We start from the raw sequence: 144,179 nt of genomic DNA on the forward strand, positions 1-144,179 counted from the left end.
ATCAAATTATGCAACCCACCCGGCCCCTCACACACCCTCACGTACCTAACCTGCCAAACTTGGTAACAGCCACTCCCTCTTCCTACCGAATGGACCAAGTATCGTCGTTCAAATCAGTTATAGTTTTGTGGCCACAAGTATACCTCGTGTGTTGTTAACAAATGTGAAAAGCTATATAGTACCGAACGGAGATATCGAAGAAAACAGAAGATGTGAAAAGATTAAAAATGAAACAAATAGATATCAAGAGTAAATTGAAGAAATCATAACTACGTAAAATTTTGATGATTTACTTCCCTCCTCTCTGTTCCGTCTGCTTTCAAATCAGCCACCCCCCGCCCCATGACCCACTTCCGGGTCATGACCCGCTTCCTCTTCTCACTTCCGAATGTAACATTCTGAATTATAAGCAACATGCATGCTTTTCGCGACACCCAATCGAATATCGTATAATGTACACAATTTCGCCATTAAAGATATAAAGGCCTACATCAAATCCATCTTAGCAGCTACATACCTTTCATTTGATAATTTGGCCTATATATTGCAAATGGGCAAACCCAAAACACTTTTCTTTCTTTTTTATGTTTGCCTTGGGAAAACGGTAACTCATTGTTAATGTTTAGAGGTTTTGCTACATTCTTTATTATGGTTGATTTTTTTATTGTCATTTATGAGAACTTCAATTAATAAGAATGTCACGAACATACATTATGGATATTGAAATGCCAAATTAATTTGACATGAATCGTTTCAAAATTGATGTGCTTGTATGTGTCATATAATTATAGTCTTTAAAGGTGTAGTCTACTTATCTATGCAAAGGACGCTGAGATGAACAATAAAATATTCACGTTATTAAAATTCATCAAAATTAGTGGTGCTTTTGGATATTGTCACCAATATCAGGTCTCCTCTTACTTTATACCGAAATCTGAAGAAATGGATGAAAAGTAACTAAGATACAAAATATGAATTTATGATATTTCCTTCTCTCCAAACTACAACAATAACGAGTCAGACCTTTTAACTTGACCTTTAAGTTTTCTATGCAAATATCAAGTAACCATATCGACAATGTGTTTTCGTGAAACAGGTTATAACGACAGGAGCGAAATTTTACTTGAAAAGTATGAAGACGAGAATTTTGAGGAGGTTTTGATGGAGCTATGGGAAGAAGTAAAACCAATGTACTTGGAACTTCATGCATACGTACGACGAAAGTTGAGGGAACACTATGGAAGTAAAATTGTCGGAAAACACACCATCCCTGCTCATTTACTAGGTAAATTATAAATATAAGAGTCGAATGTCAAATGTGTTTCTAGGTGACAGGATATTAAGCACTTGTATGAAAGGAACGAAATATTTCACACTCATCGCTAGTTGAACACCTCATCCTTAAAATCGTGTTCGTTACTCTAGAAAGGTTTTCTCCTAACAATGTAAACTTTTCTCTTTAGGCAGATTGACTCATTACTTACTGCACAAAGTAGATCATATAGAAGATGGTCTGTGACGTCATAATGACGTCCGTTCTAGAAACCCTTTTCTTATTGTTATCATTTGTTATTGAATTAGTCTTAATATATGATACATTTGGAATGTATGCTGATTTATCAATCGTTCTCTTCATGCATCATTCCCTTATGCTAATATCGCACTAAAATGTCCTATACCATGCTTCAAAGCACTCGTATTGACAATATGAACAGTTCCTAGCCTTTGATCTGATACAAACAGGGTAGCCATACTGCTCGTACTGTCAGTGCAAGTGATTTGAAGCGAGAGAAGAAAGAAAATAAGGGGAAATAAAAACAAAACAATGTCCCATCTGGGTGTTCTTTCATTTAAGAATTCATCAGGATGCTTCTTGTTCGCTAGCATTTTATTATCTTCATTGGATCACTAATTTATACATTATTGAGAAAATCAAAGGCAGTTCAGCTTGACGCCATAATGACGTCACTAACTCTGCTGTTGTGAGTTGCATTGATAAAATTGTCAAAAAATTACTTCCTTGCAATTTTCTCTCATAAATAAATCTACAATATAAGCCTTCTATGTGCTATTTCTATGCTATTGTGTTTGTTATGTCGCTGAACTGTATTTTATGCGTTGTTATATATGAAAATACATGTCTCAGATATCGCTCCTGCAAAAAGAGGTTCTTCACATCGTTTCCGTAAGATAAAAGCGATGAACAGCTTGAAATATTTGAAAGTTAACATCCTGTTAACATAAGTTGACATTCTCAGTTGCTATATTCTGTTGTACTGCGGCCATTTCGGTCGTTTTGCGAGATTATTCTACACTACCGTCTGTCCATTATTGCTACGAGCTGTAACACGATACAACAAGTACTTTCACTAATTGGAGGCCGATGTAGGAAAACACCTTTGTATATAAATTGCTTGAGGATGATAAAATTGCACTTGTTTTTTTCTGTTCTTCAACCAAACAAACCAGGAAACATGTGGGCGCAACAATGGCAGAATATTTATGACATCGTTGCACCATACCCGGAAGTAGAGGTCGGCGACGTAACAGGAGAGATGTTGAAGCAAAATTATACCGTCCGGCGAATGTTTGAGACAGCAGAACGATTCTTCACTTCCATCGGTCTTGACCCAATGCCTGACTCGTTTTGGAAATTATCCATGTTGGAAAAACCAGCTGATAGAAAGGTCACGTGCCACGGATCCGCCAGTGATCTCTCTGCTCATAAAGACGTCAGGTTAGATTCTTTGAGAACGGTTAACGTCACCTACCTGTAAGGGAGGTGTGTGTGAAGGGGGAGGGGTGTGGGGAAGGGGGTGGTAAAATGGGTTACAACTCCGGGACCCGGGATCAGGTAGGGGGCCCGGGAAAATATGAAAAATGTCCCGGGAATAATGGATAAACATTGGAGTATTTTCTCAGTTTCATAATGTAATTTAGGGGGAAAAGAGAGCCCAACTACCTAACCTGCCACAATTGATAGAGTGCGCCATCGGTCGTGTTAAACAGCTACCAAATCGTACATGGGTTGACAGGAAACTGGACAAGCAAGTATTGTCGTTCGTAAATATTCAGTCCAGTACGTAATAAATAGATGTCTCTCTCCTACCACACAAAAAGTCGCCTTCAGTACTTATGTAACAGATAAACTCGCCTGTCTACGTCCTTGACATCTAACAACCATATGGTCAGATTTTTACCTATACCATGCTCGGTTAATATTTTGTTTGTTTATGAGATTATTTTCATTTGACTCCATCCAGGATCAAAATGTGTACTGATATTACCATGGACGATCTCCATACTGTGCACCATGAGATGGGCCACGTGGAGTATTATCTGATGTATAACCCGCAACCCATTGTGTTTCGAGAGGGAGCCAATCCAGGCTTCCACGAGGCTGTAGGTGATACCATTGGTCTTTCCGCAGTCACTCCCGATTATCTCCATAAGATAGGACTACTAGAAAGTCCAGAAACTGACGAGAGTAAGTGATCCTGTCTTCTTGCTTCCTTCCCTTCTCTTCCATTCTAGAGTGTGTGACGCCCAGCTTGTAGACACGATATCTCAGACCAGTTTCATATTTGGTGTGTAGAAGTACCACAGGAGTACAAGAAGCGTGTTATTTTTGGTCGAAGTCAAAGGTCATTTGGGGTCAAATTGTGAAAACATTGTAAACACGATATCTCAAGAAGGGAAGGTCAGAACAATTCATATTTGATCTGTAAAATCACCACATTGATTGATGATGATACCTATTGTTTTTGGTCGAAGTCAAAGGTCATTTGGGGTCAAATTGTGAAAACCCTGTAATCACGATATCTCAATACTGGAAGCATGGACCGACCTCTAATTTGTGTGTAGAAGTACCACATTAAGTTAAATAAGCCTATTGTTTTTGGTGGAGATCGAAGGTCATTTGGGGTCATCAGAGGTTAAATCGTAAAACCCTTGTAAACATGTACACCCTCACTATACATTACGACAGATTCATGGAGAAAACTGCTCATGTTACATCATCGAAAGCACATTGCAATTTTGCATTCTGGTAAATGTGTTTTAATATTTCTTTTTCGATAGAAGCAGATCTAAACCATCTCATGTTGAATGCATTAGAGAAGGTGGCGTTCCTTCCATTCGGTCTACTGATAGATCAGTGGCGTTGGCGTGTCTTCAGGGGTGAAATAACACCGGATAAATACAATGAAGAATGGTGGAAGTTACGGTATACAATTTGTATTGATAATACATTAAATTTATATTTTGTTTGAACCTTTCGCGCAATACGACCCCGTGTTGTATATACCTAACTAAATCTAGATGATGTAGGAATGTGAAGGGTGGGGTGGTGGGAGGGGGGGAGGGGACTAATCCTATTTTCCCGCGGTGTATTCAGATTATCCCGGTTTTCCCGTAGTGTATTCAGATAATTCCAGTAGTCCCAAATCGGATGACATTTGCTTGTTGGATATTGTCACAATTTGTTTTAATCTGGAAAGGAAAGGATCGTGATTATCTTGAATTCTTGTTTCTACATTTTTTGCTTTTGCTTGTTTCAGACAACATTATCAGGGACTGATTCCTCCAGTCAAACGAACCGCCGAAGACTTTGATCCTGGTGCTAAGTATCACATTCCAGCCCTTACGCCTTACATTAGGTAATTTATTTTCTCTTTGGGGAGGGGAGGGGATGGGGGGTGGTTGGTTCTCACTAGCAAAAAAAGTAATCAAATGACTTCACTCCTATCTTACCTTTCTCCTCGAAAGTCTTGCGCATTCCCATTCTAACTACCTAACTTGCCCAAATTTGTGAGCGTTTGAGCAATGTACCCCAATCGACTCCCCCCACCCCCCACTCCATTGTCCCATTTCTGGAACCATCACTCACTCCTCTTTTCGAATATTTTATAGTGCAACATCTGCATTAGCGACAGAAAGTTTCCTCTGTACGAAGAAGCTTCAACTGTTAGTTTTACAATTATTGTATTATAACTTATTTTTTTTACATAGATATTATAAACATTATATCATCACAAGCCTAATATTGTACACAAATGTCAAAAATATAGGACCTTGAATATTATCCCGAGAAGTCAGGTTAGTTTGTGAAGTCAAGATGGATCATAATAATAATATTAATTATGAAAAACCTTAAAATTGATCGATGAAATCGAAACTCTTGAACAAATTTGAGTCAAATTCGTTTCTTTAATTTTGTTTAACATGATTATTTTGTTTATTTAATTATGTGATCATTTTCTCCCCACGAGAAACATATTTATTTATATTAAATGAAGACTCCTCATTTCTGACCTACATTCTCTTTCATTAATCGGTATTTGATATTTTGATATTTGGTATTTGATATTATTTCTCATTTTACTATGCCTCTTTTTCTTCTTATTAATTGTGGTTTCATTATTTCATTGTGTCTGACGTCACTTCTCTACAGATACTTCGTGAGTTTTCTCATACAGTTTCAATTTCATCGTTCCCTTTGCGACGAAGCTGGATTCAAAGGCCCGTTACATAAATGTCACATATACCAATCTACAAAGGCAGGAGACAAACTTCGGTTAGTATCTTCTCTTTTATTCGCCCTGTTTTTATCTGCTTTTCTCCGCGTCTGTTTATCACACCCGGCAAAGCCATATAGAATATTGAATCTGTCAGTGGTAGCAATATCCTGCAAAGTTATACTAACCATTCGCTAGCGACGAATCCATTAGAAAATAACGAGTGCGTGATATAAATTTGTTTTTTTCCAAATGGTAATGGTGTTTGTCAGTTCTCTGGTGCCTGGAAACACAGTAGTGCTCGATCATTGACAACGATTGGTACAATTGATTGATATTTTTTACGCTGGGACAAATGTATCTATAAATTGGCTCTGCAACAATAATATCGAAGCTGAACTTTAAGCAACTACCCTCACCCCTAAAGAAAAAAACGAGGAAGACGAGAAGATATCCATAACTGCGAATTGTAATATTTGACCCCGTTGCCTTAATGTCATCCTGCAGCAATCCCCTCTTCCCTCTCTTCCCTCTCTTGCCCCTCTTACCCCTCCTCCCCTCCTCGCGCCCCCTCCCCCAATCCTACTCCCGTCCCCCTTCTCCCGTCCCTCCCCTCACTTCTCCCTTCACATTCCCCTCCTCCCGTCGCCCTTTACACTGCCATCATCCCGTCGTCCTTCACACTGTCCTCCTCCCGTACGCGTCGCCCTTTATACACTCACCTCCACCCGTCACCCATCCCCTTCCCATCCTTGCCCTCCATCGTCTTCCACAAAACAGGTCGTCCCAGGTTTGCCTCCGTTGGTCACTTAAGCCCAGTGAAAAACATTTGATTGAACTCTGTTTGAATTGTATATCATATTGACGGTTATTGCATATTAATTAAACTGTGTACAAAACGGTTCTCTTGAGAAATACTGTCACGTGAGGATTGGCTGTATTGTGTACTCTAACTGAATATTCATGATGTCTTTTCTTCTTTGTTCTGTATAGTGAAATGCTGTCGATGGGTTTAAGCCAACCTTGGCAGGAAGCAATGGAAGTCTTGACCGGGCAGCAGAAGATTGATCCGAGCGCTATTCAGGAATATTTTAGTCCACTTCTAAAATTCTTGGAGGAGGATAATAGGAAACATAAAGAAAAAGTGGGCTGGTAAATGACAAAGGAATAATAACAATAATTAAAGCCCAACACAAATCGACGTGGAAATGGAACAGACGCACTAACAAAACATATAGACGGACACGAGCACAGATGTCTACAACACTGCTTAGTGACTGCTTAATTACAAGCAAGGTCCAAAGCTGCACATTAAATTGCACTTGATAAAAGGTTTCTGTGAGTAGGATACGACGGAAGGGAGAATGGAGGGTAGGGGGGGTGGTGAGCGTGGGGGTGGGGGGGGGGAGTTGAGGGAGTGTTTGGATCATCAATCAGAGGTCCAACATAGAAAGCAAAAACTACTATAAGATGTTAACAGCTTATCATAAATCATTACCTAATTTTGACTAATTTACTAATGTATTAGTTTAGGATCGTGATTATACACATGACGAGATGCTCCCATAATACTCAATTCAATGAATGGCAGATTACAATGACAATACTACGAAGTAAAAAGTCACGTGGAAATAATCGTCCTCGTATAGCAGCTGTTATATAACATCGATATTGTTACAAGACAAAATCTGGTGTTCGATACTCGAAGGTACTGCGTTATCTGTTCTTTAGATCAGCAATAGCTCCCTCAGTTCTTAAAACGCTTTTGCCTAAAAAAATTGATCTTGGTTGATAGCAAAGATAGGCACGAGTTCGATCATGACGTCCATCCTGGGGGATAGTCTAAGGGAAGGGGTGTCCCTATTAGGACACCTGTTTTTCCACAAGATTTCTAACGGGCTTAATATCATTTACTCTTTGAAATTCAGTTTGGGGACATTTTGTGACTTGAAGTTTATGGAACTGTTTCAATCATTTGTGGTAGAAGAACCTCTTTTTTTCGGTGGCGCTATAGCTTTTCTTTTGAAGATGTATGTCTATACTGTAGAGCAGGTAGAAAACTAGAACTCTCGGTTTACAAAGGTTAATTAAACCGTGAAATAAAGTTAGAACTATAACAATCATCTGAACAATGAATGATTATGTTTAATAAGAGTTAAAAATTTGATATAAAAAATAGGTTTTAAGAAAATTTAACTTTAAGAAAAATGTCAAGATTAACCACGTGTGTGTTTATTACATTGTTTAACCTCATGGGGCCTATTTATTAATGTCATGTTTTTTTTTCTCCAAAATATTGATATGCGTAGTAGAATCTACAGGCAAAATTGGAAAAGTAAACATTTGTTTCTATGATCATGGTGTTAATGACACCATAATTAATCATTTGAGTGTGAGTGAAGGATGTACCATTCTAATACGAATTCCGCTGGAGATGAGCTGATTGTTTTCATGTTGTTAGGTTTATGTTGATCATATGAGGAGTTTTGTAAAGTACAAGTAAAGTTCTCCAACCTGGCCCTTTTTTCAATTTGGTCATACTAAATTGAACATTACTATTGTATATGAAACATGAAAATATGTGCAAACTTCATGGTCACTTTCTCAATGACCGCCTGTCACATTTCTGATACAACTAAATTAATTAAATTTAATGACAATATTTAGGAAACAAACACATTTTGTCTACAATTATGATAGTTTATATGGTTTTCGCCATCTAAGTGCAATTACTTATCATTCTATGACATGTCTGCACACAAATATATATATATATATATATATATATATATATATATATATATATATATATACTATTTCATGTTGCCACACCTGCTCCCTCGCTTCAACAGCATAAGTTTGCATAGGATTTCAAAGGTGGGGTGGTGGGGCCAACTTCTGAACTTGCCCGACTGATTAAGGTAGCTGCATGAAACCTTTATGCAGTAGAAAAGGCAGATCCTGGATTTGATAAAGGGGTCGATGTGGCCCTGTTATGTCGTCGAAGCCGACGTCCATATAGGGACGTCTGTAACCCCCCCCCCACCCCCAGGAAATACATGAACAGTTTACGTCAAATGGCGCATTCTGAGGCATATGAGGTTTTCTGAGGCACGTGTAGATTATAAATTAGTTATATATTTAGATATAAACGCATGAGTGGTCTCATACTTCCCCGACTGAAAGTAGACAACATCCCGGCGACTTATGAATGAGATTTGGGCATGGGGGGGGGGGGAGGTGGAGGGAGAAAGCCCACCCCACCCCTATCCTTGTGCACGCCGTGGCTTCCAGCGCCCCTAAGAAGAAGTGCTATATCGCTAGGCATCATTACTATATCAAATCACTTTTCTCCATCTTCGTGACTTGTTTGTTAGATTTAATTAAAAGTTTAATTCTTCGTTTTTAAAGCGTTAGGTCTACTTTTAAGAAAGTTTAGGTTATGCAAATCTTTAACGCATGCATAAAACATTATTGTAAATTTATAGGAGAAAACAAATCAGATATATAAAATATATAATTTTCAACAAAATAGACACGTAATTTCTGATAGGCTTGGTGTGTAAGTATAGCTTACCTCAGGTATGAAGTAAAGCCGTTGACAATTTAATTGTAGCCATACGGCGCATGCGCTGAAATTTTGTAACGTATATACGTGGTAGAGGTTTACTTTTGTTTCAGAATTTCTTGGTTTCTTTTCATGTGTCAAAGGTCAACGTTTTCTTTCTTTCAGCTTTTTCTGTAGTTTCAAAATGCTTAAATTCCGAATTAATATCTATTAATACGTACAATTATATATATATATATATATATATATATATATATATATATATATATATATATATATACATTAACTATGTATACATATCAATAAATGTCCACCAACTGATATTAATTTATTAAACACCTTCTGCTCTAACAACTGTATTCTTTCGTGTCTTATTTCAAAAATCGTGTCTTTTAATATTGTAGTAAACTTTGTATTTTTTTGGGTAATATTAAACCCAACCCACTTGAAAGAATATGTGTGTGGTGGCATACATGACCTAAACCATTCTCAACTTGTTTTTAAAACGATTTTCTGTCACAAATAACGTGAAATGTATATTGAAAAGAAATATATATTTAAAAACTCCATCTCAATGTTTTGCCACTCACTCAAGAATTGTGTTTTTGAATGTTACTAATGGATAAACATTCAACTATACTCAAGGAAGATGAAACACAGTAGGATATACTCAGGGGCGTATCCAGGGGGGCGCAACAGGCGCGCGCCCCCCCTTTTGGCCGTCACCAAAAAAAAATTGATGAAGACCTTTATGTGAGATGTCGGTAATCGCTCAACCCCCCCCCCTCCCGTATGCTTTATTTTTTGTTTGCCAAAAAAAAGGTTCTGGCGTAGTTCGGCGGCATAATAGTTTTAGAAACATAGATGGTAATTGTGTTTGTATTATCACTATAAACACTAAATGACATGCCAGCCATACTAAATTGTGCATTTTGTGTCCATATTTACTGGAAATGTTGCTTATTATTAAGGTCGAAAAATGGATCACATATGGCCATGGGCGGCGATCCTGGGTGGAGGGGGGATATATCCCCCCATGAAAATGGGTGGAGGGGATGTAATGCACCATATCCCCCCCCCCACCAAATGTCAGGGATAAGAATATTTTCATGCCTACATTTATGCATCTTCGTTAATGTACGGCTCTTTTTTAGCTTCATTTCTCGCCTACCATAAACGCAGTGCGATCTTTTCAAATAAAGCGTCTTTATAAAGCAAAAATAGTTGACTGTAGGCTTCATTGGCCCTATAACAACAAAATGTATTATTGCGCCCACGGTATTGATATAGTACATATGCACCCTCATAGTATTCATATAGGCCCTATAGTAGGCCTACACACGTACATGTTCCCTCGAACAGCTGAGAATCTCATGTAACCAGGGTAATGCTTAATACACGTTTCACCTGGATGCCCTAGCAATCGGTACCTAGGAATGTAACTATGTGTAATTGTGTATTGCATGTGTATAGGCCTATAATAGCCTGCATGAGGCCATTTTCTTCATCGAATAATATAACAGAGCTCTCGAACATTCTAACGTTGCGCCTGAAACAAGATTGACTGGGGCAATTTTCCCAAAATAACACCCGAAATTAAAAAAAAAAGTTTTTTGGATCCTGATTATGAGATATTTCGGACATGACATCCCTATTTTAAAGTTGGGTATATGCCGCTTGGAAACCTCGGGAAGTGCCGTTTCCGGCCATCTAGAGGGTTTGTTAATCCCAAAATTTTCTTGTACGCTTCGCGCCAACTCATGGTGGCGCTACGCTTAGATAGTCAACAAGGTCATATCCCCCCCCCCCCCCCACTCGGAAGTACGGATCGCCGCCCATGTATATGACACCATTTTGCATTTCGGCCCTTCTTTGAAAGCAAAAAACTGTACACCCCCTCCCCTTAGACCCATCCCCCAGGACGGCGATCATTCATGCCTGGCGCCCCCCTATTGGAAAATCCTGGATACGCCCCTGGATATACTTAATCCGCGCAAATGGTCTTCAAACGTGTTGATTGGGGTATTAAAATATCTAGTTAATTTTATAAACATCGAGACTGATATGTGAGAACATTGATTTTTTGTCCAAATTTGTCAATTTTGATTTTTTGAAACTTTTGATTTTTTGAAACTTCAGCCAAATCACGACTTTTAAGAATCTTCCCAAATTGAAGCAGGAGAAAGATTGGGCACTAATTGTGCAGAAAGAAGTCGAAAATTTTGATATCATAATCTAATACTATATACTGAATTTTTCTACAAAATTGAATATAAATTGTGCTTTTGATAGAGTCACATGTGTTTCTGATGTATGTGAATACATTATAAACATCGAGACTGACATGTGAGAACCTTGAATTTTTGTCCCAATTTGACAATTTTGTAAGGGTATTGCCTTATGTTTTTTGAAATTTCGGCCAAAATCACGACTTTATAGAATCTTCCCAAATTGATGCAGAAGAAAAATGGCGCACTTTAAAAATACATCACGGAATAATTGTGCAGAAAGAGGTAGAAAATTCGTTATAATACACTTTTAATGGGATCATAAATTTTGATATCATAATCTTATACATATATTGAATTTTCCTACAAAATTGATCATAATGTGTGCTTTTAATAGAGTCAAATGTGTTTCCGATGTATGTGAATACATTATACACATCGAGACTGAAAAGTGAGAACATTGATTTTTTGTCCAAATTTGACAAATTTGTAAGGGTATTGCCTTATGTTTTTTTGAAATTTCGGCCAAAATCACGACTTTATAGAATCTTCCCAAATTGATGCAGAAGAGAGATGGCGCACTTTAAAGGGTACATCACGAAATAATTGTGCAGAAAGAGGTAGATAATTTCTTAAAATACACTTTTAATGGAGTCATGAATTTTGATAACATAATCTAATACATATATTGAATTTTTCTATAAAAATTGAATATAATATGTGCTTTCTATAGAGTCAAATGTGTTTCTGATGTATGTGAATACATTATAAACATCGAGAATGAAAAGTGAGAACATTGATTTTTTGTCCAAATTTGACAATTTTGTAAGGGTATTGCCTTATGTTTTTTTGAAATTTCGGCCAAAAATCATGACTTTTTAGAATCTTCCCAAATTGAAGCAGAAGAGAGAGGGCGCACTTTAAAGGGTACATCCCGAAATAATTGTGCAGAAAGAGGTCGATAATTTCTTAAAATACACTTTTAATGGAGTCATGAATTTTGATAACATAATCTAATACATATATTGAATTTTCTATAAAATTCAATATAATGTGTGCTTTCGATAGAGTTAAATGTGTTTCTGATGTATGTGAATACATTATAAACATCGAGACTGAAAAGTGAGAACCTTGATTTTTTGTCCAAATTTGACAATTTTGTAAGGGTATTGCCTTATGATTTTTTTGAAATTTCGGCCAAAATCACGACTTTATAGAATCTTCCCAAATTGAAGCAGAAGAGAGAGGGCGCACTTTAAAGGGTACATCCCGAAATAATTGTGCAGAAAGAGGTCGATAATTTCTTAAAATACACTTTTAATGGAGTCATAAATTTTCATATCATAATCTAATACATATACTGAATTTTTCTACAAAATTGAATATAATGTGTGCTTTCGATAGAGTCAAATGTGTTTTGTTTTTGTGTGGTTTTTGAAGTTCTTGCCAAACTCATTTAAGAATCTCCCCAAAACTTATATTGGCCTTTAAAAGAACAGAACTGCAATAATTGTGCAGAAGTATTTTGATAGTATAATTACCGTTTAAAAGCCAGTAGAATTCGATTATCAAGTCTTTACGTCATAATGTTTACATTGTATTTGTAAAAAATGCAATGTCCTAAATTCCAAAATTGTTTCATATTTAAAACAGTAACCTTTTCAGAAATAAATTAATATGACAGCGAATGGAACCCAAACGGCGTTCATGTTTTTAAACAGGAATGCTATTATGCTCCACACAGAATATACAAGAGAGAGACATTGTTATAAATGTTTGTTTTCTAAAGTTTTATTTTATCCAAAGGATATCATCGTAACTTGATCCTGATAACATTAATTTTGGAGGTAAAATCTTCATGATTTTCCTAGCAACCCTGACAGAGTCGGTTTTATATGATACCCGTTGTCAAGGGGATAGGAAGCTTCCAAAACGTGTAGGGGGGGGGGGCACAACATCAGAGGGGCACTTTCTCATTCCACAACCACCACTCGTTATGCTATAAACCGATACACACCGGCCATATCACTTAAATATATATATGATGTGTTAGTATGCTATCAATACTATTTATATGGTGCACATGAATAATTAAAATATTAAAATATTAAAATTAACAAAGGCTTAAGATATCCAAAAGACAGTTCTTCATCAAAGAGGCATATTTTATTTGCCAGTAGGGCACATTTACTATTTCGAAAAAAAATGTGGGGGGGGGGCACGTGCCCCCACAGCCCCCCGGCTCCCACCCTCACCCGCAAAAGCCAAACAACTTGATCCACCCTCAACCCCATTATCCTTACATCGAGCCTGTAAACACGGTGATCATGACGGTGTTATCTCACGGTGAGTTATATCGTTCGAAAAGGACCATTTCAGTCCGTTTGATCCACTGATCCTTTTAATTAATATAATTATCACCAAAAGAGGTGAAATTATGACATGCAAAAACTGCGAACATGTAAGAAGTTGATGAACAGATTGAATTTTGTTTTTACTGTTAAGAGGAAAACAAAGGACTCTATTAATAGTCTTCCATACTGCAGCATTAATATTTACCATGAAAACTGTCTTTCAAAGCTGAGTAATTCTTTCAATTATCTATATAAGAGTTTGTTTAGAAAACCCTCATGGGGGTAATATAATGAATCATTTTTTTCTTCTTCAAAATAACCCATACAACAACTTCGATATCCTGATTGCTGTTAAAATCGGTTTTCGACATGAAAAAGTTCTATGAATAATTCATGAGGGAAAAATTTGAATATCGACATTTAGGATGATGACATGAAGCCTACAACACGTACGGCACGCTAGTAAATAACAACAAAAACTTTCTCTCCCATATATGGTTCTTTCCCAAAATGTTAAATAGTAAAATCTAAAACGTTACCATGCCATTAAAAATGTGAACGAAAATACAAAGCATTGCATTTTTTGAAAATCTTGACCATTTGCTTTGGCTGAGGGTGGGTGGGGGGGGGGTAGTGTTATCTATGCTTTTGATGCAACTTGTGGCCCCTATTTTAATGAGTCGAAAAAAGCAGAGAAAAAAGAACCGAAAACACCAACATTAAGACGGAAGACATCAAGGTAGGGTAAGAACTGGGTGCTGTAATTGAGAAAAAGAAAGAAGACATTTATTCTTAAGGTGATCAACGAAAACTAATTTACCTGACGGTAGACAGTACCTGAACACTGTGATTAAACACGTCATGCATGGTGTCGGAGAAGGGGGGGGGGTGGGGAAGGTGCGCAGGATGACGAAGGACGGTGGGACGTGTAACGTTTATTTATAATATTTATAATATAAATAATATATTAAATTGACTTCAAAAGTAAATTTAAATTTAAAAAAAAGTAGAAAATCATATAGGCCTATAACTTTAACATTTTAGAGCATGATGGCATATTAGGTGACATATCGTATTAGTTAGTGGGCAGATATTGTATTGTAAACTACTGGTACAAATGAATTCTATCACTATATGTTGAATTAGAGAAATGGCACTTTTAAATGTTACTCTCCCATTTCCAGTGCCCGTCCGACGCCCATTCTCCCGTCCGACGCCCATTCTTCCGTCCGAATGCCCATTCTCCCGTCCGACGCCCATTCTCCCGTCCGACGCCTATTCTCTCGTTCGACGTCTTTTCTCCCGTCCGACACCCATTCACCCGTCTTACGCCCATTCTCCCGTCCGACGCCTATTCTCCCGTCCGACACCCATTCTCCCGTCATACGCCCATTCTCCCATCCTACGCCCGTGAATCACGGTCCGTAAAAAGAAGGCTCAACCAAAGTTTTGAGCAGACACTTCTTTAATATAAAGTTTGTACTAATGCCTTTCGTCGCTGGGAAACTTTACCAATATACTAAAAGACAAACATTAAACAAAAAGAAGAGTCAAGTAATAACTAAATGTACATCACCTTCGGGCATCCAGTCAATATCCCACCCAGGACTATCCCCATTGGCTTGGTTGGTCGCTTCCAACCAATCTTGGAGAGGTTCAAAGTAATCCACGATTGGTTGAACGTCGACGAATTGACGACCAGTTATAGCCTGCATTGCTTCCTGCCAAGACCTACTGCTTCCTAGCTTCATCATTTCACTGTCAAAGTAAAAAAAAAAAGATATAATAATCGAGATGTTGATAATGTTTATTAATTATCTAGCTGACGTCATAATTTGTTTGAAGTGGCCTTGCTTCCTGCGAAGACCTACTGCTTAATATCTTCATCATATCAATGTAAATATCAAACCAGTATAATAACCGAGAGGCTATTAATGTTTATTCATGAGTAGGTGACGACATCATTTGTTTGAAGTGGCCTTGCTTCCTGCGAAGACCTACTGGTTCATATCTTCAATCTTATCAATGTAAATATCAAAACGGTATAATAATCGAGAGGCTATTAATGTTTATTCATGAGTAGGTGACGTCATCATTTGTTTGAAGTGGCCTTGCTTCCTGCGAAGACCTACTGCTTCATATCTTCAATCATATCAATGTAAATATCAAACCAGTATAATAACCAAGAGGCTATTAACGTTTATTCATGAGTAGGTGACGTCATCATTTGTTTGAAGTGGCCTTGCTTTCTGCGAAGACCTACTGCTTCATATCTTCTATCATATCAATGTAAATATCAAAACGGTATAATAATCGAGAGGCTATTAATGTTTATTATTTATCAAGGTGACGTCATCCTTTGTTTGAAGTGGCCTTGCTTCCTGCGAAGACCTACTGCTTCATATCTTCTATCATATCAATGTAAATATCAAACCAGTATAATAACCGAGAGGCTATTAATGTTTATTCATGAGTAGGTGACTTCATAATGTTATTGAAGTGACATTGCTTCCTGCCAAGACCTACAGCTCAAATAGTTTCATCATTTCACTGTAAAAGTCTACAAATAACCGAGATGTAGTTAATGTTTATTCATGATCTAAGCGACTTCATCATTTATTAGAAGTCAGTTTCAGTTTAAATTAATGACAATTTTATGTCCGTTTAAAAGTGACATTCTAACATTAGCAAAATAGTCATTAATAAAGAAATAATTTATATGGGCAACGTGGTATCATTCAAAATATATACGCCTTAATGCACATCTCCTATACATCGGTGCATGCAGTAAATATTTGAATGCAAAATCAATTGAATCTAGTTGAATAATTTCAGTAATGAAGTACGTCAATCAGTTTCTAGTCAAGCTTATTATATTTATTATGAGCCTGCATTCCACGCCTCTCCTTCTAATTTGAAAAACCTTTTTCACAAATAAATGCAAAATTTGCAGCTCTAAATGGCCATTATCTAATAATCTTTTTTCGTTTTTCTTTTCTTTATAGGTCAGCTGTGTGATTCAGTGCGACTGGGTGGTATATAGGCCCTTACTTTATGCTAATTAAAAGCAGTTTACCGCGACGACCGACTTCTCGAGACGGAGTTTGAGTTTTAGTAATAACAGAAACATGACGTCAATTGTCCAATATCTGTAATAGTAAATTAGATCTAATGTCGACTCCGGTAATTTATGCTTACATGAGTGCATCCCCAGCATCTCGTGAGCCAAAGATATCACATTCATATAGAGGAGGAGGCTGTAGTGAAAGTTCACATAGAGCTTGGTGGAATTGAAACTGTAAGACGTTACCAAAGAGATACCTGTAAGATGAAAGAAGAAGAAGAAGAAGTCTGAATTGACGAATGGAACGCTACCATACATACAACTTCATCAGCGTATAGCCTGCCTATAAAACTCTCACGACGAAAACGCTGAGAAATGTTGCTTCAGGTGGATGAAAACCAGATCGGAATATAAAACGTTGTTTTTTTCTCATCGGAATGGTTAGATTTTGGGAGGATGAGGGCAGTTACCCGTAGAGGGTCCCTGGAGGCGCGGTGTAAAGAATATTAATACCATTGGGGGGTGGGGGTGGGGGTGGGGGGTAGGTAGATTGGAATGCATGTGTATAGGAGGAAGGTAACAGAGGAGTGAAGTCAATGCTATTATAAAATATATCAGAGTTTTAGTTATTGAAATTCAGACATTTTGGGATCTTTCTCAGACAAATATACATTGACAACATATACATTTCAAAACTGCGGGTTTCTCTTTATTTACCTCAGGAAAGGAATGTCAGCAATCACGTGATATTTGGCAGCAGGGTCGAAATCTGCTTCGGTTCTCTCGACTGGTGGCACAACACCCTGGTAGCGTTTCCTTAAGAATCAGAAATTTTTCAGAGCATAAACAATACACATGAAGAAATAACGAAAAAGCTTGGAGGGGTGGGGAAGGGGGTGTTGGTAAGTAGCACCAATAACACAATCATCAACCGTATGGAGAACAACGCTAATAATGAACAACAAAGATATTAACAACGACAAAATAAATCACATAGTGACATCTTTATTATATATGACATAGAAGAAAATCCATCTCCATAACCTGTTTTATTGCATAGATACCAAATTAAATGTATCGAGGAATGTTAGTGTGTGAGATATTCATCAACTAGTTGCAAAATATCTTCTTAGTGCTTCTATACTCTGCGCAACAACTATCCAAAGAGGACTCCGGTGTCGTATACAGGAGCCGTATCTCACCCCCTCCCTTCCCCTCCGAATGTCCCGGTTCACACTTTCTTGAGTAGAGGAATTATTATATCCGGCTAATATATATTATTTTCAAATAAACACACTTCCAGGTATACATGTGTATCAAAAAAAGAAAAAAGTTAAAGATCGGTTATTCAAAAATAATCGATTTTTCTTCCTAAGAATAAGTCAATACAATCCTGGTCAATTTTATTTAGGAATTCTTGTAATAACTGATATTTACCTAAGCTCCCACCATACTTGGTTGTATTCATTGTTGGTCGTACTTGAGTTAAATACACTCCATCGCCAATTCTCGAGAGTTAATGCATAAGGTAGCAAAACTATTTTCTCCAAAGCCAACTTCATCAAATAGTTCAAATTCGTTTCTGAAATATTTCGATAAATGGAGAAAGAATGAAAGATGCAATGTCTTTTTTGTCAACTCAGACGTTGCATATTCATCATATCGATGATAAACTTGAGCAAAAGTCGTCATACAGCGGACAGAGGACTATATATATATATATATATATATATATATATATATATATATATACATACATATTTTAAATTATTTCAACAACTACTTCGTACCCCCCACCCCCCCCACTCTAACCACTGTTTCAAGGTCCCCTTATATAGTTAATGATATTTCAGACAGTTTCAAACAGATCATATATCTTGAAAACAGCATTTATATATCTAAGTGACATATTTTGAATGAGATGCTTGAACCCTATAGGGAAGACCGATAGCCAGGCATTCCCCCGTGTAGATTACTGTACCTCCCACCCCACCCACACCCCACCCACACCCCACCCCACCCACCCCACCCCCATCCATACCCCCGTTATTTATGCAAACATCATGTGTACAAAAGCTTAGTAACTGGACACGAGTATTTTGCCCTCCATAAGTTGTTGGTTTCCAGCTTAAACAGTTGCTGACTCCCATACACAGAATTACTGGCTACGAGCCGCCATCAGGCCTTTTTATTTGATTCCATATATTATGATATTTGCTTCATGTACAACATAATCCTCAATGGCATGTTTAATGAGGGGTAATATAACTATATGACAAGGAACAACCGGGATCAACCGCCCTTTCCACTTTTGATCAGTAAAAGCCTCACACACTAATCTGTAGAGTTCAGCCCAAGCCCCGCCCCCCACCTGGTACCTCCCACTGTCTTCTTAAGTTTGGCTATTCTTAGATCATTCAAATTATTTGTTCTAGAACAATGAAACAGATGACTTGTGTTTCATTGACCAACTGATTAATGTTTAACGTACCGTCGTCCATGCTGACCTCTTCCAATAGACCCATATAGTACAGATGGCGAGGTGTTCTCACTGATAACGAGATTGCATCACCTACGGCTGCTTGGAAGGCCGGATTAGCGCCATCTCTGAACACAATATATGACGTCATACAAATTGTAAATGAATTACATTCAAAGACAAGAAGAGGGGAACTATCCCTGAAATGTTTGTGTAAAGCTATAACAATTTTTAGGAAAATATCTGCAGAAAGTATTCATAAAATGTGGGGAATTGCTTTCTGTTTTATTGCTCCTTTTTTCAAAATGGAGATTAAACCACATGTGTACCACCTGCAGTTACATAAATAATATTGATAAGAGCCAATAATCAGGATGGTCAGACGAGTATAAGAGTAAAAATTTACCTCAACAACGTCATCAGTAACTTGGCGTAAAAAACGTCACCAAAATTACAATAATACCACAGAACATGAATTACTGATAGGTTATACTTTGTTTAGTGTCGTTTTGATAACAAGGAGGGTTAACTAGAATCTACAAGATTTCACATACCTGTAGACCACGGGTTGTTCCTTATAGTTAAATGCGTAGTTCATTCTGCCCATCAAATAGTGAGCCAGCATGAAGTCATCATGGTTTACATCGATGCATGATTTGATCCTAAAGATAGGATGAAGATAATGATGATTATCAGATAATGTCCATACAAGGAGTCCCATTACTTTATGTTTATTTCCAACATTACATCAGCAAGATAAATTTGGTAATCCGTGAAGTTCCCAGCAACATCGTTACAACTGTAGACACAACATAATGTAAAAAATATATATATATATAAAAAATAAAAAAACAAGAAAAAAAGAAAAAAAGAAGAAAGAAATTGAGCCCTCTCGATACTCTGAAAATAATTAATAGAGAAATAAAATTTTCGAGTATTAATATGCTGTCTTACCGGAAGTCTTCTGCATTCATGAAATCCCACACACCAGCAGTACATGACATTTCGGTTCCGTCGCTTGGTTCCTCAAAAATTGAGTCTGACCAGAATTCATCATTCAATGGTTCTAACCCCAAAGATGTAAAGAAGGCCTGTGCAGCGAGGTACATCCTTCGTGGAGTGTAGTCCTGAAAGGAATAGAAAGGAATTTATTAAAAAGGAAAAGTAGTAGGCCACGGCGGGGCGGGGGGGATGGGGCGGGGGTGGGGGGGTTGCCACAACCTTTACCTATCAAGTTTAACCGTGAAGTGTATGGTTCATGAGGAGGCAGGTACGAGACACTGTGAAATAAAATATGTCCATATCTAGGTAAGAAATTGCAATTAAAGCCATTTTTATGGCAACACATAAAACCGAGTAATTAATTCGATACGTCGGTAGCGAAAACCGACCCTCCCATACGGTTAACGTTACTCAAGCGGGATACCCCTCTATAATCGACTTACCAGTTTCTGGAGGCCATCGGTAGCTTCAATTTCTGGTTTGTCAGGGAAAGGAACGAACAAATCGTACAGATTGTGCCAGGAATGTCCTGCCATGCTGCCTGTAAATAATAATAATAATTATAATAACGATAATGGACCATGAATATATCTCCACAAACACTACTACTAATAACTTGCAGAATATATCCCCCTATGTTCCCGACCTTCAATGAGTTAACCCTAGGTGCAAGTGGGATGCCTACACCGTCTTCCCCAACGTTTCGACTATTCAGTGAAAGCATGAATGGTTTAAAGGACGCTCACCATGAAATATCATCATGTCTCTTATACATCTACACACTCCGAACGATCTACTAACTATAGCCTATCACAATTGGGAAACATTCTTGAATTGATGTGAACCCAGTAACTCTCTCTAGGGTCACTACCAGCTCTTCCTTCCGAATCTACCGTCCATTCCCCATGCGCAACTAAGAAATCCAGTGATACTGGTTTCTTTATCGTAAAACAGAATTAAGTTAAACACACTCATAAAATGAAGACATATTATCACATCACGCACTTCTGGCATTATTTGGAGGATCAATACTGCTTGCTTTGTATACCGGTAAAACAAGACAAAATACAAAACAAACAAACGTGAAAATAAATCTAAAAGGGGAACTATGATAAATCACGCCCTATTAGTGACATCACACAATGAATAGTCTCTATGTAACGATGTATTACACCATGATATCCCCCAAACGGAACAAGAATATTTTTGTTAGCTGGTTTACCCCAAACAACGACAGTCTATCAAAAGCCATCTCTATCACATATAGGATTAAGAGGATGTCATGATGTCAATGATGTGAGTTTGCTTCTTATATAAGTTGACAACCGGTGACGTTAATGTATAAGTAGGTATCAACCAATGTTAGCACATCTACACATCACATAGTCAAAGCTTCCTGGTACATTCACTTATTCTATTAATATATATATGAATATGCATTACCGAGGACGTGTGCAGGGATTGGGCCGTTCAAGTTGATATACTTGCTTCCGTACACGTTATACAACTTTCTCCTTACGTATGCGTGTAAATTTGAGTAAAATGGATACAGCCCTTCATAAAAGGCCTCCAGTTGGTTCACTAGATCCTCGCTCTCATACCACGATCGCCAGTATGCACCTTTGTCCGGTTGATCTAAGAATACAATAGCAATCATGGTGAAATTTAACGTGAAATTATGACAATTATTTTAATATCAGAATCTACCGAAAGATGTGTTTCTGTCTAGTAGCTACAACTGGTTCGATTGCCTCGACTTATTGTACTTCTCCATTCTCTCCTTCTTCTTCTATTTGTGTTCATTACGTAGCGAAATATAATTAAGTAATGGTACACGAGTCGTAAACACGTTTAGCAATGTATACATTACGTAATAACCACGTCACAGGTCACAGAGAAGATGAAATATCTGCCACATTTATGTTTCGGCTGAAAATGTCTCAAAGGCCTCGGCTTACAACAAACCTCTCTCTCTCCCTCTGTACCTCTCTCCCTAGCTCTTATTTTCATGGGTGTGTTGACAGACATAATATTATTGTATATCGTATAAGTAGCATTATCAGTGTACACAATAACCGAAAATACAGCTTTCGCTATCTCGTTATACTTAGCTGCCACAATACTCGTTGAGTACCATACCTCATCTATTTCTGATTCTTGTAGTTATGCTATAGAAGATATTTGATTAGAACTATTATGCATACAGCTTTATATAAATAACTGGAAACATGCAATTTGTAGATTGCCATCGCCATTACATTAACAGCCGATACTCATATCTAGTACAGTAACTACACTAGTGTCACCTGTAACACATGTTACCGTGTTACGAGCACAAAGTATAAATTACTGATGTACGGTTGTGGGGCATGAACAGTAGTAACATGTGTAACAGGTGGCACCAGTAGTTACTGTACTAGCTATGTGTTTGAAGTAAAGGAGGTACAGTACCGCTTGATTCCAGTCACACTTCTCTTTAAATTACGCCAATTCGTCATGCCGAGAACGAAGAAAGGCCATGTTCAGGTATATCCATAAAGGCCTACTTATAGCATAAAACGACTAGATACGACTTCATTTAAGAATCGTGTATTAAAGAACTATCACTAAATGGTTGGTACTGCAACTATACTGTTCATGTCCCACAACCGTGCATCAATAATTTCTACTTTATGTTCGTAACATGTGTAACATGCGTAACAGGACATGAACAGTAATCACTGTACGGGCCATGAGTATCGGGTGACATTTAATATTTAATTGCTATATATACAGGATATTGTTATCTGTATAGTATTGGTTGCACCGGCCGATAATTTTAAACTAAATACAGCAGCACGCTCCCACTTTAAAAGAGCTTTAATAATGACGGAGATGGTTAAAGGGAGTGAAGACTCGCGCACAAAGAAACGTCTGATGCCAGTAATCTGAACCACAACACAGTGTACATAGCAGCAATGGACATCTCAGGTCCAGATAAAAGATAACAAGGTATCACGTTTCATTACTGTCTGCATTTTGTAGCGACAAGAAGAAAACTTCGCTTGCAAGCAACGGAAAGTTTTTTTTTTTTTTTTCAGAGGTCGGCAAGCGGTTTGGGGTGAGTCTTCAATGCCTTTAAATCTTTGGGACGTGAAAGGAAGAATAATTTACCGTTAGCCTCTGCCACAAGGTTGCTTAATTGAACATACTCTCTGTAGTCGTTCCTCGCTGGAGCTGCAGCAACATCCCTCCAATCACTCCACACTTTATAGAGCTCAAAGTAATCTCGGTTCGTCTTCATGAAATTTTCTAGACCTGTGTTTTCGATTGTGAGATGTTATCAACAATGTGTGAATTTATTTACTCATGTTTTCAATAATTCACTTTTATAAGTTGGTCTTCAAAACGGAGCAACATCTTATTTTGTTTTTATTCAATATATTGTTGTTGTAAGTTCTACAATAGAAAGCAAATTAGTTATGTAATGTAAAACTCTGTTAGTACGGCACGAGGAGTAGGGGTGGGTGTGGATGGTGTGATGGGGTAGGGGCATTGGCTTCAATATTCACAATGTTTATGTCAGCTTGAACATATACAAAGTAAATAAGTAACACAAAGAGAAAGCAGAATGTTTGTCCTGCTTGTGGCACTATGACATCACACATTGATATAACAGCAGCCCTCTGGCAAGACTTTCAAACTCAGCCCAAAGGAGTGATACTTTTCATTGATAGTTCGTGGAATTGTACATCACAAAGGTCTCTGTCATATAAAATTAAAATGATGATTGAGTTTTCTTCTCCTTGTCATATAAATTAGATACTACGACTGATATCAGTGTTATTTACATTTTCCGTACCTCTCTGGCCTCCTTTGACCAAAAACGTACACATGCGCACATTGTAATCGTGATATTGCTTGTTAGACGAAGAATTGAGCATGGCTTTTTGGTGTCGTCTTTCAGCATTTACCCTATAGTTACAGAACCGAGTAGTATTTTTATTGAAATGATAGATGTATAATTGCCAAAGCCACACGACCATGCCACTGCCACGTGTAATGGTAGACCTTCAAATATTTCAGTTCATCAACATTACACCTTGGACCAGGGAAGGCCAAGGTAGTTCGTTCAGGGTTTTTAAGCAATATAATAAAAATACATTTCCTAGGTAGTAAAATCATCAAAGTTTCTCACTTTATTGTTGACTTCAGTGCATGCGTTATATTTATATGCATTTACTTATCTGGTAAAACACAGTCCTTGGGATTACCTGGGTCAATGTTAAGACATTCTCCTGTTGTTTCCAAGCAAACTTTGCTGGTAGAATATCTAGACTTGAGCGAGGCTTTGACATCTTTTAGCTGTCCATGAGATGTTTCGCCATAAAACAAAACGCCAACAACGACAAAAGAAAAGAAACAAATATATAATATGAAATTTGGAAAATTAAGAAAGGTAGATGTTGAGGTAATATACACAGCAGTCATTTCTTTTTGATGAGCTTAACATTTAAATGACATAATCAGCTGCAAGAAATATATTTATACAATCACTTTCTAAATTTCGTCAGAATTCCACAGAAAGTTGTGTTCTTTTAAAGTAAAAAATAAAAGATATCGAATTTCTCTGGTAACTTTAGCAGCTAAACATCTTACATTGAAGTTAATTGTTACTGATGTAATTACACATTGGGTCTCGTTAGTTCATAAATTCCGAGTAACTCAGTTAGTATATCTTTTGCAAAGGATTGATTTAATATGAATCACCATCACTTAAAAGCATATTTTCAACAATTCATTGAAAGACAAATCCCCTCTCCCCAATGTGACAAAGTATGACATTAACACTTTAGTTGGACGTTTGCTAAATCACAATATATATAGCCTAATAGAATTGTATCTCGAAAGTTAATCCCGGCCTCATTTAAACTTTGAAATGATGTCAGATTGCTTTTCGTGGAAAACATTTTAAATTGATACGTACATCTGTCAGTTTAGATTCATCATCCAGCGCAGATTCTCCGATGTATACCAACTTTTCTAGTTGTCGCTTGGTGTCATAGGAGAAATCTTCACGATCGAAATAAGATGCGTTCTCGTGAGCTTCAAGTTCAAATGCTGCCCTATCTAACTGGGCTTGGATCTGTACAAAATAAACAAGAACAAAATATGATAAAAATGACTCCATTTACAAAGGAAAGTCTTCTGTTAACTGTTTACCTGTTGATATGTGCAACATCATTTATTGAATGAAGTTCTCCAAGCTAATATTCATAGATGCAAATTAAAAACGTCTATTAATCGTGTTGAAAGTTGTCTTATTGCTTTTCTCATGACTGTTTTTTTTTTTTTTATTGAATTGATAAAGTGGATTGGTAAGCTGTCGTGACCAACTTTGGCAATCTCACAAGAAAAATGGTAATCTAATTGTCCACCGAGTCCATATCTTGAATGGCATCAAAAGAAGATCTTTAGGTATAAATCTTGTGCAGTGTTTGTGAAATTAAGATGAAAGAAATGTGATCGAAACAGACAACATTTTCAATTTGTAAAAAGAAACTATAGATTTTCACTACAAGAATAAAGCATGCCAAATATTTAGCCGTTTATTTCGAAAGATAGTAAGCAGGCATGATATTTAATAAAAAACATCAATGGTTTTGGCATGTACAATAAATTCATCTCAATTCCAATATTTCTCTTAAAAACCTATATGCTTGGATGTTTTGTTCTTTAGTTGTCATTGTTGAGGTGCTGTTCAGTTGGCATATGTCACATGTTTACTCTTTGCCTCTAAGGGTCGCTTCCCTTCTTCATTTTGTAATTTATTTCTATTAAAGAAGTAACTACCAAAAGTACCCCACATAGAACCCCCTTTTAACGATTGACCATATCTTTACCTTTCCACTGAGGTCAAAACCCCAAACAACAACAGCGTGACAGACAGCTATACGGATGGTATACAAACTTATAAATTACTGTTTCAACATTGGTCTGAGGTTTTGCGGTTAACAATTTCCTTCTAAGAAAGGATTCCCTTTTTCTTCCCCTGTCACAATTGCTGAAAACAATCATAGTGCGTATGATAACAATCCTTAATCTTTGTCAGAAAGCAAATAAATAAGTAACTGGAAATGGTGCTTAGGAGTCCAATTGTGTACAACACGATACAGATACAGAGGACGAACCTTGTACCTTATGGTAACTCTCGGTACTGAAGTGATATACAAAGTTTACACACATGTTTAGAGCGGTTCGGCTGCACGAAACCTTCATTTGTGGCATTAAAACCATTACGTTCATTTAGAAAATGTTCTGTTTTGACAACTTTTGCTTCATTTATTTCTGATTGTATGCACGAGAATTGCAGGCACATACTGGTATCGGGTGTGGTAAATAAGAATTCACAGGGCATTCCAGGTCTTAAAGGCGGCATTACGAAGGTGAGCAATTCATATTTAAATATATGTATATATATATATATATATATATATATATATATATATATATATATATATATATATATATATATATATATATATATTTACATTAGATATATTTATATATATATATATTTATACATTTATATATAAATATAATTCTATATATTTATATAATATAATATATAATATAAATTTGACATTTTGTATAGAGTCTGACAATTTAATTTATTTAACATGGTCCGTTTTACTTGTTAGTACACTCTGTGATTGAACGTGCCTGCCCAGCTAATTTTCAAGACGGCGATGAACGCTATTTAAAGTGTTTATTGCTTTCCCCCTTGTTACAGGTTCGAAATTAACGAGCCAAGTCAGCCAGCTTACTTTTATTGCATATGAAGAATGATGTCGGCAGCTTTCTGGGTAGCTCTACTATTGATCATAGCTTTCGTCGTATTTTCAACGATACTACTTATCCTCTACTGTATTGTATTTGCATACAACAGACTGAAAAAATTACGCAAAGCAGTACTGTCGGTGACAGGGCATGATAATAACACTACTACCGATGATCATAATGAGAGGATCGGTTCATCACGTGACCCCAATGCCCCACCGGGTTACGTAGACAGTCTGTCGCATCCAGTCTACAACATTAGCTCAATGTATCCTCTACCAGATCTGGAAGAAGCACGTACAACAGAAGACCTTTCACGGCCACCACCATATTCTTCAGAACCTGACTCATATTCTCCTCCAACATATTATGAAGTCTCGACTTCATATACAGAAAGCAACGAAATGTTAAGGTAGCGAAGCCTGTATACTCCACGGATACCCAACTCCACGGATCATGTGAAAACATACTTATATCAATAAATAATTATAAAAAGGGAAAGAAAACAGAAGACTACATCTAACAGGAAAGTCTATATTGCGTGTATGTATGTGTGTGTGTGTAAGGGTGTATGTGTGTATGTATTTTAGATCCTCCTGCAAGCAGGAACTCGCGAAGAATCCATCATTGGCTTATCAAAGCCGCAAGCTGACCGAAGTCAGTCTCTTAGATTCATATTTAAACGTCCATTATTATGAATTGTCAATTGTCAACAACTCTGTAACTGGACGACATACATTAATCTTGGAGTGACTCGAACTCGGGACCTTATGATTGAAAGGCACCGGCTTAAACCACTGAGCTAACACTCCTAAATGTATATGTTTTAAAAGCGGCATTGAGTTGTTTGACTTGGACTCTGTTCTCGTGGCTTTATCAGTTAACACTGGTAAAGGTGAGTAACTCATAATTGGCTACAACCATGTGTGTTATAATGTCTTAACATGTACAGTATTCCACTTACAACCAGTTGCTACTATATGCACATAATTTGATAGAAACCGTCAGTTTTTATTGGGGAAAATAAATGCGTATGCAATTTCCTGTTACCTTAAAGTATTATTATTAACGATACATGGTCTGGTAAAATATCTTCATCATTACACATTCATCTGCTCCTTATACTTGCAAATATAAACTGGGCGGATTTTGATATGTATTGTTGGGAAGAGGTGTGTAAGGGCAAGGTTAAATTTTGGCATGTTATGAAAACTTGTTCTATCTTCAACTGTTCAGGTTGTGGTGTATATATTTATATATATATAAGTTATATAATTATCATTCATGTTTTTTATTGCTATCATTCTATTCCAAAGAAATCGTTTTGAAAAATAAAAAGAAACGATAGTACTTGATGTATTAACGTTCCATGCACTACTTCAGAACCATTGCATTTATATCTGTCATATCAAGGATCCATAGCAAGTATACCTATACTAAGGTTACACTGGAGGTTTGGTTTCCTAGTCTTAGTGGGCTTTAAGTGGGTTCGTGCCCATAGTGGGATTAGATTTGTTGGCGATTGGTATGCATTACTCCCCCAGATAACCAAGAGCCCACTCGGAGCCCAGTTGGTTCAGTTGACCCCACAATGTTTAGTGACAATTTATAAGGTCATTATTGGTGGACCATTCTGTCTTACCACACTTGGGTTCCCCTAAGTAGGCCAGCTGTAATCCGTAGAGACCCAGCGATGTATAATGGCAGGGGTTGTACTGCAAATGCAAGAGCACACCATTCTTTATAAAAATTCACCACAGTAGTAACCTTAATTCTTGGCATAATTACAGATCGGGCTGCTGGGAGGGGTGTTTTTCCTCCTATTCCTCCCAGACCTATAAAAATCATTGATTAAACAACATCCAACAAAAAGATCTTTTTTGAGAACATCGGACAAAATGTTGGAATTACGACGGCTCGTTTGTGATTGTGTAGACTACGAGTCAGTTTTCACCCTAACTTTCCCAGTAATGTAGACTGAAAATGATTAGCCAAAAGACAGTGATGTTCAAAGAAACTGTGTTTATCAATGGACCACATTTTCCGAATGTACAGCTTACTGTCAAATTGTCCTGTATAAGAGAAACACGATAAATCATGGCTCCTTCAACTTGACCACTCAGCCGCACGCAGAAGTATACATAAACCCGTAACTACATATGCGCTCAGCAATAGCCTTGTCAACTTTCCCTTGGACCTCTCCCCAACCCCCCCCCCCCCAATCAATCTTCATTCCCCCAAGCTAGAATGTGTGCAAGCTTTACTCCCTGCTCGGATCCAGAGAACATTATTCAATAGATGACACCTAACATCACGTGCTTCTCACTTATACAAGATATTTCACTGGGAGTTTGAAAGGACTGTACAATTAATGGAGAACTTTAAACAAAGATTGCTTTATCACTATGTCAACGAAACCCAAGAGCAAAGTTTACAACCAGCTCACAGTTGTTGTTTTGTCATTCCCGCCTGTCGCTGAATTATGTATGTCTTTGTCTCTACGGAATCATCACCATCTATAAAGTCCTGGATGTTTCCACAGGTGGTTGTCACACTTCGACAGTTCAGCAGAATCTTAGGAATGCGACATCTGTAGATGTGAAGAGACTACATGTGCACTAGATGTTTCCTTTACATAAGATTGGTATATAGAACAAAACTGCATGCAGAGTAATGTTTTCTTGACAGCCACTTGCAACTAAACATGGCTGCAGGACTGCAGAGGTGAGTTAGTATCATGATGTACAATTGCTTTTGGAAATCTCGTATTTATGCACATAGCATTGAGAGTAGGCTATAGTGTAACCAAATAAGGTTACATTGTCTTAATAACCATCAACATCTCTAATTGTCTATACGGAAAAGGTGTTCCTGTCAGTCTGAAACGGTAACTATATCAAATACATCGACTAGGTTTGTGATTATGTGTTCATTGGTATGTATAGAGTATGGAGTACAATATGACCCAGTCTGTAGCTTAAACTAAGATGAAGAAAACAATAGTTTCTTCTATTTTCCGGTTCTCAGATTTTTAAAGAACATCTGTTCTTTCTCAAAAGTGAATGACAAAAATCCTTATTATCACAAAACATTTCCAGAATATTAATGTTTCGTTCTACAACTTTTCATATGCTCACAACTATATATAGTCATATGAGCGCAAAATATGATCGCTGCCGCCAGAAGATCAATTACATACAGTACATCAAGTTTTCATTGTAAAAATTAACACAAAATGCACAGAAGGTATACTGAGATATCTCCTTTTCATTTAATAATTGAATGTTACCGATCTGTAGGCATACATATCATATCATTTCATTTATTAATTTGTTTTATCACAACATGCAGGTGAAAATAATAAACACATATAAAGTAACACAAATTCAAAGAGTTGTGAAAAGATGTGCTCTAAAACACATGTATGGCTTAACGATTAGAGCACTCCCTACTTTACTTTGAATATATACATACCTATATGTCTCTAAACAAGAAACACACATTACAGAAGAGAGAGAAAAAAAAAACCTCACCCTGACCCTGTCCCTGACCCCACTCAAAACCTCCCGACCCCTGCCAAGACTTCTCCACCTTTTCCCACCCATAACTGCCAGCTATAACCCCACCCACCCAGCCACTCAAGCCCTACCATCCCTACCCCCACCCAACACCTGTTGAAACTTTAGTGAAGAAAATAACTTACTGGTGTTCGCACTCTGAGGTGCGTTCCCAATTAGTCGAATAGCTCGCTTTTGTAAGACTGCTAGTGTAGTCAGATCAGAAGTATAACCCCCCCCCCCCACCAAACGGTAGAACAATATGGAAGATGCGGAAAAATTAATGTGTTGTATTCATGTACCACGGAGTCACAATCTTGTATAGGTCGACCTGGGCAATTTCACTGTCATTATTGATTCTTATTTCGATACATTTCTTTCGTTACTATTACTTTCAATTTTCATTTCAGATGAGGTCTTTTCTCGACGTAGGTCATGGCTGTATCTTTGACTGAGATTCTTATAATAATATTTTTCGTAGTAATAATTCTTTTCGGTACCTTCGTCGGAATTCGTTATATGATAGAAGGGAAAATATGTCCTATGAAGAGACGAAGACGATCTAATCAACGACGTCCAAGAAGTAATGCCAACCAAAGCTCCAACCCACAAAATTCAAGAAGCGCACAAGGTAATGGCAGTCCTAACGAAGGACCTCCTACATATGAATGGGTAAATGAACACAGTAACTCTAAGACTATAGCTTACATCGATTCTGATGGCAAAGTGAGATACGTTAAATACGACGGAGAAGGACCTGTTCCAACTCACACCGCATTGGGATATTTTCACGATGGTATGACTAAACAATTTCAACGGGAACTAATGGAAATTGAAATCTTAGAGGAAAACCATGAAAGTCCGAACAGATCGGTTCATACAGAGTGACATCTTGTCGACTGAAAATGCATCATATAATAGCCTATACATAAGACGGAGTAGGCCTGTTACGAGGAATCATTTTCTAATGTTGCGTTTGGATTCCATAGACAACGACCTGCAAGGAGAACCAGGTGTCACTACAACGTTCGATAAGACAATTTCGATGGATGTTCCAGATATTAATCAATAAAACATCCTAAAACTAACATTGATTTCTGTACGGGACTTTTTAGTCTTAAAATGAAATATTTTCGGTACTATACTTTATCTCAAACTCCCTTAAGTAAAGAGAAAGGGACAAAAGCTTAAAGAAACATCCGAAGTGGAAATTCATCATGCCCAAAACAAAGGCAGATTGTGAATTCATTTTAATAAACTTATTGATGATAAACCTACAAGCAACGTACAGAAGTGCGTTAGCTTGCCAAGCTGTTTAAGTTAAAAGATCGAAGACAAAACACAGTTGTCTGACGATTTCCAGGTTACTTTTTTGCTTATGGATAACTTTGAAATGAAGAAGTGTATCGGTGACAAAATGAGTTGAATCGAATTGAGTAATCACTCGCCCATTAAAATTTCATTTTGTTGAAAGTCTAGGAGGCTCGTCATAATTTTTTTTCATTCCTATTTTAGTAGTATTCTGTAAGAACATATCTTGAGAAAAATTATCATCCAAGTGAAGAATGTGCTTTATATCTGAAATGTGGTTAGTACACATTTTGAAAGAGAAGATGGAATGCTTTCCACTGGAGCTTTGGATCTGGTTTCTGTGGCGAGTAAATCGAAAATTTGTCATTTGTCTTAACAAAATCAAGTACTTCGTGGGGTCTTTCACCTTATCAGAATTTCAAAATTTAAACATTCGTTTCGGTTCAATAACAAATTGATATATAAAATGTGGATATATATATATTTTTTTTAGATTACTATATATTAGATAATGGCATATGATTGCATATGATTGATAAGCACTTTTCTTTGTGATATCAATTGATGCTACACTTAACCACAGCAGTCGTTTCTATGAATTTGATAAAGCATATACAAGGGTTCAAGTATCGTTTGACTCATAACGACAAAGTTATCGTTAAGTCCTGCTCCGGCTTAGATAAATATCTCGGTAATTATCAATATCTGATAAGCAATTAGGTGAAAGGTGAAGCCATAATCCCCTGTTCCTTAATTTAAGAATAGTTCATTGCTAATTAATTGTTCGAAGGTTCCAGGAAGAACCACACGAAGGTTATAACTGTTTAATTGTATTCCATTTATGGTCTGTTCTTATTCTAATTTGTTGACTTTGTCCTCAATTCTTTGAATTGTTCTGCTGTCAGGGAGTTAGACGTAGTAAAAGTACTTCGAGGGACTGCAAAGGATGTTCATGTTTATCAGATTGTAAAACATCATGCTCGTTATATTAAAACAAATGTGACGTTGTTTGTAATGGTTATTTGCTGTTGCATGATATGACACATGTCAAGTGGGTATACGTTTACAACATTGCTTTGTATTGTTTCTGAGAAGCTCAATGGGCAATGTCACGTTAGTAAGGTATAGTTGAACAATTAGTATCGGTGTTTGCATGGTTATGGGCTTCCGTTATATTGTACATGTCAAAATGTTTCTTATGCCCAATTTCATCTGTCAAGCAAAAGATGGATAAGTTTCCTTAAGTTAAGTATCACTGGCCTTCTTTTACGAACTTCTGAAAGAAGCATTCTGAGATTTTCTGAGATGGTTAACCATATATCAACGCTAAAACCTGTTTCTTAACCGATACGTTAAATGTCATTACTCGATTCCTGGCGTAAAGCAAAATTATAATCCGATATTTTATGTACACTGTGTTAAGCAACGCAGAAAATACTATAAATATACAGTTCTAAAAACATACATCAGTGTGTTCCTATACAGCTTGAAACGTAATCACGTTCCTAGTGTTTTGTATCGGCGGCTTTACAAATCTCTAAAAAACAAAAGGGTAACGTTTCAATTATTGATTAGGCTTATCTTGGTCGCGATCATTGGTACGTCATAGAATAGGTAAAATATAAAGTTCCTTTTATACAACAGGTTAAGTCTCTTTCCTTGAATAACGCGGCTTGTACAATAGTCGATAGTCACCCATTCAATGCACCCGGGAATTGCTAGATATACCTTCATATCATAATTCTAGGTTCTGTGAAAGCTAAAAGAGAGTCTCGTAAAAATACGATGTTTACCTGCAGTCCTAAATGTTCAATATGTTGTGTACAAGTAGTCTGCCTCGCTGTTTCCCTCTCCTCTTTTGCGGAAGTTTATAGGAGGAGCAATTTGCTCACCCACTCTTTTCGCTCTCTCTTCACCTCTTTACCTCCTCCAACTCGCTTTCTCTCTCAAACAATAAAACGAGTAACAATAAAACTAACTCAATGATAACGTTCCCACGGTGGTACAAGCTTCACTACGTTCCGTATATATTATGGTCTCAACATTCAAGAAAAGACTGCCCAAAGCACTTGCTTCTCGCACCCACCTGTTGTCCCTCTCCAATCACCTCTCTCTTCTTAACCTTCTGTTCACCGCACACTTTGTCCTTAAACACCGTTTTTGAAAGATCCATTCTTTCCTTGTCCTCTTTCACCGAGCAGCCTACCTTGCTAACTCTCTGTTTTTATTATATTCTCCTGCACAACCTATCCTTAGTTGTTATCTCATGCAGTCCTCTCATCTTCTGCTTCCTTCCTTCCACCTGACTCTTACTGGCTCTACTCAATTCATTCGTTGTTTCAATAAACCCATTTGTCCCGTTTATCTATTTAACATGATTGCTTCATCTTGCTTCGTCCTTTTCTGCCTCAGAAGAAGACGATGGTTATGAAGAAGGATGGGGTGATTCTGCCGGTGTTACCGCGGATCAGTGAGTGCAATTAATAAAAAATCAAACAATAAAATATTCTTCGAAAGACGATCGAGGCATATTTGATGTAGATGACAAATATGTCATAAAGATTTAAAGCAAACATTGCGGTCTGTAATTTTTAGTATTGTGTTTGGCAAGATGGTTCATTAATCAATCAGAGGGCAGTATTCTGAAATGGGGTTCTATAATTTACCTCTTCAGTTTGGTTACTTCATGTCAATTCCTGTGGCAATGCTACTGTTTATTAAGGCGGTTACAGTGCTTACCCCCGTAACTAAAGTTATTTATTTGATAGGAAAGTGTAACATGGCAGCGACTAAGTTTCAAGTTCTATAGACGCAAAACATTGACTGCAATATTGCACAAAAAAGCTCTTTCTGCACACTTAGGTGGAAATAAGTTCCAACTAATGGGCTATGAGTTAAAGGGAAAGTTTATTGTATGAAACGAAAAGAGGCAAACGAAAGTCAACAAGTCAACTTTTCCTCACTGAAATCAGTTATCGATGAAAAACAAAAGGGAAACAAAACCTTCGGATGGTTCTCTAAGAGGAGAGGACCGTGGTCTTTTTATGGGGAACACATGGATGTATCAATGGGAGGTATTGGTTTGTTTCCATATGATGGGGTAATAATAAGCTTGTGTAAGTTTTCTAAAACCACATCAACATTGAGCGTAGGCTTCAAAGTACTGTCATATCATATAAATGTGCCTAGATCCGTCTATTTCACACAGAATAATTGAGGGAGTGGAAGTGGTCATTACAGCGGCAGCTTGCTGTGTTGAATGAGATAAACTGCTTTAATCTTATTCAAGAGCAAAAGTCTGAAAGTAGGTAATGGTGAAAACCAATGGCTTCATTGTAGGCCTATATGCGGTGAACTTAATTGAACAAGATCGGTCATTTTTGGTGAAAATCTGGGCAGGTGCCTTAGTTGCAGTATTCAGTTCCCAAAGTAGACAACAAACATTGTTAATAAGATACAAGCATGCATGATGGCACAGACGTATATATAGCAATTACTGCGTATGCCTTGTAATATTTCAGTGAAATAGACTTGATCATCAAAGTTTGATGAAAATAGATTGTATGCAACTTTGATAGAGTATAGTTCCGGTACAAAACCTGTATGTTCCTACTTCAGACAATGATAAGGTCTTTTTGTTCTATTTTTTTTTTTTTAAGACTGTTAACAAGTTTCAACCTTTGCAGCAAAAATAAAGGGCAGGCTTTTGTCGCTGGTTATTTTCAATTTTGCTTCATTCAGTGTTCGGCGAATTCTAGTTTCTTTCAGTCTTTTGAAAGGTATATAACACGGAATAGAATGCAACTGCACGTTTTTTTTCCCAGTTTTTTCTTTTGGCTTATACAACCGTGCCAAACTTATAGCTAATTCATCCCTTTTTGAAGTCACACTTGAGGAACCCCATTCACGTCTCTTTCTTTTACGTCGTTCTAACGTTCCCCTTTTGTTCGTGCATGGTACCGTGTGGCTTGTTGTTTGTTTTAGATAAAAAGTTGTCAGACTTTGTACTTATTATAGCAAAATAGTGTTGTAAGCTTTACATATTGTTCACTAAGCGATAGAGGTAACGGTATACTACACTGTATTAGGTATTTAGCGTAACCGTTAGTTATAGGGACCTTCGGTGACAAATTTCTTGGTGGATTCGGATCTTTTGTTTTGCTTTTCTTACCGTTTCTAAAAAATGGCAAACGGTCGATTTTTCTTATGAGGATACCTAAACTATATGAAACACAGTTAATCAGTGTTAAGGTATGTTAATTTGTTTCTAAGTTTCCATAAACATCCTACTTGTACCGTGTCACCTACCAACTTAATTGCTCATTGTACCGTACGTATAGCCTATGGTACTTTTTTTCGTAGGTATATTTACTAGATTGCTTCATATAGGGAACTGTATTTAGCAAATGTAACTTTGTAACCTTTTTAGGACACAGTTTATGGCATATGTCAGTAGATGTCAGTATGATTGTTCGCAATTATATTATATATGTTGCAATGATGATTAAAATATGCAGTTTATTATGCTTTTATTACCTGTGAAAGACAATGAAGGGCACACTGGACCTTGATGTGACAAGAAAACTTGAAGATGCATTTATTGTAAACTTTTATTTTCAGATTAGAGTTCTGGTTTAAAGCTGTTGGCCTATTTGCGTTGATTTGGAAAAAAAATTGTAACATAAAAGTATGATATAAGAGATTAACAAAAATGCATTTTTCTTCTCTGATATATATAAATTGGTTTTATTTTAAATGATGTAAAATCTTCCAACAGTTGCTTGTTAATGTGTTAAATATACCCACAGGAAAGTATGTGTGGCGACGAAACGTTTAGAATCAAATGGAACCATTTTACTAACATCAAGACTTTAATTATGATTTGATGACAAAAATCGAACCGTATCTTAGTATTAAAAATTTTAAAATTAATTTTGAGTAATAATCGGTAAGGTTGATAAAGTTACGTAACGAATTGGCAACTAAACTGAGAATTCTGCTTCAAAGAGTTTCAATCGATTCCGTACATGAAAAGAACCTCTGACCATGACACCGGTAATAGACAGAAAAGGGTCGAAGCTAAGAAATAAAAATTGGATGGGCATTGAACGTCCAACTTCGAGTCGGTGTTATAAGAGCCAATCAGAGCCAACGGCCTATATATAAAACATTACTTTCGATAAAGATATTGATATTTCAAATTCAGATAAAGCACAAACCGTTACCGTTGTGCAATCACGCATGTATATGGCAAGCCAATTGCTAAAAATATCGAAAAACATGGATTATCGGTCAAAAAACCATGTTTATCGGTCGATAAACCATGTTTTTCGATCGAAAAATCATGTTTATCGACCGATAAACATGAATTTTTGGTTGATAAACACGGTATATCTGCCAAAATCCGTGTTTATCGCTTAAAAAACATAGATTATCATCGATAAACATGGTTTTTCGGCGATAAACATGGTTTTTCATTTGAAAAACAGGGTTTATCGGCAACAAACATGGTTTATCTGTGACAATCCATGTTTATCTGCGACTAATCCATGTTTTTCAAAAGATAATCCATGTTTTTCGAGCGATAAACATGGTTTATCGCCGATAAACCATGTTTATCTGTCGAAAAACATGGATTATCTCTGATAAACATGGTTTTTCGGCGATAAACATTTTTTTTCATTCGAAAAACAAGGTTTATTTGTCCCAATTATAGCACACTATAGCTAGGAAAGTATGTGATTACGTATTCGACCTGCCACGGTCGTAAATCAACCTTTAAAGTTCTAGACTGTACATTTAGCCTGCATAGCTTCTTAACACCATTGGGCTCTTTGAGTAAACACTGTGTGGAAATATGTTCAAGTCTGCAGTGTAGTTAATCATTCAGCGTTCGCACAAAGACCCTCATACAAGGAAAAATATGTGGCAGGCGTTGCAAACTAATTGGTAAAAAGAGGTCATTTTACGACCAAAGCAGGTCGATTACGTAATCTCAAGAAACTTATCCATGATAGCGTGCTATAGTTGGGGTCTATACAGAAGACCTTTAATGTCATAGGAAAAAGCCATAGAGCATAATAGGAATTCTTTTTAACTCTATGGAATAGCCTAACCGCATAATATAAAGGCTTACAATAGTCCAATGGCTAAGCGAAGTCAAACCTACCGTTGAAAATTCCGCAGTAAGCTGGTTAGTCTGTGTATGAAATTGTCAACAGAGGGTTGGGAATTTGATACTCTCTCCTCTCTATTTGGCAAAGGCGCCAACGCAGAATTTATCAGGAGATACAACCCTGAGCACACCATGAACAGTCTCAAACCGGTAACAGGGGCCATATTTCGTCGTTCCTAATTATGGATAAGGCCGGGACTTAACGAAGTTTGGGTACGGCTCGCCCACATGCGGGATCGGAACCAAAGATTTATCCTATATATATACTAACATAACATGTAGAGTTTTGGAAGTAGTTCCGGTAAATTTTCATCAGTCGCCTAATATAAAAACAAGATATATCGGCGAAAAACTATTCTTATGGGTCGATAGACATGGTTTATAGCCGATAAACATGGATTTTCGGCGAAAAACATGGTTTATCGGTCGAAAAACCATGTTTATTGGGGATAAACATGGATAGGACCGATAAACCATGTTTATCTGTCGAAAAACATGGTTTATAGCCGAAAAACATGGATTTTCGAGAGATAAACTTGGATTATCGTAAAAAAAAACTTGGAATATCTAATGAAAATCACTGTTTATCGTTCGATAAACAATGTTTCTCAGAAAAACCATGTTTATCTGCCGATAATCATGGTTTTTCGGTGACAAACCATGTTTATCGGTCGATAAACATAGTTTTTTCGGTCGATAAACATTGTTTTTCGAGTGATAAACATGGTTTATCGATTTTTTTTCGATTTAGTGAGCATTTGGCTTGCCATATATGTAAGACTCTCATTGCGCAATATTACATCACGATGATAAACCAAATCTATAAGTTGGAACCAAGGAGTTTCTCGTTGACTACCTCTGAATTGTTTGTTTGTTTGTTTCAAACCTTAAGATTTGAGACCGTATGGTATACGAACCTAAAAGACCATTTATAGTAGTTAGATAAATGAGATTCTCTCGCTGTGTAAATGTATTACGTAATATTTTGTACATACCTATACATCACAAAAAGCTATGTCCGTACCATAGTCGTATATGAGGGTCATTAATGTCAAATAAATTGTGATCGATCTTGTTTTTATACAGAATGGAAGTCTACTTCGGACAAGCGCTTTTTATTCTTGGAATTGTCATGCCAATGGTCATCGTATGCTGTTTGCGTTGGATATGTGTTAATTATAAACGAAACCATGGAGCAAATCCTACTAATGCTGGTAGTGCTGCCTCTGCTGCAGGTCAACCTGGTCGACCTGGTCGACCTGCGACTGTTCAAGAGGTGCATGGTCTTCATAGAACAATGTCTTACTTTGACCCTCCAAACGGGGACCCCCCTCCTTCTTACGAAACCGTCTTACAACACTCTAGTGCACCAACATTAACATATGTGGACGAGGGTGGTCATGCCAAGCATGTTAAATGGGATGGAACTGGGAGTATCCCAACCAGGACTGTACTTGGACAATATAATCCAGCCTATGAGATGGCGGAGGATTCCTCATCGTTGGAACAAGACCTTGCTGATAACACGCCCTCTGTCGCGTCGAATGAATGACCAAACTGCAGATAGAGCGATCCCAAACAAATCATCGAAAACGAAGACTTCTCGTTTTTCGCCAAGATGGAGCTTCAGTGGATATAAGGTATATGGATGATGTTTAGGCCCACTACGCGGCCGTCCACACTGTTTTAATACTGTTGGATCCCTTATATAGAGAATGGGTGCAGTGAAGTTAAATGGTATACTTGCATGCCGTATGTGATGTTCCAAAGACATTTGAACTAAGCGAATACATCGGAATGATACGCGACAATCATCGCAAAGAGAAGCCGGTATTTTTGCTGTACTATTACTGACTGCAGCACTACTACAATTTGACATGCACCAACCGTTCTCATACAAGTCATTTGAGTCGGACGTACGAGATTTTTTTTTTTCTCAGTCACTTTTTTTTTTCTCGCAGAAAGTGATGTCGTTCGATTATAATACCAGGAACATGAAATACATATTTGATTCTATAAAGCGATTATCTTCTCAACGGCATAAAGTTTGAGGAAAAGTTAATTGCTTTGGAAAAACTGACAGTATACCGCAAACCCCACCGCAAAACGTGAGCGTGGCGGGGAAGCACGAAGTTCGATATAAAGCGATTGTTAACCCTTCTGACATGTATGTTCAAGAAATAATGGAATCAAACGGGGTGTCTTTCCACCCACCCAGTATACAAGATTATGATCTTTAAATATATTGATAACATGGAAGGTGCGTGATCTGCTTAGTCATTCCACTGCAATGAAGTTATTTGTTCTGCACATCCGGTATCTACCAGTTCGAACGATTGTCACGGAGTTTGTAAAGGCACATTGTTTAAGGGTTCCTTTGTTTCGAAAACTATACATTTCGGAAAGTAACAAAAAGCTTGGAATGCACCGTAATATATATAAACGCCCAGCTATGACAATGACAATTACGTACACAAATCGGTGTGGACGAGCTATTCTTATATTAATTGATTATGACGTCATACAAGGGCTAGCTAAATTTAGAAGGAACCATACTGAAAAGATCATACGGTACGTCATAGACACGTAGTCAAATGATTAAACCGATATAACTCCAGTAGGTTATATCAAATAATATTATGGTACATTGTGTTATCCGTTACAGTTTATGAACACTTGTGCAAACCTTGGTAACCGCATTTTATATTTGATCGAGAGCCGAATACAAATTCTGTCAAACTGCATGACCAATATGTTTGTATTCATGCAGTCCTCTGATCTCAGGTTTCAAGTAAGCATATATTTTTTTTTTTAAGGAGGCAGGGATTTATGAATATTTCATATAATAAACTTGCAAGAGGAAATGAAACTATGTATTTTGTTGAATCTTCTAAGCTCAGGTCGTGACAGCGAAGGTGGAAGACAATGTGACATTGTAAAATGCAAATTGAAAAACGAAAAAAAGGAATATTGGATTTTATTATCTTGTTCTCACTATGATTATTAAAATCAAAGATTAAAAAATTTTGCCAAATTTTAATTCATGAAGGAAATGGATCACAGTCGGTGATCTGTTATCACGTCTCCTTCTTCCAAAAGTTGGTTTCTTTGCTTTTTATATTTACTTATAATTTTAAAGGTATAAACTGTGAAAGTACATCATTTCACGACTAAAGAAAAGGCGGTATAACCATCTTACATATAACAATCCACTTGACAAAAGGAATACGGTACTTGTTTATTTCAAGATTCTGTGTCCCCCCTCCCCTGCCCCCTTCTGATAAGACATGGATAAGAGTGATAATATATACCCTTCTCATGTCTCCATACCCCCATGGGGTGTATTTGTCCTCAATCGGCATGTGTATTTGTCCTCAATCGGCATGTCATATTATACTTACTTAGTGCAATAATTACTAATTAAAGTCTCTTTACATATTTTGTATCTGTTTTCATTTTTTTGTATAACTTTCAACTGTAACCCTTGATTATTAAAAAAGAAGGTAATATGTAAAACATATTTCTGTGTTTTCTCTCTTTAAGGTATATTTTATTGAAATGTCTCTAAAAACTGTTAAGTTACTTTAGCAGCCACATGAATGATACCGTTAATAACATGGATTAGAGCGACTGTCCGAAAACTATCGGCGCGACCCAACTAACTTAGGTGGCGAAAAACATGATCTAGATAAACAGTGTTCGGAGCTTGTTAATGGGCCACACGTAAGATTTGGAACATCCGGTTCTAAATCCAAGCTAGATAAATTGTGTTCTGACCATCGATTCTGTGCAGGGGGGTGGGGGACTGGTCGGACGTGACTTATAGTCCTCTTGGAAGGTCCTGGGTTGGGTCAACAGCTTAAAGAACTCTGGCCTGAAGTACTATGGTTCAACTATATGTTTTTCTATAAATTAGTTTAATTATTTATAATACTTATAGTTTGTGTGATACAAACTAGAATAGCGTGGACGAAGTATTAGCTGAGAATTGCTTCCAAATATTTAACAACCCACTCGCAAAACCTCCACCCCTCCCCCTACCTGACCAGTTTATTCCATTATTGCTTTCTATAATCGGTACTATACTGTGAAACGGAAAGCATGTGCTTCTTGAGAAGTGCGTGTAGACAATTTTTTATAACAGGCAGGATTATTGAGACAATGGTGATGTCCATAAATACCCATTGGGGCATCAATTAACATTCAAGTGTTGCTGCCATTAACAGTCACAACGACATGAACTGTAGGCTATACGTAAAGCTAAAATGAAACTGATACGTTAAGTACTGAGTACTTCTCTCGATAAGCTTCTGCAACTTATATACGTTAATGAGTGTTTCTGTACTCTATGATGTCTACATATGTGTATAATTTGCATCGACAATAATGTAAAACTGTGCACATGTCATTTCGCTCGCCGTCAATGGAAATCAGAACCTAGCGTTACATAGCTTTTATGCTACGCCTTTACAGCAAAGCTAAATCAGGTTCACCTTTTGACCTTTACCAGGTAAAGGAGGGATATGAGGTCAGAGATCCTACGTGGGTTTCTGAAAGTAGTGACTTGATTAGCCTCACTCCATATTACTCAATTCTCCATCATCACTGAGCTGTAATTGGTTGGAAGGATTTGAACTTCGAACTGTTACTGCTGCCAACACCGTTGTCAACAATTCTCAGCCAGGAAGGGAAGCAGGAGGTGTGCATAACAACAACAACGCTGCTTATAAAATATATATATGTATACATGAGAACCGGTTCCGTCTAGTTCTCAGGGGAACCGCAGTAAGCTGTTGAAACGAGAAAGCATCATCGCTCTTGCAAAAAAATACATGTCACTTTTGGTTAAAGAGTAAATGTATAGGGACTCGGCAAGCTTGGTCGGCTCATAGACCTTACACAGATGCTGATCATGACAGCCAGGTGACACGAGAGAAGGAGCTTTCAGCCTTTCGGAGTTCTCCTTTACTCAATTCCAAACGAGGTGCTTCGAATGTTCTTATTTGACATAACTCTGAAAGCGAAAGGTAAGCTTCTGATACGCACTGTAGCCGTTATGCTGTAGTAGGCCTATATGTATTTATATGAATATTTTGTAGCCTATACAGTACTACAAGTACATATACAGGTACTTATATATCAGATTTCAACTAAATAAAGTTATATGCCAGTTTGTCTTCATTCACGCGGTAAGCAGACTACGGTCCGTTACCTTTCAGCTGAATGCGACCAATGCCGGATGCTAGTATATGGTTATTGGAAAAGAGCATCTCAGTATAGCTTACAGTAAATGTTTGTTCATGTATTTCTCATGCGTCTGACACAGGCTACTTCAATGTGTTACTTTGCACGCAATCGCTTACAGCGAGATGCACACCAATAACTATGATCTTGATCTCATATGATATATATAGATACTTGTCATGAGGACTCCCTCATGCCCCTTCCCCCCCCCCTCCACCCTCTCCACCACTTCCCCAAAATAAGACGGGGATAGCACATGAGAAAATTGTTGTTTTGACACATGTCATGTCAGGAAGCTGACATTTTACCAGTGTGTGGTAGTATGTTTATATGTTCCCTTGATTGGGTAGACCTACATGCACTATTTGCACGTCAACACAGTCAATTATACTAAACATAATAAGCTGGAAAAAGGTATATCGCAGATTATAGTGCCATATCCTCCGGGACTATCTTATCATGACCAACTGTTACCTTCTTTCTCTCAGTTTTGGCACACATTGTCGCTAGGGCAATGTTGGTGCCAAAACTGCCCCAGTTATATTTTATGGTCTTCTCAGTTTTTAATCAATATTGGAGAGAGGTTGCACAGTTTCATGTATGGCGTACTGTGATAATTTTGATATCATAGCTTGAGATTTGGAACTAATGTAATCATTGTCCATAACCTAGTTGGTAAGGGTGTCCGAAGTTTTTTTCATTGTTGTGGATTTTCCAACTCACAACAATTTCAATAATATATTCTCTATTTTATCGTTCTGTTTTTGATCCTGTGTGTAACAAGTGCCACGAATTACTATCCTGCTATGTCAGAGATGATACAGGCAGGGGTTCGTTATGAGTGGCATTCTCCATTCCGGGGCACCCCCATTTTGCTGTTGCGGATTCGTATTATAGCTATGATCTTTTCCTTATAGACTCCCCAATCTCACAAATGTATTTAGTTTAGCCCAAAAACTTATAGAGCACACCATGTTTCAGATCGTAGGTCTGACAACATTCCCATCGTTAGAAGCTTGCGACCTGCTTCAAATTTTCAAAAGATGTATCCTATGATTTTGCCAGTGATAATTCCTGTCTTAGACACATGACCAAAATCTGTGATCCTTTTCGAAGGGTTGATTGTCAATCCTTTCCTTTAGACTGAACACTATTCATACTTATACAGTAATCAGTATGCTAAATATGATGACCATCTTTTTATGCTAATTGCCAAAACAATGTCATTACATTACAACGTGTGTATGGATACACTTGTCGAATACTCTCTTCAGTATCAACGTTGTAACAAACTCAACATCTTTGCCCTTTCAGTGTTGCAAACTTCCACTTTCACTTTATTCGATGACGTCACAATACCGCTTTCACCCTAATGTTAAACCACATGAAAATCACATATATAGGCTACATTGTAACTAATGAAGGAAAAAATGTCTGCTTCGGACAAGCCAACTGTTTGTCGACTTTTAATGAGAAGATTGTACAGGAAACAATCTAAGCCCAAAAGGAATCCGAAGTGATGGTGCAGTGGGTACAGGGTGGGGGTGCGAGGGGGGTCGGTCTCTGTGTATGGGTGGGTGGTGTATGCGTTAATAACTCTATGTTAATCATTGGCCAGTAAGCAAGAAAACAATCGTGGTTTTTTGCTTCATGTTCTGGTATTTGACATCTCACCTACCATAATCCTCACCTTTCACCAACTTCCATATCCTAATATATGTTTTAGGTCACTGAAACCTTACAGTATAAACATAATGTGCCAGATATCATAATCAGTTTGTTCTGCACTCTACAGACCCAGCCTCAAAAAGGACAAAATTTGACAAAATATTGAAGTTCTAACTTTTACAAATTTGTCCGATATGTACACAGTTTCTCACATGATATATAACGGTCCATAATACCTCAATACTGGAAAACATTCTAAACTTGATATCAAATGAAGTTGAACTTGTGTGGCCCTCACAAGCGGTGTTTAAGTCCACCATAAGCACAATTATACTGCTTGCCTCGTAATTGAATTACAGCCGGAAATCCCTCATTAGGTAACTTGAAAAGTAAGTAGACATGTTTGGCATAGATGTAGGAACTACAAATGGAAGCAAAATTCAACAGGAAACGGTGTACAACTGGCGCGCATATTTGCATATGTGTGTTTGTTTTGGGGAGGGGGAAGGGGAGGAGTATAAGATTATGAAAAAACTATTGGGTCAAGATGTTTTGTTTGAGAATGCATTGTCAAATGCGCCAACATATCCATCTTCCTGTTGCAATTCATTAGCTGGATACCTGTGTCCTTTGCAGCTAGCAGCGAATATAGTTAAGACTAACTAACCAGTCTAACTGTAATATATTGCATGTGTAGGATTGGTCAGTTATATGAAGAACATTGCATACTGTTCTATGTAATACATTGCGTGCATATTGTATAATTTGTGCTGCAACAGCTACAATAAATGTTTAGTTTGTTCGTCACTGACATATTCAGTATACCTAATTGTTTTCCTAATACTGTATTACGGTTGCATTGTGCGATAAGTTTCAGTTGGTGTTTCCGATATCAATTGCGTATCAAACGTTTAATCACTGAACTAATTACATATCTCCATTTGTCATATACTTGCCCTTCCATTAGTCATTCATGCCGCTAAGTCAGTAGGCGCAGAACAATTTGATTTCTAAGCGATCCCCGCTGGTTTCCCTCGAATCCCAAGCCACCGACAAAATATCAGGTTCAGAGAAGAAAGATGTCGTAAACATCATATTTAATTCCACGAAAGCGAGACCCCAAGAGAGAAGATGACAAACAAGTCGTATCGTAGACCAGAGAATGACCTGCTGTGGGTCAGGGGCCTCGTTGGTACTGTGGATGACCTGTTATTAACCTACAGCCTTCAGATCGCAACTATTGGCAATCGTCGTAGTATATGTTTAACAGCTGATCATATCGTCCATGATGCATATGTTTGAAAAAACGTTATTTAAGATCATGAACTTTCCCTGCAACGTTTATTGCCAGTTCCAAAAGGCTATACCACCGAGACATATCAAACGTAACACTGACATAGCTATATATTGGTACACACTCAAACACTTTGGGAAGCAATCCAAAAAGTAAGTTACATGCAATACACAAACAAAACACACAGTAAACATAGTGCTGTAATTGCCGTTTTTGAGGATGCCGGTATGGTATCAAATAGTTGTTGGTCTACCAGCCAGTGTTAAAAACTAAGATGCGTTTTCGACTTTACGTTTTGGAATTTAATTTTGAAAAAAAAAAATCGTGATTTGCTTTAGTTTAGGAACTCTAAACAGTGCAGAAGATAACTTGTTAGTTAATGCACAATCGACACTTCTCAACATGACTAATAAAGCTAATTCTCTCTCTTCTCAAATCGTTGCCAAGAAAATTCGGGGATCCTAAAGCTGCTAACATTCCCCAGGTGATGACAACGAGTCACAACAGTTATTACATTCGTGTTATGAGCTATGACTACAACGCAGTTGAAATTTTTACGTCATAATATACGGTGATCAAACCAAAAGGGATTTTCACACCCTCGGGTCGCGATTTTTTTTTTTCATTTTTGTATTAAGAGCGCCATCGTTATTCACAAACGAAATCCCACCACCACCTTCACGACATGTACTTCGTGGGTACCTATACAAGCATACAGTATGGTCAATTACAAATTTGCAACGTGATTGACAGCATATTTTAATGTGGGGTCACTGAAGTGATTGTTTCAGTGTTTTATGATCGACCCGGTACTTCGTCAAAACACATCTGTACCGTTTCAATTTTCCTTTTTTTCGTTCTATCTTTATCTCAGACAAACAAGGTTCACGATGGGTGACGACTTCTTCCTCTTACTCGGTATATTGTTATTCTTGGTCGTCTTCGTCTACTGGATTTGCGTGCCGTGTGGAAAACACCACCCTCGACGAAGCGAAAGAACAGGGCGGACAATTAGTCGACGACCCCACATAGGGACTATGTTTGGTTTCCGGGAAACTGGTCAGAGTCACCTTGGATTTCCGAATGGTGAACCACCGCCCACGTATCAATGGGTGGTGCAACATGCTAACGCCCCGCTAGTAGCATATGTTAACGAAGTAACTGGTCATGTGGAATATGTTAAATGGGACGGAGCCGGCCCAGTTCCAACAAGGACGGTGTTAGGAATACTAAATGAAGGGTTGGAGGAGGAGGATTCACATTCCAATGAAGAGGCTGATTCGGTGGAGGAGGGAACCACCCCTGAAGCTACAGTCACATAGTGAAAGCCGAATGGATTCGTTATAATTTGGCGAGACGTTTTATACTAGTGCAGAAAAGAGAGCATAATTGTTCAAGTTAGCGCAACTTTGGCAAATTGCGGTCAATACAATCATGTTGATGTTTGGGGTTCCTGATGCCATGAATTCCCTGGCGGAATAGAATGCATAGGAATGGCGTGAACAGCAGTGACATGCTGAGTTTGTCAACAACCTTGGGTTATATGGGGAATAGGTATATTGCTGCAATGACTTGGGATGTACGTTTAACTCGCTTGATATGAATAATCTCGGATGTACACGTTACTCAATATTGAAATGAACTCAAGACGTTGATCCCCATGGATTGGTTGCAGCATCATGATCGGAACATGTTAGGAAGCATGGTCGGAGTATGGACATTTTACTGAGGTCGGAATGTGAACCGGCAGTACGCACATAAGTCACTTACTAAACAACCTTTCAACTTCAAATCATACCTCCTTATGTCAAGTCAAACATCAAAGGTCTTCACTATTACCCCCCCCCCCCCCCACCCCACCATGTTCTGTAAATGTTTGTTATGATGTCAGTGAGATACAGTCGTTGTTGAAATAGTCACACAAGATATATATTCGGGTATACCACGAGAAAGTAAATGTTTAAAGCAAGCATTAAGATCCAGCCTAGGCCCACAGTGCACGATCTACCTATAATCCTAACGTAGTGTACTTATGCATACAAGAATCGGGTCAATTGTTCTTGGCTTGTTAGGAATCATAGACATTCCTTTAAAGGTGGTATAGGTCACTTCCGTTACCAGGTATACTATACGTCATCACATATGAATTAATTAATATGTACTTTAGGTACTATAGGTATGTTGTGATAAAACAAACAAATGAATTGGTGTGAAAGTAATCACGGTTATGTCTTTGGTATAGGTAATCGCATCTGTTTTGCTCCGTGCATAGGCGTACGAGGCGGGGGGGGGGCAGGGGGGCAGATTGCCCCCCCCCAAATTTCCAGAGGACAAGAAATTCGGGCAAAAGTCCCGAACAATTCGGGCAGCCTAAGAGGAGAAAAAATATTCTCCTCTTAGGCTGCCCGAATTGTTCGGGACTTTTGCCCGAATTTCTTGTCCTCTGGAAATATATATATATATAAATATGCAGTAGCTTGCCCGAATCTTTTTCAAATTTTTGCCCGACAATTCCATGATTTTATTTATTTAGCATCATGATGCCCGAATATTTCCGTGTAACACCACCGTAAGCGCAGTTTATCTGGGCTACCACGCTTTTTGCACGATCAATTTTTTTCTAACTAGTCAATTGTATACCTGGACCAAGGGCGGCGGAACCGGGGGGCACATGGGGCACGTGCCCCCACTTTTCCTCAGGTTAAAAATGTGCCTTTTTTCTACATAAAAATTGAGGTGCCTCAAGTTAGCAAGAGGCCAGGGAACCAGAATGAACACTCGGGAAGGGCCGTTTCCGGCCATCTGAGGGGTTTGTAAAACCAAAAATTTTCTAGTACGCTCCGCGCCAACCAATGGTGGCGCTCCGCTCAGATAGTCGTGCGTACGACTTTGCAAATCCTGGCTAAGCCCGTGACTTTTAATGAATTTCTGTGGGTCAAACTCAAAGCTATTTCGAATGGAAAAGATTTGTTAAATATTAACAAGAAAAAACTCTAATTCGGAAGATTCCTACATTAGCAACTAGCATGATTTCACCTCATTTTGTCTCAAAAGAAAACTTGTTCATTGTTTCCCAATTTGCGCATTGGATATTGCAGTGCTAGTATGCATATTTTCCTTTGAGGGGGGGGGGGGCGTTGATGGAGTGATGTGTTTACACAAATAAGATAATACAATAAGAGTTATAAAGGGTACTAAATATAAGGCTGCATCAGTCCAATCGAATATCTGCAAAGTGCCCTTTGATGTCGGTGCCCCCCCCCCCCAAGATTAAAAGTGCTTCCGCCGACCTTGACCTGGACATCCCCAACATGAGTGTATATAAGAAACGTATTCTTGTTCATGGATGGTGGGGGGGGGGGGTGCCTACAAGCCTAGAAGAACAGGTTTATCATATTCTTTGTTATATTTTATACTTTTTTGTGAGACAAATTGCAGTCTCACCCGACACAGCGACATTATCCCGCCTACGTGTCGTTGAACAATGTATGTTTTTCTGGAGGTAGCTGAGTACTGTGTTAAAATAATAAATAAGGTAACTAAATAGGAGCTTAAAAAATATACTGTCCCATTTTTCCCCTTCAAAGTGATGTTACCATTTTTTCTTCTTCTAATTTACCAAATTTTTGGGGAAGTGTAAATTTCTAAAACGTGAGATTATAAAATAAAGAATGTTTAGATGCAACTTGCAAGGCCTCAGAAGTGCCGTTTCCGGTAATCTGAGAGGCATTGTGTGCCAAAAATTTTCTTGTACGCTACGCGCCAACCGATGGTGGCGCTCCGCTTAGATAGTGTCACGGGAACTTTCGGGCACAAAAAGTTCTGCCCCCCAAACTGAAATGGTCCCGTACGCCTATGGCTCCGTGTCGTGGGAATTAGATTTTTTTTTTTGCAAAGCATGCACAGTGTCACATAAACCAACGCAGTATAGTTACTTGATTCAATCGAAAAGGAAATGAAAATTTCATGTAATTGAAATGATGGAACGAAACATGTTATCTTGAGTAACAATGGACTAATTCGGTACACGTGTGCAAGATTGTATAAAACAAGTCATTACAAGGCATCGCTAGTTTTATTGCAAATTTTGTTTGATAAGCTGCAGCCAACATGGATAATGTAATATTCACCTTGTTGTATGTAGAGTTACATTTATCCCATGATGTATTGCTTTTGTATGTGTGGTCTACACAGGGCCAAGTGGTGTATGTTTCAAGGAGAGATTTTGTTATTATTAATATTATGTTTATTTGCTATTGCTGACGATTGCGAGTTATGTTGACAGCTTTGATTTGATTTGGTGAGAGTGTGTGCATGGGTGCATATAAACCGAAACAAACTACTCCGTTTCGTTAATTATACTACATTACTTAGCATGACTATCATATTAATGTACGTTCAGTTGTTATTAGCTGTTTGTCAAATACGACGATGATATAGGCTACCTCGAGGGCTTTCAAGAACATTGGTCAAGATCGGCTCTTCAGTAATTTTATACGACTTATACCGTTATTTACAAGCGTAAAACTGTTACGACAAGATTCAGCCCGATCGAACCCCGCCCTAATCACCCAAACCCCTCCCCTCCCACACCCCTCTCCTGTCTTAGTGGTGTTCGATCTCAATGTAACAAACTGGGATTGCAGACGCTGCATCGGTTGCAGTCTTGCTATATGATACCGTTTAATTACGTTGCATAATCGACTCAAAGGACCACCTATATGCGTGTCCCAATAATTAGTCTCATATAACACAAATATTGATGGCGTAGCCTGATATAACAAGGGACTGCAGCGAGCCCTTCCTTACTCCACGACCAGTTACTCAGTAATGCCCATATAAGGAAATTGGTTAATATGTTGAACACGTTCGAATTTTCCTTTTGATGGGGATCATTGGGGTAAATACACAGAGGTCCATGCGTACATACCTGTGCCATGGGTTTGTCGGGACTATACAAGACATGCATAGCAATAACAATTCATGAATATCTAAGGCTACATGGTCTACAACTTTCAAAAGATTTAGCTAGATTACACAGACCTAATGTGATATTGACTATTGCATAATTCATATTTCAATTATTTCATTTTGTAACTTTTTTCATGTCTTACTGTCTTCCATATCACAGCTCAAAGTCACGTGCAGTGTTTGTCCTCATTTTTTTTTCAGATACAGAAAAGTTCGGTTTTCAGGGATGTATACTTTACATAAGATGTACTTTGTATATAATGTTACCCTCTGCAATAATGCAACTATACTTTTTCTGACACATGCTATATAATGTCCATGTCACCCTTGGCAACGCCGTCTATAATCCGATTCAAAAAGGGTTACAATAACATGGACAATTTTATATTGGCAGTCTGAGATGCATTGTGTTTGCGTGTAATATAAGCCTCCATATGAGGTTTACCAATTTGTTTCATAATCCAGAGGATGTTTTGAGGATGACTGTCGGTACAATATTAAGTTCGATGTGTTGAAATCAATTAAAAAAAAACACTTTTAGCAAGTCCAGGTTTTATTTCTGTAGCACTATTGAGAAATGATCCTTTAAAAGAGCTGAGGTTCATCAATTGAAACGACTGGATTATATGTATTTATTCTAATACACAGACCGTTAGGTCAATGCCTTAGATGCAATATTAGACTCAATGGGGAAATATAAGATGATATTGCCTAAAATGACATGTGCTGCATGGGGTAGAAACTTGTCAAAGACAAATGGTGTTGAATGTCAATCAACAGGCTAGGAATTTAATGCAAATTTTTACCAGAATGCTTAGATTATGTTCCTCTTTGATATATCAAAATAAATTTTGACCTGGACTATTCTTTTAAGCGTTAAAGGCATGTACCGGGGAGCAGAAGTCGTCTTCATTTTAGTCTTAAAGGAGCATTCCGAGGGATTTAACATAATATTAAAGTTGAATATCTTGAACTCCTAAAGAAAGAGTTATAGAAGCATTACTAGGTCTCAATCTTTCCTATATATATATATATATATATATATATATATATGTATATATATATATTTGGACTATAACATATCGAGACTAAAATTCTACGTAAAGTCATTCGTTAAGTTGTTATTACTGACCTAATAATGTAAGTTCGTTTCACGACTACAAATGTGGAGATGTGTGTTGTACAAATACTTTTATCGTCAGTCATTTGTAGCTGACAAAAGTGTCTTCAGAAATACCCTATAGGGAGCATTTGAGAGGAATTACAATTATTTGTCGATGTTGATATATGTAGCAGTATGTGTAAAGTACGTATGTTTCTTCTCTTTGGAAACATGAATAAAACGAACGTTAATTCATTCCACATTAGTAACGTATATACGACCAGGCCGTAGACGGTCTGTTTCTTAACCATCTTGAAAAGTGTTTTTTTTTTACATTTTATCATATTACTAATGTAAACTGAATAGTGTACTGGTTTTACGTCGGAAAGAATGAAAGGGTTTGAACAGTGTGGAATGTCATGGAATTCCTAGTAAAACAATTTTCATACCGAAACAGCCTTTCATTTTATGCCGACAAAGAACAATCAGCAAGTTAAGGTTTAATTAACCTACTGAGGTATATTTGCTTGTTGGTATCATCAGATGTGAACTAGAAAGTATGACCTCGTTTTAATTAAGGGTGACAAAAAGCAATGACAAAACTAACAGTGTAACGTATAAACAAATGGAGAATCGAGAAATAAACATATTTTGTACAAAACATTCATTTATTTCCAACTATTTATTTATTTGAAACTGAGTAACAACTACTATATGTGTTCCACTAGTCTCAACTATGCTTCTCACCTATATACATACATCCAATGACTATTCAGCTACTGATACCTATATTACACACACACACACACACACACATATATATATATATATATATATATATATATATATATATATATAATCCATAAAATGAATATAATGCTACTGATACCTATATTCAATGCGCGTCTCACCTGTTTTACTTGATTATCTTCAGTTAAATCTGCGTAGTAGTCCCATGATGCTTCAATCCATCCGGGAAGTTTGTTTTCAGCACGTCTATTGTAATCTTGAAGGAATGCTTTTGCCTCTTCCTCGTCACCTTGACCATAGGCAGAGTCCATTGAGCAGAAGAAGCAAAGGATTCCGATGAGGAAGACCTTGAAAACAGAAAATATGACATTTTGAAATATCAGTTGACTCGGTGGTCCAAATTTCCAAGCGATACAGGCAGAGGAGTCGAGAACTTTTGTTGGGCCACGAGAACTATTATATCACAGGACCCACTCTTTGTACCCTTCATTTTCAAAAAATACGTATGATGAAAATGAGAATACATGTACTATTCGGTACCCCCCATATTATCTTGAGGCCACTTCATTACTTTTTTTTGACCACTTAATCGACTGCAGAACCCGAGACTATACCCGCCTTGTTCCCTTTTCCGCTTCTCGCCAGGCCATAATACAGATTTGAACTTTCTCACACCCATGATCATTTTTCCAACAACACAACAAATTTAACTGGCTGCTACATCATGCGTGGAGAGTAACTTTAGATCATCGAAATAGAAACACGAACTTAGAAATTCAATGCAAAAGATTGAAAAGGAATCCAACCAATATATTAAATTTGTGGGACACAAACAATTTCTGTACAAGATTATACAGTTAACAATAACCAGCTGATAATTAAGGTGAAACCAGTTAATTGTATAAATTTCATAGTCATATTGAGTGGTACCAGCTTGTGTGAGACCATGGTTTCTGTTTTAATTGTTGTTGTTGTTTTAAACCATACTTTGAACAGCCAACCGCTGATCCTCTATATCGAAGCTTTGTTTACATATATGCAATATGTACTGCTCTCATTAAGCTTCAAGGGTTTCAAGGTTTGGTAATCATGGACTCTTTGTCTACCCCACAACTGTATCACACAACATTAATTAAACAAAAGACACACATACAAATAAAAACAGAAACAATAGTACAATAGTAACAGTGTTATATATAGCTTCTCCCTGTACGATGTCCCTACAGGCTTGTATCCACGTTTTACAGTTTGGAAATGACTTTTATGTATATGGAAAACTTATTACCCATGTAAAGGATGTTTAATATGTTGTAACATGGTCATAGTTCTTACCTTGTAAATAGTTATGTACTTCATCTCCATCTCCAGTAAAGTTGTTGTTACTCCCTCCAATGACAATTTATAACAAATGATATATGCGTTCGCCCGTAAAAGAGAACACGGCTTATAGGCTTTGCTTCAAGTAACGTGTTCGTCTAATACTTTAGATTATATATAATACTTTAGATTATAGATAAAGATTACTCTTCCCTTGCAGCTGGCGATTAGAGTCTGGTCGTGGATTAAATATTTTACTAAAGATACCTTGTTAAAGGGTTCAAATGATATTCAGTGGCCTTCTTTGTTCAATTGTTCGATAGCGCGGTATTTTGCCAGTTGTTCCGGAGATGCGAACAGGCTAGTTTACACAAGTGTTGTAAGTTACATCGCTGACTAAGCTCCATTAGTGTAGCTATTAATGGGATACGTAATATCACATGAAACTCCTGTAGTCCTTACGATTGCATTGTTTTCGACCCCCTTTTCCGCCCAATTCATACCTAAGTGTAATATATACTACTTAAGTCGGATTCAATTCAACTTAAGTGAAATTGAATTCGACTTTAGTCAAATGTATTCCACCTAAGTGATATTGAATTCCACTTAAGTAGAATACAAATGTTCTGTTTTACTTAAGTGGAATGTAATTTTACTTAGGTACAATTGTATTCCATTGAGTAGGATATAAGTTCACTTAAGTTTAATTTAATTCTACTTAAGTGAAGTGACATTTTACTTACGTAAAATATACGGCCTATTTTACTTAAGTAAAATGGAATTCCACTTAAGTGGAATTGAGTTCTACTTAAGTGGAATTTAATTCGACTTAAGCATAACACTGCTTCACTTAGGGTGATGTTGTATTTCACCTGCTGTCCCACATCCTAATTTATCAAGTTTTGTACTATATATCGGCTTGACAAGTCACTTGTGTGTGATAAGACTGCAGCAAAAGTAAGGGTATAACTCGAGCAATCATTTACGAAAGGTCACAGCTGCATGGACATATGAAGAAAGTTACCAAATTTCACACGACTATGTAGACCCATATATAAGTACATCCAACTCGGTCTGTTTGCATGTTAATTAGTATGTTAGTGTCTTGGGCTAACGTATTTCGGTGAGGAAGCGGGAGGGGAGATGGGAGGGGAGATGGAAGGGTGGGGGAGGAGGGGAGGAGCGAACTGAGGAGGACCCAAAGTTGGACATTGGTTACTAACCATCTATATATTTTATCAATATTAACAGTTTTAATAATTGTTTATTAATTTGGTAGTTACTGTTGAACGATTGTTACTTACGAGTAGATTGAGATGAGTTCCTCGTCTCATCAGGCACGTAGTCGGCTTTTAAAAACCTAACATAACATTTTCTGTAAGCCAACGCTGTCGAGAGCTCGCATAAACACCTGCCATTGTTGCCACATATGCCACCAGGCTCCCACCCCTAGTAGCCTGACCCGGGCTCGCAGGTTCCGAGGGGTGGAATATCCATCATGGATGGAAAGAATTATGTTCCTGTCTATACGTATCCGTGACGGTGTGTGCGAAATGCCTTACAGTGGGGTCTCAGAGGAGAGGAAGGAGGGGTAGGAGAGGGGGGGGGGTCATGGGAACACGTACCCATGAAAATGCTTGGTGACCTCAAATGAAATTTGCCGTCTCAAAAACAACAGATAGCTGGTATAGGAAGACACACAACATTGACTGCTAGTGACCATGTTTTACTGCGTTTACCTCTGCCGACATGTAAAACGCAAATTATTTATTTGAAATGAATACATCTCATCAAAGAATATCATATTTTGTGTATTAAAGAAAACTCAAGTGCTACACATAGATGCTGCAGGTGAAATGCAACATGTTACATTTACTGATAGTAGCGACCTCTATTTGATGTTTCACTTAACAAAGTAGGCCTAATACAGAGATAGACCAAAAGATAACGAGTTCTGGGAATGACAATGAAAGAAGTAAATAAGTTCACATCGATTTTCAAAGTACAGACGCCCTCTATTTTGGTAGTTTACGATAAATACCTTAGGTTAACGTGATTAAACGATAAAACACTATGACCCATACGTGCACTATTGTGATATGCAGTTTCATTACTGAGAGGTATGTATGACTCCAAAATTTATTATTGAATAGTTCCCTCATTTATTTCATCTGAGCTTTTTTTCACAGTTGTTCTTTGTTAACTGATCATCGACATAAATTGTTTAAGGAGTGTATGAAGCTAATTTTGAGGGTAGATCTTTGAATTGACAGGACAATATGGTTCAATGTCTTCCAGTTTATTTATACTGTCTTTGTTTGTTCAATTAAATAAATTACCAACTCTTTCCTTTTAATTTGGTCATTAAAGATGCGCCGAGGTTCCATTTCTTTACTATTCACATGTCGAACTCACAATTGAACTGTGAAACGTAGTGTCTTCCGGGTCAGACTGAACTTTAAAATTCAGACCGTTAAGAACTTGCCGCTATCCCTTACGGCAGGGGTTCCCTAACTGGGATGCATGAATACCCAGAGGGTGCGTGAGTCCATCCCAGGGGGTTCGTGAGACGTTTCGGAAAGTCAATAGAGTACTTTTTGTTGAACTAAAATCTGTTATATCATATCATTTAGTAATGTACACAAGTCGTACCTGTCGACATACCCTTTTCGCGTTCCATAAGCATATGTTGCCATCGTAGTACAGTGCATGTGATAAATAAATGAATTATGAAACAGACACAAGCCGCATGACGTTGGTGAAGTTGGTGTATGCATGACAGTACGTCCGATAAAGAGCTGAGAAAGTAACTGAAAGGTTGGCCAAAGTATAACAAAAAGTAAAAAAGCAAGGCGAGCATAAATTCAAGCTGGAAAATTGTTGTTGAGTGACAACATCCAGTCACTATCCTGTTTTAACATGATATACCAGTTCAATATTACACTATGAACTGTTATGCGTATTATAGTATAATAATGACTCAGATCGTGTCTCGAAAAGTTGTGGGTTTGTGGACAACTCTGACATCCACAGGGGGTGCGTTGGGGGAAAAAGTTAGGGAAACCCTGCTTTACGGTCACTCTCCCTCAGCCCTCTATATATATGTACGCGATAACACAGGGTAGGGAACAGACTGTGATTCCCGACGGGACGAAGGCTGCGTATTATTGCAAATTTCGATTCATGGAGATTATATGGAAAACACCAAAAATAGCCTATAAGTATACCTCAGAATGCACCATTTCGCATCTATTTTTTTATTTAAATTTTGGGCTAAGGGGTGGGAGCGAGGGGTTGGGTGGGTGAGGGAGGGAAGAATTGGGGGGAACGGACCAATTACGTAAGAGTCGGCTTCGATGACCTCATGGCCACAACCTATCTGTTGGAAAATCCAGGATCCTCCCCTGACCGACTAATGATTACCAAAGAAAGTTTCTTTCTATTAAATCTTAAATAATCAACATAAGTACGCTTTTAGTTTAACGTCTGATTGGTCTACTTGTGTTGCGAATGAAATACAAAATGTAGAAATTAACATGGATAAGGTTGATCGAGGGAAAGGCTCGAAAATCTCGTAGGTATCAGGTAGCTAAGGGTTTCGCGTTCATGTTGATCAGTTTTTTATCCTTCTTCTGGCTCTTCTACTTCCTTTCTGTTTATAAGTTAAAGGTTAGTAACACACACACACAAAACCAGAACAAATTCATGTTGCTTTAAAAATTAACGTTTTCTTTCCAATTTTTTTTTATTGCTATTCAGAAACGGTACATAAGAATTGAATGCAAATTTCACCACAATGCTTAGATTATGTTCCTCTTTAACATATCAAAACGAAATTTTGACCTGGATTATTCTTTTAATCTGCCCGACGTAAGCATCTTAACTTATTGTTAGTGAATGGTAATTTTGTGGTGGCGCACTACTTTAAACTAATTAAAGTTATTTTCATGTAAAAGTAAAAGGAGCCTACCAAGGTGGATTACGTACCGGTGTACTGGTTACTTCTACAACTACTTTCATACGGGTGGGGCAGGAGGAGATTGAGGGGATCCGAGTAAATATAGACACGATAAGGGTGATATCAGTAAACCCTTCTCATCTAACATACATGCACCGAAGCCAATGATTTTATTGATTGCTTACTTATCTCTTAACTTGTTGAGCATATTAATTAGATTTCTGCCAAGTTCGATTACAAATCGGAGTAGCGTCCTCTAATTTTTCATGTTAGTGTCGATGGCGCTCGACACTATCCAAATTCAGAGAAACGGTAGGCTATAATATTCTCAACCATAACAAAATTATTTAATAACTTCCTGAGATCATTTGAAATGTCATCGAAATAATATAGCTAAGAACTAAAAGACCTGTGATGAATGAAAATGAAAAGCATTTCAAGTAGCAGCCTAGGCATTTCACTGTGGCTTGACGAAATGATGGCGCTATAACATTAAAGGACTTTGATTGGATTATTGTAAAAATTCGACGACTGTTGTTAGCCAAAAAATCTGACATAAATGCCAGAAATACCGTCAACTTCACAACTTAAGGTAATTAAAGGATGGTGTGGGAGAGGGGGTTAGGAGCAGGGTCTCCTTTTCCTGGATGAAAACTATTTATATGTTCAATATTATAAGGCAGTGTTTGAGCATTAAAGATAACCTTGTGTGTGAGAGGGGTGGAGGGGAGGGGGGTGGGGGTAAAAACAGATGTTTTGTTCTAAAATTTCGAAATAAGATGACGAATGTATCTGAGAATTTATAAATTGAAGGAATTCCCTTATGCTTATGATTACTTATCATCATTAATTACTCTTGAATATTATGAAACTGATAATGACCAGAAAGCCAATCAAAACCTTCGAATGATGGATTGCAAATCCAGCACCAGTCCATTGTTGAGGTTCTGCAGAATAAACGTGTAAAACAGCAAAATTAGATTATTTTTAGATCTATAGTTATTCTAGTAGCTCAGTTACGAAATGGTAACATTACATGAGATCATTAGATCAGGGTTGTCCAACCTACGGGCCGCGGGCCACAGTGCGGCCCGCCGCAAGGTCCCGTCCGCCCCGCCAACCTCATTAATTTACAAATGTACTTTTACCCAGGAATTCTTCCTTGATAAATTTGAGAGATCATTATATCTCAATATGAAGATTGTTTTATACAGATCAGAAGGCTTGTGAAGTGTCATTTCCTGCAATCTGGGGATCTTTTGGACGATTTTTTTTCTTGCACGCCACGCGCCAACCTACGGTGGCGCTCCGCTTGTATAGTAACTTAATTTCCCATACCCCCTAACAGACCCCTAGCGGGGCCACTGAAATTTGCCGCTCTGGCACGAAACCCTGGATATGCCACAGGAGCTTGTAGGCTCATGCGGCCCCTCCTTTATCATAATCATTCGAGGTGGCCCTCCTCATCAAAAGGTTGGACAACCCTGTGTTAGATAATCATTTATATGTCATTCCGTATCATGAATTTCATTACGTTTGAAATTATTTCTCTTCACAATTTCACATCTCGGAAAGTAAAAACAAAAGTAGAAGATATTTCACGTGCACTAACATGTAGCTCCTTGTAACAGTAGATACTAACCTGCTGGAGTCCAGTTGGGAACTCCATCCCATCCCAGAGTTTCGCCTTGGTTTTCTACCTCTAACCAGTCAATAAGAGGTTGGAAGTACTCCACAAGTGGAAGGGCTGACATTTCTCTTTGCCCTGTTATGGCTTCCATAGCATCAGGCCATGGTTTGCTACTGCCAGTCTTCAGCATATCCCTATATCATTACAGATAGTTTTAAATATAATAAATACAAAAGTATATATGTATCTGCCAATTAACAAGTAAATATAATAAACAAAGTAGGTTGAGACACACACAAAAAGAGGATCATATGCATATGTATTTTGTCACTGATTATTCATAGTCTATAATGTTTATTCAGTAGTCTTTTTTATCAGTTAGAAATGTCCGTATAGTACTCTGATGACCTTGTTGTTGTTTTTTGAAACAGAAGTGAAAACAAATGAAATGCTATGGGCGCCATCTTGTGATTCACTATTGAAAGAAGTCTCGGGAAGCATTAAGGTGACGATTTTTGAATAATAATAATATAATCCGCTTCAGAAAATTGTTACTTCCTAATACAGAATGGTGTATCATATACATTTTTTGTTATTTTGAGAGGAATCAAAGAGATCTTCAAATGGTCTGAAAATCAAGCGACAAATGTCCAGAAAATGAATATAAAACCGGATATCTTTACAAGAAATAAAATGTTGTATACAGTTGATTTGTAGTTCATCTTTTCTATATCAGAGCATTCACGCTTCTTGCACGCTTTGTGCACGCAGGTCACCTTGGTGATGACATGAGTCCGTACCTATATTCAAAATATATCACGCTATGTACCAGTAAAATAAAAATCAGGGTATTTGTTTTTATAGTATACTATTTGTACACGCAACAGCATAGAACATAAATAATACTAGAGGTACGTATTACAAATCAGTAGTGTAAGTTTCTAAGCATTTTAGACTTTACAATCCAAAACAAAGATACAAACACACACACACACGCACGCATATATATATATATATATATATATATATATATATATATATATATGCGTGCGTGCGTGTGTGTATATATATATATATATATATTTATATATATATATATATATATATATATATGCGTGCGTGCGTGTGTGTATATATATATATATATATATATATATATATATATATATATATAAATCCTGCAAGTCTGTCTCCGATTTCGTCCAAAGAATATAGAACACGCAACCGTTGACATAACAAAAAGGTTTTGCTATAGAAAATGCCTCTATATGTTTATATAAATTCATACGAAAGTTCCAGTTCATGGCATTGTTAATTTGGCAAAGTCACATGGTACATCTATATAGCAGTGACCCACCATCATGCAATGGTAGTTCTCTGTGTTAGTAAATTTGGTTCATTTACTTACCCAAGGAGTTTCCCGGCTTCCATTGATTCATATATGTCACATTTATACAGAGGACCAGTACGTCCAGCTGCATCACAAAGAGATTTGTGGAATTGGAACTGGATAACAAAACTAATGAAATATCTGAAATGTGAAGGGAGAGTAAACAAATTGTGTTCATGAAATCTTGTACTGGTTTTGGTCCTTTGGACTTTATTTTGATCAATTTATTCCGTTAGGTTTTGATTGATTTGAACGGTGCCTTTTTACTTTCTTCAATGTATTATACTATAGAAATAATATTGCTTGATATTGTTATCCATATCTTTTCATTTCATCTATATGATATTAATATATAAGAGGTAAACAGGTTATCATATCATAATAAACTTACGAGGTGTTATAACCTCCATTTCAAGGGAACTTTGTTTACAACCTTCGTATTGCTAAAGTGCGATGTTTTTTAGTAATATATGGTATCAAATGTTGACACAAAATGGTGCCGGTAAGGTGGTTAGGGAGGGAATAAATTTGCTTACCTTATGTAAGGCACATCTGCGGGGATATGATACTTTGCTGCAGGGTCAAAGTCAGTTTCTGTTCTTGTGGTCGGTGGAATAATACCCTGGTAGTCAAGCCTAAGAAGAGAGGTATACAGGATGATATGAAAATATATTCGTAACGTTATTTGAAATATCGACAGACTCATTAAAGAGTATGGTTCTCTATAAACTAGGGTGTCATTAAAGTCCGGCGAATGGGCAAGGGGCGGGGTACTGACATTGTCACCATCAAAAAAAACTATGATTGTCCAGACAAACCGCGCGTATGGAAAGCCGTTTTAACATTTAATAAGGAATTTCAGATATCTCGAAATAATTTCAGATATCTCAAATTAAATTACAGATATCTCCAATTTATTTAAGATATCTACAAATAATTTCAGATATCTCAAATTAAATTACAGATATCTTCAATTTATTTAAGATATCTACAAATAATTGCAGATATCTTAAAATCAATTGCAGATATCTCAAAATACCAGAGAATTTCAGATATCTGAAATTGAATTCGAAATATCTGAAACTGAATTCGAGATATCTGAAATTGAATTTGAGATATCTGAAATTGAATTCAAGATATTTGAAATTGAATTCGAGATATCTGAAATTCTATTTCAGATATCTGAAATATAATTTTAGATATCTAAAATTAAAGGCAATTTAAGATATCTAAAATTCCCGATTAAATGTTAAAATGGCTTTCCATACGCGCGAACACGCGATCATGATGGAGTCGAAAAGACGAGTAAACCGTATCGGATTACCTTACCGACAAGTTGATTAATTTTCTCGACAAACCGAAAGCTTTTCCCCGATAACGGGATCTATTACTCAACCCCACCCATAAAAGTGGAAAGGGGCGTATCGAGTAATTCCAGACGATTTTGTAATAGAATATAATATATTTCTCCTCAAAACATCTATTCAAGAGGTGCAAATATTCCCCCCCCCCATTAATTGCCCATCATGTCGGCACCCAAGGTGACCACAAAATATGAGGAAAATATAATACTAGGTATTTAAACTTTGAAACAACTTCAGGATTCACATGAATCGTCCAATTCCCAGCTGCCTTCCATCCATATTCGCTCCACCGCAAAATATTCATAGAAAAGTCTACTGTTTGTGAAGTTGTATATATAATATGCACAGGAAATGCGTTGTCTTGTTTATAGAAATGCATTTTCGTGTATCGTGCGCCTAGTGCGCCATCAGTCCTGAAATCGGCAGATGTCAAATTAAATTGAAAATGTTATATATGGTTGTTACTAGTTACCCGTTGTAGGAGGAAAGACCTTATATCAAATTACGTTGTGTCATCATCTTTCACAGTTTGGTATTGTGGTTGTAAAAAAAATCGAAAACAACAAAATGAATGAAGTCAAAACCTGAGCTTCCACCAGTCTCGGTTATAGTTTTCCGGCAAGGTGGTACCATCAAAAATGTCCCATCTCCACAGGTCCATGAGATAACCGAATGGAAGGAACGCTATCTTATCCAAGGCAACGCTCATCAAGTAGTTGATATCGGCTTCTATAAATAAGATAGATAGCATTTATGCAGGTACATACAATTCATCACCCAAGCCGAAAAGGTGTGAGCTTATATTTGTTCTTAACGTGTAGCATATTATGCATTTATATGCCAGGGTGTTATAACACACTAACAAGTGTTATGTTTTAGAGCTAGATATGTTAAAGATACAATACAGAAAATCGTAGTGGTATTATACATTTTTTATTTATTTATTTTTATTTATTTTTATTTATTTTTATTTTTATTTTTATATAATATAAAATATTTTTATATTTTATATATTTTTATATTTATATATATATATATATATATTTTTAACACAGGCCGCAATAAAATGTGCCTCTAGCATAACACGTGTTATCATGTTATAACACAGATGCATATAAATGCGCAATATATTCAAGTCGAAAACGCTATAAGCAACTGTACAATTCGGTTCGGGTGAATTCATGGTGTATATACCAACAGTGCAAGGATGCTATGTGCAGAGTCAGTAAATATAGTTTCTGTATATAGCATGGGGGGGGGGGGGGATACACAGGGGCTAGAACCACTGAGCAGGAGCAAATTAAGGGGAGCAGGAAATCTGAAGGGAGGTTGGGAAAAATAAGGTATAACAAATACTGTAGTCTCTTTATCACAATACACTTCAGGAAAAGAGTGCAAAATGGGTCCCGGTCCCTGTGACATAATTGTCTCACGGGGCACGCGGACCTGACTTCCGGTGCCATTGCCCGACATACCGTAGTGCCACATAGTGCCACAAATTTCCACAAAATTATCTCTGGGATACATTTAGTGTATCGGAAGCGTTTCTTAGTTTTGGTACACCTTTTTGAAAGAATGGCACAACTCTCAAAAAAGAACTACAAACATAGTTGTCTGGGTTTCCCTATACTGCTGTATTACTTTACCTTGATTTTTCTTCTTTCCTTGTCATTTTACGTTAAACATCATATGAACATTCCTTAAATAATTCAGAAAAAAAGACGTTCCCTAGCCACTGGTCATGAATACGAAATATGAATAACATGTAAATATGAAAGTTATGAATAAATAAGAATTATTAACAATTCTTAGTAACCGAAAAACTGTATTCCCCCCCCCCCCCCCTTTTTCGTTTGAGAAACAGATCTTCTCGAGTATACATCATTAGAATGACACTTATGAGTATAGTAAAAGGAAAGACTCCAATGAATGGGTACTTGAGAACCCGATTCACACAGATATTAAAACACCACTACTGTAAATCTGACTTTTTTCACTCTAAACGAACTACATGAGATCTGTAATCACAACAACTGTATCAATGAAAGCTAAAATGTAAATGTAACGACTGTCTTCTGATCTCATTTTGCAAAGACTCTCGCCAGTCGCAGGCAACCTTACGAACCATACTCATAGGCGTAGTAGGCGGGGAGCGGGGGGATGCAGCCACCCCCCTAATCAAAAATTTTGTAGAAATTCGGGCAATATGCTGAGAATTTTTCGGGCACCTATACTGAAAGAAAAATATATTGCTATGTGTTTTTCAATGGATAAACTGATATCGTTATTATCATTATTATTGTAACGACTTTCCCAATAATTCTAACCAATATGGAAGGGTAATAACACGGCAAATGATTGTATGTAATAACTAGTCCATTCCTTTAGATATGCACATTAACATATGTTGAACGCGCGAAGAGCGCGCGAAAAATTTTGGTAATATATTTCTGACAAGTTGTTACAGCCCCCCTTCCCCCCTCCCAAAATCAAATTATTGAGCTCCAACGCCTATGACCATACTTGATACATTGGTTGAGTCATACACATGCATACATCCTCAGTTCATACTGTGATCCAAATTGCACATCCTTCAGATTTTTCAAAACGACCCAGTTTTCACTTGTGGTACAAAATGATAACGATAACAATAGTTACTCGCTTTCTCTGTCTGTATATCGGGTGCACCATTGATAGCAGTGGCGTAGGAAGGTACTTTTGAGTGGGGGGGGGGCTGAAGACTGATGGCCAGCCTGGGGGAGGGGTCTAAGGGGAGGGGGTGTCCCCCTCCCCTTTGGAATTTTTTTGCATTTCCAGGTGGCCTCAGATGCAATTTGGTGCAATTTAGCACACTTCAACACCCATTCCATTTTGTAAACTTAATTTTGTATTTTCACCTGGCCTTAGATGCAATTTGGTGCTCCAAATGAGATTTTTTTTCTCATTTGGAAATGAAAAAGGGGTTTTCTGACTTGCGAACTGGGGGGGGGGCGGAATGATACTTCCGCCCCTCCACATTTTCACTGGGGGGGCTGGCGCAGAGCTATCCTTACCATCATCTTCTGCAATTTCGTCCAAGAGGTCGACGGCTTGTAGATGGACTGGTGTTGATACAGAAAGCGCTAAGACGTCTCCGACCGCCTCATGGAAACCAGGATTTGCCCCATCTCTGTACACGACTGGTTGGTCCTTGTATTGAAGGAAATATTCCACGTGACCCATTTCATGATGGATGGTGATGAAATCATCCATTGTTAAATCGGTGCACTGTTTGATTCTACAGAAACAAAGACAGTTATTTCACATTTTACGATTAATTCCTTTATCCCGCTAATTTCAACTTTTGACACCACTTTATCCCAAAGAAAGAGACTGAATTTGATAACAAACGGTTAAACTTGTCCATCAACTGTGCAACATTTTTTGCTGACCTTTATACATCTATACCTACAATTCTGGCAGACTTGCCCAAAGTGAGTACACTTGTAGACTTAACTAAAGTCTGTTGTTTGGTAAAAGTGCCTAACGTCAATAGGCTGATAGACTTGCTTAAAGTCTACAGTTTTGATAAGACTTACCCGAAAGTCTGTAAGCTGGTAGACTTGCATAAATCCACAATTTTGATTGACTTACCTAAAGTCTGTAGGCTGATGCAAACTTACCATAAAGTCTGCACGCTGGTAAAGGCTTACCTAAAGCCAATACGCTGATATAGACCTGCCTAAAGTATACAGTTTTGATAGACTTACCCTAAAGGAGGTAGGCTGATACAGACTTACCCTAAAGTATGTAGGCTGATACAGACTTACCCTAAAGTCTGTAGGCTGATACAGACTTACCCTACAGTCTGTAGGCTGATACAGACTTACCCTAAAGGAGGTAGGCTGATACAGACTTACCCTAAAGTCTGTAGGCTGATACAGACTTACCCTAAAGTCTGTAGGCTGATACAGACTTACCCTAAAGGAGGTAGGCTGATACAGACTTACCCTAAAGTCTGTAGACTGATACAGACTTACCCTACAGTCTGTAGGCTGATACAGACTTACCCTAAAGGAGGTAGGCTGATACAGACTTACCCTAAAGTCTGTAGGCTGATACAGACTTACCCTACAGTCTGTAGGCTGATACAGACTTACCCTAAAGGAGGTAGGCTGATACAGACTTACCCTAAAGTCTGTAGGCTGATACAGACTTACCCTAAAGTCTGTAGGCTGATACAGACTTACCCTAAAGGAGGTAGGCTGATACAGACTTACCCTAAAGTCTGTAGACTGATACAGACTTACCCTACAGTCTGTAGGCTGATACAGACTTACCCTAAAGGAGGTAGGCTGATACAGACTTACCCTAAAGTCTGTAGGCTGATACAGACTTACCCTAAAGGAGGTAGGCTGATACAGACTTACCCTAAAGTCTGTAGGCTGATACAGACTTACCCTAAAGTCTGTAGGCTGATACAGACTTACCCTAAAGGAGGTAGGCTGATACAGACGTATACCCTACAGTCTGTAGGCTGATAAAGACTTACCCTAAAGGAGGTAGGCTGATACAGACTTACCCTAAAAGTATGTAGGCTGTTAGACTTGCCTAAAATCTGTAGGCTGATAGACTTGCCTAAAGTCTGTAGGCTGATAGACTTGCCTAAAGTCTGTAGGCTGGTAGACTTGCCTAAAGTCTGTAGGCTGATAGACTTGCCTTACAGTCTGTAGGCTGATAGACTTGCCTAAAGTCTGTAGGCTGATAGACTTGCCTAAAGTCTGTAGGCTGATAGACTTGCCTTACAGTCTGTAGGCTGATAGACTTGCCTAAAGTCTGTAGGCTGATAGACTTGCCTAAAGTCTACAGTTTTGATAAGACTTACCCTAAAGTCTGTAGGCTGATACAGACTTACCCTTAAGTCTCTAGGCTGATACAGACTTACCCTTAAGTCTGTAGGCTGATACAGACTTATCCTAAAGTCTGTTGTAGGCTGGTGAAGACTTACATAAAGTCAACAGGCTGGTAGACTTGCTTAAAGTCTATATTTTCGATAGATCATTACCTAAAGTCTACTTGGTTAAGGAAGTCCCACGCAGATGCATGGCACACGACTGTTCTTCCATCGGTAGGTTTTTCGATGAGAGATTTATTCCAGAATTCTTCAGGCATTTCGATGAGACCGAGGGATTTGAAGAATTCATCGGATACTTGAAACATTTGTAATGGCGTATATCCCTGTTGTGAAGAAGAAACTCATAGTTTCATGTCATTTCATTACTAACTTATTTTCTCGATGTTACGTAACAGGTGGTAGGATACTCAGGGTATACCTTAATAATGTCTCCAACTCAAACTGTAGCACAGTTCAATTATTTTATTATAATATTGTATAACATCGTCAATTCTACGAAAATTCATTTGAAAAAGAATGTATATTTTATGAACTTAATATAATAATTCATTATCGCACTAAGTTAAATATGCATCTCATCATTAAAAATACTTCTTGATCATTTTTTCTTAATCAAGAGTCATGAGAATACTGGTTATCATTTATTTACCTTGGAAACAAGGTTCGGTGTGATGTCAACAGAAGGTTTTCCTGGAAAAGGTTCAACCAGATCAAGTAAACCTGACCATGACTGTGCCCACATGTTACCTGGAAACAATAATAAAATACCAAATACAAAACTAATAAAAACAATACAATAACAACAATAGTAAAGATATTGTAACATAGACCTATTTCGAATAGGCAGCACGCACCACGTTATGTGTCTGTTCAATATGTGATCCATATAAAAGCCCATGGCGCTCCCTACCTCTCTCCACCTCTCCCTCTCCACCTCACTCTCACATACACATGAGCTATTGACAATAATATTGACGAAGAACTAGATGGTTGGCTGGATGGCTGGATGGATTAATGGATGGATTAAAGGATGGATGGATGGATTGATGGATATAATGATGGTTGGATGGATGGATTGATGGATGGATGGATGGATGGATGAATGGACGGATGGATGGATAGATGGTTGGATGAATGGATGGATAGAATGATGGATGGATGGGTGATTGGATGGATGATTGGATGAACGGATGGACGGATGGATGGTTGGACGGGTGGACGGAATGACGAACGGATGGATGGATGGATGGATGGATGGGTGGATGGATGGATGGATGGATGGATGGATGGATGGATGGATGGATGGATGGATGGATGGATGGATGGATGGATGGATGGATGGATGGATGGATGGATGGATGGATGGATGGATGGATGGATGGATGGATGGATGGATGGATGGATGGATGGATGGATGGATGGATGGATGGATGGATGGATGGATGGATGGATGGATGGATGGATGGATGGATGGATGGATGGATGGATGGATGGATGGATGGATGGATGGATGGATGGATGGATGGATGGATGGATGGATGAATGGATGGATGGATGGATGAATGGATGGATGGACGGACGGATAGATGGACGGATGGATGAACGGATGAACGGATGGATGGATGGATGAATGGATGGATGGACGCATGAATGGATGGCCATAGCCCACACGTTTAGCGAAAGGTTTTCGATGAGTTGTTGGGATTTGAACATTGCATGTTTTGTTGCACCTTAGGGTACACAAGCATACAAATAATTCAGTCCTATACTACCACAACTTACAATCATATGTTCTTTTTCTTCTCCTTCTCACACTTTGATTGAGTTGTACCTTGTTTGAGCTGAATTCTTTGGAAAATCCCACCTATTTGATTTGTTTCCCCTTTTCTTTCGCATATTTTGTTTGTGTTTGTGTCTGGTTATTGCACACTCAGCTTACAGTTTCAGATTCCTTGCTCTAAGATCGTAATATTTGCTTACCAAGTAAATGTGCTGGGATTGGACCTTCTAAGTTAATATAATCCGATCCATATAAATCGTACAACTTTCTACGGACGTAGGCGTGAAGATTCTGGTACAGCGGTTGTAGCTGATTGTAGAGAGTCTCAACTTGTTGCCGTAGATCAGGTGTTTCATACCAGGATCTCCAGTAAGCACCACAGTCAGGTTGATCTATTGGTGTCATAGAAAAGAGTATCATCAGTTACAGAGGATATAAATACATAAAAACATATATATAACATATATATATATATATATAACATATATATATATATATAGATATATAAATATAGATATATATATATATTTATATATATATATATATATATATATATATATATATATATATATATATATACCATCTCCGTATAAGTTAACACTGTGACAAGTGTCTGGTCACTTCCTTGTATATTTTGAAATACGTTATACTCATCCTTCTATAAGAACAAAGAAGTAAATGAATAACTATAAATGTATACTCCCTCGATACTCGTTACCCTGACTAAATCAAATTATAAGTATGTGCTAGGTTTGTTAGGTGTGTTAGGTGGGTTGGGCTGTAATCGACTGATCAAAGATAAAACAATTTTCACGTTATTGTGTTCTACCGAGACAAAGGTTATGACTGAACTAATCAAGAAGAACACAATTGCTGAAAACGTTCGTTAATCATTAGCAAGGATATCTGATTTGAATTCTTCTATACAAGATAGCCGAAGGGGGTATGACTCTGTATCTGAGAACGTGTTTAAACTTCATAAAACACTAACTATGGTTTCTTTTTCATCACTCAGGGCCGATTACCGTACAACGGTTCATTCTTTAGAACACCGTTATGAACAGCAAAGTTTTGAAATAAATGTCAAATTGTAAAATGATTTACTGTCCAGACATTCAATTATACGTTTACTGTACAAAATTGTTTTTCTTTTTTCATTTTATCTCATTTTATTTCATTTCATTTCATTTTATTTCATTGTATTTCATTTTATTTCATTTTGCTTTTGGGTTGGATAACCAAAAATTCAACACGGTTTGATTGTTTCTTAATTTATATTACCACGAATTAGTCTTCGGTGTTGTTTATATATAAGCCAAGCAGATAAATCATCAACTTTTTCAGTTTTAATATTGAATTCTGGTTTTGTCATCATATATTAGAAAATATGGACTGCGTGGATAAGCATACAGACATTTTCGGCAGTCAAATCAACTCAGTTGGGAACTCAACATATACAGAGACTAAGGATTTTGTTGTTGTTTTTTCAGTACAAACAAACCGAGCAATTTATTTTTGGTTTCCTCCACCCTCTTATCCTGAATTGTGACATTCCGTCTGCCAATGTATTAATAGTTAACCCCTTTTTTGGGGGAAGACATCGTTAATGATCCATAAATAATAGGTCTAACCTGTAACAATAATAATATTAATAGATCCAGCTGTGCGAGGAATATGGTCTTAATTGCTATATTTTATAGTAATATAGTTGGGTTATTTTGTCCTTGTCTTTCTCTCTTTGTTATTTTCTTTATATTTATATATAATTTTTTGGTGCAAAATACGATATTTATTATAAAAATCTTTAGTAATAAATACCTCAAAGAAAATGGATGGGCAGTATATGGACGTGCTTCTAAAACTTATTCTTATAGCTGACAATAATCAAACGCAATGGGGAAGGGTTGTATAATTTCTCACCGTTGGCGGCTGCACCTATATTCTTTAATTCCACGTAACGTTCGTAGTCCTCTCTGGCAGGGGCGCCCACTGCATCACGCCATTCATCCCACGCCCAGTACAGTTCATCGTAATTTCGCGAGGTCGCCATGATGCGTGTCAAACCTGTTTAAAGCAGAAATACATTAGCCATATATCGGAAGGAGTGGATGTAGGTGTTAGATACAATACAGTGACCGTGCGGAAGGCGTATTAGTTTACATTCAGTCGGAAAAGAATAAGACCACTCCTTCGACCCAGGAGGCCTAAATGTGCGTTAAATTGAGGGGGGGGGGGGGGAGAAGTGGCACGACAATTACAACTCATCTTTAAATGATTTACCTGGTTCAAGTTCATAACAGTCGTCAGCGGTTAAGCAAACCTGCCCTGATGAATATCTGGTCTCCATCTTAGCCAGGAGAGTGCTCAACTGAAAAGAGAAAGAGTAAATAACTACTTTATTTTGATAATACTTGAGGAAAGCCAAGGAAGGGAAGGGAAACAATTAATAGAGGGATGGAAAGGGGGAGGCGAAGTGGTTGGCCGAAGGGATGAGGGGGGGGGGGGAGCAGAGTGGAGAGTATTTATAAAAAAAATCGTTATATATGAGCACTTACTTCTTCAAATAGTTTATCATCTTCTATGGCGGCATCACCGATGTAAAGTAATTTTTCTAGTTGTCTGTTCGTGTCTTCAGAAAAACCTGTTCTGTTAAATTTCTTAGCTTCTACTTGAAACCCTTTAGCGAAGGCTGCACTCTCAAGACTTGCAGCAATCTTTGAAGAAATGTGAAGATAATCAATACAGTTCGTAATATAACGAACAACGATCAATGTGTGATGATGGCGAATGAGACATTCATTTGCAGACAAAAATAAAAGCAAACTCATCAACCAACCCCTCCCCCCCCCCCCTCCAGCTAGCGAAACACAGGATCCCTGCCTGATGTGAATACGTTTTTGTAATTAATTTTGGAGAAAAACCAAAGCAACCCAAGACTTGTTTACAATTAGTTTCATAGCATATTCCTGGTACAAAACATTTTACTCAATGTAGTTATTTCGTTGATAGACACGTTTTCATACACTGTTATATCTATCTGCTTCTGCAATGGATCAGTGGTAATACGCGAATAGTCCAACAAAAGAACCAACATCTGAGAATGTAAGTCATTTGGTAAATTCAAGACATTTGTAACCAATTATGTAAACGAATTATTATAGACGTTTAAGTTAGAGAGCTGCTTAGTCCTTAAAGATGAATGTAGATGATGCCGTCTGCTGTTCGGACTATAGGATTGTTAAAGTATCTGTAACTCCATTGTTTCATAAGTGTTAAAAACTCAACGAAATTTGTTTGAACTTCAAACACAATCAACAGAGCAGTCACGGATGACATGCAAACGTAGCCGACTAGGTGACATATTTGTAAAAAATTTACATTTTTAAACATGTTTCAAAAAAGTATTATTATTATTTTCTATTTACATTTTTAAAATTTAACTTTTTAAACATGTTACTTCAGGATATAAAAGTCCTTAGGTTTGTTTTGTGTTGCTTCTGAGGAGGAGTCGACATAATGGTCTGTGCGTTAGGCTAAGTAGTCTAGCCACTTTAATTGATGAGCCTATATGATGTTTTTACTAAATAAAGGACTTCCGCTTTGTAGACATAATAATACAACATAGGCTGTGAGTAGTTGTTTTATACCAGCCAACATATGAAAACTAACTTGTGACAATAAGCATTTTGTATAAGCTACGCTTCAAAGGAAGTCACTTCAGGACACAAATAGTCATGGGCCACCCTTTATCATTATGTTAAACTAATCAAGACTTATCACTGATTGAGAATCGACATTTATATATATATGTATATATATATGTATATATATATATATATATATATATATATATATATATATATATATATATAACCCATTGTTTTATCATTATATACTTGGCTTTGACAGGTATACTCTGAGGGACTAAAAAGCAGGGCTATAGTCGAGTCGATATATCACAAGTTCGAGTCTAGGCCAAGTCCACTATGAAGTGAAACAAAACCGATCTTTCCATTACGGTAACAGGAAATTGGCCGGAGGGGACTTTGCGCCCCCCCCCCCGCCACCCGCTCCCATCCCACATTTCAAAGTAAGTGGAGCATAAGCACGTTTCTACACCTATCCTTTTCAAACTATAGGGAATAAAAAAAACGAGTGGCAGCTATCAATCAGGTCAACATTTTCACTCTGTTTTGTTCACCTGTTAAAGTCATAATGTGTTTAATTTGATATTGTTTCTTCAGGAAGATGTTGTTCCATAAGTTACAACTCCCTGCCTTCTCACAGAATTTTGACAAACCGTCGCGGAAGTTTTTAACATTTCATACGATACAGGTTTACATCAGGTTAGTTAAATGACCTTCACCCAATGGTATATATACCTCTCAAACATGAAGTTGTTTTAGGAAGTTGTCAGATACAGGTTGTGCAATGTACTTTGAACTGTGTTGATTAGCTAATCATACTTATCTCACAAAAGGAGACCCTGATTTCAGATCCTAGTGAACCCCATAAGTCCTAAATTTGTTTGACTTTAGTTCCAAACTGTTAGCGGATCTTAGTTGCCATCGAGCATGGGGTTCTGCTTGTATATGGAATTTTAATTTTGTTGTTTGTTTGTTTGTTATCGGGTAGATTGCATAAAGTCACAATACACTTAAACAACTATCCCATATGGTGTGCTTCAACCCCGTTAAATGTCATATAGGGTAAAGTTAACAAGTCTTATGCCTATTTTGTTCACATATCAAACCGTATTGTAGTTTGAAAGTTTTGGTAAACAGGAAATATCATATTTAAAGAAAAGTCATCTAAGATATTGCTGGGCACGGACAGCTAACAACCAGAGTCACACTCAACCCCAGTTCCCAGCAGGCTGCGCAAGTCTAATTAATCTTAATAGTCTCCCTCCGCACTTCCTTCCACAAATCTATAACACTAAAATCAAACCTATATCATTACATACGGCAGTATATGCCTCCCAAAGTTATTCTTAGTATCAAATTTCCAAATTAAACATCATTAATATTAAAGCCCTTAGAATTTGCCTAACATCCCTATAGTTATATTGCTACCAAAAAGCTGCTTGAAGTAGCAAAACACAATATCCCTCTCTTTGACCAACTTATTGTTTCAAACCAAACTTATTTAAAAAAAAGCACTCTTAAAACTCGACCCCTTATTCAAAATCTCCTTTTTAAGTATACATAATTAATAAGGCATATTGAGAAAATAATTTAAATCCTCTCTAGATGAGCTGGACATTTTTGTATTGGGAGGAGGCTGCTGCTCTGGGAGAGGGAGGGGGTGGGTCTGTTTAGGAATCTGGTGGCTAGAGGGCTTCTATTTACTATCTTAGTTCTCCTCCCGGGACCATGTGGTTGCCAGGTCTGGTGCAGCCTCCCAGTATTTAAGCTTCCCTTTGTTAATGTTTTGAATGCTTCCACTCTGTGTATATTTCTTTGTCTTCGTTACCGTTACCGTTGTATGTACGCATTAATATTAAAATAGTCTGTTTTGAAGAAAAAATATGCTAACCTGTCGGAGCCGTGCTTTGCATGTCTCGATCAAGCTTGCCCCCCTAACCCCCTACCCCCCTATCTTCTCCCATGACACTATGAATTTATTATGACATGTCATTTTGGTCCACCAATATAACCTCCGTAAGAATGAAAAACTAAAAACCAAGAGCAGATTCGTAGTGTAGTATATCACATCTGATAAAGAGGGGATTATTTTCATTAAACCTCATTCATCACCTTAATCCTCCTGACAAGAGTGTAGTCTAGTTCTAAAGATTTTTTCTTAATTGAATGTCGTCGCGGTTATGCTTTTTATTTAAATGTCTACAATAATATTTAACCTGTCTGGTGGTAACACACAACTCGACTATCAACTGTAATACACAAACTACACTAAAGAGTGAACACATAATAATTCCCAAATTGAGCGTCTTTTATGTTACATTGAATCAACGTGTTTTAATACTAATATCCTGTCTACGTCATAATCCCTGTGGCTAACTCAGTCAAACATCACTTATATGGGAGTGTTAGGGAGTGTTAGCTCAGTGGTTAACCCCGGTACCTTTCAATCATAAGGTCCCGAGTTCGAGTCACTCCAAGATTAATATTTATGGTCCAGTTACAGAGTTGTTGACAATTGACAATTCATAATCATGGACGTTAAAATATGAAACTAAGAGACTGACTTCGGACAGCTTACGACTTTGATAAAGCCAATGATGGCTTCTTCGCGAGTTTCTGCTTGCAGGAGGATCTAAAATACATACATACACACATACACCCATATGGTGAGTGTGTTATGCAATGTTGCAACATACATATTGTCGGCGTGATTAAAAAAAATGCCAGCTGCACTGGAATTGCTACCCTAATATTTAGTCATAGTTACAATTGTTTACCTTTCAGGCTACTCAAACACATACCCTTTACTCAGGTAATTAACAGTTATTACGTAACAATGAATAATCTAGGGTTCACCATGGAGCTATTAATAGCTCCATACATGGGTTCACTGAAGAGGACCGTGGGCCTTGACAGCTCCATGGAATAAGACTATGGAACGCGAAAAGGGCAAACTTATTTCGTTGCTAAGTATAAAGGCATTGAAGACTCGCCCCAAACAGCGTGCCGCCATCTTTAAAAAGCTAACTTTCCGTTGCTTGCAAGTGAAGTTTTTTCTTGTCGCTACAAAATGCAGACAGTAATGAAACGTGATACCTTGTTTTCTTTAGCTGGACCTGAGATGTCCATCGCTGTATCGTTTGTACACTGTGCTGTGGGTATTGACCGCAGCTGTATGTACTGACTGTACACTGGTGTCTAATTGCCGACGGTAACGAGCTGTGTGTGTATTTTATGGGATCGATGGTGGTGTCTAACACTTCTGTTACACCTCATTCGAAACTAGGTCAGATTACCGGCATTAGACGTTTCTTTTTGCGCGAGTCTTCACACCCGTTAACGTAGGTTTAGACAACGACATAAGTTTAGACAACGAAATAAGTTTGCCCTTTTCGCGTTCCATATTATAAGACACATGCATGCATGCCTACTTATGAATTCTCGAGGTTGGACTTGACCAGAGTAGCATGTGAGTGACCATACCTTATGGTCACCGTGATATCCATATTTATTAGGGTTTTATGAGGGATCCTTTTTCAATTTTAAGCTCGGGTTTTAAGATGTCGGTGCGCAGATAAATGTCAAATTGTTTATGGTCAATCTTCTGTCTTATGTCTGTTGGCTGTGTTACATAAGTTCCTTTTGTAGGGGATGTCGACCAAGAAAGAAGCAGTTTCCAGGGGCAAATTTTTGTTTTCATGGATTTGACCCTAACCTTGCCGGGCCATTCCCTTTAGTCTAGCTTCAAATGATAAAGACATATTTCGAAATTGAGACCATATGTATTAGGAATAGGCAAATTCCAACATTGTGAATACTTTTGACAGTGAGATAAACCAAGGCTTACGCCATATTTCGTTTGCAGGCGAGTTCAAGTTTTTTTTTCTCTTTACAACAAATTTGTACTACTGAAAATGCGCGGTAATCTTTACTTTTAATCACAATTGAGAACATTTTATCTCAAGTTCAAATTTCTTAATATCCTGATAAATTAACTTGTAATACAATAGTTAATTGCCCTACAAATTGCGAGCCGCATTGTCTTGTTTGGTGATAAAGAACGCTGTATTAAGTATTGTTTCTGGTATAATGAACACTCCCTGTCTCTATACCTGGTCAGTATGGTCTCAAGGGCCACATCCCAAGCTTGACCCTTGCACCACTTCACATCACACAAACATATATACTGTGAACCGATACTAAATCTAAGCTTCTTGGTCAGAGTTTACACTGAATTTTTAATTAATAAACCAATGATCCAAGCTTTCGATTTCAATTGGAGTTGTAGTCTATTATCTTACTGACAAATAGGTTCCCATACTCCCCCACCCCCCCCCCCATCAAGTACAGTATATGGATCCGTCGTATGACCCTTATTACTCTTGTGTGCTTGTGCAGTGCTGTTTGCAGTTATGAGCATCATGATAGCAACACATTTAACAATCATTATGTCATCTTACCATGGCCTCCTCGTGCTCTTGAGTAATATCAGTGTTGTAGGTCCAGGAAACCTCGGTAGTCTGCGGGTATATAATTTGTGCCTGTTCGTTGTAGTCGGCCAAGAACATGATTGCCTCCGTTTCGTTGCCATTGTTTCCAGCAATGACTGAAGATGCCACAAGAGGTAGTAGTAAGACTGTCAATAAGTACGCCATCATGACGGTCCGAATATCGTTGTGGTAAATGAGAGCTTCCAAATTAAGGTCTTCTGTTTTCCAAGTTAATCTGATTAATTGCTGCACCACCTTTGTAAACATTTATCGTGGCAGTCAGTCCAAAGGTATAACTGAATGAATTCACACCGCTATCAACAGAACTGTTATGGTAACGGTATCGGAACAATAATCTTTTTTTTAATTTTTTTTTTAGAAAACTATGTAATGAAACTGAAGAAGAAGATGCAGGGTTTCGTGGAAAAAAAAACGAAAGAGAAAAAAAGATGACGTCACAATTGGTCTATCGTAACACACTACAGGGAAGATACCCCGCGCTTGTCAGCTTCCTGTAACAGATTCTTGGTTGACTCATGGAGCTATAAACATGGTTGACTCACTGAGTTAGTGTAGATCAGTGGGTTGACTTCATTTAGAATAGCATTAAACTTTGTCGAGAGGCTGATTTGGTTGTCAGTGTGAAACTGATCCGTGATGATGTCAACTATCTATGTATGTTACTATTCAAACATCACTGATGACTATTTAAGTGAGTAGTATCCGGTCATACGTGTCCTACAGTACGAGATCAACCATGAGACTAATCTATAAAGGAAACTCGTCTGTTACCGCTTTATTCACGAACGGCGTTACCTTGGATGCATGAAAGCATAACACTATATAATATGTCAAGTCCGTGCACATTCACAGGAACATGAAGAGAGTAAGAGGTGGAGGAGAGAGTGTGAGAAAAAAGAATGGCCGCAGGGGATGCACAAATGGTTGATGGAGGTGCCGCGAAATAACTACACAGAGGTTGGCTCGTCAAAATGAAGCCCAAGAGACATTGCAGGCCTATAGTGAAACACCATCTATAGAGTATTCCCTAGGAAAAATATATATAGCAATCCAGTACACACACACGCACGAATATATATATATATATGTGTATGTGTATGTGGGTGTGTATTTATGTGTGGGTGTATGCATGTTTGCATATGTACCCGGATAGATGCGTTTAACAAATATTTTGACGAGGATTGTAAAGAATGTGTGGCTTTGTGTGTCCACCGAATTAGATGCTCAGACATATAAGCCTATATACACGACGACTACTTTGATTCTATAAGTTAAATTTGGACAGAGTGGCGAATAGACTTGAGAGGGATTTGGAGCGTTAAGTGGCTGAGTCCCGTGGTTAATCAGATAAGTCAACTTGTACAGTTCAATGAATTGATTTAACAATGAAGCATGTAGCCTGTGCGATATATACTCTAATAGGACCTAGAAGCGGATCAGGAATTACGTCTTGAGAATGCAACCGACGAATAGGGTTTAGTAGAGGGAGCTGTTGTTAAAAGTGAACAGCGCTTTTGCTGAAGTAATCCCTTTTAGGTACATTCCAAGGAAACCTCCAGGAACTTGTTTCTCTCAAAAGATATATGATTCTGCAGCTATTGCGTATACATGTTACGTTGCTCTATCCAAATGGCTATTACGTAACTGTAGCGAAATCGGAGCCTCCTGCATTATTCTCAATGTAATTCTTTCGCGTTACATATTTCCCAATTGCGCAACGGGTCCCTTGTGACATTTGCAATGTAATCATTTTAGTAACGACTTTCAAATGTATAAATTGAAGGCCCTCTTCATATATGTATTTTATATGTGTGTGTATTTATAAATATATATATATATATATATATATATATATATATATATATATATATATCTCTATATATATCTATATATATATACAATGTATACAATATTATTAATGTATAATGTATACAATATATATATATATACATATATATATATATATATATATATATGTATATATATATATATATATACATATATATATATATATATATATATATATATATATATATATACATATATATATATATATATACATACTATATATATATAACTTGAAAAATCCGGAACATATTATTAACACTTCATTTGAAGCCATAAAAGTCTAATGTTTTCCAATTGTATAGTTAAACAACCTGGACAGATAGCAGTGTCTGCAATATACCAATATTAATTAGTAACATATATAAAGACATTTCTTAAGACTGACGAAACCATTAAAGATGTTTCCACTTTTTTTAGAAAAAAAAATCGGTACAATATCCAAATGACTAAACTGAATATCGAATGTTTTGTCATTGTTACGATGGTGGTTGGCCTTCAGATTTCCTTGTGTTGAACTTGTACCATCACATACAACGTAAGTAGATGCATGCGATGGTTTATCAACTACGCATGCGCCCTTTTGATCTTGTAGCATATACCACGCAAGAAGATGCATCCGATAGTTTATCAACTACGCATGCGCCCAAAGAACAAATGCATACACATTAATTTTCAACCCACATCTTCTAAACCTATAAATAGAGGTTGTCACGTAATAACAGGTTCAATCGATATCCTTCAAATTCAGCAATAAGAGAAGAGAACCTATTTTTTCGCCGTCTTCAACGAAAGAAGATACATAAACCAATAATGGTGAGTTAATATACATATCGTTACTTCTTATAGCAAAATGTCATTTTGTAGAACTTGCATTTTGTTAACAATTCAGGCTTCTACTCGACATAAAAGAATGTTTCTAAGTATGTTAGTCTGCTCTAGTAGACACAACTTTGATGGATGTTGGAAGTAAATATTTGAATATATAGATTTGTATCCTATACATGAGTTCTCCAAAATATAATCAACTTTGTATGTTCTCATGACTATATATGCTGGAACATGGCATGTTAATACTCAACACGTGGATCCTGATATTAGCACAAATGACACATAGCATCTGAGCGGAGGTCCTTGGGTTGAGCCCTGGTCGGGTAGTATATAGTAAGGGTTTCTTCAGAAGCAACCCATAGTTTTCCCCCTTTTGAAGTGGTATCTAACATGCAGGTTAAACTCCATGGATTGCCAACAAAGGAGTGACGAGTAAATGAACTAGGACTGCGAGTATTTCAGTATAAGTATTCTCTGTGGGTCCCCTGTTTTTGGAGGCCGGGCAGGGGCAGGGACTGGATGAGGGGCGGGCGGGGAAATAGACAGGGGCATGAGCAGAGGCAAGGGTAGGAGTAAGGGGTGGGACAGGGGCAGGGGGAGGTTCAGTGGGGTGACTTTTCCTAAAGGAGTATCTATCATTTGGCTCTCCCCACGGCTAAAAATTGGCATGCTTATCGTCGAAATGTATACTATATCCTTCCCAAGGTGACTATTTACCAGCAATAGTTTGGGAGTATTCAGTTATGCGTACATAACCGCTTTCACACAATCGCCTTTTGCATGCAGGTTCTTTCCTCGCGCAGTGAAATAATACAATTTCATGAAGTATCGTGTTCTATAGCGTCTCAGATTTATACGTTGTGCTCCACTTAGTTATAACATATACTCCGGTGAATTTCATTTAGTTTCACCTTACCCGCAAAAAAATATATACATTATCACGTGATCTTCTTCGATTCTAGAATTTATTTATCATAAGTACACTTTTAAGGGCTGGTCCGATTTGAGTTAACTTTTTTGAGATTTGAGGCATTAGTATTCAATGAATTCAGTGAATTTTATATAACCGTTAAGCCATTACTGTCCGATGCATTTGATATATAACTTATAAAAACGGCTTTTTAAAGTTTCTAAACGGTTTCATACACGGAACCCTTGTTTTCTTTGCATGAGGTAGATCTAGTATACAGAATAATACAAAATATAAGTTTGCGATTGATCTAACCAAGAAACCCCAATAGATTACTATAGGAAGAGTTTGATTAGCAGGTAATTAATGTTAACCCCGTTCGGTAATTAACATTTCACTTCTCAAAATATAGTTTTATAGATATTACGTAATAAAAAATAATAAACTAAAGGTTTTACTACTCGGGGACCTTGAGAACTATAACCCTAAAGTCTCTTAAATATATATACAGTCTCGTAAATATCATGAAAAAAAGTGAAACGCAAAGTTACCAAACTTTGTTTTAGATGAGTTATAATTCAAATAAATACATACCCAGGGATGTGCCCAGGATTTCCTGAGTGCTGGGTATACTGATCGCCGTCCTGGGGAAGGGGTCTAAAGTGGAGGGGTATCCCCCTCTCCTTTGTGAAATTTTTCGATTTTTGAAGGAACTCATATGCCAAATGCTGGCACTTGTGTAGCACATACACAAGTACTATAGTTTTGCTAACAATTTACATTTTTAATTTTTTAGTGAAATATATTACGCACCTGGTAAAAGTTATTAGTTTGTATCAAAGAGATTTTATAAGGGACCGATTGAGAGCCGTAAGTAATGTTTCTCGCATGCGTAACTGATGCATTATTAGTCTGTATGATTTTCGCATATGCTAGGCCCAATTTATGTTGAATATATTGTTAGGAATGTCGGGAGTTTAGATGCAAATAGTGCTGGGCGGGATTCACGATTTTTAAGAGAGTGCTGGGCGGTAATTTTTAGTGCTGGGCGGGGCCGCCCAGTGCCGCCCAGCGTGGCCACATATACCTGCATACCGGTATGCATATACACCATCTATAATTCATGGGTACACCGTTATGTATTATATTCACACATAGCATCTCAGTATGCGGATACCAAATCGGAAAATTCATGCAGTATACACTAGTTGTAAAGCTGCAGAGTATACACCCACCAACACGCTATAATTTGTAATACTGTATACCTTCATGCACACACTTGAATTCCTAAAGTTCATTTCATTTTCTTCTAGGGGCATTTTCTCAACATTTTGTATTTTTCTTAAGTTTCTATTTTTTTTTTTTTTTTAGCTTTCTTTAAATGTTGGTCATTATGTTGAAAATGATGGTTCTTGCTGTTGTGAATTCTTAAATTTCATTTCAGTTTCCTTTTTTCTAGGGGCATTTTTCTCCATATTATTTTTGGTAAGTTTAAATCAAAATAACATTTCCTAAGTCTGTAATTTTTATTTTGCTTTCTTTATAGGAGCGTCTTGTAATGTTGGTCATTATGTTGGTAATGATGCTTCTTGCTGCTGTTGTTGGTAAGAATTTTCTTTGGGAATTTCTTAATATTTCAACTTTTTAATTTACTTTACATGTTACAACTTATACCATATACCCTCCGATATATATCGTGATGCATATAGCTCCACATGTAAGGATTTTGCCTTCCATTTATATAACGTCCAATCATCTATACTATGTTTTTTGCAAGCTTAATTATAAATTGTCATAACTTGTACTGCTACTACGTTTTAGAGACAAACGAAATGAAGAGGGTTCAGTCAGGCTTCGGCTTGGTTAGAGGGGGTTGTATAAGAACAAACATCGAAGGGCATTGGGATATGCGACATTAATTTGAGGAGGTAAACTCCAAAATGACCTTAAAGAATTCTCGACGAAATGGACCCACTGCTCATTCTATAGCACAAAGTGCAGTATTGAATGAAAACGGCACTTTTTTTTTTTAATTTGTCAAACAAAACGCTACTTTGTATTTACACTTTTAATATTTTCTCAACAGAAGGACATTTTAAGTATAACAAAATGCGAATTTTGGTAAAATGGTTTTAGCTTAAAGTGGTATTGCCAATCAATGAACATGGGCACTTTTGAGGTTTTCACATACTGCAGGGCCGGGTGGGGGGGGGGGAGTGGAGGACGGTTTGATATTTCAATGAAATCTTGCGATTTGCCTAAAACAAATTTCTATATTGTATTTTTGTTTATAGTTAACGCGGAAGACTGTTCTTGCGGAATGCTTTGCGGTCTATATGAACCATGCTGCCCCGAGGACGAGTGTGTCAAATAGTAAGTTAAGAGTCGTGAAATATTCCTCATAGTTTGTTATCTTTGAATAGTTTTTCATTTTTTTATAGTTGGTAAAAAGAACGAAGTGGGAGAGCAGAGGCGGATGCAGGACTTTAAAGCGGAGAGGGTGTAGCCATAATCAAATTTAAATACTAAAACAAAGGAAATAAAAAGGAAAGACTTAAAACTGTGCTCTTTGAAGCACATTTTAAGACCTTAAATCAGGTCAATAAAAGTCTCAACTCAAGGTTGTACTGATGATTATTTTTGAATATTTGTGTCAGTTTCAAAAATAGTTGGAGAGAATGGGGGGGGGTAGGGGTGGGGGTAAGGTACATCTCATACTACCGAAATCCGTGGTTATGAGGTTATTTGATGGTACACGAGAAGGTTGTCACATTGTGTCCAGCATTTTGAGTTTTTGGTTCTCTTCAGTTTTCAGCTCTCGTATTTCAGAAAAGTATACGAGTGTTCGAAATAGTAAACTTAGTTGTTCTTTAAATTGGTCTGTCCAGAACGTATGATCAGGGAGTTGTTATGGGACAACTCGCTGGTATGATCCTGCGGATTACTTCGCAGGGCAGTCGTTTTCACATGATGAAAAAAATGTGATAAAGCACCAGGTAGAAACATTTAGATGTTAATTAACCATCATATTTCAACCGGATAATCATTAGCCTAAAACAATTACCGTGTTTTCATACATATTGAATCGCAATACTTCTTTAGACACTGCATTCATTAACGAAGAGTTATAAATCTTTTCAAACAGGAAAGAAAGAAAACATCGGAGTGTATCATGAGGGTGGGGAGGGGGTTAGAGGAAAATGCCGGTTCAAGCTTGGAAACAAAAAAAATAATTAAAAAAAGGGACTTGTGACTCATCATCCTTGTAACTGATTGGAGCCAATATTTGATATCGCTGAGCTAGCAAGCGCTGACAAATTATACGGTTACAGGATTTTAAAAATTTCTCAGCAAATATTTACGCCTGACATGATTTTTACTTTGCATGTCACATTTGGTAGCTGTCCATGAAAACATTTGAAAATACCAACGAAATCGACAGTTAAGAAGACAGGTTTTTTTTTACAATGTGCTGTCTATACAAGCAATCGGGTACAATATTAACCCGTTGATCATTATATTAAACATTAATATAAAAAAAATTGTTTTAAACTTTTCTTTCTTTTCTAGGTTGAATTTGGATTTTGAGCGCATTGTGACCTAACGGACGACATAAAAAAAACATGAAAATAATTTGATCGATACAGCTATGCGGATCGTAAGAATCATCTATCGTTTTGCACCAATCTTCGGACAACATCCATTATCCAACACATCTATAAATATAACTAACCTAATCGTCTGAGTCTGTGAAAGCTGTATGAATTTTGCATGTACCTGTTATTACTGTAAATTTCATAATGAAATAAACGAAACAATTTCCTCTTAAAATTTCCGACAATAAAGTTTCGGCAAGAAATGCGCAGAATCCATTACATAAATTGTTACTATTTATTTATGGTATCTATATCTATAGATATATTTTCTCGTATATCATGTTTGCTTTATCAAAAGTCTCGACGTGAACCGTGTGCACTTGGTATAGCAATAAGGATCAGTGTGGGATTATCCCATATGTAGACGGGAATATAGGAGCCTCCCCCCCACCCCTCAAGATAAAATGGCCACAAGGTTAAGGATTTCAAAGTCAAGCGACATCCACAGCCAAGAGGGGATTGTGGTTGGGCGGGGGGGGGGTGGGGGTTAAGCTGCTTAAGGCTTCCAGATGGTATTCTTGTAATGATTACGGTAATTCAGTACCTGGGACTTACAGTGGGCTTTACTATTATTATATATTTAATCATGTTTCCTCTGACGTCATGAAACCCCAAAACCGACTTTGAAGAATAATCCATTTTGCATTCGCGTGTAGTATCTGTTTTGGCGTGGGCTGTGTATACTTGGTTGTAATAATGGCCAGTTCAGGATTTAACAATGTATCTGACAAGTGTCTAGGAGCACCCTAACCCCTCTGCAGGTCAAATGAGGTCAATGGACCTCTTAAGTCAAGGTTTTTTTCTTTTTTTTTTCGGGTTAATAGGGGGCAAGCTTATGGTGCTTTAGTGTTAGTAACTAATCATAAACATATCTTGAAATAAAAACAATGATCATATATTCGCAAAATTTATAGATCATAGAAACAATTGCATTGTTGGGAAGAGAAATGAATTTACATTGAGTAAGTCTTAGAGATAATTATACCTTAATGGTAAGAACAATAGAACCTTTGTAGAATGTAAAGTATGTTATTTCGATAACCTTTAGCAAAAACATCTTTGTATAAAAGTTTATTCGTTAATAAAAACTAAACCAGTGAACAGAAACCCAGCAGAGAAGATAACATTCAGACCACTTGTAAACCATTTGTTTTCAAGTAATTTGAATACTAATGAGCTATTCAATTGCTATGCAAACGAAATGATTTACCAGAAAAATCTAAAAATAGAAACAGTAAACATTCAGATCAAATGTAAATGATTGCGCACAAGTAATTTGAATACTAATTAGCAGGTTCGGATGCAATAATTACTTAACCAGTAAAATTGAAAATAAGATGATAATATTCATATCACAATGAAATAATTTCCTTTACATATTTTGGAATATTTATAACCTTTTCAAATTGCAACAAAATATAATCCAGTAAACATAACACAATGACATAGGATAACATTTAGATCACATGTAAATCATTTTAAGTACTAATTTGAATATTTATGAGCTGTTTAATTGCAGGGTGGGTTAGACGCTTGATATTCGTCGAACTCGTCACGCCAAGCTGGCATCCAAACATTGGACCAGTTATCATACTCGGATTGCCAGTCGTCCATTATATTTGATAATGGCCCTGAAAAATAATTGCATAAAAGAGACAATCAAAAAATATCTGGTTATAGATATATCTGGTTATATTTCAATGTAAACATTGAAATAAATCAATTCATATACGTCACGAGGAAATTGCATAAACATTGGACATTGACAAAGCATTTGAATAATTGAATGAATTATGTGTGAGTTGAGGCTTTACCATAATTTCGTCGACTGATTAACATTTAAAAGAATAGTCTAACGGATTCTTGCGTTTGTACAGCATCTTAAAAATAATCCAAAATTTGGAGTCAGCCTATTTTTTTTCGGAAATTTTCTGTTTCACATGAATAAAATATAAACAAGAAAAAAACGCGACAAATTTTGTATTCGAAACGCACGAGACTAGCTCATATATATTCAAGAGCCGTTTTCTCTGACGTCATGGATACACTTTGTTGGGGTAAACAACAACACTGTCTCACAATGTGTATGTGCAAGGAAAAATGCATATATGCCAGGCTTATACGGTTGTTCTAATAAACGTCCAAAATCATCAGAGAGGAGTACTGTTTTTCAATAAACCAACCCTCGTAAGGAACCGGCAAAATGTAGGAATACTGTACTTGATAAGCATAGCTGTACTGTATAGTACTGTGCATATTGAACTTATTGTAATATGGTTTTAATATGGCAAATCAACTTTCAACTTTATTTTGAACTTGGGTCTAAATTTGATTGAATTGTTATTAGAGGTGTGGGAAGGGGTTTAATGGGACATCCCTCAAATGGCAAATGGCAAATATTGCTTGATGTGAGGTTATTCCCCCCCCCCCACCCTTAGTAGTAGACCCCAAATCCAATAGAGCATGACCAACGAGAGCACGAACAGATCAAATGACAGTGATTTGTGGAACGACTTCTGTCATGTTAGTATATCACATCATCAACACAGGGGAAGCGGGACAGACAGACCAATGTATCATCACAGGTAAGGTATACGAGCAGGTTTGTAGTAGAATGTAGGCCTATTTATCGAGCAACACCATAGTTTTGAAAAGCAAAAATGAGGGGTGGTTGGGCACATAACTTCCGCCTTCCTCCTCCTTTGAGCATGCTATACTGCAGAGCATAGATCTCTCACCAACCTTTAACCTGACCATGTGTGTAGTTTATATTCCTCTTCCAATTAACTCGTCATATACTCACTTGGCGTATAACATCATCATACAGTTTCGACCTTTTCCGATTTTTTCTTAAAATAAATATGTATGGAATAAAAATTGATATATTTTTCCAAAGAGGTAATTTATATAATAGGAATTGAAGAATACCTGTAAAAGCGGACAACCTGGGTAAGAAGCGCCTCCACAGTGCACAATATTCTGCTCGGTAAGCATTCACATCTGGCATCCCTGGTTGCTGATCTTTAAATATCTGTTCTGGAAGCTCAAACTTTGGCCAAAAGGGTTCTTCGTCCTCTACGCCGTCGTTATCTCCTCCTTGGTTCGGATCGCTGTAAAATAATTATAATTAAAGGGCATTAAAGGGCATATCACCAGTGTTCTGTGAAGGTCACTATATTGAACAAAATTGCCGAGAATCTTTTGCATCTTAATCACATCCTAATAGCATTTTGTATCGTAGAGATACATTTGGGGGGGGAGGGGGGATTCGATTGCATCTGGAACCAGCAGAGGTAATGATGTCATCAATGAGTTGAGGCTTTGTTTTCCTATAGAATTTACAAATCGTTTATCTATTGAGAAAGATAATGTTCTTACCACCACTTTGGAAAGTGATGAAATTCGACCCCCCCCCCCAAAAAAAAAACCACTTTCACAATGAACGATACATTGTTTTTCGTTACTATGGTATTCGTTACTATGTTGGTATTTTTATTTTCAATTGGTTACATGATAATGCTCCGTCGACTTTTCGCAACTATTTTCAGTTACGTAACGATCCTTATCCCAACCGTGCGCCAAATCAATTGACTGTTCCTTACTTTAGACTTAGGTCTGCACAACTTGGTATTCGTTATGTCGGCGTAAAACTTTGGAATTCCCTCCCTACTACTATTACAGGTTGTAAAAGTTTGAACACCTTCAAAAAACGTCTTAAAGAGTATCTCAAATCAAACTATCATTGATTGTGTATTTTCCTTTCTTTGCCATCTTTGTTCTGTTTTCTCAGTATACTTAAGCTTTCTTTCTATGTTTTATTTGTAAAGGGATGTCAACGTAAACAAGCTCTGCAGAGCTTCTTGTTGGCACTCCTCAATCTCTTGTTCGTTTGTACATTTACCCACGTCTATTGTCATAATTGCATACTTTATTGCGAGAGATTGAAATAAAGTCTTATGAATTGAAATTGAATTGAATTGTAATGTAACACTATCATCCAAGGACAAATTAACACCAAAATTGTTAAAGAAACGTAAAGCTTTTTAAGAACACGCAGATCACATTCAGTATGATCCACATCCAACAGAAAGGAATATTGTATCTGGTAGAAAATAGTTAACATTCATACATACATACGTATAATTAGTACCAAGAAGGCGAGTGGTAGTGAACGAACTGCCACCCCCCACACGTCAGGCCACCCTCCAAAACCTTAATAAACCTCTGACTTAAAGCTACAAATATCACACGAAATTATGTTACCCAGTTTTCGCGAAATTGGTATAATATCGCATCATATCAAGGGCCAATGGTATTTCCTCCGTACGGTATGTCAGGTTTGTAAACTGGAATTGATTGCCGAAGACGAACTGCATTTCATCTCCATGGGCGACACCTTTCCAACTTGGAACCCTTGGATAGATACTATTCGACGGCTCATACGAAAACACGTAACGGTAAACGTCGAGGCCCCAATTCGCCCACTCCTTCGCCATGGGTTCTTGGCCACACATGGAAGTATCTGTTGCCATAGCGATGAAATCGTAGAAATAGTTCGCATCCGGGTCATCAGCCATCGACCAATCTGTATACTGCAAGTCGATAGCATCAGCGACGTAATCATTTCCGTTTGAGTAACGTTCAACGTTCCTTCGCCATCTTTCGCGGCTGCACTGAGGATCTTCGGTAAAGCCTTGGTCCACGAACACGAACATAGCTATTAAAGACCCGTCATCCTTGGTCGTCCCGAGCATGATCTCGCACGGCTTTGCTAATCTTTGGTTAATGATATTTTCTGGCATATCAGGGAAGAAATCGTAATCCAGAATCGGGCCAGATGGTGTCTAGTAAATAAATCAACAAACACACACACACACACACACATATATATATATATATATATATATATATATATATATATATATATATATATATATATATATATATATATATATATATATATATATTATATATATATATTTATATATATATATATATATATATATATATATATATATATATATATATATATATATATATATATATATATATATATATATATATATATATATATATATATAGAAAGCAAAGAAATGGTAACGTATGTGTTTTAATTAAAGGAGCTGATTGTTTCACCTTAGGGAAGTGAGGTATGGCCATGTTTCAAAGTTAACTCGACGTGTATAGTCGCAGTCGTGTAGGAATATCGAAATTTCTTGAGCCTCAGTGAATTCCCTATAAAGAATGTTAATTTTACTGTCCCATTATTCATACTAAATGACTATTTAAAACCAAAAATTGCAAATGGCATAACGAAGTTGTTAGTCATTAAGTAGTCTAGCTTTCACTTATTTTTTGTTTTTGGCTCTGAATCATATTGACCAGCAATCGTTAACAGTCGTTAACAATTCAGAAGTTGTTTCATTACTTTGTTTCAAAATGCAAAAAAAAGAAGAAGAAGAAGAAGATAAAACGAACTAAGAAGAGGTACTGTGGGTCGAAGTGGGGGAGGGGTCTGTTCACGAAGCTATAAGGATCCATCAGATTTAGGATGCATACATATATTAACATATTTACATATATACATATATTTACATATATACATATATTAACATATGCACTTACTGAAATCATTTCGTAGGCAAAAGTTTCCTCATCGATTTCCTGCATACATTTTAAGAGCTGATCGCTTGTAACGACGTCATCGCATCCCAGATTCCTGCCGGCTCGGAAAGCGCTGTTACGAGCGCCATCAATATTATTTCCGACCCAGTAAGGTGAACCACTCTGAGGAACAAGAGATGTGTGTATGCGTATAAACTTGACGTTGCATTGTGTGTTAGGATGTAACATTCTAACTGCCTTTCTATAACTTTCCGAGTTAACTCTTAAGTCATGCTCACAATGTTTGCCCCTCGTCAATCTAACTTAGACGTCTGCTTTGATCGCTACTATAGGTAACAAGTTACTAACAGTTGTACCCAATTAAGAAACGTTTCTGTCTCATTAAATAAATGTCATGATTTAGGTTTTCATCTCATTTTCCTTTGAATGTTGAGATTAAGTTTACATTTATATAAAGCTAAGTAACAGTTACGAAAGTGTTGCGATCTTTGTTAGACTCAGTTAAATATCATGTCTTCCCTGAATTTTATATTTCCGTTAACGGTGCCTGGTTAGATAAACACAAAAATGTCACACTTATAGATAACCGATTCAGGTTTTAAGACTTTAATTGTGTCGAGTTTTCTTATTTTATGTCTGAATTGATTGGAAATCATTAATTGATTATTTGATCTATTTATTTATTTTTGTATTACTTTATGACGTGTCCATGACGTGAAAGAAAACAACAATTCGAGAAGGTATACCAAGGACCCCGTACGCATGGATTTCTATCACGTGGTGTGTATATTAGATCAGTGAGTTATGACTCGTATGGAACTAAAATATTCTACAGTTCTCTTGCAGTTTCTGAACAAATTGTTAATATATAAATTAAATAAAATAAATGTCAGAGAAATATTAACAATGGAAAATATGAAGAATATATGCAATATGTTTCAAAAAAGAAAGAAAAATGTATAGCAGTATATACATTGTTCGTTTGACAATGATTTTAATACCAACCATTAAAATACCGTTGTTAAAATAATCTCTGCTGTAAGGAGAGACAATATGAAAGCCAACGCTTCCAGCACCGGCGCTTTGACCAAATAATGTTATTCTATCAGGATCTCCTCCAAATTCTACAATTAAAAGTAAGGAAAAAGATGAAAATAATGCGTTGATGATAATTTCACTGAATTAAGCATTAACTATGCAAACTCCTACTGCTGTGTTTGCTATACTTAAAAGTTAAAGTAGTTATAAGATAAGTGAAAATAGAATATATTATCTGACAGAATATATTATCTGAAAATAAAATATATTATCTGACAGTCCACCAAAAGTGTCGTGCACACGATTTCAAAGATGGGGGATGGGTGGGGCCTAAATTCTAAATTGTTCCCGACTGATTTAGATATATAGGGATGAACCTTAATGGACTTCGGAACGGGCCAGATGCGAAATGAGGGATTTATAAACTTGATGGTTGTGGCCCGAGGTTCCTTGTAGGGATAGAGTTTAGATGTCAAATGGTACATCCTGAGACACATTTATAAATTATAGACTTTTAACTAGATATAAACTATAATAATTAATAAATCAATATATAATATATAATATTTAATTAAATGTTCAGACTTCGTGGCACCTTTCAAGATCTTTCAAATTGATACGTATTACTATACTCACTGGCAATGTGAGTGTGGACCCATTTAATAGCTTCATGTTGGTCCCAGATTCCAAAGTTACCAGGAATACCATTATCTCCTGTGAACAAATTAAACAACACACATTGATATCGAGGCAACGTCGTAAAAGTTTAGAAAAGCTTTAGGTTCAAACGAGAATGTAAAATGACCAGCTTAGAGTATTAGTACAACTATTTTCCTTAACCCATTGTCGCGCGCTCTTATTTACGCTTGGAGTAGCAACTATAATTTATGACAAACTACATGAAAATAGGAAAGCAATATACTAACCAGCTGGTTAAATTTACTTGGTACCATCTTCATGAAAGTGTCTCCATGAAAGGTAACCAAACATTCTTCTATTGTTTTTTTTTGTAATTATATTTATGTACAAATATGTTATCCTTATTATCAACAAAGACTGTTACTTATGTAACAGCGTAATTTTGAAATATATTTTGTTATTCTTGTGAGAAGAAAAAAGGAAAATGAGACAGACAAAAATCTGACGCAGATATTGATGGCCTTTGATGTCAATATATAGGACGAATCTAACGATAGAAACACCGGACTCTCCAAACTATTCTGGCTACTCCGTGTACAAAGAAATCAGCATATAACGGTACTGTGGCCGGATTGGATAAAGGCGGTGGCATTTGAAGCAATGAGGCTAAGCTATCGGGAGGTTCCGGGTTCAATACCCGGCTGGGTCATGGTAAGGTGGGTTTTTTTCACCCCAAGAGCAATCTACTTTTTTCCCATATTGAAATGACTTTCTAAATTGAAAATATTCCAAATTTGAGTTTAAATGTTGAATTGGAAGCCACCCGAAGTGTACAGTGTATTCCAGTAGCCCTTAAGCGTTGCTCCCACATTTGTGGTCTCTTAAGCGTCGTAAAAATAACTGTCGATTATAATTAATATTATTTTTATTATCATCATTATTATTATTATTAAATGCCATAAGATACATGCAACTTCTTATGGACTAACCGGTAGAGAGAAAGCCGAAGCCATTAAGGCGGTAGTTGATTGAAACCATCACGACATCATTGTATGCAGTGAGGGCGTCGCCCATGTATACCACAGTCGTCCCTGCACCCCAGTCAAACCCGCCTCCGTGGATCCATATTAAGACAGCGTAATTCTTACCCTACGTAAGGTGGTCAGGAGAAAAGGAAAGAATAACGACTTTCAGTTAGTGTATCTTGATATTATAGTTTTTTATTAAAGAGGCTTACTAATATATTAAAAAGTATAACAGGTTTCTAAAAATATGCACATTGTAAAAAGTGAGGGCGTCGTATTATAAGATGGTGGGAAAACGGTGGACGCACTTTGATCAAATTATATACAATGTATATTAGTTCTGGAAGGTAAAGATACGTTCATTAATCGACACTGCAGGACTCCAACAGTATATTAAATAATAGATCGAGTAAATGAACTTTGATAGGATTTTGTCTACACCGTTTTCACGATAACGTTATCTCCTCAGTACAAGCAAATGATAAAAATAGGAAATCAAGGGAGCCTTATGCATCTCTTGAACCACTTAACTCAAAAAATAACAGATCAACTTATTATAACATATTATATCATCACTGACTTAACTGCTATTTAATGTTGTTAGCCAGTTGTACCATCTACGTATATGTTTGATAGTTATCATATAAAAATGTATTGCGTCAGAGTTCTAATTGTTATACTTTCTTACTTCTGCAAATTACACGTTAATGCAGCGGAGGATGTTCTTTTAGAACTCGGAGAACTAGGATCTGTGTTAGGAAGTCGAGAACTCTTTGAATATACCCTCGACCCTTACCAACTATCCCGTGAAGTCTATGTTTTTAGAGGTATACCGTTTGCAGAAGTACCTACCGGACAACTCAGATTTGCAAAGCCGAAACCAAAACAACCATGGGGAGGTGTTTGGAATGGGACACACTACAGAAATATGTGCCACCAGTTTATACCGTCATTCTCTCGGTTAGATGCCCCACCGCAAGATGAGGATTGCTTGCATCTCAACATCTGGTCACGTGATATTTATAATGTAAGTGTCCCCTCCCCTCCTCAAAAAAAAAAGAAAAAATTTCTGTTAAATAACGTTCACCGAAAAGTAAGGCAAGAACTTGATGGGTTGTATGGCTTATAATGGCTTCGAGCGGTTGGCATTGATTGGGTGTGGGTTGAATGGGGGAAGGGGACGTTGATAGGACAATGTAGCTAGCTATTCATGCATTTCGTGCTTCTCTCCGGCGGGAAAACCAAAATGTATTCTCGACCAATCAGACTGCATAAATGTTGTGACTAGTTTCTATAGGCCTATAGCTATTGATTTTGCCTTTGTATTGCTTTACCTTTTTGTTTCTCTTTGTTTTTCTTCAAGAATTCAATTTTTGAATTACATTATTCAATTTAAAGAGCAGAAATGTTCATTTTCGACAATTTTATCCATTTAGGGGTCACAATACCCAGTCATGTTATGGATTCATGGAGGCGCATTCATTTTAGGTTCTGCTCTCAATCGTCTATACGAAGGCGATACTCTAGCGGCTTACAACGACGTCGTTGTCGTCACCATCAATTACCGAGTCAATGGATTTGGATTTCTGGCAACAGGTAAAGGCTTGCGTTTCCATCTTTGCAATATTGTTGTTTCATGACTGCTTTGCATGTTGTATATATATTTGATATAGTAGTTAATTAATTTTAATATTTCAAAATGTATATTCAGAGCACCATAAAGGATGAATGTATGAAAACAAAACTTTTTTTAATATGTTTCAAGTTTTTAGACTAAACTATTAAAACCACAGCACAGTACGGTACTGTACAGTACAGTACAGTAGAAATACGGTACAATACAATACAATGTGATACAATACATGTAATAAAAACACTGTAATACAATACACTGATGTAAATATTCATAACTCCTTCTCAACACTATGTTTCATTTCAGATAATACCGAAAGTGTTAAATCCATTCAATTTAGTAGGTGTATTTTGCCAAAATTCGCCAACTGTTATTTCTCGTACATGACTACAACTAAATTAACTCATACTAACAAAAGAAAAATGATATTTAAATTTTATTATTCCATATGCAAAGGTGACAATGCCTCACCGGGAAACTACGGCTTGTGGGATCAACAACTTGCGATGCGATGGGTACACGATCATATCTCAAGTAAGTACACAATTAATAATGTAACGGTAATTCGATTTCTTGTTCTAATGTCGTGCACAAAGTTTCAACAGCTGCTTACAAGGAGCTAAACTTTATTGTCGGGTGCATAATACAATAACCCAGCGTCTTTGAAGTGTAGAGCCCAATCTCCAAATAGAAATTAATGTAATGTCTCTATATTTTGTAAGTTATATGAACATGACATAGTAGCAGTATAGAAGCCTTCGCAAATCTGATTTACATGTCCACACAATAATGCTTCCCTCCTTTAATTCCATGCCCCATGCCTCATGTCCCATGCCCCACGCTCCACGCCAAACGTCCCACACCCTAGGCCCCACGTCCCGAGCCATAAGCATACTCTCCACTCGTATTCTCTAGTTTCTACACAAGTTCAATCGACAGCTAGATATAGAGAAATCAATTACATCTGTGCAATTAATCCACCCTTTTGTTTAATTGTAGAATTTGGAGGAGATCCGAACCGAATCACGATATTTGGTCAGAGTGCTGGCGGAGCAAGTGTTGGTTTTCAGCTAATGGCCCAAGACAGCTGGCCGTTATACCAGAGAGCTATACTCATGGTAACATATAAAAATTAACAGTCGGTTCAAATGAGGTATCGAATTTGGCAAGTATGCTCGAGAGCTCTGGGTAATTCTTTTACTTGGTGTTGGTAATCATAGAATGAGTATAGTGCGCACATTCTATATCGCGGTAAACATATAGAATGAACCTTACCAAAGCGTCACCAAACATTAGTAGTTGTGACAAATACCAAACATGAACTTAAACTGGTAGGCAGGCGCGTAGCCAAGGGGGGGGGGGGGGGGGGACAAAACGAAGGGGGCAGCCGCCCCCCCCCCCTTAAGCATATTTTGCCTACAGTTTCGCCCCTCCCTTGGCAAATTCTACGCTACGCACCTGGAAATAGGGAGGGGGTGGGAATAGTCTACAAATATTACGAAACTCACAGGCATAAATCTCATTTAATTAAAATGAAGGTTCAAACGTTGACTTTGAGGTTATTAGTTTCAACCGTTCAATTATTGTTAAGTTTGATCCTTTCGAACATTCGTCTTCGAACCTCGTCCACACCACTAATCAATCTTTCTAGGTCGGTCCTCACCGGATTGCAACTAAGGATCTGATACGATCTCGGAAGCTCAGTATTGAATTGCTAGTCGAGACTCGGTCACTGCCCCTCAGTTTAGTTGCAATTTTATATCAGAAATTGTACAAAGACAATCACATTATAAAGGCGACTCAACATTGATATATTTCAGAGTGGTAGCATGACAGTTCCTTGGGGTTCAACAAGTGACATCGAACGAGTCCGAGAAAAGGCCTTTGAAATCGGCGAGGAGGTAGGATGCATCAACATGGTAGACAGTGTACAATTACTGGATTGTCTGAGAAACGTGGATGCAAAGGAGCTCACGAGAGTATTTCTAACGGTAGGTGTCATAATTATCTTGCTATATATGATTGTATATCGATTATCATAAAGTAGATTATTTTCTTGCTTTTCCCTGTAATGATTGACTGCAGCCATCAGTTCATTACAAATTGAGTGTTCGGCACCATACGACATGTGTGTTCCCTTTTTCCTTTTCATGTTTGACTGCAGCCATCAGTTCATTACATATTGAGTGTCCAGCACCATACGACATGTGACTTCCCTTTTTCCTTTCTCAGACTCCGTTTGGACCAGTGATTGATAATGATTTTATTCCCGGCGATCCTAAAAAGCTGCTTCAACAAGGTATGTTTAAGAACTGTTCCATCATGCTTGGAACGACGAAAGACGAAGGTGATCTTAGGGGAGCGTTCACGTTTGCGGATAAATCCTTGGAACAAGATCCCTACTGCGGAAAGTTACGGTTTGACCGGATACTCAGTGAATATGCCGAACTCTATGGTACTGAATTCGCAGCAAAAGCAGTCGAATTCGAATACGTAGATTGGGCTCATGCCGACAATAAATCCGCCAATTATTTCCGTAACTTTATCGATATAGAAACGGACGAAAATTTCCTTTGTCCCATCGACGAGACAGCGAGAGCATTTCTACGCAAAGGTGCAACGGTGTTCCGATGGATGTTCAGTTATATTCCGACCTACAGTGTTTATCCACCGATACCAAAGTGGAAAGGGTCCTCCCATGCAGATGACATCGAATTAGTATTTGGAAATGCATTCCAAGACCAGTATTACAACCGAAGGGAATACCCGGACAAGGAGAGGGTTCTTTCTCTCGACATGCAGCGATACTACACTAACTTTGCTAAGACTGGGTAAGTGAATTTGTATTTGGTCTTCATAGTCAACGTATGTACTACACCATTGTATTATTAGCCAGATGGGACATATCGAGTTGCTGCTTCATATACGTTGCTTCCCCTACGGCAATGACGTGACGAGAGCTTCCTGATTTGACGTATTGAAACATATATTTTTTTCAAGATGATATTAATTGCAGCGCCAAACTGATTAATATCGCGATGTTAAATCTAAAGCGAAATATACCCTGTTAACTTGCCAATGTGTGTAAATTTTAATACATAAGTTGTATGAATGCTAGGCTTATGTTGGGCTAGTACTTCAGATGACAAAAACGTTAATACATGACACATATATCCTAGTTCAGATCAAGTTCGTACCATACACAGATCTGTGATCAGGAATAAAACATCACATGTACTTTAAACTGCGTTCCTATGTCGTGATCTTTTCTTAGGCAAATTTTTGTTGAACGATAACTGCAGTGACATTACACATGATGCAGACATGGTTTCAAATAATTATTGCGCAATTGAATTTTGTTCGTGTCTTGTGTTTCATCATGATCGCTCCACTGGCTTCTTGACACGTACCAGTGCGTATGCAGTTGGCAGGTACCAGTCAAAAACTACAAGCAGTATATCATAGGTTATACATAGGTTGATTGAGACCATGTTAGCAAATCTAGAATATTTTCTATAAACCAGTACACGCGATAGTTACTTTTACTACAAAACAGAAAATAAAAGAAAAAGAAAAAAGATTTCAATAAACTCCAAGTACATTAATTTGTAGTAATTTAGTAAATTGCTCTACCAAACCGGGATACGTTGCTTTACTGTCATACAAACTAGTGTCGACGTAGTTTCAATGAAAACTAGCAATTATGGAAGGAATTTGGAAGAGTACAATTTGTATGGATTCCTTCACCCCTCCACCATACCCCCTCCCCTCAAAAACAAAATACACACATTATGCTCTTCTTTCGGCAACCATATCGATATTTCAAGTTATTTTCATAATTTTAAGTTTAATTCTGTCCCTTTTCATTCTCAGCAATCCTAACGAGGGTGGAGATAATGACGGTGTGGAGGGCAACGAATCTTACTGGCATGAATACACTCTACCGGAAATGACGTTTAAGGAGCTAAACGAAGGATTACCTGACATCAAAGCCTACAGGGCGTCCTTTTGCCGACTTTGGAATCACCAGTTGCCAAAGCTTGTAACCTTTACAGGTATATACAGCAGTTTTACAATAGTTTGTAAATACTTCTTTGCTTAAACTCTACTCTTCACTCTGCCTAAGACTGTTATTGAAATGTTTGAAGTAAAATATTTATATTTTCATCTTAAAATGACTGAAGTTCTCCGCTGAACTTAATGAGGAAGCATTGGTTGGTGATTAACATTCACATAACATAAATTAAAACTGATAAAGGGGCGGAGCGGGACGGGGCGGGCGGGCTGGGCGAGGCGGGGTGGTGTGTGCCGTTACGAGCACAGTTATTCTTTAATCGTATGAGAAATATAAAATTTTCAGAAGCATAACACATATCTTCTTATTGTTATTTTATCTCCAAGGTGACATGAAGCTCGTTTATCAGGACTGGCAGCAAGAATACTCACACTGGAAGCAACAAGATATGATGACATGGGCTTCAGAATTTGAAAAATATAAGCAGGATACTTGCATACATTAACATATTAATTAGTTAAGACGTGATAGAGGACGAGTATTATGCACACCCGTGTGAAAATATAGCTACAGATAAGGTTATACAAAACGACTGACCAGTGTAACCTAACTATGTTTGTATTGCACATAACCGATAACTCGGGTTGATGTACTATAATGACTAGTAATTACAAAATCGAATAGAAAATTGCATTTTGTCTCAAAATTATTACAAACGTGTCGCAGTGTACTTTCGCTTGAGTCTCGTGTCTTATGTTAGCCTATACTTCATGGTAACATCGTTGGAATTATTTGAGGTTTCCGTGCTAAATCTTCGGAAGGGAAAGGTTTCTGTTTATATGGAGGTGGGTGATTGAGGAAGGGGGGGGGCGTACGGTTTCAATCAAAATAAAAGGAACACATTACATGAAAGTAATTTCTATTTGGAAAATGTGACCGCCACATTAATTGCAGTACACTTACTCAGTGGCGTAGGAAGTTACTTTTGAGTGGGGGGCTGAATACTGATGGCCGGCCTGGGGGAGGGGTCTAAGGGGAGGGGTGTCCCCCTCCCCTTTGGATTTTTTTGCATTTCCAGGTGGCCTCAGATGCAATTTGGTGCAATATAGCACACTTCAACACCCACTCCATATTGTAAACTTAAGTTTGTATTTTCACCTGGCCTTAGATGCAATTTGGTGCTCCAAATGAGATTTTTTTTCTCATTTGGAAATGAAAAAGGGGTTTTCTGACTTGCAAAGCGGGGGGGGGGGGGGGGGCGGAATGATACTTCCGCCCCTCCACATTTTTCACTGGGGGGCTGGCGCTCCCCCAGCCCCCCGGTTCCTACGCCCTTGCACTTACTGATTGTTCACGCCAATGCTGCCTTGGGAGGAATGTTGTAGAATATTCGACCATTAAAGTAAAGAATAAGTTGAAGAAAACATATCATGTTTCTCCGTTGGTTGCCTTTCTGTGAGTCACGATTTCATTGTACTCTCTCAAACAGTACCTCCAAGAAATATCACAAAAGACCGACTTTTGTTGGAACCCTCCTCCCCACTAACCTACTTTGAAAATTAGAGGATAATGTCCCTGTTCCCCACCCCCTTCCCATCCCCACCCCCTGTTTCTATGTATACAATACTTGACATGTTCAGATCAATTGAATGTTGAACGTATGGTATATGAGCCAATATAAGTTGTCGTTCATCAACATTAACAGGTCCTTTACAATCATTTGTACATGTTTCTATTGCAGTACTTAATTATACCGTTAATTGCGTTCTTAGTTACGGTAATTATCAACTTATACTAGAGAAGTGCATTACACTATTTTTGAACATCCATAACTTCGTTATGTTTAACGACATTCTATCAGCTACAATCTTAATATTACAGTAAATGGACTTTGAGTGAACGAGAGACCGTTAATAGTACTTGTTAATAGTAATTGCTGGTTACAATAATATAGCTTCAACCCTAGGGCCTAACCATTCCTATGTATATACTAGACAAGTTATACTGTGTTAGGATAAAATAAAACCTTATATATTGTTGTTGTTGTATCCACTTAAGAAATTTACTGTCAACAATTCAAGGGGGTGTTTAATGGAGCGGTTAAACTAAAGATACCAGATTCATTATCTTTGCTACTTGTTGTGATTAAGGCCAATAAACAGCTCTGATCGAAGGTTAATCACTACAGTCTATAAATAAAACAATTGAAAAGAAACACGTGACAAGAATTATCACAACTTTGGGAATTGATACACAAAAGCGAACACAAGCAATCAAAATATCAGAGGTACTTGTTAGTAACTGATCATGATGTACCGTTACGTGATAACTACATACACACTGTATTGTTATTCTTTCTAAGTAACATTTACCAAGATATATTCCTCCAATGATTACTCCTTAACAACAGACCATATAAAGTATAACATATTGAACTTATTCAGTTATGCATGCAAAAACATGCCTGCCAGTTATGATCAAATGGCTCCAAAGCATCGGAGTCCCGGAGTCGATGAGCAGCCTAAACAACCTACTGCTATTTATAAACAAAAGACATTTAGGGATAAGGTCCAAGCGAACAGGAGCTATGGCGTCTGGTATGGTGTAAAGACTGGACGACGGGGGGTCGGGGTTACACCACAGGGGCCCTGGGTCAATTATGGGATCCTGGTGAAGCGTCAGGGTGGATACAGTCAGGACTTCCGCCCGTCAGAAAATGCTTGAAGTTCATACTCCCCTGTTTTGCCATGAATATTTGAAGACTTCAAAAGCGTGTCAAGTGACATTACGGTCCCCTGGGCCCGATGTGACTCTTCACGCCCCAGCAGGGTATAGATGACGCCTTTAACAAGTTCCTCAAGTTATGCAAATAAATTATTTCAAGGTATATCAATGTAAACGTCTTTAAGTAACTCTATTGATTATTATTGAGAGGGGCGTTATCCTTGGTAAAACTGCGGGCAATACATACTGGATCATGTGACGCTGGCTATCCAAGGAGAGTCACCAACAAAAGGCTGGATAGCTAAGTCGGTAAAGTAAATGACGTGAATAATCCTTAGGTCACATGGTTTGATACTTTTCATATCAGAGCAATGATGTTTTCATATTAGTAAACTCTTTTCCTTTTATTCAACCGACAGTTGGCGCACAAGAGCTTTGATAGCAAAATGCTTCTTTTACCCTATTTTGACAATAACCGATTACATTCCAATTCATCAGTTCCATACATTTTACATATGACCTACCTCCATAGCTTCCGGGGTCCAGATATTGAGATACAGGCAGTTCTCGGCCTGTGGTACGTTCAGCGGATCTATGAAGGGAATATCCCTCCAAGCCCAGCATCGTGGCTGAAAGTCCTTGGCTTCGTAATCACCTTCCCATGGTTCCTTGGCTTTTGTCTTGGCTAAACGTAGAGAACCAATGGGGGCCTCTGCGTAGGGGATCCCTCTGAAAACATCGATATTCCTATCCACTCTAGGTTCATCTTCGTACAAAAAACGTTCCCTTTGACCAACGATTGCACCAAGTCCATCTAATTCGACCCTTACATCTTGCGCTTTGCAGCGAAAATGGCCGAAGACGGCCAAACCGACCAAAAAGTGTAAAATATTCATGGTATTAGCCAACAGTTCTCAGCTGCGTGAAAAGAAGACGGGTTTCACATATGAATACAGGTTTTCGATGGGGCATGCGTGCGTGTATACCGGTAGGCTGGTTGTGTTTTTGTATTGAGTCCAATCTTTGCGTACACAAGTAGGAAAGATAAGCAGATATCTAGTGGCTGTTGAAACAAGGTAATTGTTTGAAGTGTAATTATTGTTCGGGTAGCTCTAAATATTACCTATTTAATCATTCTATCTTATAAACGTTACAACTTTTCTAAATTAATTACATTGTCTCCGTAATTCCTTGATTAGTTTGAGCTTGACTAGTCAATTTTCATTTAAATAAAATAAACCAAATGAAATATATTTTCCAATTTTTTTTTGGCCTCATTGATTTATGGCTCCATCATGTACCTTTCATTTAGTCTAGATCTTGTTGTAGTTGCTTTTGACAATATTTCTTCAAATTTACTTTAATGAACTGGTTTATTGAAAGAGAGCCTATTTACTTCAAAAAATGTTCCTGGCATAAATTGGTCTTTGAATTTGTAATATATGACAAATAGACAACTAAATTATTTGCCCAATAAAAAAGGTATCAGTTCTTCAAACTGAATTCCTACATGACAAGTAAAGTTCAACTATATTCTGGCTATTTCGTTGATCTTTGTACAGTAATTTTCTTTAGTCAAACTAAATCAGATACTTGTCAAGATAAGAGTCGAAATAATTAATTAACCACTAATTAAGGTTAATATCGTATCTATTAAATCAAGTTCAATTAAGCGGGTTAGTAGTTGGTAATTTTTGTAAACTCTGAACCACGTATCCAATACACGGGAAGGCTTCATTGTTTGTGTGAAACAATAATGGCAACAAATATGTATTTCCATCTTCCACAATATTTTTGCTTTGCTGTACTTTTCTGGACGACTTGTTCGCATACGTCACAGGCTTGTAGGGTGGACTTACCACAAGGTCATGTACTCGGAGAGACAATCCGCTTTGCATATTCTGGAGACCCAAAAGTCAACACTACCCTAGATGTATTTAAAGGAATACCGTACGCCGAACCTCCGACTGGGTCAAATCGTTTTCGAAGACCCATTCCAAAAGGAAATTGGGATCAATGGAACGCTACACGGTTCAATTCAATTTGTTGGCAAGTCCCGGATGTGGAACCATTTATCCCTCCACAGAGCGAAGATTGTCTCTATTTGAACATTTGGTCACCGGATGTCCAGGTAAGTACATGTCAACATGATATCACGTGGTAAACAGGGTGGTTTACACAATAGACAATTCCCGTGGGCCAGCGAAATAAAACTCATAGTCCAACAATATTGTCCTAACGCGGAGTTGTGGGCCTTTAAGGCTTGAGAATCCTAGCGGCCTATACCCTACCATTGCTCAGTAGAGGTGAGACTCATAGAAAATTAACTAAGAAATCCCAGATCTAGAATCTAGAAATAACACAATTAGGAATTTGAGTAGTTTGAATACAGATAACTGGTAGATATATCTTAAGAATTAAAGACGGAAAATTAAAAACACACACATACCAATTTAAACGATACGATTGTGCGGTAAAGAATTAATGTTACTAATAAAACTGTACAACACTTTTTGAGCTCTTTGCCTTATCTTTAACCCAAAATAGCTAACGTCACCTTTGCTACAGTCATTGAGAGGAAGTAAATTGAAAAAAAAATAAAACATGAAATGTAGGTTTTTATGGTGAGCAATGTGATATGTACTCCCAGGACAATGATCATATAAATACAAGCATATAGATGTTGGTGGAGTTCATGCCTACATGAGAGGGGAGGGGGATTATAACACAAGATAATAACTACGTTTTGTTTGAAGAACACGTTCAATTGTTTCACAATATATTTTAAAAAATAAGTTCAATTCAGCTAAAATAATTTCACAGACGGCCGGCGAAGATGATTTTTTTTTTCTCGGAAATGCCGTATCAGACAATAAACTCATGGAACAGACTGATCGATTCTTCTTTTCATCCATAATTGCACAGAGAACTAATATTCCAGTGATGGTATGGATACATGGCGGGGCTTTTGCGGTAGGATCTCCTCGACCTCTGATTTACGACGGACGCCCTCTATCGGCTTATAATGACATAGTCGTCGTCAGTATTCAATACAGACTGAATGGATTTGGTTTCCTCACTACAGGTAAAAATAATAATGAAGAACAACAAACTCCCTAGGATGTTTTTTATTCTTTTTCTTTCGCTTTCTCTCGGTTAATACATTTCATGCTTTGTGCTATTGATTATGGCTATCAAATATAGTTTCCGTTCTTGTTACCTTGATGTCTGTATTTCGAAAACGTACATGAAACGTGACACTGTCACGGTCACGTTGTCACAGTCCTATGAGGGTTTTTTTATGGGTTAATAATGGGTTGAGGAATAAGTAGTGAAACTGGATATAGGTTAGCCGTATGGTCCGCTTTTTCTTCCCATGGCCTTTTTCGGTGACTTAAGCAATAACACTATACACACATCATTTGACATACTTACAGCTTTTGATACGCATAGAGAGTTACTGCATTATGTAAATCGAAAACAAATTGACCGTTTCTGTAAGTGAAGGAAAATGAATTCGTTATCAGATCGTTTGATGACATATTCCGTCTCATTCAATTGTTTGTACTGTTAAAAAAAACTATACTCGCAGGGCAAACTCAAGTTCATCGTGAAGTATTGTAGAATGTGAAGCTTCTATGGAACTTATTTGATCTACCACCTCCCCCTCAACCACCCCACCCACACACTCTACCCCACCCACTCCCACTCACACCCACTCCACCTCCAATAGCTCCTTATAGGCTGTTAACAGTGGGCTTATATACAGAGTCGTCGAGAACCACGTCAGACAATTTTATCACCGGGCACGTTTTTCCACTCTTCATGTTCCCCTAAGCAAATATTAAAATGAGAAATGTACTATTCATTATTCCCATTTTCCCATTCTGGCCCAAATTCATGTTTTCCAGTGTTCATTATTGATAACGGATCCTGGGGTTTAACTATCAACAACCCACCCGCATACTCTCTTTTATCTGTATATATTTCAAAAGTGAAAAAGTTTCTAAGAAAAAAAAAACAATGTTAAGTAAGAAAAAATGTTCCATTAAACTACGTTTATGTATTTGCATATCACGCCTCCTGGTGCAGTCCGCACGCACTGAGAGGCCGTATCTATAAAATAAACACAACCAATTCAAACTCACTGTATATCTATTAAAACATGATATTGCAACCCACGTTTTGGTTATTTCAATACTTGTAGCGGTTCAAACGTGCGAACGAGAAAACAAGCAGGATTATTCGCATAAAACTGTAGCTTGGATTTAATTGAGACCAAACAGAAAATCATATTCTGGTCGAAACAACTCAAAATATTGACAAACGAGTTTAATTAAATGTAATGACAAGTTTCCATAAGAAAGTGACATCCACACGTTGCAATTGAGAATAACATAATCATAATAAAAATCAAGATTCTTTATTATATACAATGAAGTGAACCCGCCCGGTGTCAACCAGAATGTTCATCACATGGCACTTTTTTCTTCATAAAACTGCTAATTTTCGAGTTTCGATATGCCTGATGTTTGTTGCTTTAGTGGGTACTACTGGTTTTAACTTTACAATGGTGTAACATGAAAGATTAAATATTAAAGGAGAACGATATCTACCCATAACATTCATCTTAATTTTTGTTATCATGTGCTTATTTTATTTAAGAGTGGGTGTGTGTGTGTGTGTGTGTTTAAGGCGGGGGGGGGGGGGGGGGAGTGGAGAAGGTACTGCAAATTTAAACCATCAATATATATATATATATATATATATATATATATTTATATATTGATAATATGATTATTGTCTTGATATATCGAAACCTACTACAGCCGTCATGGAAATATAAATGCTAAAATAACTTTAATTCCTAATGGAAGGTCCGTACAATATTGATGTCATCTTGAACCAAGAACCATACTCTCTCTCTGCGATTAATATCATACAGGACAGGAATCAAACTTAGTGCTACCTATAGCCTACATTTCAAAGATACTTTTCTTTCTGGTTTTATATATAGGTGACGAAGTTCTTCCCGGTAACTATGGTCTGTGGGATCAACAATTAGCTTTGAAATGGATCAAAGAAAACATCAACGGTATGTACTAAAGTGATTTGTTTCTGATCTTTATGTTGTTTTTGATTGGTCCGCCACAGACAGACCCTAAAGAATCTTTGAGAGTTACAAAAACATGACGGGTTCATTCGGCTGAATGTTTTGTTTGTCGTTAGTTAGTCTGCACAAATAAATGTCAACAACCAATGTCAACAACCAAAAAATGGCACAACTCAATGTCGATGTCCTAATTCCATAAGATGACAAATCAAATGTCGCGGGGGTTGTAAGAAGAACTTGTATACATATCTATCTCTAAATTTTCTGAGACAGCAACTATAACTAGGGACGTGTGACTACAGAGGTTATTTCCAATTTCAAAGGTCAGACAGAGGTGAACTGGGTCATTCAGGGGAAAAAACAGCGATAGAAAAGTGACCTCGACCCCCCCCCCCACACCCACCACCGCCTCACCCTCGCCCTCTTAAGGCAAATAAGCCTACATCTGAATAAGTATAACCTTCCAGTAACACCCACAATCATGTTGGAGTCAATCCTGTAAGCAAGTGTGTAAGGAATATCGGATTTGTTTCGGTAACAGGGACACAGGCTAGATGGTTCCCTATAGTTCTCGGTGCATTATGGAACTGCCAAATAGCCCTTATAGCTCAGTCCGCCCGTGGAGTCATAACGTTGTAAACGAAATTTTAATTTCAATGCCCTACGTGTAAGATTTCAAACTCTCTTAGTTGCTTATGTTTAATGTCATCGGGCGCGAAGCGGAGATATATGTTTGATTTACGTTTTATTTAGGACAGTACGAAAATCTACCTTTCTCGCAAATGAAAATTGGTGAAATTTGGTAACTTTGATAACATTTAAAACATGTGAAATGGAGGCCAGTGAAAGTCTTGACCTCAGTGGCGAATTCTATGTAGTATCAAAACTCCCTTCCGCCATATTGTCAATTCCATGATTCATGGAAGAACATATACCCGAGTTACACAACAGTCACGTGGTCAATTGCAAACGAATTGTGCGTATATACGAATCTGTCCCGTGTTTACACTTTAATATCACGTGAGTTTTGTCAAAAATACTAAGCGTAGTGCATTGATTTTCCACGGTACCTTTAACAAGCACAGTGAACATCAAATCATGACGCTAACTAAACTTTTTGTGATAAGAAAGAAAAATCAAGAAGAGTGAGAAAAAAGTAAGAAAGAAAAACAGGTCCATATAATGATGTGTGGAAAACATCAGATAACCGTGTCACTTGTCAACATCACGTTTGCCTCTGTCTGTTCATCATAACACCCGGAGTTCAGTTCGTGAGATTTTACCATTCTTCAACATTACACTGACTTTCTCTGTTGGTGATGTTTAATGTCATCGAACGCGAAGCGGAGACATCATGTTTGATTTCTGTTTTTATTTAGGACAGTACGAAAATCGTAACTTTCTAGAAAACGAAAATTTGTGGAATTTGGTAACTTTGATAACATTTAAAACATGTGAAATGGAGGTCAGTGAAACGATTGAAGTTTCCCATTGACGTGTTGTTGAGAGTATCTGTAACAGACTGGAGATACAATGGTTGAATTTGTAGGTCGGGTTTTATCGCTCTCAAATATCAATATCAATATCGACAATATCAGTATCAACAATATCAATATCATTACAATATCAACATCAACAATATTAATATCAATATCATCATTAATATCAATATCAACATCAATTCCAATATCAATATCAATATCAATACAATCTCAACATCAACAATATTAATATCAATATCAATATCAACATCAACATCAACATCAAAATCAACATCAACATCAATATCAACATCAGCATCAATATCAATACCAATATCAACATCAACAATATTAATATCAATATCATCATTAATATCAATATCAACATCAATTCCAATATCAATATCAATATCAATACAATCTCAACATCAACAATATTAATATCAATATCAATATCAACATCAACATCAACATCAACATCAAAATCAACATCAATATCAATATCAACATCAGCATCAATATCAATACCAATATCAACATCAACAATATTAATATCAATATCATCATTAATATCAATATCAACATCAATTCCAATATCAATATCAATATCAATACAATCTCAACATCAACAATATTAATATCAATATCAATATCAACATCAACATCAACATCAACATCAAAATCAACATCAATATCAATATCAACATCAGCATCAATATCAATACCAATATCAACATCAACAATATTAATATCAATATCATCATTAATATCAATATCAACATCAATTCCAATATCAATATCAATATCAATACAATCTCAACATCAACAATATTAATATCAATATCAATATCAACATCAACATCAAAATCAATATCAATATCAACATCAATACCAATATCAATATCAAATATTTTCTATTAATATCAAATATTATCTTACCAGCATTTGGAGGAGATCCGGAGCGTATTACCATATTTGGACAGAGTGCAGGTGGAGCTAGTGTTGGTTTCCATCTGACTCAGCCTTCGAGCTGGAATTACTTCAATAATGCCATTATGATGGTACGGTATAGTATATATACATATATTATATATATATTCTCCCATACCTGTTACACATGAATCATATTCACACTGTAATGGTCAGTGACTACACAAAAGATTGTACTAATAATACAAGTTTGTGTGTGTTTTTATTAGCCTTCAAACTTTTCAATGGCCACCTTCCATTCCTACATACATCAATGTTGGTATTTTGTCGTTTATTTCATATTCTTGTGAATGCATTGCAACAGTATCCGAAACGTAAATACCACGTGAACAAAGCGATTATACATTAATATCATAACTAAAGAAAGTTGGGTTTTTGGTTCAAAACAGTAATTATACCTAAACGAACAGCCTCATCGAGGAAGCCTTTTGAAACGCCTAGAATTTACGCACCAGATAGTAAAAGAACGAAACAATTATTTTGAGTGGTCGTCACTGCTCTTTTCTATTCACTTCTATAAACGGTTGAAAAAGCAGCATTCTCTGAAATTTAAATGGAGAATATTGTTTTTGCACCTTACGTTGCGACAATAGACATTTGAACTATCTGAAGTTAACTGAAACATTTCTATGAACTCTATAAATAACCCTTTTTTAAACTCTTTTTTGGGGGCATAATTGGCAAAAGCATCATTTGAAAAGTTCTTATCAATACAACAATATTATTTCAAACCATTGAAACGAGGCTCCAATTAAACAAAATCGTGTCAGCTTGACGTAGAATACTAAAGAGATGGAATAAAAGTAGGCTACATAAGGCTATTGCCAAGCCAGCGCATGTTGTTACAGTTATGGGATATTTGTTTTATCGAAAAATCATCAAAACCTTGATGAAAATCACATAAAAGAACATGTTACAAGACAAATAGTTGAAATATTTACAATAGGTTATCACTTGTTGATGTTCTTAGCATATCTTGGGAAAATAGATTTTCCATTTATTGTTAGAAAATTGTATCCTACATTCATTGCTCAGATAATGAAATAAAGCAACAACAAAAAATTAATAACGTGAGCAATTTTTAAATATCATATTCAATATTTTAAATGTGACAGTATGAACGTCCAGAGACTTAAATGAAAGAAAACGTGTGAAAATTTTGGAACGAAGCTGACGTTTTTATCTAAATCTTGTTGAAACTATAAAAAAAAAATTAGTGATGACGTCATTCCTATACTTTCTCGATACTTTCGTAACTTCTACTCAATTATCTAGACAGCAAAAGATACAGAACACGTTGTTCACAGATCGAATAAATATACTGCCAATACTCCAATACTGAAAGAGCTGCAATGGTTATGAAATCAATACTGCGCATATATTATAAAATACACATTTTGGCCTTCCGTGCTATTAAATTTAATACCGTAAGTTACTTATGTAATATCTTGCATCACTAAACTAAAAATAGGCCATCTAGATCACAATATCTCAACTAGCTTAATATCCCAGTGTCTCGATTGAAATCGGGGATCGCAGCTTTCATTATGCTGCCCCCCCCCCCCACCCTCTCCCCCTCGTTTGTGGAACTCACTTACAGTAGGTATTAGGTCTCTTGACTCACTTGATCAATTTAAGTAAAGTTTTCAAATCTCATAATTTTATTTTGCGCTATATAAGACTAATGATTATTATTATTATTACTACTATACTTTCTGGTTTATATAAGTTTAATCATAAAATTAATGGTTGATAGAGTCCATAAGTTTAATTAAAGGTTCGTGTAAGCCTAAAAGTATTCACAACGCTATAAGATTATCATTCCAAGAAACTGATGAAGTTTTAAGTTATATTAAAAAATACACGTAATAAATTGATCTTTTGAAACTAGAAGTGATTTACTATTATTTGCGTAGATTGGTACACACGACCCTACCTTGAATAGATTTTTTGGATCGATGTTTATTCTGGGCAATAATAGAAGAGACAAATACAATGCTTCCTTGTTTCCCTTTCTTTTGGTCGATTGACATTGTCATCTATTTATATATATCTATTTCTTTTGAGATCCGGCTTTAGGAATCACAAATGATTTCGAGTTGGTTATAGCATCATCTTTGATCTCTAAAGAGTAAGGCAAATATGTCACCAAAACAGAACTAGTATTGTTCGATATATACAGGTGACAAACGCCTACAGTGGAATTACGACCTTCCTTACCGGTTTCGAACCTATGGACATACAATCAGCGTCCACAGCTTAGTGGTTAGGCCCGGGTTCGGGTTCGAATCCCGGTGGAGGATGGAAATTTGTTCACTGTTCTGGATTTTCTAACTCACGACGATTTCAATAGATAGAGATAGAGATAGATAGATATTAGTGAGTGATTGGAAGTAAAACAGCCAATGTAAAGCAGCACAACTATATCTGCTTTTCAAATCCGGCATAAAATAAACTGCCTATCTAAAGATATACACTTGCAACTTTTGCAATACGTTGGAGAGTCGAAAAAAAAACACTCTAAGGGTGAAAATGACACAACATAGATCGGCGATCAAAACAAAAAGGATCAACCAAACAGTTGCAAATCACTTCAATTTCCCAAACCATTTGATTAGAATTTACCTGTTATTGACATTGACACGAATCTTGGACAGATAATTCTGGAAAAGGTAAAGACAATGTTTTGATAACTAAATGTAAAGACCACGGCGCCATTCGTTTTAATCATCCGAAACGACATGCCCTCCCAAATAAGTAAAATCAATTCCTATGAAGTTACCACGGAATCGGAATTAAATAATCCGACACGGATTAAAAACGTAATAAAAAAGATCACGGCTGATCTGACGTCATGTAACATTCAGCAAACACTTTTCACACTTTATGTCAAAAGAGTGCAAATTCACTCTCTTGAGAGAGTGTCCTCAATAATCACCCACTCAATGTTTTTAAATTCTCTAATTTAGAGTGAATTCAAGAAAAAGTAATTCCTTATAGAGTGAAAACACTTCATATAATTATAGATATAATTTGTCAAAAAGTCAACCTTTCATATATAGTAAGAATTTATTATTCATATTTATTTTTCTTAATCAACTTTTTAAATCCCTTATAGAGTGGTTCCATGCTTAATCCTGGTGCCATTCAATTAAACAGATCGGCAGCGATTGAATCAGCATTTACAATAGGCAGAAGGACAGGCTGTGGATGGACTACCACTAGTGAAACCTTAGCAGAATGTTTGAGAACAGTCAACGAAAATCAATTAGCTTTAGCCATAGATACGGTAAGTAAAAACTAGATCACTCCACTCGAAAGCAAAACTTGTCTAGATTTGTGCCGAAGACCATAAGGGCAGCTGAATACTCCAAATTAAATTAATAGGAATGAAATGAGCCCATCAACTGTCAACTTACGGGTAAATTATAGAATCGGGATTTTAAAAGAGGGACTTCTTCAAATGAAATTTGTCGCATATTCCTATAAAGGTTAGTAAATGAACGACATTTAAAACACAAAAACATTTAATCCTGCAGAAGAAAAAAAAAATGTATTTTATTAGGGGGTGGGTGTGTTTTGGGGATGCTTTAAGGAATAAATCTCTGATTAGAGGGCGTTCTCATAGTTATATCTATAGGTATATCGTTACTGGGATGGGAGGTATTCTATTCTTTAATCTAACTATATATGAAGCTCGATATTAAGGATGTATTTATACCTACAAAAATCAAAGAAAACAAAAAAGAGGGCCTTGAGAACAAAACGAGGTAAGAGACAAAAGAAAAACAAACAGATTGAATGGCGATAACTCAGTTACACGAAAAAACGTGGGTGAAATAAATCTTTAGATATATACCATTTATGTTAGTACAAATTGCTATCTGACGTCAGTCAGTCAGCCTACGTTGTACGATACAGACTTCTAACGATCCTATATTTATTCTAGAAAATCAACCAAATGGGATTATCCGACTGATGGATTAAAATAGTTTGAACTAAATCAATGACGTCATTACAGATCACCACCAGCGGCTCTTTTGTGGTTCTTATACGAATAGCCCCATCTTGTCGCCGTTGCGGAGTAAAGCTAAAACAAAAAGTTCTTTCTTTGTCTTCTTCGGACGTTTTAATTATATGTTAAGCCAGGCATTCCTGCCACTTCAAACCATCACCTGCCGTTTGATGGATAAAACGTCTCATTTAAGCAGAGGTCGGCAAAGGGTGGGTCGCAAGGGGCCGTCCGGATCCACGAGAATGTTTGCAAGACCGTATTAATGCGGCACGTACTAACATAATATGACAAGTATAGGCCAACAATATGCATACATTGTGGTGTTTTGGTAAAAGACCTAGGGTCTACTTGAGATAGAAAATGTCCATGTGGAATTTATTTTACCATATAATGTAAAATTGTTTTTTTTTTTACGGGAAGAGCTACATCAGTTGTTTGTGGCCCGCTAATTGAGTGCAAAATTGCACGGTGGCCCGTAAGATATATTTCGTTGCCACCCCTGTTTCAAAGGACCAATGTTTAAAGGGGAATTTCTCAAAACACTAAAAAGTACTAATTAAATGAAACCTAGGAATGTATTCATTTTGAACGATTTAGAAAACATGAATTAATTAGTCTTCTGTCGAGCCGTTTTAAATGATAACACATTTGATGGACAAATAGTTAAGGGATAAATGCTTCAGGGATATACATTTCTCAAAACTTGAAATGTTATAACTATATCGGAAATAATGTTGCATCAACTTATACCCTTGAAGGAACTAAAAGCTCTTCTACTTTGTAACTTACTTGCAGGCTTTGTTAAAGTTTGAACCTACTGTGGACGGTGATTTCATAACTGATGCACCACAGACGTTAGTCAGGGAGGGTCGGTTCAAGCCAACACCAATCATGCTTGGTTCAACACTCAACGATGGTGCGTTAGCTACAGTTTTCACGTACCCAGATCAGATTTTTAAGATACGTCCCACATCCGACCGAGAAGATTTTAGAGGGCGCCTTCGTAGGGTCTTCACCTTTGCTAATGAACTGATTCTAGATGCGATAGAACAGCAGTATATAGATTGGTCACAAGCAGACGACCCCGAAGCAAACTATTTTTATACCTACATGGACCTCGAATCCGATGAAACGTTTCTATGTACTCAAGAAGTTGTATCACGTGAGTATCACGTGAGAGATCATGCCGTCTACCGTTACTTGTTTACGCACAAACCTTCGTCGAGCCCCTGGCCGCCCTTACCCGTGTGGAAGGGAGTAGCTCACGGTGACGATATCGGGTTCGTCTTCGGAAGCGCCTTCCTACCTGAATTTGAGAACGTGACGGTGACCCGGAAGGAAGTTGATCTCTCGTTTGCGATGATGACGTATTTTAGCAATTTTGCTAAGACGGGGTAAGTATGAGACCCACAGGGTCACAGTAAAAAACAAAACGTTAGCTCTCTTCTTTAAAAGGATATTCCGGTATAACAGGAGTTTATTCTAATTTTCTGCATTTATAATCGCAAAATATACACATCTTCTTGTAATGTAATTTTAAATTTCGGGAAGCAGCAAGGATGCGTTTGGCAACAGTGAAGTGAGCGACACCATAACTATGGGTGTCCAACCCAGAGAGATGCCAGTTGTACATGGTTTGTCCAACCACCGACCCACGAGGACGTATATTAGTGACAAGAAAACGTTCTCATAGATAATAGCCTGTGAGGATAGGATTCCTTCTTTCTAAATGCCTACCACAAGACTTTGGACATTTCGTGACAACTATGGCATGTTTACTGCAAATATTGACAAGAAACATTTTAAAATTTAACAAGTGATCCTGTTACGGTAAAATAAACTTATACGAGTCCTTCTGGAATTTTCGTCGTCGTCGATGGAAGTTTGTGTTACCTCAAAAGATTAAAGCTAGTTTAACTGATTCGGAGACTTTGACCTTGACTCTTAAAAAAACCCATAAGGAATGCTGTCACATTGCTGTATAATTGTTAAAGTAGAAATATTTCTGTTCATAATATGTAGAAATTCCCTTAGGTTATATACATGGTTAGATGTGTTACTTTCATACCTGCATGGGCTAGAACCTACATTTCATAATCTGTACTTTCCCGTCAGAAAAAAGCCTTACAAAACTTCAAACAAATGTTAAATTTCAAATTATTTAAAGAAGTCTTTACAAACAGCTTCTTTTGAGGTTGACCTTGATAACGTTTTTGGTGATATTCGACACTAAATTTCTATCACGAAAGGTTAATTAGCTTGAATATTTAAAGGTTTCATTTCAAATAATGAAGTCAAAAGTTTTCATAATTTTTTTCGATTTTCTTAATTTTTGCACTATTAATATCAATAGTTTCTTGGCGTATGGCAAGAAGCCATCTCTCTATTTAGTTGGAATAAATTCCGCTTAAGAAAAGCAATGTTAATTTTGAAATTTATTAGGCATATTACTGTCACATGAGAAAATATGGTAGGTGGTTTTATTTAATGAAGACTGTTAAAAAATGCCACATAATCACTAAAAGACATCTTCTATTGGTGCACATCCTTTGTCTTTACCTTCTTTAAAAGGGTGAAAGTTTTTAGACGCAAAATTTATTTTGATATGTTTAGCGCTTTCAAAAACACTGCTATCAGCCGAGGTTGTATTTAAACACCACTTTTATTTTGTTTTGCTTGAAATGATCCTTTAAGCATCGCTCACTCATTTCATTAAATTGACTTGATTATGTAATCTCAGTTTCAATAGTTCCTCATATGCAAATTACTCGTGGTTTTTTTCAAGAAAAGTATTCCTTTTGTTATTTTTGTGTGTGTTTTCAATTAGTTTTGACTAACGACCTCCAATTTATGTACCTAGGCTACATGACATCTTCTGATCTCCAATGACCTCCTGTAAGTTATCTGCTGACCGACTTAAGAATAGGCTTCACAATGTTATTAAATGTCCATTTGATAAAACATATATCTACAAAGGCTCCTAATACATCTCCGAAACGAATTGACAAGTAAATAACCTAAGAATATAAAGAGTATAGCCTACATCGAGGAAGGAAACCCCACCAATGGTGATGTTAGATGGCGGGAATATAATTCTTAACGCATGGAGGGATGCCATGCGCTCTTATCATAGTGTGTTAATTTCCAGTAATTTTATAATTATGTTTAGTTTAAAGTGACTTTGATTTAATGAAGTAAACGGAAACGGAAACTAGACATCCATCTTACTATGCCGGATCCGGCCGGGGATCGAACCCCAAACCTCCGGATTGCTATAAGCCTCATTGCTTCAAATGGCACCGCATTTCTCCACTCGGCCACATGTGCACCGATATAATAGCCTGTAGCCAATCAAAGCTGAATTGACACCTAAACCGGGAAAAAACATTTTCTTTTTTTTTCTTTCATCTTCAGAAACCCAAATGTTGGCAGCAACAACGACACAGTAGATTCTCCGTGGATGAGTTACACACTCCCCTCCCAAACATTCAAAGAGTTTCAACCGGGTTTACCTGACATAAATGCATACAGATCTTCCTATTGTGCGTTTTGGAACCGAGCGTTACCAGATTTAATTACATATAAAGGTAAACAAGATTCCTCCAAAGTTGTTAACCTTAATACAGGTAATAGAGGTCAGTATTGTAGGTCTACCTTATTGTTGAATATTCAAAGGAATGGTAATTATAATTCGATGTAATTCAATAAATGACTTTTACATCAATAGACAGACTAACAATAACATTAAACGACGGTGTGCTAATTGAATATAAAATATTTTCATCGCATATATATATATATATATATATATATATATATATATATATTTATTGGTCTTTTATAACATTCGAGTTTTACAAAGATTATGAGGACATACTATTTCCGTACCGCTTTGAAGGGTTCGGTACGTTATAGCTTATGCAATCTGGGATTTGACGGGTGTCTCTCGTAAATGAGAATTTATTCAAATTAATAAAGCATCATGTACTATGTCATCATTTATTACCGCTAGTGACGCAAATGCAATTAACAAGATCTAACTTACGTAGGCCAACTGAAATAAGAAGAACAAACATAACAATACTGTATTGTATTCAAATTAGCACCCTCACGTAATCATTCATTGTGTTTCGATTATACAGATCACCTAACGGAAGCAGAAAGAAATTGGCGGGAAGATTTTATGGATTGGAAATATACCTCAATGAAAGAATGGCGTAAATCCAACACAGAGTATGACTCAGAGCTTTGCAAGTAGCATGAGTATACGCCCTTTGTAGTGTGTTTAATCATATCATATAACATTGTGTTGCATATTAACCCATATAAGTGTTACATATATTGTATGAAAATGTGAGCCAGAAGCTAAAACTGTAATACTTACTACAAGTATAAAGTTACATAACTAGTTTAAGATATATACAGACCACATACATCAAGACGAGTTTCATTGGTTTATTAAAAAAAAACGATATGATATTTCCCATGAAGCGTACAGAATATCTCAACATGGTTTTAAAACTATTAAACTTATTATTCTCTTTGTTTTTCAGAATTCTCCTTAGAATGCGAGGAGGAGGAGGAAGATGAGGAGGAGGAGGAGGAGGAGGAGGAGGAGGAGGGGGTAGTCTGGTTTGGTCTTTCTGGGACCCTATACCTTTTTAAGGTTTGCTTTACGTTATAATGTGGCCAGTAATCTGGGAACGTCTTCCTGGACCAGTTTTGTACACGTTTATATCGTTTCCCTTTCCTCAAATAAGGTAAAAAAAGGGGAATTTTTCTTAAGGGTAAATAATACATGCATGTCAGAATGAAACTCTAGATATATATACATCGCATGCATATAAAGTTAACAACCTTGTAAATCATTACGTCATAATGGTAGCTTTTATTCCGACGCTTAAAAGCTTTGACACAGTTTAAATCATGTTTTTCCTCTTGTAAAACTTTTCGATCGAAAAATGATGGAAAACTTACATTTCATCGTTTGCAATTTTTTGTTATTGAACCAATTTTAAAGGAAGTAAACCTTTGTATGTTAACCTCATTAACCTAATTATGTGTCAAAAAAGTAGGTTCTACATAGTATATTTGCAAAACTATCTGCTTTGGCAGTTTTCATAGACCTATTAGTAACAAACAAGGCTGTGGAATTTTATAGGTGAAGGGACCAACTTAAAGTTTGGTTGGAGTACGTTTGGTTGGTGTCCGAGCAGTTCTGGTAATGTCCGAGCAGTTTTGGTAATGTCCGATCAGTCTTGGTAATATCCGAACAGTTCCATGGTAATGTCCGATCAGTTTTGCTATATATTGTCTGAGCAATTCCTGGTAATATTCGAGCAGTTTTGGTAATGTCCGATCAGTTTTGGTAATATGCGATCAGTTTTAGTGGTGTCCGAGGAGTTCGTGGTAGAGCCTAATCTGTTTTGCTGGTGTCCTAGTAGTTCGTGGTAATGTCCGATCAGTTTTGCTGGTGTCCGAGCAGATTTGTTGGTGTCCGAGCAGTGTTAGTGTTGTCATGGTATACTGCCTAATCAGTTTTGCTGGTGTCCGAGCAGATTTGTTGGTGTCCGAGCAGTGTTAGTGTTGTCATGGTATACTGCCTAATCAGTTTTGCTGATGTCCGAGCAGTTCCTGGTAATTTCCGATCAGTTTTGGTGGTGTCCGAGCAACTCCTGGTAATGCCGGATCAGTTTTGGTGGTGTCCGAGCAGTTCCTAGTAATGTCCGATCAGTTGTGATAATGTCCGAGTAGTTTTGGTGGTTTCCGAGCAGTTCCTGGATATATCCGATCAGTTTTGGTGATGTCCGAGCAGATCGTGGTAGTGCCTTAATAGTTTTGATGGTGTCCAAGAAGTTCCGGGCAATTTCCGAGCAGTTTTGGTAATATCCGAGTAGTTCCTGGTAAGGTCCGGTCAGTTGCGATAATGTCCGAGCAGTTTTGATGGTGTCCGAGTAGTTCCTTGTAATGTCCGAGCAGTTGTGATAATGTCCGAGCAGTTTTGATGGTGTCCGAGTAGTTCCTGGTAATGTCCGATCAGTTGCGATAATGTCCGAGCAGTTTTGATGGTGTCCGAGCAGATCCTTGTAATGTCCGAGCAGTTGTGATGATGTCCGATCAGTTTTGGTGGTGTCCGAGCAGATCGTGGTAATATCCGATCAGTTTTGGTGGTGTCCGAGCAGTTCCTGGTGGTGTCCGAGCAGTTCCTGGTGGTGTCCGAGCAGTTCGGGGTAGGACTGGTGTAGGACTGGATTGTGGTAATGTCTGATTCGTGTTAGGTGGGTTCGGGAGGACGTTGTTGTTGCACATTATGGTCCAGTAACATCCGACATGATATCGTTGGCGAATATTGTTGACGTTTTCTGGAGCAGTTGTTCAATTTGGTAGATCGTCGAGTGCCCTCTTTATTGTTTTTGCTTTCTCTATTCATACACATATAAGTATAACATGTATATGGTATATATATATATATATATATATATATATATATATATATATATATATATATATATATATATATACAGGGTTGTCACCAGACTATTTTTAGAGCCGGGTAATTTGTGACAGTGATCCGCGGGGTTAATTACAGTTAAGCTGCGTTTTGCACTGAATCGCGCTAATCTTTACCAAGTTACTTATTGGCGGTACTGTAGGCTAATTTGTGCCGGGCGGTACGGCTGAAATTGACCTTGAGTACCGGGCGGAAATTTTGAGAGCTGGGCGGCGTGGTGACAACCCTGTATATATATATATATATATATATATATATATATATATATATATATATATATATATATATCAAACCTTGTAAATGAACGTTTTACGTGTACCTAAGGTACACTTTTTTACCATAAACTGTCGACCTAAGGTACATATAATGAGTATATATATATATATTATTAAATATATATATATATATATATATATATATATATATATATATATACATACATATATATATATATTAATATATATATTTTAATAAATATATTGTACAGAGTGCACCCCTGGTGCTTTTGAATTCAGATTTAAGTGTAAGCTAATCAATACATCAAGGGAAATAAATCTTTACTTGCTTGCTAAAGACTTATTATATTTCCGCATTTTCTTATTCCTCTGGTGATAAAGTATACCTTTCAAATTTATCAGCTGAACACTTTGCAGTCGAACAATATTTCGACGGACCTTCAAACAGTTGGCAGTTGTTCAAGTTATACATAAGAAATTGCGTACATTCATAATCGGCATACTGATGCTTTATATATTTATTTATATATAGTAATATCAATATCAGAAATGTTTAAACAGGTTCCATGGAATAATACCTAGCCACTGGTCCGTTCGTGACGTCACACAAGAATATTGTTCAGGGACGTATGTTTATATATAGAGAGAGTGTTATACTTCTGTTTTTTCCCCTTTTCAATTTAGTACCTTACTGAAAGCTAAATCGTACCGGTGCGTCAAATTTCTCAGGTGTGTTAGAATTCGGATTTCTGTTTATTTGGCCTTCACCAACTCACGTAAACTTTGGTGGAAATATTGAGCAGTAATTTATTCCACATGTATAATATACGCTACAAGTATTTTCGCACTATCTGAAATAATTGTTGTCTTATGTCGTTGAAAAATTAATCATGCACTTTTGACATATCACCATCTAAAGAATTAATATGTAATGATTTATTCCTTTTGTGTTGTAACAGGATGTGTCACATATTGACCAATGTAAAATTTCGTGATATGCGTATGAGAAAATGTAGTCGATAGTAGATATGTTGTTGATGAATAATTGACGATTTCTAAAAAAAAATAATGAGTGGGATACAGTTTGTAAAAAGAGAAATAACTAAATTTGTATAACATCTATAAATATGGATATTCTCATGGCGCTCATCCTTATTCGAACCCTCACCTCAGTTCACCCTCAAAGCCCCCCCTTCACCCCACCCACACACACTCAACCACCCTCTATCCTTCAGTTCCATTACACCCCCTTACAACGCACTCGAACTGATACACATCCGGAGCCAAGAAGCTTTATGCAAAGGAAAAGAAATGAAAGATATTCTTCAAGTTAAACCTTTCTGATAAGTGATGAGTTCCAAACTACTACAGAGCATACTAGATACATACTCCACAACCCCACAACTCCACAACTCCACACCTATATCGGACATCCTCCACACCCCACTCACCACACTCACCTATGCCCCACACCCACCCCCTCCCCCAAACAACTTCCATGCACCATCACCCTGAATATGGCATCCATTCAATTACAGACAATAAACAAATAGAAACGAAAAATGCTTTTAAAAACAAAACAAAAAATAGAACTATATCTTCTCCACGTTGCTTATATCACGACTAATCATGCGATACAAAATGAGTTGGGATACAAAAAATCTTAATAGTTTTGCCTCTTTTTTTCTCGTTATTTATCTTCCTACTCGTTTCCTATATCTTTTTCTTTTCTCCTTTGCCCGCCTATTTAAAAAAAACAAAAAATAACAAATACGCCAACTCCAATATAAAAATCGATCCACGGCATTGGACTTGGCAGATGAAATATAATGACTGGTCTCGGTCTTATCTCGACTCATTGAAGCTATCGAGTCTGTGCAGAGTGATACTCACCGCGAAATATAACGGAGACCCTTTCATTGGTAGTTGAAATTTTAATGATATTCTCTTCTGGTTGTTGCCTGTTGCTCCCAAACCGTTTTCCTGTGTAGACTCTGCGTTTTTTTTTCGGAATCAATCTTCCACATGTTTCTTATATCGAGGATACATTTTTCTCTGACTATACGGACAACTTTTCATTAAAGTACAAAAAAATATAAAAAAGCAAGGAAGGAAGATATTGTGTTTTTCCTGTTTTTTTTTCATTTTTCTGAAACCTTTTTTTTTCTTTTGACAATTTCCAAATATTCCCCAAAGGGGAAAACTGGCAACTTGAAGGGGAGAAAAGTCAAAGGAAAGAAAAGAAAACTAGAACCAGAAATTCAACAAAAAAAGAGGGTTTTGCTGTTTCCTTTTTTAATTTTTAAATTAGGTTTCGAAAAAAAGAACTGTCCATGTATATGATTAATGATTTGAAATCCAAGATTTGAAACACGTTCGTGACTTTTTGGAGATTTAAGAAGTATATAAAGTCATTTAAAACAGGAGGTTAATATAACTAGAGGATTCTTGTACATTAACTTCTTGAAGTTGAAGATTGGAGTTTTCTTGTCTTTCGGAACTTATCATGGAGTGCCACTTCTTAGTCAAAGTGCTTTTCACAGTTCTTCTGATTCTGTCGACTACTGGCCTTTGTGTATCTGCTGACAAAAATGAAGACAACCAGGGTTTGGGCATATTACGGCCGCGAAGACGTAAGTACAAACAAAACTTATTTTTTCTTTTCGTGGAACACTCGGGGATCTTGGCAGGGGTGGATCCTCGAAGCAAGGGGGGGGGGAGGTACGGGTGTTCGTGGTCACTTTTCTTAACGTTTGGGGCACTAAAACCTAACCTACACATTTGTTTGTTTTCTTCGTATGAAATCATGGTATGTAGGGAGATCTTATACTTTCAACCGACATTTTCTAATAAATTCTTATTTGGTTTATGACTTCGATGTCTAACGATATTTGTCTGTCGGGCCCCATCCTCCGAGAATTGTGGTAGCCTAGGCTGTCTGGGTGGTGATTAATAGGCCCTGGGGTATTAACCTAGGATGTATGGAGTAAGTCTGAGGAATTTGTTGCAGCGTCGGGATATCAGAAGTATTGGGGATATAGGGAGGGGTTCCCCACCCCTCCCTCTCTCTAGAGGGGAGGTTGAAGAGTCCGGGACGTCTCTAGAAACTTCGAGGCTTTGTTTTGGAGTGTTTTCGATATCTGAAGGAATTTGGGTTCCCTTAGAGCAGTTAAGGAGGTATGAATTACGGTAATTTTGCGGATTCTGGCGTAGCCCGGATTATAAGACGTAATTTTTTTTGGAGGTGGGGGGGGGGAGCTGAGAGTGGTACCTGCATAAAGTAATTGTTACGATGGGGATGGGGTGGGGTGGGATGGGTGGTTTGAAGTAATTTTGTGATTTCGCATTAGGTTGGAACATCTAGAGTAATTATACGTGGTTCTGGATTAGCCTGAGTTGTCTGGAGTAATAGATGGGTTTGGGAGTCGACTATACTACATGTCCTGAGTATAGTCCAATGGCTTGAGTAGTAAAACAAAAAGATAGATTTAATGTAGCTTGACATAATGTGATGCAGGACTTACTGTGTAATGTCTGAGAAAACCCTTGTAATGTGGAGCCGTTTGTTTGATAGATTAAAAGTGTACAAATTGAAAAGTTTTCAACATCCAAATGAAAATTAATTGGGGGCAAGTTATTCGTTATTGGTGGTTTGAATTGAAACTGGCCTCCAGAGTTTAAGTAGTGTCGAACCGGAAGTGTGAGTTCCATGAATAAGCTTTGTTAGCAGCCTTAAAAAAAAGATAAATCGCATGCGGAATTCCGTTTCACTTTTAATGCATATACGTCGCTTATACTTGGAATTATTTTGTTTTATAGACTTATTCCAGTAAGATGTTAAAAATCTTACAAAGTGATGTAAAAAAAACCCTTTTTCGTAGGATAACTTTCCCTGTCAGTCCGATTCCTAACTATCTATGTGACACAGACGACTCCTACTGCATGGCTTCAGTTAAAACAATTCTTGGCCATACCTTACGCTATGCTCAATAGTAATTAAATCAAACATTAAATTCTACCAACACTTACTGTGTATAGTATGGATAAGTAGAAAATAAACCATAAGATCAAAATTCACATTGCATCAGTTTGCAGATGCGTAACGTTTGTGTAACATTCAGTCATCATAGAGATATGTTGTAATATCACATACTTCGTTACTTTAGAACGCTTTAAAAAAATAAACGTTTTTTTTTCTTCAAACTAAAGAAATCAATTGAACGTAGCATAAGTTCATGAGGAGTGCGATGACCTCTAAGTAAAAGTGCGGTCCACAGCACTGTTATGAGAAAATAAGTTGTCAGCGTTGAACTTAGCTATAAGCGATAGCTCGAATAACATAGCAGGATATGTTATATATTTTGTCCATATAAGAGCAAATCTAATTATTCAGAAAACAGTGGTTTTACCATGCAGGTCAATTCCAACTTGAAGCTAGCAGGATCTGACAACCTTTGCGTGACAGTAACTTATCTCTCTGTCCTTTTAGTTGTCTACTAATCAGTTAATCTTACTCATGGAAGTTCATTGCTTTATTTAAATCAAGTGGATAATGGATGTCACAAGGTCCCCCCCCCCACCCACCTCCCGCCAAATGGGTGCAATGTCACTAACACACAATTAGTCTTGGCACTAAATATGACAGTTATAAAGTTGCGCCCATAGATACCTACATGCGTTGTAGCCTATAGGCGCAGACCAAGTGACTCAATAGCCTACCTTTCAAATCATAACCGCGATAATAATGTTTGCATTAATCAGGAATATGCTCTTTAATGCCTTAGACTTGAGTACCCAGGCGTCGTACCCGGTGGATTGCTCAATCTAGGTACAGTGAACATTGACGTGCACATGATTTTAAAGGTGGGGTAATGGTGGGGGGGGGGGTGGATTCTGGAAAGGGTCTCCCAGAAGAACATTTCAAAAATGAGACGTCAAAGGCACATTTAGACTATAATTATGTCTATTGCTAGGTCTTTACGCAAGATTTTGCTAATAAATATTTACGAAGAAATATCCACCGGCTGCATGCTCCCCCACCCAGACTGAAAAGGTGGTAGGGACATGCCCCGCCCCCCCCCCCCTCCATGCGCGCGCCACTGGTAGTGAGAAACTGATTCTCTTTGCATGCCGGGCTCTTTGCGCCAACCAATGTTTTGCTATTGGCCCCTGTAGAATCCCTCGCTTATAGAGACTTGATTCGATATGAAACATATTTGTTGATGCCGTTTTTAGATTAGGTGCGCCTATCGGGGCTGATATTTGCTGTGGAATGTCCATCGCAATTTCTTGAGGCATATACAACACAACAGCATTTCTATATAAGTGAATATTGTCACGCACGCGCTCGCGTTTATTCGCAAATCACGTATAATATTATATGATATGGTGTCATGATACATTACGCTGAACGCGCATGCGTATATATATATATATATATATATATATATATATATAAATCACGTATTAAATGATATGATATGGTGTCATGATACATTACGCTGAACGCGCATGCGTGTGTATATATATATATATTTATATATATATATTTATATATATATATATATATATATATATATATATATATTATATATATATATATATATATATATATATATATATATATATATATATATATATATATATATTCACAAGTATGATTTACTAAGTAGGCTTATTGACACTTTAGTTATATATTTCCTGAAGAACGGTGCACTACATACAGAGGAAAGAAATAAATCCCGCAGCAATTTATAAATCTGGAAATGAACAAGTAAATGAAATCACACACATATATGTATAGGTGTGACTGAGTTTTGATCACGTGTAAACGTTGTGTGATATGTCTGACAGTTTATGCGATATCTCTGTATTGTTAAGTTTCAAATTAAGACAATTCATTCCGATTTCTGGAGTGGGTTTTTAAGGCCACCTGTGAATTACACGATCCAATCCCAAGTTGAAAAATGTTCAAAAAAAAAAAAAAAAAACGGTCAGACAGTAAAAAAAAAAAAAAGACAAGTTATCTATTGCGCTGGGTTGTAGCTCTGTGTTTCTACCAGACCAGTCTAGAGCTGTTCTGAACAAGTCAAGTGTAATATTTACACATAATTAAGTAGGTCATTCCTTAATTAATCCCTTAATTAAATCAATGTAAGTATGTATTTTAGATCCTCCTGCAAGCAGGAACTCGCGAAGAGGCCATCATTGGCTTATTAACTTGAGCCGCAAGCTGACCGAAGTCAGTTTCTTAGATTAATATTTAACGTCCATGATTGTCAATTGTCAACAACTCTGTAACTGGACGACATCTTGGAGTGACTCGAACTCGGGACCTTATAATTGAAAGGCACCGGCGTTAACCACTGAGCTAACACTTCCTTGTGGTGATAACCTTTTGACAGTTCAATTTACCGTTCTCTTCAACAAATTGTTGAGATTCTTGTTTTTTATTCACTTTCATTACAATTAAAATAACCACATTGAACTTCGAACTCAAATTCCCATGTATGTCTGTTATATACCACAGTAAGGCTAAATAGTGAATTGGTTTAGAATCAGGTCAGGTTATCATCAGCATAAATGCTTCCGGCATTTAAAGTTAGCATGAAGGATTATAAAATAAAGCTAATCTCCACGCACGATCTATTGCATGCATACAGACTAACTGGGCAGTCCCTGGAGAGATCCTTCTACATAGCACAGCTGACAATAAAACACTTAATATGTCAGCGATAACTCTCCATTGACTTAAATCAATTAATTTGTCTAATTTCATGTTGACTACCGTTCACGAAATTTTGAAGACTAAAAATCACGTCGGTTTCTTGTCTAGTATCAACAGTGCATGGAGGCTAAATATAGAAGTTTAAATAAATCCAAGGAGTTTCTTAAGAAACCCCTGGTAGCCTGACAAACAAACTTAATAGATTATTCTGATTTCCGAGTTATGTTCCTTTTAATTACTACAACTAAAGTTAATTTATAAGTTCGGTAAAAAACAGACAGATAGAGTTTAAAACGACAACAATCGGTGTTGTAACTAATGTGCGGTTGTTTCCTATAATTCTCCGTTATTCAGATACGAAAGTATGTTAGATAATAGTTCAAACATATAGCTGTTTTTTTGTGTGCTTGCTATGACATAACAAATCATTTGCCCATATTTAGTCAAAATAATAGGGGAAAAATTGATTTCATCAAATTCTCATTTTCTTCTCTGTTTTTCTCTTCTACAATAGAAGTGATATAAAGACGATCTAAGGAGTTATTGCTTAATGGGTTTTTGTTGTTGTCATGAAGCAAGATAAAATTATTCTACATCTAGGCCTATCTGTTGAATTTCGTCTTTGACATCGGCTTCCTCCGAGATATTAGCAAACAAAACGTATACCTTCCTGTCTTTTTTATTTTTATATCCCAATCAGGGATAAGTTCGATAAGTATATATATGTATATATGTATATATGTATATATGGATATATGGATATATGGATAAATGGATATATGGATTTATGGATAAGTATATATGGATAAGTTCGATTGTTGTCGTTTTAAACTCTATCTATCTGTTTTATCGAACTTATAAATTACTTTAGTTGTAGTGAAAAATAGGTACAGAACTCGGACACCAGAATCTGATAATCTGCCCCATTCTCGAAACACCATATATTTTGTTCTTTCTCATTATAGCTAAATGATATTCCCCATAATTAATTAGCTTAAAAGTAGAAAGTATACTTTTCGATTTGAATCAGAAATGACATGACTTGATGGTCCAGGTGACGAAACCTGCGTTCCCCATGATTGGGTTTCTATATAACGTTGGCTTGTGTGTTCAGTACCGAAATGAAGACAAAACGTTGCCCCCCATACACCAGTCAATCTTCTTATATATATGAACTGATGAACTTGATATCGGATATCGTAGTAAGATATAAAACACCGTAATGATCTGTTTTTCCTTGCTTGAGACTGGATCAAGTTCAAGTTCAACCTGACAGTTTCTGCTTTGACCTTTTGCGGTCTGTATAAATTAACGACAGAAAAAAAAGGAGAAAAATTATAGCTTTCTACCAAAGTTCAGCGCTGTTTCAATCAAAGGTCACACACCGTCATACGCAGCGGTATGCCTATAACGTTGCGATTACACTTTTACTCATATATTTCCTTCCAGTAGAGATTTAATTCATCGGGTATCCGATTATTATCTACCGTTAAAGATAGATGATTATCTAGGTTAATGCCACCTCTTAGATCAAAAGAACGAAAGCACATATACGAAGACGGGTTTTGAGTGCCCTTTTTAAAGTATGCAAATTAAGTACACAAAACCGCATGTATTTTAATTCTAAACCTGAAAGGTGATATGGAATATGATTAATCTCTTGCATTTTACAACTAATTATTTATGAGTTACTTGAACCCATTTCTAACAAGCAAAAGGTAATGGGTTCCCCCCCCCCCCCTATACCTTGACCTTTAATAAAAGACAAAAAGACAAAAACAAAAGACTTAGTAAATGGGTTCCGTGTTATATGCGCATATCATTCACATATACATATCATTCACCTGATCTATTGTGCCTGTCCTATTTATGAGTTCGTGTCCATAAAGTCGGTGGAATGGTAACGTGCGTTATAATTCATTGATCATACTAATTTTAATACTTAAAGTAAGACATAGGGTATCATGCTACCTTATATACTCCATATTATGTTTATATATATAGGAGAGATACATGTGAACATCGTTTTGCTACTTATTATTCAGCGTGGTATTTCGCTAATGCGCATTACATATACAGTTCGTGTAGCAAGCCTGTTTCAACTGTTTTTGAGATCTATCATCAACCGAAAACGCTCTACGAGTGTTGATTTTCTGAAGTGGTGGTGCAGGAATAAATTACCTATGTGGGTAATATATAAAAGAAAACGACTGTATTTTTGTGACCTAGCTTTATATAAAGCCGAGTGCGTGCCTGGTATAAATATATAAACCTATATCTCTGATAAGATTATAAAAAATAATAATAAAGTCAAACACACAGACACACACAATAATATTAATACACTTTTCCATCAAGACGTTCGAAAGAAGAATAAAGAAAACACTTCAGAATCAAAACAATGGCATAAATAGAGAGACTGAGAGAAGGAAACTGAATGGGGGAAAAAAACACAAAAACAAGAAAAAGCAAGAAACAATAATTTCAAACCTATTTCCGTTTGGAAATAACAAAGAAAGAAGGAAGGTCGATAAAATTATGGTTTGACAAAAGAAAACGTTATGCAAATGACTTTGTCCTTCGATTATATTAAAATGAACCAAAATTTGTAAAACCATATACATGTGTGCTTGTTTTTTCAATTGAAATTTGGAATATTTCTGTCGAGTACGTTTCATAAATACGAACGTTTAGGACCTTCTAAAGGAGGGGGGGGGACATATCCAACTATCTTCTTAATCATATATGATAGAAATGTTTGTTATGAACAGCGAAATAATTTTAAAGTGAATGTGAACTTTGTTACCAATGAATGACCAATATTTGGTCATGTTATGATTTTTAAGTTTTTAAATTTACAATTTTAAAACTCATCTCCTTTACAGCAAATGAACACTGGGACTCGACGGGTGTCACATATGACACCCGATTCTCATAGAGTTATGAGGAGTTAATATCGAGTTCAATGTTTTTCTTGGTAAAAAGGCGGGCCTTGCTTGTTTTAAGTTCGATATTACCCTTTTTAAGTGACCATGCGTACAATGACTGTATTTTCATAGTATTAATACTGAGGATTTTGCTATTCCGTCACAGTCTATATGGGAGTTCATTGAGTATCAGATATCTGGTAAATGTTACTATAAATGTTAATATACATATATATATATATATATATATATATATATATATATATATATATATATATATATATATATTGATCGTAACTGATCGGAGACGTATTTGTGATGAACAATTGTTTATCATCACAAGTATATCTTCTCTATGAGACAGCGTCTAGTTCAAGGAGAAGCAATACCCAACCATCATCTTTATCGTGTACGTTGGAGATGATTATGATGAGTAACTTGTCCTAACAGGTGCGGTAACGAAACCATTTTGTTTTTCTGTTTCGGATGAATCATGGTATGAAAGACACGTAAGACGTCTGTCATGTTCGACAATGAGTGATTACATATCGCATATGCGATATGAGATCATTTAGAGCTTCTCGGTATTTTCTTGTCACTTATTCATGATGAAATGATGTTGCTACTACTAACATGGCCTATATCATCAGGTTATGATTATTAACAACATCATTCCAGTACTTAAGAGTCTGAGTGTCGTTGATTGGTGGATTTTGGATTCTCTGGAAAATTTAGAAATCACATTGCTATGCAGGTTACTATTACATCATGGTTTTCAAAAGTCTTATACATTTGAATAACGGGGGGAGAAGTTGACGTCGATATTAGTTTCATTTTCGGATTTCTCTTTCGATTGTGATAAAAAGTGTCTTGGCGATGCTATTTCGACGAAATGAATACATATAGTTATTACTCACTTAGCAACGCGCATCTGTAAAATAAACATTGGTCGTGTAGGTTTACCAATTGTAAATTTATTAGAAGTAATGCGTTGGTAGGTTAATATGACAACCTTGCTGAGGAAACGGAAACATTTCCTTGAATATACTGACCATTAAGTGACGAACATGGACTGGAATGCGTTTCACTTTGATCAACTGAATTTATGTCATTTTTATACTAAAAAATGTCAGTTTAATTATACAATTTGCCGTTCAAAAGCACTATTCTGCATTAAATTACGGATTTTCTCCAATTACCTTAAATCATCATTAAGCACACACTTTGTTCAATACGTAACAGCTCCTGCTTAACTTTTTTTTTCTAGCACCCAACATTGATTTATCATGAACACTTGGCAGTGTGCACATGACCATCTACGTCCATATTCTCTCTCCCCCTAAGCCACGAAAATGTTGCAATTTATTCTATCTTACAGTAAAGTAAATTTGTCACTGAACAGGAAGGCCATTAATCAGGGCAAATCCTTTCGCAATGGTGAATGAAAGAAAAAACATTTTCACATTTCAAAATACTGTGTTTCTTTGTATACGTAGCATATCAATATGTACATTATAGATAGGACATTATACAGTAGATAGGAACAACTCTGTAATCTGTTCTCACCCTTGCAAACCACGAAACCTTGACTCTTTCCTCCTCAACTCATCACCTGGAGGGATACAACACTATCAATGATAAACCGATGACAATATTAACATATGTCCTTTTTAAAAAAACAAAAATGTGTATGATTGGAAGTCGTCACATACCTAGGAAACGGAAAGTAATTAATAATATGATTTCCATAGGTGCGTATGTATTGGCTTATTAATATGGATATCTTGGCGTCTTGCCTAAGTCTACATAGAGAGAGAGAGAGCTGCCTGTTCCAAACGGCTGTTTCTCTATCAGGAAAGAACACGTTGAGCTGATAGTGATTTTTCCAGGTCACAGTTCCCTGGAAAAAGCAACAGCTGACGACTGGATGACCAATTAATTCGTTTGTCCTGTTGCACAGAAAATATACATACACTGCAGTCGGACGAGCGGGAGGAGCATGTTCATATCTAAACAAGTATTTATGGGCCAATCATTAACACACATTTTCACACATTTATATATTTAAAATGTCTACTTTCAACACTTCTCAAGATCTGGGAATACTTAAGGAGCTCATAAACTCCAGGAATTTAAAGTGCAGTATACGGTATACTTTTTTAGGTTTTTTTTTTTCTTTTCTTGCTAACGTTTGGAGGCAATGTTGTGATATTTTGAGATCATGCAGGTGGAACATGAATATTAGATTAGAAGTGATTAATTCATTAGTTTTCATTTGAAGTGTATATACTCACAGGGAAAAAAACTTGCATAGCTGTTCTGTTAGCTGATAACGTCAGAAAGAAACAAATATATATATTAAAATTAATTTTGTTATTAACGTCACGGAATTAATCATTATCAGCTCAGTTTCGCACAAATGATATGGTTAAACGATATTAAGTGGTGATGGGGTGATATAAAGGCCTATATAAGGGCGTTTAGTTAACGTTATAAATAAATGGTCAAGTCTGTATATTCTGACACCAAGCAATAGCTACTTCTATTCTACAAGAACAGAACAATCCAGAAATACTACATCGACTCTTGTTGAATAATGTATGAATACAGTGGGTTATACCTATGAAGGGCAACATTTTAAGCCGATGGAATTTGCGTATCCGTTTGTCTGCAGGGCGAAATCTGACCCTTAAGTTGTCATTATATAAGGGGGTTGTCCCACATAGATCCTCATATCAAACTCTTAATTACGCGCACTGTATCGATGCACTGACCTATCACAGTTCGTTGACTCCACATGCAGAGTCTATATTGCGATATGATAAAGAACGGTTAGCATAGGAGACTGAAAGCAACACTGGTCCAGTAATACGAAATTGTTGGCACCTGCATGTGTACAAAGCTAACATAGATGGTAAGATATGCAGGTTTAACGAGGCCTTGACATATGGACGTATATACTTTGTTCCATATTCTTGTCTGTACACATATAATGCGTCTTCGCGTTCATTGAAACAACAACTCTTGGTTTCATGCAAATGTCTAAATCATGAACACACATGCAGGTTTCTCTCGGATGTCAAAACTCTGTGAAATAGTTTCGATGCAATCAATGGTTGTATGGTCACTCGGAACTTCCAAAAGTAATACCTTTTGAACACAATAGTAGGCTAGTATGCCTATGGACGTTGTAGAGACCTCCCTTGTATATACCCAAGTTTGAGCCTAACACTTGATAGGACGTTTTCCAAGTCATTCAATTCGTTCCCTCTGAAGATTATCCAGTGTCATGTAAGGAAAGAAGCTCAAAGACACCAAGATTCATCTTTTTATCACATTCCACCCAGTTCTACCTTTCTTCGTCAACTTACGGACAACCTATCAAAGATCCATCTTCTAAGATCCTTTTGTTTGAGAAGAGAAGTCCATCATAGCCATAAGATGGCCCGTATAACCTACAAACGTGTAGTATATGCTATAGTACAAGCTCTTCTTTTCCCCCAATAAATGTTAATACCACATCTTTTCCAGCATGGAACTTTTTAAATGTTTTCATCCTAACAGTTGCACTGTTTGTAAAGACTGCGCTACGTAAATTGATATTTGATATATAATATATATATATGGTGATATTGATATATCACCATTCGCACCACCCAATTGTTTCTTGCAGAATATTTAGTAAACAATTTGGAGAGGAAACCAAGAGCATCTCTCAACAATCGTTTCTCAATGGCCAGAGATTCATAGTCAAAAATGTTTGAGACTGGAAAGTCCACTTGTGACATTCGCCTTCTCATCATCCAACCTTAGAATCCAAGGAGGGACCGACTGTTCTATTTCCTCCCATCCACCTTTTCCATCTTTCATTTCTCCCTCCGTTCTCTACAAAAACCAAACCGTGCCTCCTAATCTCATCTTACTCTCCATTCACTCTTGAACTCTCTCTCTGCGTTATAGTCATCTGAAAAGTGCATCTCCTCTAGCCCATTTTCATCTCAACCATCCATTTCATACCACTGCCCGATGCTTGTCTTTATTCACTTTTCAATGTTCCAATTAATTTATCTGCCCCATATTTTAGTTGAACATGTTCACCTTTTTTTTTGAGGTGTGCGGCCTCCAAAGATGTCTCCTGCTGGGATCGAAACGTCAAAACTTATAACTTTAATACATTAAATTTCCCTTTTAAAATATAACTTGGCATATATATATATATATATATATATATATATATATATATATATATATATATATATATATATATATATATTTATATATATATATATATATATATATATATATATATATATATATATATATATATATATATATATATATACAAAAAAACTAGTTACATGATGGCAAAGCATCCCGATGTATCGTGTTGTATACCTTCTATTGACTATCCGGACTGATTGACTTTTATAGAGGTTTGTGTTGCGGAAACGTCGTTCAGTGAACACGCTTTGTTGGCGGATACATGCAATTAGCCTTGACGGAATGTGGCACGTTCTTTCTGACAGATTGTTTTACTATTCAGATAAATTTGAATGTTAAAAATCATTCTCCCCCCCCCCCCCCCACCAGTTAGGGTTAATCTTTCATATATGTATATGGAAAACTTAAATAAGTAGGTCACTACACGTGTAATCATTTTGATATCATTTATGCTAAACTAAATGTGATTATATATATATATATATATATATATATATATATATATATATATATATATATATATATATATATATATATATGTATATATATATATATGTATATACATACATACATTACAAACTTAAAACCTTGATTAACTGAAATTAATCTTGATTATACTCAAACTAACGAGGCTGGCATTGGTATGGCATGTTTGTTCCTATTAATACTTAGTCAGGCCAACAAGATATTTGTATATAAATATGCCAAGTTAGGCTTAATGTAAATATATATAATATCATATCATAGTTTAAGTCATATAAGGATACCCTATCTTACGACTATGTTAATCATAAATGTTAAACTTTCCCCTGAAAACCTAACAGTTACTCCACTAAATTATTTTCGTATCGGCAATCTAAGTATTATATCCTTTATGATAAGTGTACATTTTTGACAACGTTAGGCTACTTACAAATTTGAAAGATAATGAAAGACAAGAAAAAACTGTAAAAGACTGCATTTTTTTTTGTCTGTTTTTTTTCCAGTTTGTCTTTGCATCACATCCTGCAAGGATCGAAACAATAAGCCCTCTAACTTTTATCAAAAGTTGAAATCATGGTCTACTATATATGTTGATATGATCTTATTAGTATTTTTATTTCTTTCAAATAGTGCTTATTATAAAGGCGAACGATTAACAAAACGATTTTAAGGAGTTCATTACATGATAACCGTATATTGGTAATCCCATCAAACTGGTATTTCCAAAACGGAAGACATATTTGTTGTTTGTTACAGTAAATCTACGCATTAAGCAAGTAAAAGTCTATCATGTGTTTTGAAAAAAATGAATCATAACCGAGGATTTTGGTTAACGTCTATTTGTGTCTTCGAGCACTGACTGACGGTGGATTATCTACTTATACTATATATCCACAAGTAAATAAACCGACGAAAGTACAGTATTTGCATTTCCAGGGGTGTGTTTTCCTTACAAAGCCCGCCTTCCACCCCCACCCCCACTTCCCTCTCGTACCCTCCACTCCTGACGACGATTTTATTTCACAAACAATATATTTGTTCATATTTATCGTTTGTCAACGCATTTGCTTCACAAACTAAAACAAAAAAAACCATATTTAATGCCAAACATGTTTCAATAATTCTGTCCTAAAAGTTAGGTTCTAATCAGAGGCTGTACATGATTTCCATGTAGCCTATACTCATTTCCTGATAAGTAATTATATTTACTAGGTAACGGATACGTATTGGTGGTTAAATGCTCTCCAGGCACCCTGACACATTATAGATTAAATACTTGAACTTTTCACCTGACTTGTCTATCAATTGACACTTTCTAGAACCCGTAATTAACTACCGGTTCGTGTTGTTTATAATATCTGGATATATAGTTACATAGAAAGAATCCTGTTTGCCGAGAAATGGGAAATCAATTATTAAAATATCTGAAAGTTACGTGCAGTCATGACGGCATATTTTATTTCTCACATTTCTTTGTCATTCTAAAGTAATATCAAAATGTACTTAGAAACCTATTACGATGCCAGAATGTCGATTAAGCAGTTAAAGGAAACTGTAATTTTCTTGTATTCATTGTTTTTGGTCACTGTCCTTCGTGTATGGAATGTCATTATAACACTAAATGTGCAACAATGTAGGGCAACTTTAGCTTCCATTTTTTTTATTAAATTTCCTTTGTCTTTCTTTGTTCTTTGTTTTAAAGGATACATTTAGCCGAAATCAAAAGCCAGATGAATTTAACCCCCCCCCCCCCTCCTCCCCATTCTCTCGTCCCCGCCAAAGCAATCTTAGCAATTATTTTAATCCCAAGTCCAACTGCTTATCTAACCTCTGTTTCACCTCGAGTCCCTTTGGGAATACTTTCTACAAAATAATAATAATAATTGCGGTAGAGTGATTCAAAGTAGCCTATTGCGCATATTCTTCTCGTTATTTTTTTACGGGCATTTCCAAAGTCTATGAATTTTTTTTTTTTTTTAAGTGAACGTTACTTAAATAATAGATGACCGCTCGCTTTAATTGACGCGAAAGATGTCATAAAGAATATAACCATTTACGCAGCATAAATTAAAGTGCAGTTTGAAAAGAGTTGTGATTGCAAAGCAAAAACATACGCAATTGTCAAATTCAAGGTTAAGTAGTCTCTTTTGAGATAACACAATAGCACACACACACACGCATCTGTGCGTAGAGATGCGCGTGTTATAGTTATTGTGTCGTAGGTAAAGACAAGCATACAGGATTGTGACGTCATAGACGAATGTTAAGCGGATTACGAATTTTGGAAGTCTCTTAGCGGCGTTCGAGATTTCGTGTAGGAAGTTTTCAACTAGTAAATCTCAAGTTTAATTGATACTGAGGCAGTAACGGTGAAATGCTGAGCACATCGGTGTTATTTTGATTGTGCAAAATGAAAAGAAAAACAAATTGAGGAAGAAATGGCGCGATTTCAAGCTGTGCTTTTGTTATGTCCTGCGTCAATTTAGTTCCACGAATGATTTCCCAACCTACATTGTATCAACATTACCAAAATATGATTGCTAACGGTCAAAACAAAGGTGGAGGAGATTTTTTGTTCTATTTAATGAAAAGATAAACTGCACTCTCTGCATATATTATAACATATATACTTCGATATTGAGTTTCATATCAAACGTCATCTCTTTCCCCCATCTTAACACTTAAATTGGCAATCAACATTGACCTCGCTTGATAGCATGGAACGCCCAGAGGATACAAGATATCGCGATGTTTGGGAAAGAAAAGTCCAAGAAAAGTCCAGTTTTGTGACAGACAAGTCCTAGAAGTGTCAGGATTGAATCAGTTTTTGAGCAGATTGTACCTTAAACATACATTTTTGAAGCATTATTGTCTTTTCATATAGCCTTTGTGCGATCCGTATTGTCGTATACCCATACACTCCTGCAAACCCGTTCAAAGGTTACCCTTGTTTCGTTCACAAATTTCTCCACACTTTTGATAATTTGTTACATGATATATCTTATTATACATTTCAAAACAATATATATATATATATATATATATATATATATATATACATATACATATACACACACATATATATATATATTAATACAACATACAACATATACATATATATATATATATATATATTAATACAACTTAATACAACATGAAGATGTTATTAATAGGCCTTGTCGTATTAATATATATATATATATATATATATATATATATATATATATATATATATATATATATATATATATATATATATATATATATATATTAATACGACAAGGCCTATTAATAACATCTTCATGTTTTTCTCCATACTGTGACATACGGTATCGAAGCATTTATTCGTAAAGATAATGAATCTTGCATTTGACTTTACATACTCTAAGAGTATAGATGAAAGTGAAAGTTATATAAGCAACATCGACAGACCATTCCGATATGGATCTGGGTTTATTCCTTTCACGGTCGTAACATTGGTGATATGAATTGTTACTATGGTATTATTGATTACCCTCCTTAGTTGATCGGTCTTTTGTGGGGCGCCAAAAACAATAACCAGAAGTCATAATCAAAAATATGTATGACATTGTAACATTTGTATAGTAAAAGGTTTCAATAACAAACGGACATTTTATTCCGTTTTCCACGGCATGTTGATTGTATGAATTCGGTTTAAAAAAAGTTGAGTTTTTATACAATTGTCAATTTGGACATGAGCAAGGAATAAGTGGAAGATGAGAAAGAGAGAAAAAAGAAAAAAGGGAAAAGTAATAGTTAGAAAAATAACACTATAGAAAGCGTTTACCGTAAAAGCGTAAAGCTTGAAAATTTCATCCCGAGAGAAGATACAAAATGCATGACATAATGGTTTCCATTTGGGTGAAAATCTGCGAGTGCGTGTATGCGTGTGCGTGTTTGTCTATGTGAGGGTGAGGTGGGGTGAGGTGGGGGTTGGGGTGGATGAATATCTCTTGCAATAGTACAACCGTTACTCTCATTTTTCCCTAAAAATTATTAATTATAGTTAAATGTAGTCAACGTGAATTACGAAAAGTCTGCATATCCCAACATTATTTTGTTGACTTTATCATTAGTTAGTTCTGAGTCCTCTAAATTTTGCGAGCAAATAAAAAAAAAAAAGTTAACAAAATGAAAATCACCGCTTAAAAGAAAACAAGTTTCATTGTAGTGTCTTTTTCATTCATAATATTAAATTATGAAAGGGGTCATAATTTGGGGGCAAGGAACTTCCTGATCGATATAATGAGATTGCATAGTATACCAAATTCCATTGCCGACAATCTTGGCAGCGGCTAGTTTTTTTCGTGCTATTATAAAACACATAGTATAAACGTTTATCGGGAACGATGGTTTGATCCATAACATCCAGTGATATGAAATGCACTTTCTGAGAAAAGAATTGGAAATTAGCAAAATATTGAAACCTGAATTTAACATCCAATGAACACTAAGGGTTTTGCAACAAAAGTCCAAATCTGCTCCATGCATGGAGTATATACCCTTAGACAATACATGAATTTTAATATTAATTTTTGTGCTGGTGTTTCATAATCGTCATTTGCAATGCATATGCATCTGCCGTTTAAGTTGCAAATCATATTCATATTTCTAACGGAAGTGGTACTCTGAAAATTCAAAACAAGTCATCATTTAGAAGCGGATCACGATTTTACACTTGATTATAAACGGTGCTGAAAATATAACATCCTTAACTGACCTTTCGAAGCATTTATGAAAGATGCTTCAAATCGGAGAAACCGTGAAATGATGAGAACACAAATAGATCATTAAGATATGTTTTTCATTTTGTTGCTCAGTGGGTTGGTCAATCGCAATCGTTACACAATGAATGCAGCTGCGAAAAAACATATACGTACTATGCCTTCTGCTGTACGGTGTCTATACGTATACTACCGTCGGGCAGATGGTTATATATTTTTTTTCTGTAGTATACTCGCGGTCCATGTGAGTGATATTGTCCAATTATATGCGAGTATTTGACGCGATGTATATTCAGATGAAACTGTGTAGTGTGACCTATAGGTATATTGGTTGTGCACGTGTCATTTATACCCTTACGTAATAACGTGTGCTGTGTATTTAATTACATGCACCCTAGCTACGAGATTTCTCCCGTCTGCACACAAATTGAAACGCTTCGAATCAAAACAGGTATTAACGTACTTCACGTACTGTTATGTGAACCTATATTTCTAAACGATCTTTGTTCACCTGTTGTTAATGAGTACACAACACATGACGTCACTGGAGATAATGCTCATATGAATTAGTCAATTAACTCTCATGAGTTAAGAGTAAAAACAGAAAATGTCGCGTGTAGAAGGAAAATTGGCATTGCTAGTGTTCGAAAGATGCTTAACTGCATTGTGAATGATTCTGTTGTAAACTGAGAAAATATCACCATACATACATGGTTATAGGGAGCAGAGATTTCATAAAAGTACCACCCGCGGTTATCTTTCATTGGGAGGTGAAACACGTGACCAGATTGACCGGGAAGATGTGTATAAACATCAACGATATGTATGTATATTGTATTATGAGGATATTAATGCACATGGTTCCTTTTTTTTTGTGTTTAAAGAAAAGTCACTCCATATCGAGTATGCACAACTTGATCCTCTCTCAACCCAAGTGCCCTTATATCGAGACAGTATAACCCTGTGATCACAACGGTAATTCCGTTGGAAAGTGAAATATATGCTAAACACATGATTTGGTTTAGAGGTTGCTGGGCGAGCTAATGCGTGTTTACTGTGCGATGAGAAACTATATATACCCACACATGATGGAGATTGAAACCACGTGACTTTCGCACCGACCAAAGTGAATAACTAAACTAAGCATTTATCAAATTAAAGTGCTTTCATCACTTTCTGAAGCACTGGACATGGTCCACCGTATCAACACCATCAAACACTGTACTAAGATAACACTAAGATAACATCAAGGAAGAAAGACCCTGTAAATTGACTGAAAATTGTGTCAAAAATTTGCTTTCATTTTTACTTTTCAATTTTGTTTAAGGAGTGTCGATGGATTATTGTATAGGGCGACCTTTTAAGTTGTTAGTATGTCCTTTATCTCAAATGTCATCTACTAACATCGAAACATAAAAAACCTCCTTTGCGTCAGTGAAAACCTTGCAACTTACTTTTTTGCCGCATTTGAATTGATTATTTCGATTCGGTCCTGCATGTTTATATTACAATTTTCATCTTACATCGATATGGTGTGATTTTCTAGAAGTATGTCTCGTTAATGCGCATTAAACTGATATATTTGTTTTGTTTGGCTCAGAGAGGTTGCCAGTCTTCTTATTAGAGAGTGAAACACCATTTTTAGGAAGGGCGGTCGTTCATGTTTGATTACCCAAATTTTATCTGATCTGATTATATCGTTTCATATCATATGACTAAGGCATCGTTATAGTTATTACCTTTGAAACATACAGTCGGTATATACACGTCAAATGCCTTTGCATGACAATCATCATATATGACGTGATTTTGCTATGTAATTTTATTTTAACTTTCAACGGTACGAGTTTGACGTAGCCCGTGTCGCCGTTACCTCTTCACCGGAAATATATTAAAAGATGAAATATAACAAATTTTAGCTTTGATTGAAGTTGACAAAAAAATATTTCAAATGAAAGAAGAAATATCGGCATACTATCTCTGGGAATATTATATATTAGATTTGAGAAAGGATTTCGATATTTCAACCTTTCTAGAATATGAAAATTATCCCACTATGAGTTTGCCATGACATCACTAGCACATATCAAGTTTATTTGGTTCTCCCCACTCCCCCCCTCCCCTCCGCCAAGGAAAAAAAATTGCTATGAATTAGTAATTATCACCAAGAAACGTGTTCTCTGCTAAGTTACGCTTCTAGCCAATATACCTGAGATTAATCTATTTTTAACTGAGTTAGCAACTTAATAATCACATTCAAATGAAATTATAAATGATACCGAACTGTTCAAAACTGTTAATTCTGCTTGAAAAAGAAGAGGGTAAAATCGACCTCGAAAGTGGTTTTCCTTCTTTGAGGTATTGAAAGAATTTAAGCAATTACATGTGGTTAATTCTGTAGTTTCATCTTATCATGGCCTCGTCTTTTCTTTTGTTTATCATTCTGAAATATGACGGTTTGTAATGAAACGGAGGCGCTGGTGTTTAAATCTTTGTTGTTTCACATTGATGACTCCATTTCCCATAAGGCAAAGGTCGAACATATCCAATCCAATCCAAGAGCAAAACAATAAAAAGACAAAGTTAAAAAAAAAATTTTTTTTTTTACTGTCAGTTGTGGAACTATATGACGTCATAATGACATCACTCCTGTTTGCTCGGAAGTTCACTGAAGGTACAAATTGTAGGTATTTCAACAATGACTATTTTAAGATCGCAATGTACGAATTGTTTGCAATTTTCAACGTGATTCTTCGTATATTACTAATTCTTTTCATTACCCAAAATGAAACCAAAACAACAAGAAGAATTTTCCTCTGGATATTTGTTTTAAAGTTAACGCGTACATGCCAGTTATCGAAAACCTTATAAACAGTTTAGCATTCACGCCAGGTTGTTTACTTGTGAAAATATATTGTCAAATAAAAATGCCATATTTTTCAGACATAATATATGCAAGGTTCATGCTTCATGATGGAAGTTAAAATGGTTTCACCGCTGAACATCAATTTCGAAGTGAAGTTTTTGATATTTAATCTGAATTTATTAGTCATTTTTGCTTTAAGCTGGTAACTAAACCAAACTAAGCCTCTTATTATTGACCACCCGTTTTTAAAATTCTCTCTTTTTCGTTCTTTCTGGTCACTGCTAAATGAAAGAAAAAAATGTTCAGTTTTAAATACTTGGAATAACTTAAGAAACTTACGACAGCAGTCTGTATTTTAGATACATGATCAATCAATCATTCTGTGTTGCTTCAACCAAATAATATCCAGACTTCATATTAAGTACATTATAGAAGTGATCTTCAGTCAGGCTTTATTGCTATTATATATAATATTAAATGATGTGTTATTATCTCTTAGGTATTGATGCTTTAAACCTGATGTGATTTTCTATTCTTAATAATACAATATTTTTAATATCCTTTTAAGTATTCTATATATGGCCCTATATATAGGCCCTATATATATAGGCCCTATATATATACATATACATATACATATATATATATATATATATATATATATATATATATATATATATATATATATATATATATATATATTTATACTGTAAGTGGTGACCATACTGAATTGGTAATATGTAATGCTACTCATCCAAGCAAACATACGAACAAAGAGAAGCAAACGTAAAATATGAAGACGTGTAGACAAATGAAACTAGTTGAAATGGGGAGAGAAGATACAAAAAAATTCAGTATAGTGCAAATCAGTTATGTGTTGTATATCTGAATAGAGACTATTAACCAAACATGAAACGGCTCAAGTAGGAACATTTGGAAACCCTCTGTTTCTGCTTTCATGGTCAGCACAAAAAAAAAAAAAAAAAAAAAAATGATTTTGTTAGTCTAATTCTAAAAAATCGAAAAAATTCCTCGTGGATAAGTATTTTCATTTCATATTATGAGAAGATGGTATGATTTTTTTATTGAAACCAGACGCATTGGATAAGCCGGTCGTCTAACTTGATTGCGTTTATTCGTTTGGAACTGGCCTACTTCTGCCTGACGCAATAGATCAATACCAACAAAATTTGTGATGATACGTTTAACGGCTCATCAGAAAGGGAAAAGAGAAATGCTACTGACCAAATTATGTAGGTCATATAGATGAAATACTAACTATATTAAATGTGAACGTTGAATCGCAACGACATGGTTAATGTAATGAATTATTTCGAATAGGCTAAACGCGCTGATGTGAATAGATGCCCTTGCCCTTGCCCTTGTTATAGATTGTCGATTTGGACTTGAATGCGTAAATACAGTCAGATGTCTTCAGTGGTCCAATGTAGAGATGTATACTTTTATGGACTGGTGCAATGTAAACGAAGATGTCTCCAGTGGTCCAAGGTAGAGATGTAGATTTTTATGGACTGGTACAATGTAAATAAAGACGTCTCCAGTGGTCCAAGGTAGAGAGATATACTTTTATGGATTGATGCAAGTGTAAAATTAGTGCCATATACTTGTAAGGATAGATGCCAAAGTGTAGTAAAGTGTCTCCAAGATTTAGACTTAACAAGTTTAAATGAATTGGCGTGATAGTCACTTAAAGTCCATACCGATGAAATATGCCTATAACTTTTCAGCTCTGTGCAGCGACATTTGGTTGGTTATTTTAAAATTAGGTGCATTTTAATATACCTATACTTATGTAGGATAACAACTACACAACACAGTTGTTATATATATATACCTTGAAACATGATGATACAGTATATAGCACTCAAGACTAATATTCATATATAACGCTAGAGAACGTCGTAGAAACAAAGCACGGATGTTACACATATTATATATTTGACATTGTAATTGCTTTCAGTAATAAAATGATTCGTGTTTGTATCCTTATTATGTCATTAAGATGAATCATTATAAGCCACAAATGTGACTGAAGTACATACAATCATGTTTGGTCATTTCTCATGATTTCTTGTTTGGTTTTGATTATTATTTCGGCCTCGAGTTTGCTATACATTTTACTTCATTATTTGAAGACTAAGATTTGGTTTTGAACTCCACATAAAATCTACTTGCCGTTCATTTTGTATAAGTGATTTTTAGCTTGCAGGTAAGAAGAGCGGAATCATTTGGTGTCCCAACCCAAAGGCCCCATATCTCAAAACATTTGTATAAATTTAGTAACAACGTCAACATTTCATCTCTCCCTA

The 144,179-nt window shown here is 36.7% G+C and overlaps 6 protein-coding genes and 5 long non-coding RNA genes across 14 annotated transcripts in view; 7 read left to right on the forward strand and 4 right to left on the reverse strand.

The window, feature by feature from the left end:
• Positions 1 to 9,653, forward strand: part of LOC139966659 (angiotensin-converting enzyme-like) — a 69,466-nt gene extending 59,813 nt beyond the window's left edge. For all 4 annotated transcript variants that reach the window (XM_071969920.1, XM_071969922.1, XM_071969919.1 and 1 more), the window contains exons 6-12: positions 1,097 to 1,285; positions 2,470 to 2,737; positions 3,264 to 3,487; positions 4,081 to 4,225; positions 4,560 to 4,658; positions 5,453 to 5,575; positions 6,510 to 9,653. In XM_071969920.1, coding sequence (XP_071826021.1) covers positions 1,097 to 1,285; positions 2,470 to 2,737; positions 3,264 to 3,487; positions 4,081 to 4,225; positions 4,560 to 4,658; positions 5,453 to 5,575; positions 6,510 to 6,672 — 1,211 coding nt within the window. In that variant the 3' untranslated portion in view covers positions 6,673 to 9,653. The remainder of the gene's footprint in view (positions 1 to 1,096; positions 1,286 to 2,469; positions 2,738 to 3,263; positions 3,488 to 4,080; positions 4,226 to 4,559; positions 4,659 to 5,452; positions 5,576 to 6,509) is intronic.
• A 3,860-nt stretch (positions 9,654 to 13,513) lies between these two features.
• LOC139966661 (angiotensin-converting enzyme-like) lies at positions 13,514 to 54,758 on the reverse strand. Its single transcript, XM_071969923.1, has 15 exons — positions 54,435 to 54,758; positions 53,264 to 53,449; positions 25,178 to 25,336; positions 24,465 to 24,555; positions 23,365 to 23,508; positions 21,655 to 21,846; positions 20,655 to 20,752; positions 20,164 to 20,336; positions 19,764 to 19,871; positions 19,222 to 19,337; positions 18,168 to 18,312; positions 17,448 to 17,546; positions 16,865 to 16,987; positions 15,243 to 15,424; positions 13,514 to 14,424 (listed from the first exon to the last, which is right to left on the reverse strand). The coding sequence occupies exons 1-15, from the start codon at positions 54,462 to 54,464 to the stop codon at positions 14,339 to 14,341; spliced, it is 1,932 nt and encodes a 643-aa protein (XP_071826024.1). The 5' UTR covers positions 54,465 to 54,758; the 3' UTR covers positions 13,514 to 14,338.
• Positions 26,314 to 28,385, forward strand: LOC139966676 (uncharacterized). Its single transcript, XR_011792725.1, has 2 exons — positions 26,314 to 26,636; positions 26,984 to 28,385. It is a non-coding gene; the product is annotated as an uncharacterized lncRNA (long non-coding RNA).
• Positions 29,109 to 33,362, forward strand: LOC139966675 (uncharacterized). The gene is made up of 2 exons (XR_011792724.1): positions 29,109 to 29,754; positions 30,998 to 33,362. It is a non-coding gene; the product is annotated as an uncharacterized lncRNA (long non-coding RNA).
• On the forward strand, positions 35,883 to 48,573 carry LOC139966674 (uncharacterized). The gene is made up of 3 exons (XR_011792723.1): positions 35,883 to 36,149; positions 39,160 to 43,100; positions 47,154 to 48,573. It is a non-coding gene; the product is annotated as an uncharacterized lncRNA (long non-coding RNA).
• Positions 54,759 to 58,127: 3,369 nt separating the features above from the next.
• LOC139966658 (angiotensin-converting enzyme-like) lies at positions 58,128 to 78,560 on the reverse strand. Its single transcript, XM_071969918.1, has 13 exons — positions 77,543 to 78,560; positions 71,991 to 72,149; positions 71,716 to 71,803; positions 71,356 to 71,499; positions 69,636 to 69,827; positions 68,305 to 68,402; positions 67,806 to 67,978; positions 65,815 to 66,038; positions 63,346 to 63,490; positions 61,934 to 62,032; positions 61,416 to 61,538; positions 60,020 to 60,201; positions 58,128 to 59,324 (listed from the first exon to the last, which is right to left on the reverse strand). The coding sequence occupies exons 1-13, from the start codon at positions 77,837 to 77,839 to the stop codon at positions 59,224 to 59,226; spliced, it is 2,025 nt and encodes a 674-aa protein (XP_071826019.1). The 5' UTR covers positions 77,840 to 78,560; the 3' UTR covers positions 58,128 to 59,223.
• Positions 78,561 to 80,150: 1,590 nt separating this feature from the next.
• LOC139966673 (uncharacterized) lies at positions 80,151 to 85,051 on the forward strand. The gene is made up of 4 exons (XR_011792722.1): positions 80,151 to 80,254; positions 82,726 to 82,783; positions 83,474 to 83,552; positions 84,750 to 85,051. It is a non-coding gene; the product is annotated as an uncharacterized lncRNA (long non-coding RNA).
• A 1,053-nt stretch (positions 85,052 to 86,104) lies between these two features.
• LOC139966665 (acetylcholinesterase-like) lies at positions 86,105 to 102,548 on the reverse strand. The gene is made up of 8 exons (XM_071969929.1): positions 102,059 to 102,548; positions 93,127 to 93,286; positions 92,135 to 92,212; positions 91,466 to 91,584; positions 90,461 to 90,622; positions 89,099 to 89,679; positions 87,764 to 87,945; positions 86,105 to 86,466 (listed from the first exon to the last, which is right to left on the reverse strand). Exons 1-8 carry the CDS (start codon positions 102,428 to 102,430, stop codon positions 86,345 to 86,347), a joined length of 1,776 nt encoding a protein of 591 aa, XP_071826030.1. The 5' UTR covers positions 102,431 to 102,548; the 3' UTR covers positions 86,105 to 86,344.
• On the forward strand, positions 93,311 to 99,607 carry LOC139966663 (cholinesterase-like). Its single transcript, XM_071969927.1, has 8 exons — positions 93,311 to 94,189; positions 94,599 to 94,758; positions 95,252 to 95,329; positions 95,795 to 95,913; positions 96,616 to 96,786; positions 97,028 to 97,626; positions 98,669 to 98,850; positions 99,197 to 99,607. Exons 1-8 carry the CDS (start codon positions 93,788 to 93,790, stop codon positions 99,313 to 99,315), a joined length of 1,830 nt encoding a protein of 609 aa, XP_071826028.1. The 5' UTR covers positions 93,311 to 93,787; the 3' UTR covers positions 99,316 to 99,607.
• Positions 102,549 to 103,223: 675 nt separating the features above from the next.
• On the forward strand, positions 103,224 to 117,640 carry LOC139966664 (cholinesterase-like). The gene is made up of 8 exons (XM_071969928.1): positions 103,224 to 103,665; positions 104,460 to 104,619; positions 106,552 to 106,629; positions 109,071 to 109,189; positions 112,237 to 112,407; positions 113,929 to 114,527; positions 116,548 to 116,720; positions 117,276 to 117,640. The coding sequence occupies exons 1-8, from the start codon at positions 103,291 to 103,293 to the stop codon at positions 117,389 to 117,391; spliced, it is 1,791 nt and encodes a 596-aa protein (XP_071826029.1). The 5' UTR covers positions 103,224 to 103,290; the 3' UTR covers positions 117,392 to 117,640.
• A 934-nt stretch (positions 117,641 to 118,574) lies between these two features.
• LOC139966677 (uncharacterized) lies at positions 118,575 to 119,597 on the reverse strand. The gene is made up of 2 exons (XR_011792726.1): positions 118,737 to 119,597; positions 118,575 to 118,663 (listed from the first exon to the last, which is right to left on the reverse strand). It is a non-coding gene; the product is annotated as an uncharacterized lncRNA (long non-coding RNA).
• Between the last annotated feature and the right edge of the window lie 24,582 nt (positions 119,598 to 144,179).

Source organism: Apostichopus japonicus, chromosome 4, assembly GCF_037975245.1.
Source record: "Apostichopus japonicus isolate 1M-3 chromosome 4, ASM3797524v1, whole genome shotgun sequence".
NCBI lineage: Eukaryota > Metazoa > Echinodermata > Holothuroidea > Aspidochirotida > Stichopodidae > Apostichopus > Apostichopus japonicus.

What these genes read in the sequence shown, in the direction of transcription:
- LOC139966665 (XM_071969929.1), bottom strand. Translation starts at nt 102,430, where the DNA reads ATGAATATTTTACACTTTTTGGTCGGTTTGGCCGTCTTCGGCCATTTT. An exon ending in GGTCCACACTCACATTGCCA is followed by an intron (nt 91,585 to 92,134) that starts GTGAGTATAGTA and finishes TTTTAATTGTAG; the next exon opens with AATTTGGAGGAGATCCTGAT. An exon ending in ACCAATTTCGCGAAAACTGG is followed by an intron (nt 87,946 to 89,098) that starts GTAACATAATTT and finishes ATTATTTTACAG; the next exon opens with CGATCCGAACCAAGGAGGAG.
- LOC139966664 (XM_071969928.1), top strand. Translation starts at nt 103,291, where the DNA reads ATGGCAACAAATATGTATTTCCATCTTCCACAATATTTTTGCTTTGCT. An exon ending in TCAATAATGCCATTATGATG is followed by an intron (nt 109,190 to 112,236) that starts GTACGGTATAGT and finishes AATCCCTTATAG; the next exon opens with AGTGGTTCCATGCTTAATCC. An exon ending in AGATTTAATTACATATAAAG is followed by an intron (nt 116,721 to 117,275) that starts GTAAACAAGATT and finishes TCGATTATACAG; the next exon opens with ATCACCTAACGGAAGCAGAA.
- LOC139966663 (XM_071969927.1), top strand. Translation starts at nt 93,788, where the DNA reads ATGTTTGATAGTTATCATATAAAAATGTATTGCGTCAGAGTTCTAATT. An exon ending in ATTTGGATTTCTGGCAACAG is followed by an intron (nt 94,759 to 95,251) that starts GTAAAGGCTTGC and finishes CCATATGCAAAG; the next exon opens with GTGACAATGCCTCACCGGGA. An exon ending in ACCAGAGAGCTATACTCATG is followed by an intron (nt 95,914 to 96,615) that starts GTAACATATAAA and finishes GATATATTTCAG; the next exon opens with AGTGGTAGCATGACAGTTCC.
- LOC139966661 (XM_071969923.1), bottom strand. Translation starts at nt 54,464, where the DNA reads ATGGAGATGAAGTACATAACTATTTACAAG. An exon ending in ATGTCTTAACATTGACCCAG is followed by an intron (nt 23,509 to 24,464) that starts GTAATCCCAAGG and finishes TCGAAAACACAG; the next exon opens with GTCTAGAAAATTTCATGAAG. An exon ending in AGAGGTCAGCATGGACGACG is followed by an intron (nt 18,313 to 19,221) that starts GTACGTTAAACA and finishes GAAATATTTCAG; the next exon opens with AAACGAATTTGAACTATTTG.
- LOC139966658 (XM_071969918.1), bottom strand. Translation starts at nt 77,839, where the DNA reads ATGTTTACAAAGGTGGTGCAGCAATTAATCAGATTAACTTGGAAAACA. An exon ending in ATGATAAACTATTTGAAGAA is followed by an intron (nt 71,804 to 71,990) that starts GTAAGTGCTCAT and finishes TTCTCTTTTCAG; the next exon opens with TTGAGCACTCTCCTGGCTAA. An exon ending in AATCCCAGCACATTTACTTG is followed by an intron (nt 68,403 to 69,635) that starts GTAAGCAAATAT and finishes TATTGTTTCCAG; the next exon opens with GTAACATGTGGGCACAGTCA.